Source organism: Phyllostomus discolor, chromosome 6 (genome assembly GCF_004126475.2).
Source record: "Phyllostomus discolor isolate MPI-MPIP mPhyDis1 chromosome 6, mPhyDis1.pri.v3, whole genome shotgun sequence".
Classification (NCBI taxonomy): Eukaryota; Metazoa; Chordata; class Mammalia; order Chiroptera; family Phyllostomidae; genus Phyllostomus; species Phyllostomus discolor.
In genome coordinates, this window is record NC_040908.2 from 87,846,622 (window position 1) to 87,990,800 (window position 144,179).

The 144,179-nt window shown below is 36.4% G+C and overlaps 1 protein-coding gene and 3 long non-coding RNA genes across 4 annotated transcripts in view; 3 read left to right on the forward strand and 1 right to left on the reverse strand.

The window, feature by feature from the left end:
- The first annotated feature begins 5,598 nt into the window (after positions 1–5,598).
- LOC118501206 lies at positions 5,599–24,523 on the forward strand. The gene is made up of 3 exons (XR_004903825.1): positions 5,599–5,693; positions 10,811–10,815; positions 24,513–24,523. It is a non-coding gene; the product is annotated as an uncharacterized LOC118501206 (long non-coding RNA).
- Positions 24,524–43,323: 18,800 nt separating this feature from the next.
- Positions 43,324–114,206, forward strand: RDX (radixin). Its single transcript, XM_036028597.1, is given in 18 exon segments — positions 43,324–43,524; positions 62,926–62,999; positions 72,440–72,523; positions 78,106–78,201; positions 78,703–78,977; positions 87,128–87,211; positions 87,446–87,592; positions 90,050–90,146; positions 91,011–91,174; positions 95,529–95,536; positions 97,964–98,086; positions 105,745–105,905; positions 106,773–106,836; positions 106,839–106,864; positions 110,509–110,554; positions 110,557–110,708; positions 110,711–110,752; positions 111,638–114,206. Coding segments are annotated over 17 exon segments (1,746 nt in total). The 5' UTR covers positions 43,324–43,524; positions 62,926–62,987; the 3' UTR covers positions 111,803–114,206.
- Positions 57,739–74,246, reverse strand: LOC118501208. Its single transcript, XR_004903827.1, has 3 exons — positions 74,232–74,246; positions 69,308–69,312; positions 57,739–58,310 (listed from the first exon to the last, which is right to left on the reverse strand). It is a non-coding gene; the product is annotated as an uncharacterized LOC118501208 (long non-coding RNA).
- A 25,983-nt stretch (positions 114,207–140,189) lies between the features above and the next one.
- Positions 140,190–144,179, forward strand: part of LOC118501207 — a 5,593-nt gene continuing 1,603 nt past the window's right edge. The window contains exon 1 of the long non-coding RNA XR_004903826.1: positions 140,190–142,220. This is a non-coding gene — a long non-coding RNA (uncharacterized LOC118501207). The remainder of the gene's footprint in view (positions 142,221–144,179) is intronic.

A 144,179-nucleotide genomic window follows, 5' to 3' on the forward strand; every position in this document is an offset into this window, starting at 1 on the left:
ATCTTAGATCTTACCTGTTCTAAAATCAATAGTGTAGCCTAAGTGAGCATATACAAGAAATGTGCTCAGGTACAGGCCTGGCTCTCCAAACACTGAAATGCTTTTCTTCCCTCTCAGGAATATAACCTTGGGAGAAATTCTGTTCCTCCCTCCAACTCTTTCTCCCTCAAATAAATTCTGTACTTTGTACACCAAGTAATAGTTAAAACATGCATGTATTTTTTAAATCCTAAGTTACCAAATATTAGGCATATCATGTATATATTTACATTATTGTCTTGAAACACATTTTAAACTGAGAAAGTCAATATTTATCAAAATGAAAGAGTGGTTCTTAAATGACTTTATAAGTGACCCATTCCCATTCCATGGTTATCACTGCTAAATCCCCAAACAATCTCAAGGAAATTCTTGACAGTTAATTTCTTTAAAATAATCTGAATAGAACAGAATATTCCACAGATATTTACAGAGCGTTTACTATGTGGTAGGCACAGGGCCAAACACTGAAATAAATTAGTGACTAAAAGAGACAATCCTGACTTTTATGAAATATACACTCTGGCTTGGGAGATTGCTATTTATAACAGGTCTTCAATAACAAATGTCTAATTAAAACTCTGAGGATTTTTATCCCAATAAAATACTGAATTCTGAATTCATTATGGTGAGGTCACCACTGACCTTATGTGTCTAAATCTAATGGTTAATTTTCAGTCAGTCTGATCCTCTCAAGAGCATTCGATACAATTGATCACACCCTCTTTTTCTAAACATTTCTTCAACTGATTTCCAGTTTCATGGTCTGACTCCTAAATTTATTTATGACTCCTAAATTCATATTTTTAGCCCCAGCTATTTTCCTAAATTTGATACTTCCATATCTTTTTGCCTGTTCAATGTTGCCTTTCACATATCTAATAGCTTCTCAAACTAAAATGTCCCAAACTGAACTCTGAATTCCTTTCTCCACTTCTCACAAATTTACTTTTCCACTAGTGTTCACTTAAAAAAAAAAAAGATTTTATTTATTCACTTGTAGAGAGAGGAGATGGGAGAGAGAAAGAGAGAGAGAGACAAATATCGATGTGAGAAACAACAATTGGTTGACTCTCATATGTGCCCTACCTGCAACCTAGGCCTGTGCCCTGAATAAGAAATGAAACCAGCAACCTTTCGTTTTGTGGAATGACACCCATCCAACCTAGCTACACCAGTCAGGGCCTCACTTTTAAAATAATTTACTGGAGCCCCTATTCATTCAGTTGATTAGGCCAAAAATCTTAAAATTGTTCACAGCTTTTCTTTCATACTCCTCACTCAACTAACCAGAAAATCCTATTGCATTAATTTTCAACCTATATTACAATTTTACCATTTCCTACTACCTTCATCACCATTCAAGACACAATTTTCTGTCATTTCCATCACTCCAGTAGATTCATAACTGTTTTTTTATCCCATTCTTTTGTTATTTCTCTATAGAGCAGGGAGTTATCATTTTTAAATATGTCTCATTATGTCATTTCCTTTTATATATCTTTTCAGTGGGTTCCCACCATACTTAGAGTAAAATGCTCACCATGACATAAAACGATCTACATGATCTGGGCTTTGCCTGCCTCTCTGCTCACCTTCCCTCCTATTCTTGCTATTTTTTTAGTTTGGTCTGCATATTCCTACTTGGGGGCCTTGGGATTTGTGTCCTTCTGCCTAGAGTGTTTTCCCCCTAGATATTATGATGGGTCTCTTCTTCCATTCATGTATGTCTCTGTTCAAATATCAACTCTTCAGAATAAATATTAAAACAGCATTCCCTTCCCAATGCTTTCTCACTATCTTCTTAGCCTGCTGTATTTTCTTTCTCGTTCTTATCAACCCCTGACCTTGTGTGTGTGTCCATGTGCATGTGCATGTTTATTTGTTTATTGTGTGTCTCTTCTATTAGGAAGTAAGTTTCAAGAGTATAGAAACTTTTGTCCCATTCACTTTCATATCTCCAAAACCTAGAACAATGAGTTCCTGGCACATTGTAGGTACTCATCAAATATAGGTTGCATAAATGAATGTGATGATAGTAAAAAGGAAAATTATAGGGAATGATAAGATATCATGCATGGGCATAACTTAGATTGGGATATCAGTAAAGACAGTGAAGGAAAGAAATATGCATTCAGATTAACATCTAGAAATAGAAAACGCAGCCACGTATAGTGGATCACAGTTTTCTAACACTCTCAACACAAATGCGCATCTCTCCTTCTGAACTGACCCATTGCTGGTAGGCATAAAAGCTCTATTGAAAAAAAAAGTTTTTCATGTATAGTTTGGTTTTATTTTTTCCCAAAGAAATGTGACCAGCAATATCTCATTTATCTGTGTAACAGATCTGTTAGGTAATTGGACAAGAGAGATGAAAGGAGAAGAAAAAATAAAGGAATAATACCAGTTTTGTCTTAGCAAAAAGGCAATGAAACAGAGAGATGTCTTGTGACATACCCAGCATGATAGTGGGAGAGCTAGACATGTAATTGATCCTCCTAACTTATTACTGATCTCTGCTCCCAGGACCCAAGATAGGAGAAAAAAGAGAAGTCTTTCCATGTCTGTCCAAAGTGGATATGTTTTCTCTTATATCTTCTCAACCCAAATTTATAATTCTCATCATGACTCCCTTAAGGTCTGCAGTGTAAGAAATAGGAAAGGGTAGGAGGAAAGAGTAGGTGCTCTATGAATATTTGTTGAATGGCTAAATTAATTGGTAAGAGAAGAGGGGACAAGAGAAAAGGCTTTGTTATGTATATATATGTGTATTCACATGTACACACACAAGTAATTCCTAATGATTTGGGTCTGTGTGAAGAAAAGGAGTTTAGCTGATAACATAAAAATAATGATAGTTTATTGAATTATAATATGGAATTGAATGTAGGATTTTATCTCCATTTCTCTGGACTCTGTGTTTTTACTCTCAATGACTGCTCAACTACCAGGTAGGTTTTATTTATGTCAAAGTATCTTTTCTTCAAAATTGTAAAGAAACTATATCTGTCAAGTACAACTTTATTGATATATCAGATTTAAATATGTAACTTATGTTTTCCCAGTCCAGTCCAAGCATATGGTAAAATCAAAATGACAGTAACAAACAGTCATTTGACTTGGCCTTTAGAATTTCTTAATCCTGTCCCTCTAGGTGTAGGAAGGCCACAAAGAATGTTCTTCTATGTGTTTTCAAATGTGATGCTGTGTCTACAGCACTGCATCTGACATTTCTTCCCTTTTTGCTCCTGACATGGGGTCTGTGAGTGCTGGGCCCTCACGCTGTTAATTTCTGTGTGCTTCCTTGTGTCAGTATCTCTGTAATTCTTCCCCACTTCACTCCCAACTCTTCCAACACTTGTCCTCTGGCACTTTTTCCTCACATTTCTGATGCACAGTCAGTGTGATTTGCTCTTTCTTTTCCTACTGAAATACAGTGGCTTTTATCTGTGTGTCTGGACATCACATTTATATAACAACCTGCTATGACATGATGTGCCAAGATACTGTTCTTGAGAAATTAACTCTGCCTTGTTTCCTACCCATCAGGAAAGAATGAGGAGCTATGGAAGATAATGTGAACTGGCTGCCAGAAAGCCATTCCCAAACCTCTTTTGCATTTATGCTTCCCCATATATAGACTGAAGAGCAGAATTCTTGCTTTTCCACCTTTTCTTGCAGCTAGAGATGGCCCTGGAAACCAGTTCTGACCCATGGGACATAACTGGGGCCCGCTGGTCAGGAGACAGGGTTCCAAGAAAGATTCTGTTTTCAGAGAGAGAGAGAGAGAGAGAGAGAGAGAGAGAGAGGGAAAGGAAGGAAGGAAGGAAGGAAGGAAGGAAGGAAGGAAGGAAGGAAGGAAGGAAGGAAGGAAGGGAGAAAATAGATGAGACTGGTGTTGCTTTTTCCCTTTTACCCCCTTCTTTCTCTCTTGAATGCAGAATTGATGGCTAGCTATTCAATGCCATCTCATAATCATTAGGAAAAAGTTCAGGGAAACCACAGATACATCAATACTGACATCACTGAGTTGGAGAACCAAGATCAGCACTTAAATTCCTATTAAGTGAGAAAAATAAATCTGTATTTGTTTGAGTAACTATAGGTTTATTATTTACAGGTGAGTGAAATCTATTACACAGGTACTTCCTTACCATCACACCATAGTGTCCTTTACAAAGAGAAACCAGAGCTTTGTAAGTTGAAGGCTAGGATTTATTGGTCACTATGGAAGAGCTAAGATGTTTTTACTTTTTAATGTAGGCTAATAGGAAAATGGAGATGAATTATTTAAGAGAAGGGAGGGATCCAATCTAGGGAAAGAGGCTGGAAAAGATGAGAAACTATTAGATTCTATAATTAGTGGGGACTTAGGTGGCTCCTACGCAGTGTCTCTGAGGGGTAAGACCTCAGATAGGTGTTTCTTGTGTCACCAAGTGTGTAACACTGAGAGCAGAGGTAGGGTCCTTTGTAGCTGAGTCTGTGGTCAGTAGAGAAGGTCACTGTAAAGGGTATCCAATGCAGCAATTCTCAGAGATAACTAAGGGGCAATTGAAAATAGTATCATGTAGTAGTACAAGGAACAAGTGTATCTCTATGTAGACTAAGGACAGGTCTCTTGTTTACCCATAGGGTCTGATAGTTTTGAACCATCTAATTGTAGAAGAAGAGATGGCAATAATGCCCGACATTGGACTTTTTGAGTACCCTAGTAAATAGGGGATTAAACTAGATTTAATTTTTTAACCTATGTTTTTATATTTTTAAAGTGAGTTTCTTGTAGACAGTATATTCTTGGGTATTGTTTCTTATCCAGTTTTTGTTTTATTCAAACAATTTAATCATTCAATTGCTGTGTTTAGAACCTCTACATTTAATGTAATTATTGATATGATCAGATTAAAACCTACCATCTTCCCACTTTTCCTGTGCCCACTCAGAGCCTGTGGTTCTCCATGCAGCCCACATCCATTGAGACCCGCGTCACACCAGAGAGCAGACGTGCGCAGAGCCACAGTAGCCAGGCTTACTCAGACTCAGGTTGCTGCTTCTGGCACTGCTTCTACCCACTCAGGTATATTCAAATCAAACAACTGATGTAACAGACCTGTAAGCAATCACACCTACAATATCTCAACTACCCCAAGTCCAATGAATGCCACCATGAGGGCAAGTGGTGGTGCTCTGTAGTCAACAGGCAGTCTCTTTGTGGTCTTGTTCTCTCTTCTGCATCTCTACTGTTAAAAGACTTGGGCTGAGAGCCACCTATACTTCATCTTCTAAAGCCAATACAGTCTTCATGGAGAATCACTATGGTTTTGGGCTTCAACAGTGCTTGAGTAAATTGGCACGGGACCCCCTTGGCAGCCAGCAACCCAGATCCTTCTGCTACCTCCTATTGGTGAAAAGGGTCTCCTAGCAGTGGCAGAGCCCTCAGCTTCCCCAAGGTCCCATCACCACTCCAGCACTGGGGAGCCGCCTGTACCCAGTCACCCATCGTGAAGACCATGTCCACCTTGTAGGTGCACCGAAACTACCACCAGGACGCAGAGGCCACCAACGACTGCCAGATCAACTTGGAGCTCTATGCTTCCTACCACTACCTGTCCACATCTTACTACTTTGACCTCGATGATGTGGCTTTGAAGAACGTTGCCAAATATTTTCTTCACCAATCTCACGAGGAGACAGAACATGTTGGAAAACCAATGAAGCTGCAGAACCAATGAGGTAGCCGGATCTTCCTTCAAGATATCAAGAAACCAGTGCTGACTGAAAGAATGGGCTGAAGGCAAAAGGGTGTGCATTACACTTGGAAAAAAGTGTGAATTGTGTCACTACTGGACTTTCACAAACTGGCCACTGAAAAACATGACTTTCATTTGTGTGACATCATTGAGACTCACTACCTGGATGAGTGGATGAAATCCATCAAAGAATTTGGTGACCATATAATTAACTTACACAGGTTGGAGGCCCCTGGACCTGGCATGGCAGAGGATCTCTTTGACAAGTACACTCTAGCAGACAGCGAGGAGAGCTAAGCCTTAGGCTGCTTTCCCACAGCCATAGGAGTGACTGTCCTGGTCACCAAAGCAGTGCATGCATGTGGGAGTTAACCTTTACCTTTTCTGTAACTTGTACCAAATCATCCACTTATATCTTTCATTTGTACCCTTCCTTCAAATAAAGTAATTGGATACAAAAACAAAAACAAACAAACAAACAAAAAATCCCAATCCAAATGGTGTCTAAACTTCCAGGGCATTAAGGGAAAAAATAGGTCTTAATTGAATGTGCTAGTTTCACACCTAACTTTATTGACACAGAAAATGTTGAGGATCTCAAATTTGATGGGTTTGAAGTACACGTGCAGGGTTTGACTGGATGATGAATGTCAATATTAAATCTGCTGGACTTTCATGTACCAGGTGAAGTACACATTCAAAATTGAGATGTTTTCCTTAAATATGGCCTAAGAAGTATGGACCTATAAAAGTCTACCTTGAAAATGAATAAATTTTATCTTGTTTAAGAGATAAAGGATGGAATTTGGGACAAAATCAGTTTTCATTTGGTTCATTAAAGTTATAAGGCTACAAAACAGGATTAAAACCAAAAAGCTATGGTTTTATTCATATGTACATTAGAAGGAGCTTCCAGGAGTTCCAGAACATCCTCGATGTATTGTTTCACAGAACTAATTTAATGTTGATATAACTCTAGATAAAGTTTTATATTGTTAACCTATCACTGTTGTCTTGGGAACTGAACTCTTTCCTCTGTGGCTTTGGATTTGACATAGCATTTGGCATTTTGGGTAGTAATTGATATGTGCCATGGTAATGATGGACTGGAATCTACCCCAATCCAAGCTTAATGAGTAAATTTTGATTACATTCAACAGGATCACCAGATTCATTTAGCTAAACTAATTCCAAAGAACAGAAATACAATAACCTCAACTAATTTCAAATGCTTTTTATTTCTGCATGTTGAATATTTTTTTATTTTTTAATGTCATTTAGTTTTATTGATTACATCATTACAGATGTCCCAGTTCTTTCCTCTTTGTCCCCCTCTACCCAGAGCCCCCCACTCCCTCTGGCAATCTCGCTTCCTTTGTTCATGTTCTTGGGTCATGCATATAAGTTCTTTGGCAATTCTATTTCCTATCCTTGCTCTTAACATCCCTCCACTTATTCTGTAACTACCAATTTGTACTTCATAAACCCTTCACCTTTTCCCCCATTTCCCCAGACCACCCTCCCAACTGGCCAGCATCCCAATGTTCTCCATATTTATGATTCTGTTACTGTTCTGCTTGTTTGTTGTTTAGGTTCAGTTGTTGATAGTTACATATTTATTGCCATTTTAATGTTCATAGTTTTGATCTTCTTTTTCTTATATAAGTCCCTTTAACATTTCATATAGCAATGTTTGGGTGATGATGAACTCCTTTAGCTTTACCTTGTCTGTGATCATTTTATATGCTCTTCAATTCTAAATGATAGTCTTGCTAGATAGAGTAATCTAGGTTGTAGGTCCTTGCTTTTCATCTCTTTGAAGACTTCTTGCCAATCCCTTCTAGCTAATCTGCAAAGTTTCTTTTGAGAAATCAGCTGACAGACTTACGGGAACTCCTTTATAGGTAAACTATCTGCTTTTCTTTCACTGCTTTAAGATTCTCTCTTTATCTTTAACCTTTGGCATTTTAATTATGATGTGTCTGTGAGTGTCCTCTTTGCATCCATCTTGTTTGGGACTCTCTGTGCTTACTGGACTTGCATGTCTATTTCCCTCACCAAATTAGGGAAGTTTTCTTTCATTATTTTTTCAAATAAATTTCCAATGTCTTGCTCTTTCTCTTCCCCTTTGGGCACCCCTATGATACAAATGTTGGAATGCTGGACGTTGTTCCAGAAGTTCCTTACACTATCCTCAATTTTTTGGATTCTCTTTTCGTCTTGCTGAAGTGATTGGATATCTTTTTTCTTCCCCATGTTCTAAATCATTGATTTGATTCTCAGCTTCATTCACTCTGTTGTTGATTCCCTGTAAATTGTTCCTTATTTTAATTAATGTCTCCTTCATTTCTGACTGGATCATTTTATGCTGTTGCAGTACCCACTGAGTTCTTTAAGCATCCTTATAACCAGTGTTTTGAACTTTGCATCTGATAGATTGCTTATCTCCATTTTGTCTCATTCTTTTTCTGGAGTTTTGTTCTGTTCTTTCATTTGGGCCATATTTCTTTGTCTCCTCATTTTGGCAGGCTCCTTGTGTTTGTTTCTATGTATTAGGTAGAGCTGCTTTGACTCCCTATCTTGGTAGTATGGCCTAATGTAGTAGGTGTCCTGTGTCCAGTGGCACAGCCTACTCTATCCCCCAAGCTGAGTACATGAGGAGTGCCCTCCACATAGGCTGAGTATTCCCTCCTTTTGTAATAGAATCTTGATTGCTGTCAGCAGGTCAATGGGAGGGATGTACCAAGGCCAGACAGTTGGTAGGACTGACTGTGACCACTGGCCATCAACTCCCTCCCTCCATGGCTTGTGGAGGTGGTTGGGTGGTGATGCTCTGACATGCTGTAACTATCAATTGGGTGTGCAGCCACTGGGTTTTCCCAGGTGGTTCAGGCCAAGGTCAGCTACCACCTTCTGTCTGGTGCGCATTGGTGTAAGCTACAAAGCAATCTGTAGACTGCTGCTGCTAGTGCTGGGTCTGGGGCCACTCAGCAAGAGGCCTGGGGGCTTGGTTCACCTGTTGCTTCTTTGAGTGGATTTCAGAAAGTCTGAAGCCTGGCCTAGCCCTGCCATTGATACAGAGAAGCCAGTGTTACCAGATTGGGTGCGTCCATAAGTTGGATGGTGCAGAGCCTTAAGTAATTGTCAAGGCAGGGCTATGTGAGGTAGGTTGATGGAGACTCAGATATCGTTTCACCACATTGGAGCTCTCTGTGGGAGAGGACTCAGAAAAGGGACAACAGCTGCTGTCAGCAGCTCTATCCTAGAGGAAGCTGCCCCCCAGCTCTTGTCTTGATGCCAGACCCTTCAGTTCCTCCCCGTATGCCACTGGCTCCCTTCAAGGTGCTGCCCCAGTGCTGGAACCCAGAGGGAGTGAGTCTGAATAAGTCCACGTGCAGGGCCCTGCAAGAGGAGCTGCCTGAGAATCCCATAGTTTCTTCAGCTGACCCAACCCCTACTGGTTTTTACAGCCAGAAATTATGAGGACTCATCTTCCTGGCGCTAGAACCCTGGGCTGGATGGTCTGGTGTGGAGCTGGGATCCCTTGCTCCTGAGATATCCTTCTATTTTATATCCATCACATGTGGGTTTGGAATGAGCCTATTCTGTGTCTCTGTGTCTCTGTGTCTCTGCCCCTCCCACTCACCTGGGTGAATGTGGTTTCTTTAATTCCTTAGTTGTCAGACTTCCATACACCTCAATTTGCTGATGGTTCTGAATAATAGTTGTTCTGTAGTTTAGCTGTAATTTTGCTGTGGTTGTTTGTGCAAGGAAGCAAGCCATGTTTGCCTATGATTTCATCTTGACCAGAAAGCAAGAGTAATCTCTGAACACTTTTTACAAGTTGAAGAATGATTGGTTTTTAAGGTAAAATTGACAAATTTTATCATTGAAAAGGCAAATATATGAAAGAGCCAAAACTATAAATTAGGTATTTGGGGTATAAAGACTGGAAGCTTACATTGAATTCAGAAAAACTTTTGTACTCTTTCTGTACATACTTAAAAAAAAAACTATGGATCAAAATAGGTACACTTGGAACACTTTCTATCATTGGTCAACATCTTTAGATAGTTAGAGCCTGATCTAAAGCCTAATGTGGACTTGATTCTGGAAAGTGAATCTTTTCACAACTGCCTCAATGAACAGAAACATTTTGAAAAATACACTCCTTAACGTTTTTTGTTCTCATGGTCACATACTGATACTTAAATGTTCCAGTATCTAATAAGGCCACAGTAGTCTTAATAACCAAAGTCATTTTTTTCCATCTTTAGAAACCTACCCAGGAACACCATACCCTTTTGTTTCATACCTAAATGCTACCCACCTATTTTGGATTGTATATTTTGTTTGTGTACTTATGCTTTGATTCATAGGATTTCTAATGTTATAGAATTGATTTACATTTAACACAAACTGTAAATAAAAAGAAATGGCTGAAAGTACAAAATAACAAAAAATTTACCATCTTGTAGTGATTTCATTTGTTCCATCTTTTTCTGCCTTCTTTTTAATTATTTAAATATTTTTTTATTCCATTTTATTTCTACTACTGGCTTACAATTTATATCTCATTTTTCAGAATGTTAGTGCTTACCCTAGGGTTTAAAACATACATCTTTAATTCATCACAGCCCACCTTCAATAACATTCCAGTATTTCACATACTGCTGAGGACCTTAAGCAGAATATTTCCAACTCTACCCTTCTATCTTTTATGTTGCAGTTATCATACAATATACTTTTAATATGCTATAAAAGCAAAATATAGTGATGCTACTGATTTTTGTTCTAGATAATCAGTTATATTTTAAAGCAGTCAAAAATAAGGAAAAAAACAGTGTTATATGTATCTTAATTTATACTAAAGGTCTTAATTTCTTTTTGTAGATCCAAGTACAGTATCCTTTTTTCTAAATTTAATGAAAATATTATCCTAAAATTATATAAGGAAAACCATTACAACATCCAAGAGACTATTTGTTGAGGCCCACAGAAGATCAGAATTGATATTGAAGATTCTGTTTTTCAGTATGATTTAATTAAATGGCTTAATGCATAGTTGGCCACTTTTACTCTTTGTGAGAACTTTTTTTGTGTTTTCACACTTGTATATATAATCTTGACATACACACACACACACACACACACATCAAAACTTAGGACTCTTTTAGACTGTATGTCATCATTATTAACAATGACAGTATAAAATGATTCACAACATGTATTTTGACTGTATTGATTAGATCTTAATTTGTGGCTTATGTTTATGTTCATACCAAACTCCATAAAAATAGCTTATGTATTAAACTAAGTCAGTTAAACAGGGAAGAAAAATTTTATGAGCCCTGGGAGCCTAGGATCTACTGTTAGATATTTAACAAATGCAAAATTTCGTTATTATTTTCAAATTTATGGCACCGTTTTTTGAACAGCTACCAAAAATACAATATGAAAAAAATTCAATGGTGCTTCTAAAGGAGACCCAAAGTATATCATAATCAGGCTCTATTCCTTAATTCTGTGGCAGGTGACAAGTTCATTTCTTTGGGATATATTTGAAGTAGAAAGTAAAGAGTTCTTTACAGACATTATTTATAATATTATAATATTTGCAAATGTATAATTCACTTTCTTTGGCATTATTTATTTGTTTTTCTCTTGCTTTTGTATGCCTCCATATAACTACTCAGTTTTACTTCAAAGGTAATATGTATCAGAAAAGATATATTTATAACTTTTCTGTTATATAGAAAAGTTATATTAAAAAATTATATATTTTTAAATATCCATGTCCTAAATTAATGACCTGGTAAGGAGCCAAAATTTAAGTGAATTTCTTTTTTGTTGTTGTTATTTCCATTTTTGGGGATGTGTATCAATGAGACCAAAGTCATATATAGTTCTCATAAGTCCATGTTCCAAGTTTTACTTCCTGAGTCTAGTCATCAGTTTTTATCAATCTTACTTGAAAAATGCATTAGTTCAGGCTGCTATAACAGAGTACCATAGGTTGGGTGACTTTCAAACAATAGAAATTTATTGTTTGAATAAATTTCTCACAGTTCTGGAGGCTGGGAGTCTAAAATCAGGATACTAGCTTGGTTGAGTTCTGGAAAGAGCCTTCTTCTGGGTTGCAGATGGTTGCCTTCTCCTTGTGTCCTCACATGGAAGAGAGCAGAGAGTGGAGAAAGAAAGCAAGTTCTTTTTGACTCTTGTAAGGGCACTAATCCCATTAGGAGGACCCTGCTCTCATGGGCCTCATCTAATTCTAATCACCTCTCAAAGGTTCTACCACCTAATACCATCATCTCAGGGAGTTAGGTTTCAATATATGAATTTTGGCAGGGACAAAACCATTCAGTCCACAGCAACAACAACAACAACAAAACAACTGAAAACCTACAATTAGGAGCTCAGGAGGCAAGTAACTTGTTTCTGTATAACAAAGATGAACAGTGCCATAACACTGTCCAAAGAAAAGCTACGACCTACTCAAACAAGAGGACTACATGTCCACTCTAACCTGGTGCACAGGGGAATTTCTGATTGGTTCTTTTCATCTCACATTGGGAAGGGATACACCTCCTGTACTACAGGGTGTCCAAATGAGGAGGCTTACTACTATGTGAGAATGCTACAAGGCAAGTGACCACAGGCAAGGAGCAGGCAGGGGGAGGACAGGGTAAAATGGGTGGTTAGTGGCAAATAGCTCAGTATTCAGTCTGGTTTGATAGACTGAAAGTGTCCTCTTTTCTCATCTTCTCAAACCTAGTTTCTACACTCTTTTCCTTGCCTTCTCTAGCCAGAGTCTAATGTAGGCCCCAGGAGATAAAGTTTATACAGCCTCCTTCTTTGACCTTTTATTTCTACTCACAAAGTGGTTGAGTGGTTAACCATGACTTCTGCTCACTCATGGTTATCATTGTGCTTTGGGGAAGAGAAATGGTGTCCTCCTAAAACCAGTGACAGAATGGAGGAGAGAGGGAGAAGACTCAGAAAGCAACACATTAATTCCTGGAGGTATTACCCTGCCGTGCTCATATGCAACCCTCAGGACCACATACAATCCACATGCACTGTGATTATATATATGTAATCACAAACATATGTAATCCTCATGTCTGGATGTTTATTTTCCCTCTCTGTTGCTTCTTCTACCTTCCTCTTAACACACATAAGTCTGTTAGTTTAAAAAAACAATAACAGCAAATTTCTCTTGACTTTGCATCCCTTTTCAGTTACTATCTTATTTCTTCCCTTTAGTGCCAAGTCTCTTGAAATAATGTCTACACCAGTGGCTTTCAAACTGGGGTGCAGCTACCCCTAGAAGTGTACCAGGACTTAAAAAGGACTGTAGTTGAAGAGTAGGTATGTAGATCACACATAATGAATCTACTCCAACTTTTTCATCTTCCTAAAACCATGGGTTTCCTCTTACAAATCATACCAGGAAAGCTCTGGAGTCTCAATCTCATTGTCATAAGCCACCAGGTAGTCCAAGTTTCAGTAAATCCATCAAGTTAGCTACTAGAGGCACCTATAGTTGCAAGAGCTAACACATTAAATCTGGAATCTCTAGTAAATCCACCTGTATCAATTCATTTGGCCCATTTTTATATTCTGTGCTCCTTAGCCAAATACCTTTACAATCCATTTTTGTACATACCCCCCCAGTTTCTGGAAATATATAGTCACAAAATCTTACAATTCTTTTGGTGTGTAATCTGTTACCTTCTATAGTTGTTTTGGCCCTTTGAAGCATTATGAGATTTGACCATAGTTATGGGTCTAGTAAAAACAGAAGGCGAGTGAGATGGGTCTTGACAAAAAAGAACATTCCCTTGCAAGGCATATGCCTAAAGTAAATTGGTAACAGGAAAGCTAGTAACCTCAGGTACAAGACAGAAATTTACTCCTACTGGGAAAGGAGACTTTGAGTGTCTCAGGAGTCTCAGATTTTCAGTTTTATCTGGGTTCAAATAGATCTTCTCATCTCAAGTTTCAGGGGGACATAATGCCCCAATCAGTGCCCTAATTTTCCTTGAGATACCTAGTCAGGATGTGAATTCAGCTAATGTTGTAAATCTGCAACCCACTGAATTAAGTTTTGTGATTGATTTGCAACAACACTGACTCTGAACCTACAAGATATGAGATTATTTTAAGGGTGTCATAATTTGTGGTTCCAAGGACATTATTTTAACTGAGGTGCAGGACCTGAGATTCTTATTGTTTTTCTGTCTGCTCTCCAATACACTCAGAAGAGTCTGTAATGGTCAAGTACAGCAGCTGTATGCATTCCCACAACAATTATTTAATTGGCATTTAATTAATTAGAGGTTATAACTTAATTGTAATGCTCCATTTCCCAGGTTACTAGCATCTCCTTTTCCTTGGGATCCTAGCTTCAGTTCCTGGTTACTAGCATCTCATTTACCATTGGCAAGAGGCCCAATACTCACCCACTGCTCAAAATCCATCTTTCTAAGCCTGTCTCCTCAGACCACTCCACATATGAATTCTATTTCTGTCAGAGTTTAGTCAGGAGACTGAAATCATAGCAGCAACTGGAATATAAAAATTTTTAAATAAATAATTGTTAAATATTTCTCCCAGCCAAGATGGAGAAATAGTAGATACACTTTGCCTCCTTGCACAACTAAAAGAAGGGCAACAACAAATTAAAAATGATAATAATAACCAGAGCAGCCAGAAAATCAAACTGTATGGGAGTCTGACAATGAAAGAGTTAAAGAAGAAACATTTGTCCAGTCCAGTAGAGGGGCAGAGACAGGCATCCAGGGCAGAGAGGACCTGTGGCAAGGTGGTGGCTGGAGAACCAGGCAGGTGAGGTGGCAGCTGGTAGACTGGGTGGCCCTACATCTGAGGGCAGATAAACTGGTAGGAACAACTGGGGATTGAGACAGACCACATAACCAGGGTTCCAGTGCAGAGGAAATAAAGCCTCAAAACCTCTGGCAGTAAAAACCTGTGGGGGTTGAGGCAGTGAGAGAAATTCCCAACCTCACAGAAGAGTTCATGGGAGAGACCCACAGGGTCCTAGAACATACACAATCCTACCTACCCAGGAATCAGCACCCAGAAGGACCCAATTTGCTTGTGGGCAGTGGAGGAAGTGACTAAAAGCTACTCAAGAGCCGAGCAAGTGGCATTGTTCCTTTTCAGACCCCTACCCCACAGATAGTGCCATAATACAGTGACATGGGTTGCCCCGTCCTGGAAAACACCTAAGACTCTGCACCTTATTAGGTAACATGTACACCAAGACAAAAAAAAATATGGCCCAAATGAAAGAACAGATCAAAGCTCCAAAAATAGAAGTAAATGATGAAGAGATAGCCAACCTATCAGATGCACACTGATAATCAGGATGCTCGCAGAAATGGTTGAGTATGGTCACAAAATAGAGGAAGAAGTGAAGGCTTTGCAAAGTAAAATAGAGAAAAATGTACAAGGAACCAACAGTGAAAGGAAGGAAACCAGGACTCAAATCAATGATTTGGAAAGAAGGAAGAAATAAACATTCAAGCAGAACAGGATGAAGAAACACAAATTTCAAAAAATAAGGAGAGGCTTAGGAACCTCTGGGACAACTTTAAATGTTCCAACATCTGAATCATAGGGGTGCCAGAAGGATAAGAAAAGGAGCAAGAAATTGAAACTTATTTGAGCAAGTAATGAAGGAGAACTTCTCCAACCTGGTGAAGGAAATAGACCTCCAGGAAGTCCAGGAAGCGCAAAGAATTTCAAAGAAATTGAACCCAAGGAGGAATACATGAAGAGATATCATAATCACGTTAGCCAAGATTAAAGATAAGCAGAGAATCTTAAAAGCAGCAAGAGAAAAGGAGACAGTTACCTACAAAGGAGTTCCATCAGACTGTCAGCTGATTTCTCAAAAGAAACCTTACAGGCAAGAAGGGGCTGGAAAGAAGTATTCCAAATCATGAGAATCAAGGACCTCCATCCAAGATTGCTCTATCTAGCAAAGCTTTCATTTAGAATGGAAAGGCAGATGAAGTGCTTCCCAGAAAAGGTGAAACTAAAGGAATTCATCATCACCAAGCCCTTATTATATGAAATGTTAAAGGGACTTATCTAAGAAAAAGAAGATAATAAAAATACGAACAGTAAAATGACAACGAACCCACAAATATCAACAACTGAACCTAAAAAAGAAACAAACAAACAAACAAACAAACTAAGCAAACAACCAGAACAGGAATAGAACCACAGAAATGGATATCACACAGAGGGTTATCAGTGGGGAGGGGGTGGGGGGGGGAATGGAGGAAAGGTACAGGGAATAAGAAGCATAAATGGTAGGTACAAAATAGACAGGAGAAGGTTAAGATTAGTGTAGGAAATGGAGAAGCCAGAGACCTTATATGTGTAACCCATGAACATAAACTAAGGTGGAAGAATGCTGGTGGGAGGGGGGTATAGGGTGGTGGGGAATAAAGGGGAGAAAAAAATGGGACAACTGTAGTAGCATAATCAATAAAATATATTTTAAAAAGAAGAAGTGTTAAATAATAAAAGGTAGTTAACTATTAAAAAGGATAAATGAGAACTCCAAAGCATCCGTAAGTAGCAAGTACAAAAAAAAGAAACTATCAACTATAGACTAAGGAAAAGTGAACAATGGAGGAACAAGGAATTTAGCAGAACAGGTCAGACTTCTTCAAAGAGGGCCTGGCTACCACAGAAATACATGCCTGCCCATGGTAAATAAGCTTTTCAGGAGATCTGCACTAAAGCTGGTCTGCAGAAGTGGCTCAAAATTTCCAGAATAGATGGTTGGAGAAAAACTGGTCTATAGAAACAGGATAAAGAAAGGTGGATTTGGAGCTGAGAGACATTAAATTGATAACTGGCACTTTTAAAGATGAATCTAAAAGTTTTATGGATTTACTCCTCTTTCATGGTTTGCTACAGAATAAGCTGTAGTGATTTTGTCATCTTTTGATATCACATCATCTGAAACTTAAAAATTCAGATCGACCAGTACACATGACAAAATAATCCCACATTGCAGTCCTTGTTATTCTTTTCCTTAAGAAAAAAACAGAGTTATATCATGAACACTGGGGCCTAGAGAGCAAGTGCATCCACCTTAAAGAGAAAAAAAGATTGTATATCTAAAATATGCATGGGGAAACAGCATTTAAAATCAGTGTTGCTGTCCTCCATTTATTTGACATTCCTCCTTTCAAAAGGTGGAGCCTAGTTTCCTTCAGGTCTAACGTAGGTTGGACCTGATCTTTTTAAAAGGAGAATATGATGGAAGTGATAATGTATGACTTCCTGCAAAGTCACAGAAGGCATTGCCACTTCTACCGTGCTCTTGGGATCCTTCACTCTGTGGGAGTGACAGTCAGTAGGACACCTGTCAGTGGAGCGGTCCACGGGAGAAGAGCTGAGGTCTCCAGCCACCAGCACACATTTGCTAACCATGAGGGTGAGTAACGTTGGGAGCAGGTCCTCCAGTACCCATCAGGCCTTCAGATGGCTGCAGCCTCTGATTTCATCTTGACTGCAACCTTGTGACAGACCCTAAGCCAGAACAACACTGAATTCCTAACCCACAGAAACTGTAATGATAATAAATATTTATTGTTATTTTGAGCCACTAACTTTTGGGGTAATTTGGTATACAGCAATATAAAACTTATACTACTTAGTATTGTGGTGCCATAAGAACGTTTTACTCTGCAAGTTAGCTTACCATATAGGTGTGAGAATTGATCACAAATCTACCTATCACCCAAAGTATGAAACGTAATGTGACCAAAACACATTCCTACAGCTCCAGTCTCCCTCCTGTTCTAAATTGCCCAGGGTATCATTTTGTGATGTTTTGTTGTGTATAGTTTAAACATTTACTTCCATAGTAAGGGCAAAAGTCATTTCATTCTAAATTGAACTACTTTTCAGTTTCATGATTATTTAGGCAAAATGCTTTTTTTTTGTGATTGAAAAGAGACTTTGGTTTACATCAGTTTTCATTTCATATTTCGGACTGCTCTCAAATGTGGGACATAGTAACCACTGCAGCAATTAGGATGTGAGGTAAATGCTTGGTTCTTTCTATTTCCTCCCACTCCCCAAGATGGCACATGGCATTTAAGGAAGCTTATTACATCTCAGCCTTAAGCCCTGGACATTGTTTCTGGGACTTTGTTGATGTGAAGTGGGAGAGGAATGGGAGTCTCTGGAGAAAAACAGAAAAGAAGGGAAGAAAGTGGTGTCTGTTCTTCAGAGAATGAAGTTTCAGGGTTTGTCTATAGGGTCATCTGGTTCTAAAGTAATAGCTCAGCATTATCAAATGCCTGAACACTGGCTCTTTTCTTTGCTCGAGATCCTGAATGTCACCAGCCCAGAGCCCCCTGGATTTGCTCACTTTGGCTCCATTATTTTCTGAGAGGTTTCTTTTCTCTCCTAAGTTTACCCTAGGCCAAAATTATATGCCACAAACCATATTGACCCTTAGCTACTTGGATTCAAGTCTTCATCACTATCTCCTGCCTATACTGGTCATTTTATATATATATATATATATATATATATATATATATATAAATATATATATATATATAATGTATATTATATATATATATAATGTATATTATATATATATATAATGTATATTATATATATATATATGGTGTGTGTGTGTGTGTGTGTGTATGTATATACTTGATTTGTATTCCAAGCTTTAAAATTTTCATTTTCAAGAGCAGTACTAAGTAAGCCTGTTTTGAAAGCCTGCCTTAGACTAACAAACACACAGGAAGAATTAGGATTGGAGTTAACCAGTTATTCTGGAGTCAGAATATGTTGGCTGCACTACACAAGTGTGGGCACAGTGTGTGTTAGGAGCCAGAGAATATATTCTGAAAAGTTGGAGGCTTGGGTGACTGAGCAACAGGAAAGTATCTGTCTATGTCTGGTTCATTTCCATTTACTAAGGTAGTAACACAGAGAAAAGTGTGTCCAAGTATTAGAGAACGTGGAAGAAGCCAACCCCTGCTCACAGAGTCTTCACCCCCATCAACAGTCTTTCTTGTTATCTCTTTTTGCCTTGCCTCAAGTGGACAGCCACTCCAATTACAATCCTGAGGGTTCAGAATGGGGCACTGCCCTCCAGAAGGGTCAGGAAAGGGAGTCCAAAGGCGGGAACTCTGATGTGGAGGTGAGCTATAGGTCTGTGGTTCTTGTTTCTAGCAACCAGTTTCTAGTTCCTGCTTATATTCTAGTTTTCCTGAGCCACAGAAGAGACTATTCATGCACAAACACATTAGAGATGACCAGACTATTTATCTTGAAGTTTGCGAAGAGTCTAGGTGAGAATTCACAACAATGGAAAAGAGCTATGTTGGTGCTGGACTGTTTTCCACTTGCAGCCGTGGGGACCTGGGGTAGAAGAGAAAAAAAATCTTGTTGTGTATTACAAAACATTTATCTTCTATCTCCAGTTCCTGTGGTCACAGCAACTTTGTCATCTCCTAACTGATAGCTGCTGCCTTTCCCATAACCAATAAGGCCTGTCTTCCTTGGGCTGTAGCCACCTTGGCTGTTGTTGCCATTGGATTTGCCACAAGGAGATATCACATCACCACCGGTCACCAGGCTACAACCCTCTTAACTCTCCTGACTCAGTAGCCATGGAGTCTGTTGTGACCACATCTGCTACCACCTCAGCTGTCATTTTCTCAGCCACCATCTTCTCCATCATCATCTACCCAGCAGCAACCATAGCCCCTGTCACCTGCTGACCTATTGTCAGCCTACATGGTCATCCCCACAGCCTTCACAGTCCATTGTTTGTTTGTTTTTCCTGTATAATAGAAGAGTAGAATTACTTCTAAGTCCCTTTTCCAAGAGAAAGATTAACCTGTTCAAATTCAAGGATTTTTCTTGTATTGGTTGATTACATTTCTACATAGGGAATAGATTATTCAATAAAAGTAAATTATATACTGAAAACTGTTAGGTTACAAACAATGTGACTTGGAATAATAATTCTGATAAAAATTATCTATATTGCAAAGTCAAGTTCTCTATTAGATTCTTCTGTAACAGAATTTGAAGCAGCCTGTGCAAAGGTGGAAGTATGGATCTGCAAACATCAGGCTGCCAGAGACTCAGTCTTGGTAAATGGTGCTTCTTCACTAAACCCTTTCAAGCAGTAAGAGAGGCTGAGCAACTCCTTTGGGCCCAGGCCTAGTCATCACTAAGAAGAATGATCTTTTGCCTTAAGTGTTAAAGACTTAATCTTAGAAGAATATTAATCTTAGAAGAGTAATTTCTAAAACTCAGTTGAAGAAAAAAGAAGGAAACAAAATAGCTAATTGAAAAAGCATTTGAGCACTTGAGCATTTGAGGTCTTGCTCCCTGGCATATGCTATCTGTTCAGCTCAAATAAACTCTTATAAAAATTCTTTAAAAAAAACCCTCAAACCCTTAAAACCTTGATGTAGAGATAGAACATGTCAATGGATGGACCTCAAAATTAATTACTTGAGTAACTGTTTCTTTGAGCAGCCTCCTCTGTATATTTGTATACTTAAAAAAAAAAGTCCTAGCCCTGGCTAGGCAGCTCAGTTGATTAGAGCATTGTCCCCATACACCAATGTTATAGGTTCAATCCCCATTCAGGACACGTAACACACACAAGAATCAACCAATGAATGCATAAATAAGCAGAACAACAAATCAATGTCTCCCTTCCCTACTTCTCTCTCTCTCCCTCTCTAAAAATAAATTAATTAAAAAAAATTTTTTTAATTTCTTTGTCTGGGGCTAGCCAGTTTCACAAGAAAAAATCCTACAATTTCTAGTCTAAAGGGTATAACCTAAATTTGTCTCTCAGAACTGTGGGAGATCCCACTAATTATTATTATGACTTCAATGTGATACCCCTCCCCTTAACCTGCTCACTCCCACTTTCAGCTATGCCTAATGTTCCAGAGTTTAAAGCCTTGCTAGTCCAATTTCTCCAGAGTAAACTTTGTTCCAGTTTTCTGCAGAGGTGAGGAAAGGGTCCTATGACAGGGATGGGGACCTGGGTGTACTAACTGTTCCTTTCAACTAAACCTCCTGTTATCAGCTGAACCCTATACCCCTGCCTTCAAAGGTTGCTGAGGATTCAGACTACATGCCTGAATCTTTCTGAAACTCAGTGGTAGGAACTATCTCACTTCTTGTTACCTTCTCCCTGTAGGTACTTAGGTTATTTTAGTGAATTTTATGGAGGAAAGAGAGAAGATTTTTCCTTTGTTCAGTCTATCATATGTAACCAAAATCCCTGTTAATTTCTTTATTGCATCTCACTTTTTAAAATTTATCTTCCATCTATCAAATATTAATTTTGGTGTGTGCAAGGAGGTGAGGATATAAGTTGAATCTCATTCTGTACTAGAGCTAGCCAAAGATCCATGTTTCATTGAACATCCTCTTATTTGTAACTCGTAATGGAGTAAAATATATATTGCCTTCAGAAATTGAAAATGGTATCACAAAATTTGTAACATTTTCTCTGGGTCTTAAATGATCAGGCAAGTAGAAGTGTGTTAAGGAAAGTTATTGAGGCATAGGAAGTGATGTGTGGGAACTGCGTAGAGATATAAAAATAGGTGGGAAGTGAAAAGCGAGGCTGATAAGAAGACACTGAGACAGATCTTAAAGGGCATTTTATACCATATTTAAATATTGAACTTTATATATAGAAATACCAAGTCATAATATAAGATAAGCCTACCATTTTAAGAGATATACACACAAACCATCTTGCTAACAATTAATTAAGTGGCCTCATGGCAGTCCTCTTTTCACTTATATCTGACAGGTAATTTCTCCAGGTTTTCATCTCCCAGGCATACTTCTTTACGATTCCATCCATGCCTTGTGCCTCTACCATTTTATTTCTTTCTGCATCTGAATGTAACAACACGGAAGAGTTACTCATCTCAAGTATGCTAAATAGGCTCTTCATACATCTTTGCATAACTGGGAATTGGTACACATGGACGAAGCAGACCCAAAAGAACTCAGGAGAAAGAAAAAGCCCAGGGCCACTTGACAGTCAGCTGAGTTTCAGGTGTACCAGTCAGCCACTGCGCAAATAAAGCAGCAGAGTGTGGAAGCCTTACAGGTTTGGTGTATTTGAAAACAATCTCTGCCCAGATAACTGGCTGACTACTAAGTTATGCAGATACAAAAGTAACCCTAAGAAGTTAGGCTGAAAGAAACAAAGATACAATTAAATTCTCAGCAGACACATCAGCAGCTGCAATCTGTGGGGAAGACAAATCCTACAGTTCAAGTGCAGGAGAGCTAACCCCTCCCAAAACCCCTAAAAACTTGTAGTTGCTATAACATATTAGGTATAATATCCAGCTTTCTAAAAATTATGAAATATGCAAAGAAAGTGTAACACATACTTAGAAGAAATAAACAATCAGTAGAAACTGACTTTTAGTGAGCCCAGATGTTGGCTTTATCAGGAAAAGACTGCAAAGCACCTATTATAAATAAGTTCAAATAATTAAAAGAAATAGTAAGATGATTTAATAACTTGAGGATATTAATGGAAAATAGAAACCACACATACATACACAAACACAAAGATTTAGAGCTGAAAAATACAATGTCACTAGATAGGCTCAACAACAAATTAGAGACGGCAGAAGGAGGTATTTGGTGAAGTCAAAATGGAGCAATAGAAATTATTTAATCAGAAAAACAGAGTGAGGAAAAAATAAACAGAGCCTCAAAGACTTATCAGACAATATAACATTAAACATATAATAGAAATCCCAGAAAGAAAGGAGAGGTAGGATAGGGCAGAAAACCATATTCAAAGATATAATGGTCCCAAACTTCTCAAATTTTATGAAAAACATAAATCTACTAATCAAAAAAAGCTTGAAAAATCCTAAGCAGGATAGACATAAAGATAACCACGCCTACACAAAGATAAACCCTAAAAGGAGGAAAAAAATACATAAATACTTCTCTTTGTCTAAGCATAGATATCTTTGTGACACACTTTAAATTCAAAGATTCAAATAGGTTGAAGGAAAAGAATGGGGAAAGACGCACAGTACGAACAGAAACTATGGTAGCAGGTCTAGATGTATCAAGCAAAGCAAACTTTAAAAATATATTTCTTGAGACCAAGAGGAACATTTGATAATGATAGAGGGTCAATACATTAGGAAGATTTAACTATTGTAAGTGGATAATACCTAAAAACAGTACCAAATGCATGAAGCTAAAACTGACAGATGGAAAGGAGAAACAGACAATTCAACAGTTAGAGCTGTAGATTTCAGTACTCTTCTTACAGTAATTGATGGAACAACTAGACAGAAAATCTTTACTAATATATGATGTATATTTATATTTACTAATATAAGATATATATGTACATCTTTACTAACATATATGTGTGTGTGTTTATATGACATGAACATAAACCCAGCCATAATAACTCTCTTGAGACAAACTAACCAAGCAGGAAGAAAGGGATTTGAGCAAAAGTAGGATTTCCATGGGCCACAGCCATAAAGTGGACTACATATGAAGGCCTAAAGATCAGAAGATAATCCTAACAAATCAGGGAGGGAATTTTTTTTTTTTACTTAGAAAAGCAGAGATAAAAAGCTGAACCCAAATCAGGGGCTGTAAATAGAAAATCAGTAGAGACCGTAGAGACCCAAGCTAGAGCTGACCATCAAAGGGCCGATCCTAGAGAATAGACCCAGAAGCAAGTTCCAGGAGGAACAAAAAATCCTTTCTGAGATTTCACTAGAGATGATTTGTTCTGAGGTAACGTTGGGCCAGAAATCTGAGGAGCTCAGTCTAGCCTTCACCCTATCGGGCCAGACAGTGTGGAGGCCAGGAAAATGAACCAGAGCTGGATAAACTCCACTCACAATGCCAATCCAACCAGACGACAGCTGGACCGCCATGAGATTAGGATAAAAAATCTGGGTTTTGTAAATTTATCCATTTGTCTGCTCTCATATTTGCTTTCTTTTCCTTTAGTTTTTTTTTTTGTTTGTTTTTGTTTTTTTAAAAATTCCAACCAAGTCCCAGCTGAACCAAAAGGAAAGCTGATTTCCCACACGTAAATCAAGATAAATAATGGAAATGCTCCAGAGGCCATGGTGGTAGAGCCAGGGAGTCAGTGACAAAGTAGAATGGAGAAGAGCTCTGAATAGCAGGCACACCAATACCTTCTTGCCTTGGGATTTTTATCTTTCCTTTGTGGTCTTTCTTGAAGCTTGGACTTGCACAGTGACCTTGGGAGGAGGTGAAAGAGGCCTTGTGACTTCTCATTGTCAGGGCAGAAGAACAAATAAAGGATTGTCTTTGTGGAATTGTGGAATGTTTATTATTCTAAAGAAAAGCATTTGTCTTCTCTCACAGGGAAATCCTGTCAGCTTATCTTAGGCCAACCCCTAAAATAAGTAGTTTTCAGTGCCTTCGTTTATTTTTTCTAGCTTTATGGAGATATAATTGACATATAGCATTTTGTAAGTTTAAGGTATACAATGTGATGATTTGACATATGTATGTTTATATTGCAAATGATTATTACAATAAGGTTAGTTCCTTCAATATAAGAGAAAACCATAAGCATAGGAACATGAGGTGACCTGTCTGTGGGTACCCATCTGGGACCAGTGGCTAAGTTCAAAAGCAACCTCTACAGATGCTCAGTTTGTTAACATAACGATGAAATTAAACCCTCCTACTTGAGCTCAAACACAGTTCTTGCCCCGTCCTTGCCCCCTTCTCCCTTCCCTGAGAGGGGGAATTTTGGAGGCTATGGCCTTTGAGTAGAGTATCAGGGTTCAACTCAAGATGGGAAATGGAACTCTTTGACAAATATTGCTGTGAACTTCTAGTGTGTTTAAGAGCTTTGAGGTAGCCATAAAAAGTTGTGTAACCCAACTTGCCTTCCAGCTTACTCTGTCCTGCTGACAGAGAGTATTTGCCTACTGTGGGGTACACAGCAGCTTTCAAAACTCTGAAATGGCCCAGATGTTAATTGACTTCTGAAGTCTATTTCTAAAATATATATATATTCAATTTTGACTGGTTTGGCTCAGTGGGTTGGGCAGTGTTCCCACAAACAAAAAGGTCACTGGTTGGGTTCCCAGTCAGGGCACATGCCTTGGTTGTGGGCCAGGTCCCCAGCTGGGGGTGTGCAAGGGGCAAGTGATCTATGTTTCTCTCCTTCTCATCCTCCCTCCCTTCTGCTCTTTCTAAAAAGAAGTAAATAAAATATTTTTTAAAATATAGATTCCTCTCCTTTGTGTTAAAATTTTATACATTGGACTTCCAGCCAAGATGGAGATGTGGGTAGATACACTTTGCCACATCGCACAACCAAAAGAAGGACAACAACAAATTTAAAAACAAAAAATAACCAGAACTGCCAGAAAATCAAACTGTATGGAAGTCTGTCACTGAAGGAATTAAAAAAAAATTCATTCAGACTGGTAGGAGGGGTAGAGATGGGCAGCCAGGGTGAAAAGGACCCATGATAAGGCAACAGCTGGTGGAATAGGTGGTCCCACATTTACATGTAGATAAATGGGAGAAATGGGAGAACAAATAGGAGTGAGGCAGAGCTTACAACCCAGGGTTCCAGTGTGGAAAAAAAAAAGACTCAAAACCTCTGCCTGTGAAGGCCTCTACAGGTTGCAGTGGTGGGAAAGACTCCCAGACTCACTGGAGAGTTCATTAGAGAGACCCACGTGGTCCTAGAACATGCACAGACCCACCTATCCAGGAATCAGCACTGGAAGAGCCCAATTTGCTTGTGGGAAGTGGAGAAAGTGACTGAAAGACCACCCAGAACTGAGCAAGCAGCATTGTTTCCTCAGATGCTTTCTCCACATATGGCACCACAATGCAGCAACATGGGTTGCTCCACCCTGGCAAATACCTAAGGCTCCACCTCTTACTATATAACAGGCACACCAAGACAACAAAAAATATGGTACAAATGAAAGAACAGATCAAAGCTACAAAAATAGAACTAAGTGATGAAGAGATAGCCAACCTATCAGAGGCACAGTTCAAAACACTGTTAATCATGATGCTCACAGAAATGATTGAGTATGGTCCCAAAGTAGAGGAAAAAGTAAAGGCTATGCAAAGTGAAGTAAAGGAAAATGTACATGGAACCTTCAGTGAAGGGAAGGAAACTGGGACTCAAATCAAAGATTTGGAAAGAAGGAAGAAATAAACATTCAACCAGAACAGAATGAAGAAATAAGAATTCAAAAAAAGAAATGAGGAGAGGCTTAGGAACCTCTGGGACAACTTTAAATGTTCCAACATTTGAATCATAGGGATGGAAGAGGAGAAGAGGAAGAGCAAGAAATTGAAAACTTATTTGAAAAAATGAAGGAGAACTTCCCCAATCTGGCAAAGGAAATGGACTTACTGGAAGTTCAGAGAGTCCCAAAGAAGTTGGATCCAAGAAGCACACAACAAGGCACATCATAATTACATTACCCAAGGTTAAAGATAAGCAGACAATCCTAAAAACAGCAAGAGGAAAGGAGACAGTTACCTACAAAGGAGTTCCCATAAAACTATCAGCTGATTTCACAAAAGAAATCTTGCAGACAAGAAGAGCTGCAAAGAAGTAATTCAAAGTCATGAAAGGCAAGGACCTACATCCAACTTTACTCTATCCAGCAAAGCTTTCATTTAGAATGGAAGGGCAGATAAAGTGCTTCCCAGATAAGGTGAATTTAAAGGAGTTCATCATCACCAAGCCCTTATTACACACGTGGCAAACACAAGGCCCACGGGCTGAATCCAGCCCTCCTCCTTGTTTTGTCTAGCCTGGCACCTTGTTTCTACCTGGCGGAAGTGTTGAGCTCTCACTTGTTAAAAAGTATTTACATTCATACAGTCCTAAAATTACATTCGTCCTTTTGAAGGCAACAGTGAGACTAATGTGGCCCCTGGTGAAAATGAGTTTGACACTCCTGCCCTATTATATGAAATAGTAAAGGAACTTATCTAAGCAAAAAAGATGATTAAAAATATGAACAGTAAAATGACAACAAACTCACAACTATCAACAACTGAACCTAAAAAACAAAAACAAAAAGTCTAAACAAACAACTAGAACAATAACAGAATCACAGAAATGGAGATCACATGGAGGGCTATCAGTGGCTGGGGAGGGTGAATGGGGGAAATGTATAGTGAATAAGAAGCATAAATGGTAGGTACAAAATAGACAGGGGGAGGCTAAGAATAGTATGGGAAATGAAGAAGTCAAAGAATTTATATGTACAACCCATGACATGAACTTAGTGGGGGTAATGCAGGTGGGAGGTGGTTGCAGGGTGGAGGGGAATAAAGAGGACAAAAAAATAGAACTGTAATAGCATAATCAGTAAAATATACATAAAAATAAAAATGTAAATAAAAAGATTTTATACATAGTCTTTTCTTAACCTCTTCTGAGTAATATAAACAAATAAAGTATATTGACAAAAATTTGTTGTTATATTTTGTGACTAATGTAAATAATGTAAAATTCTACCTTCTGTCTTTTCCTGCTTTATTTTCTATTTTGATGCTCACTTTTCTTTTTCTTTTTTTTTAAAAGATTTTACTTATTTATTTCTTAGAGAGGGAAGGGAGGGAGATAGAGAGAGAGAGAGAGAGAAACATCAATGTGTGGTTGCTGGGGGTCATGGCCTGCAACCCAGGAATGTACCCTGGCTGGGAATCGAACCTGGGACACTTTGGTTCCCAGCCCGTGCTCAATCCACTGAGCTACGCCAGCCAGGGCTTGATGCTCACTTTTCAAAATAGCTTTCCAAAGTGAATGTAGGAACTCACTCTGTTTGTCTTCCTATTTTCATTGTTCTTTGCAGTCTAGTTTATCATATACTCATGCACCCAAACCAAAATAAAGCACAATTATAAGTTTTTACAGGATTGTTTCTGAGGTGGTATTATCATTCTTTTATAAAACAACATTTAGAGATTTGAAAAGTGTAGGTTTAGAGTCTAATTGATAAAATATTCGTACTCCTTAAAAGGGCAGAACTAGAGGGTTTTATGATTAAAATGCAAAAAGAGATTTCAGCAAAAGAATTGTATGACTCTGGTAGTACAGAAGTTAAATGGTGGAAAGAAGACCAGAGGACATAATGAAATCTTTATTTCTAGAAGATGAAAGATAGTGTGGAAATTCTATTAGAATATATTCCTAAATGAAATCAGGTCCCTTTTTGTTTTAATGTTATATAATTTTATAACACTACCACTATTCTGTGTGCTTGAGTTTGTTATCTGTTTTACCAAATATGATTTCTTTTAAATAATTTTCTCATATAATTATCTAATATAATTCACTAATATAATTTTCTTGTATTAGTGAAATTTAAAATATTCATTGTCAAATCAAAGAATGGAGAAAATGTCTCTAATAAATGTGGCTGATTTCATAATAGTTCCTAAGGCAATATGGCTTTACACATTTCCCCTATTTACAAGGAGTAGAAGTATACTAATCCCAAGTAAGCCTTGCAAATCTATCAAATGTACATTTATTAAACAAATGAATTGTTATTTTAGACAAGTGGAGACTTCTAAGCCTTAAACTTTTGATAAATGGCAGAAGCCCACATAACTGCTGAGGACAAATCTGGCAGGAATTGGCAAAGATAACAAACAGAACAATGAAGGTCCATTATCTTAGAGCTCACAGAAAAATGACTTGGCACCTAGCCAGGTACATAACCAGTCTATTTTAGCGTTTATCACATAAACCAATGGATTTTCCCAAATAATAGTACATTATGTATGATTCTTTTTTCTTTTTTTAAAAAGAGGATTTCCTTACAATCTGTCTAGAAATTATGATAATATCTTTGTATATTTTCATAAAATGGTACATTATGCACTTATGATAAGAAACAATGGGCCTTTGGTATCAGCTTTTTGATTCTGGGTGTTTGGGGAATTTTATTTTCAATGGTTCTTTTTTGACTTTTTTGTTAGTCTACTTCAAGGATAACTTTAACTTAGCCTAATTTCCTTAAAATATGTGCTTTGTCATGCCCCATTACGATAAATAAGGAGAGTCACAGTGCCAGTACAGTGTCCAGGCCTTCACTTATTCCAGGAGGAGAGCAAAGCAGAGACAGCACTGCTACTCAAACATCTTGTAAAACATACGACTCAAGGGTCACATATATGTCTTTGAAGTCCAATACCTGTATTTATTAGCACATTGCAGTAACTGTAGTTTAATTAACTTTCCTAGTTGTCACATTATGCCAAAACTAAACTTTCAAGTTGTTGGTTGTAAAGAGGAAATATTCTTCAACCTCAAATCATTTAAGGTTATATTTAATGTTGAAGTTGCCTAAAGAAGTCAAATATCTGTTTTTTAATATTAGTGAGAAAATTCTTCATTTTTATTAATTGTGTATACTGTAAATCCACAGAAAAGTCTAAAAAAAAACATGACTTATTCTTGTATGTATTTGGTGAAAATTTTTAATCACATTAATATCATTGCTCAAACATGAAATAATGTTCAAAATGTTAAAGTGTTCAAAATCCATTCAAGATATGAATAAGAAGGAGTTCTCTCTTATAAATTTTATAAAGTGAACTATGAAAAACCACAGCTAACATCATACTTAATGGTAAAGACTGAATGCTTTCCCCTTAAAATTAGGAATGAGGCAAAAGTATCTACTTCTGTTTAAGATTGTACTGGAGGTCTTAGGCTGTGCAATAAAGCAAGAAAAAGAAATAAAAGGCACACATATTGAAAAAGAAAGTAAAGCTGCCTTTATTTGCAGGCAACATGATCACCTATAGAAAATCTTATGAAATTACACCCTGCAATTCCACTGCTGGGACTCTATCCTAAGAATACTAAAACACCAATCCAAAAGAACCTATGCATCCCAATGTTCATAGCAGCACAATTTACAATAGCTAGATGCTGGAAGCAACCAAGATGCCCATCAGTAAATGTATGGATCAAAAAACTATGGTACATTTACACAATGGAATTCTATGCAGCAGAAAGAATGAAGGAGCTCCTACCCTTTGCAACAGTGTGGATGGAGCTGGAAAACATTATGCTAAGTGAAACAAGCCAGGCAGTGAAAGACAAATACCATATGATCTCACCTTTAATAGGAACCTAAACAACAAAACAAAGAAACAAGCAAAATATAACCAAAGACCCTGAAATAGAGGACAGGCTGACAGTGACCACAGGGGAGAGAAGAGGGAATTTCAGGGGATAATGGGAAGGGTTCACGGGAACAAATTTAAAGGACACATGGATAAAAACTAAGGGGAGGGTGGTAATGGGAGGGAAGTGGGGAGGGTTGGGAGGGTGGGCTGGATTGGGAGTAAAAGGGAGAAAACTGTACTTGAACAATGATTAAAATAAAATTAAAAAAACAAAATCTTATGAAATTACAAAAAAAAGCTACTAAAACTAATAATTGAGTTTATCAATATTACAGGATACAAGATCAATATGTAAAAATCAGTTATATTTCTATGTAGTAGTGAAGTATAATGTCAACTTGAAATTTAAAACAGCAATATCATTTACCATAGCATCAAAAATACAAAATATTTAGCCCTGGCTGGTGTGGCTCAGTGGATTGAGTGCTGCCCTGTGAACCAAGGGTTGCTAGTTTGATTCCCAGTCAGAGCACTGCCTGGGTCATGGGCCAGGTATCTGGTAGGGGGCACATGAATGGCAACGACACGTTGATGTTTCTCTCTCTCTCTTTCTCCCTTCCCTTCTGTCTAAAAATAAATGAATAAAATCTTTTAAAAATAAAAAATATATACATATAAAATATTTAGTGATAAATTTAAGCCAACATATTCAGATCTATACATTGAAAACTAGAAAACATTGCTGAGAAAAATTAGGGAAGACTTAAATTCACTGTGTTCATGAATTAGAAAATTTGGTATTATTAAAATACCAATTCTTCCTAAATTAATCTGTAGATCCAATGAAATCCCAATGAAAATCTTAGCATTCTTTTTCTTTTTTCTAAAAAAAGAGTTTATTTATTTATTTATTTTTAGAGAGAGGGGAAGGAAGGGAGAAAGTGAGGGAGAGAAACATCGATATGCAAGAGGTACATCAATCAGATACCTCTCGCATGCCCTCAACTGGGGACCTGGCCCAAAACCCAGGTATATGTTCTGACAGGGAATCGAACCAGCAACCCTTGGTTTGCAAGCCAGCATTCAGTCCACTGAGCCATACCAGCAAGGGCTTAGCATTCTTTTTATTTGGAGTAATTTATACATTGATTCTAAAATTCAAATGAAAATGCAAAGTACCTGGAATAGTTAATATTATGTAACATATTTTGCAATTTTTCTCATTATTAATGCTTGCAGCAGCATGCAAGGTTTGAGTGATTTCCTGAGTGTAAATCCTGGCCTTACTGATCACCAGCTATGTTAACATCTCTATTTGTTTCCTTATATATAAAATTAAAAACAAAAATAAACAACCAAACAAAAATCGTGTCTTCTATCTGAGTCTGTTGTGAAGATTCAATAAAATAGCACCTATCAAGCTCTTAGCAAACCATCTGGCCTAAAGCAGCTGGCTGCTACATTCTACCGTTGTTGTTACTAATGCAGTTGTGTAAAGCATCCCAGTATTGAGCAGAGTACCCAGGGTTTACTGGCTTTGTCAGTGAAAAGTTAAATCAAATTTAGAGTAGTGTGGCAGAAATTGCTGGATGCATATTGTATCAGACACCTCTTATGTGCCACTTGAGACCTTTCAGCCTCATCTTGTCTCCATGGCTTTGGCCTCTTGTCTGGAATCAGTTGCACTGTAGTACCATTTCTTGTCTGTACTTTGACTTCATGTATCTGCCATGTGATGGTAACTCCCCTTGTTCCCATATTCCATGCCTATTGACTACATTGCTGAGGCTTCCCTCTTGATGTTGAAGCATAAGAGGTCATGGGACCTGCTCAGTGCCCATGTAAACAGCCGGAATTGCAAGGAAGTTAATGCTTGATGAGGTGAGTTTCAACCTATAGGAACCAGTGGTTGAATTTCTCCTCCTTTCTCATCTGGACATACTATTCTGAGATGCAATCATTCACACTCTTTTCTGAGGACTTTCCTACAAAATTAAATACTAAGTTGCGCTTGAAACCAAATGATGGCCAGCTCAGCAAAGACTCTGGTATTGGTTCTGCTTCATTCCCTGGTCCACTCCCCTCTTCTCACTCCTGCTTCCCTAGCTTTATATTTATTTCCTGGTAAAAATAACACCAATTTTGCCTCAGGCTCTGCTTCCTGGGGACTATGGATTGTTTAAGACAGTGGTAAGTTTCAGAATTAGAGAAAAGGGATAGGGCTAGAGGACAATCTAAAACATAATATTCATCGGGTTTGGTGACTGCTAGAAAATGCAGACTAATGAAAATAAAAACACAACAACCCCAAATCTAAAGGACACAGTAAAAGCAGTCTTAACAGGGAAATTCAAAGTAATATAAACCTACCTTGACAAACAAGACAATCTCAAGTAAACAATCTAAATTTGCACCTAAGGAAACTAGGAAAGGAACAACAAACAGAGCCCAAAGTGAGTAGAAGGAAGAAAATATCAAAGATCAGAGTAGAAATGAACAAAATAGATCTGTAAAAAAATGATACAAAAGAACAATAAAACCAACAGCTGTTTCCTTAAAAAAATAAACAAGGTAGTTAAACCTTTAATCAGACTCATCAAGAAAAAAAAGAAGACCAAATAAAATCAGAAATTAAGAAGTGACAACTAACACCACAGAAATACAAAAGATTATAATAAAATACTACAAACAATTATAAGTTGGCAAATTGAACAATTTGGAAAAAATGGATAACTTTCTTGAAACATAAAATCTCCCAAGACTAAATTAAGATGGGAGAAAAAAATCTGAACAGAATGATTACAACCAACAAAATTGAAGCAGTAATTTAAAAAAAACTCCCAAAATACAGAAGTTTTTGACTAGATGGCTTCACAGGTGAATTTTACTAAACATTAAAAAAAAGAACTAACACCTTTGTTTCTCAAACTATTCCCAAAATTCAACAGATGGGAAGACTCCCAAGCTCACTTTATGAGGCTAGCATTCTCCTGATTCCAAAAACAGATAAAGACATTACAGAGAAAATTATAGGTCAATATCCCTGATGAAAAGAGATGCAAAAGTCCTCAACAAAATATTAGCAAACTGAATTCAGCAATACATTAAAAAGATTGTACACCATGATCAAGTGGGATTTATTCCTGGGATGCAAGGTTGATTCAACATCCACAAATAAATTAATGTGATACACAACATAAACAAAAAAAGAATAAAAATAATATGATCATATCAATATTTACAGAAAAACATTTCACAATATCCAGTATGCATTCATGATTAAAAACTCTTAGCCAAGTAGGAATTGAGAAAACATACCTCAACACAATAAAAATGATGTATTTCAAACTCACAGCTAACATCACACTCAATGGGGAAAAATTAACAACATATTCCTTAGGATCAAGAACAAAACAAGTATGTCCACTTTCACCCCTCTTATTCAACATAATACTACAAGTCCCAGCCACAGCAAACAAACAAGAGGAAGAAATAAAAAGCATCTAAGTGGGAAAGGAAGAAGTAAAACAGTAATTTTTAAGTATATTTGATTGATTGTGCTATTACAGTTGTCCCATTTTTTCCCCTTTCTTCCCATCTGCCCTGCACCCCCCTCCCACCAGCATTACCCACCCCTGAGAAAATTGTAAGACACTGAAGAAAGAAGTTGAAGAAGATACAAATAAACAGAAGCATATATTGTGCCCATGGATAGGAAGAATTAATATCATTAAAATGTCCATACTACCAAAAGTAAGCTATGGATTCAGTGTAATTCTTATGTAAATACCAATGGTGTTTTTCACAGAACTAGAACAAATAAGGAGAAAATTAATGTGGATCCATAAAAGACCCCAAATAGCTACAGCAATCTTGAGAAAGATGAATGAAGTTGGACATATCATGCTACCTGATGTCAAATGATACAACAAGGCAATAGTAATCAAAACAGCATGGCACTGGCATAAAAACAAACACAGAGACAAATAGAACAGAACTGAGAGCCTAAAAATAAATCCATGCCTATATGGTCAAGTAATACATGTCAAAGGAAACAAGAACATACAATGGGGTAAAGACAATCTATTCAATAAATGGTTTTGGGAAAACTGGACAGAAACATGGAAAAGAATGAAGCTAAACCACCTTCTTGTACCATCCATATACATAAATACACTCAAAATAGATTAAAGACTTAAATGTAAGATTAAAACCATAAAACTCTTAGAAGAAAATATAGGCAGTAAAATCTCTGACACTTTTTTAGCAATATTTTTTTCTGATATATCTCCTCACACAAGGAAAACAAAAGAAAAATAAACAAATGTGGCTACATCAAACTAAGAAGGTTTTGTACATCAAAGGAAACTAGCAACAAAAGGAAAAGACTACCTACTTAATGAAAGAAGATATTCTTAATGATATAGCTAATGAGAAGTTAATATCCAAAATTTATAAACAACTCAACACACACACACAAATCCAATTAAAAAGTGAGCAGAGTACCTGAATAGACATTTCTCCAAAGAGAACACACAGATGGCCAATAGTTATATGAAAAGATGCTCAACATCACTAGCCATCAGAGAAATGCAAATTAAAACCATAATGAGATACCACCTCACACCTGTCAGAATGGTTATCATCAATAAATCAACAAATAGTTGTGGAAGCAACCCGAGTGCCCGTCAAAAGGCGAGTGTGTGAAAAAGTGGTGAGGGAGGCAGACTGGTCAGTACAACCTTGATTATGATGAATGGGGCAGAGGAAACTGCATACACAAAGTCTCAGTGGCCTGGATGAGGTAACAGGCATATTCTAGTAATGACAGAAAACCAGAATGGCTTGAGCTTGGAGAACAAGTGCAAACAAATGATCATCAATGAGAAGTCAACAAATGGGTCTGGAGGTTTGGAGAGGAAATGAAAAGGAGATGTGAAATAATTATCATTGTATTTCAGCAAATTAACTCCGTATTCAGTATTGAGAACTAATTGTAGGAGCACAAGTTGACCTGAGATGGTTAGTTAGGGAGCTATTGCTTGGCGTCTAGAAGAAATAATTGTGGTGTGACCTGGCTGGGGGCGGTATAGACATGAAAGAGAGGACAGAGGCAAGAGGAGGTAAAAGCATCAGGAGTAAGTAATAAGTTGAGTACGAAGGAGGTGCAAGGGAAGAGAGAAGTGTTAAGGATAGCTCCTACATTTCTAGCTGAGATAGGGAACAACGGAAGTACATCATATTTAAGCAAGACAAGCTCTGCAGATCTTAATTGCTATTTTTGCAAAATAAGAGGCAATCTTTTAAGTCTTGTCTAGTTCTAAAATTGTGTGTTTGTATTATATAATTCTATCATTTTTTGAAATTAAGGAGTGGATAATAGGTAAATGCATTAGTTAGTTATTGTTACATAAAAGTTACCCCAAACCTTACTGACTTAAAACAAGAAAAACTTATCTCACAATTTCTGTGGGTCAGAGATTCAGGAACAGCTTAGCTGGGTGATTCTGGCTCAGGTCGCAGTCATGTGAAGGCTTGACTGAAGTGGGAATATTCATCTGATTCCACGGTGGCTCACTCACATGGCTGTTGGCAAACATCCTCAGGTCCTCACTGGCTCCTGGCAGGCCTCCATTTCTCACCATATGGGCCTCTCCATAGGCTACTTGAGTGTCCTCATGACATAGCACCTGGCTTACCCTAAAGCAGGTGACCCCAAAAAGAGGCAACAAGGAGGAATTTGCAGTGCCCATTACAATCTAGTCTCAGAAGTCACATAACATCAATTCTACTTTATGCTATTTCTTAGGAGCTAGTCATTATGTCCAGCTCACACTCATGGGGTGGGGAAGTAGGCTCCATCACTTGAAAGAAGGAGTTTCAACTAATTTGTGGATATATTATAAAATCACCACACTAAAATTTAAATCTCATACATGTGAAATTTAGCAAAGAGCAGGGCACTTTTCTCTCTAGTAAATAACAGTGTTTTATAGATTCAACTAAATTAAAATAAAACTAAAGTACGATAAGAAAACAGCTGCCTAGAATGGTCAGTGCTAAAGTTCAGGGTGAGTTTTATTATTTAGATATCTACACATCTGCATTACTGAGTGTCATTGTGTTACAAACTAATGGATATTTGGGTCAAAAATTATGGAACATCGTGGTAAGTGATTCTGTATATAAATGTGTAATGCATATATTGTAAATACACAATGAATTATAGAAATTACACCTTGATATACATAACAATCAAATATTTTGCATGTGAATCAGAGTTGAAGAATTTTAGAGCTTGAAGAATGCTTACAGATAGTCTGTCTAATCCAGCTCCCTTATTTAGATAGATGAGAGAGCTGGGAGTCCATTTAAAATAAAACTTCTTTTCTAGAGCTTTACACAGTTAGTGGTAGAAAGTCATTGTGGATGGGATGGCCATTCCACAATAATGTTGGAGAAGGAATTCAAAGCTTTTTGAGGTTTTGTTTATACCCGAAAATCTACATGTCTGAAAACAATCTCTGGGAAAGACACAATAGATGTAACATTCTCCCTCTTTTAATGTTGTTTGCAAGTAAATTACAGACTAGCTCATTGAATCTTTCAAGGTCACTTAGCAACTTGTTTGTAGACATTGGGAACAAAGCCAAAGATATAGGTTCTCTCATCTAAACTTGTGACAGAACATAGCTGAGCAGTAGCCATTCTTAGGTAGGAGCTGACGAGCAGCCGTTCCCAGACAGCAGCCTTTCCCAGATAAGCAGTTATCTCAAGGTCATACACTAACCTTCGCTTTCTACTATGCCTGCTTTCAGCAGCTGTTTTCCTCCTCCTCCTCCTTTTTGCCTTGTAACAAGAACATAAGTAAACTCCAGCTTAAGCTCGGGCCCGGAAGTTGGAATTCATCTCCTCTGGGTCTGCATGCATGAATAAACCCCACTTCACAAACTCTGAGGCCATCTGAGTCGTCTTTTCTGTAACAGACTCTTTTCACTCTGTTTATTATTTACCTGTGAAATTTGATTGCCATTTCTCACAACCTAAATTGGCTTTATTATATAGGCAAAGAGGATTGTGTATAAACTTTGACCTTGTTGAAGATTAAAATGCTCATATCTGTAAATACACGATGAATTATGTACTCATGTAATTTGACCTTAGATAGGGAGAAAATAAAGGTAGAAACAGGTTTGTGGTTTCTTGACTCTTAGTGTAGGTATATTGGCCAACAACCTCTATTGACTGCACTGCAATTTTATAGCTCATATCAGCAATTAAATTCGTGTGGCTGACTAGGCATACAAAGCGGGTGATAAGATAGTTTTATTTACCTTGCATATTTTTTTCCTGAGGGCTATTATACTGACAAATTTTGAATATGAAATTAAATATGCAAGAAAGTGTGAATAGTATAAAATATCATGGTTTATAATAAATATTTTGCATTTCTTTCTATGCAAAGGTTTTAAAAATAGTTGTGATTTTTACATGGTTATAGTTTTTATAAAGTGGTAAATAAAAAATTTTGATGGAAAATTTTAGTACATTACTATGCTTCAGATTAATTTAATACCTAACACTGTAATAAAATCATTGGCTTGAAGAAAACTATATTTTTCAAAGACATAGTTGTAAATGAAAGGCATACTTCACCATGCTATCTCTGTACGTTGATTTATTTAACAAGTGTTTACTGGTTGTTCCACTTGCCATTGTTCTTACAGTTCCTATATTTCCAGTTACATTTGTTCCTATATTGCCTATAGACATTTAATAGTCAACATCTTCCTAATCTGCCTAATTGTCTTCATCTCTCAGTTCTATTTCTTTTATACTTCCATTTATCATGATGGTACCTATTGGAAACCCTGAAATCATTTTATCATCTTCATTTCTCTTACTCTTCAAATCTTTTAAAAGATTCTATTTCCTCTTCTTCATCCTTACAACCTCCCAAGTTCCATCCCTCGTTCCTGGACCTTTATAGCAAGACTCCATCTAAGCTGTCCCTGATGACCTCATCCTCCACCCTCACTGTCACACACTGTTTCCTAAGCAATCCACACGGCAGCCAGTTACTCACTAATATAAATCACATCACATTCTTCTTTTTTAACACCTCTTAGAGATTCTTATTTCCTCAAGGATGAAGGGTAAATTCTGAATTTTCCAGGTTGATCTCAATTTACCTTTCTGAAACCTTTGGTACATCTTTGTGTCTAAACAGCAACCCCATCTTTCTAATTGGTCTTGGAAGCTGATTGTCAGCCATTCCCCCCCCTCACCTGCCCTCAACTCATCCCTTTACCCCCTCCACCTGTGGCTTTCTCTTCTCTAGGCAGAGTTAATTGTCTTCTTTTCTGTCTCCCTTGACATTATGTGTCTATCTTTATTATAGCTCATACTGCACAGCATTTGTTTGCTTTTCTCATTACTGAATCTAGAGGGCAAGGACCAAGTCTTATTTAACTAACAAAGGGTTAGAACTCAATGTTTATTCTAGATTGGAAAACTTTTATGTGTAAACTATACTGACAAAAATGAATTTTCTTCATTTGCAAGAAGTACTTTTATATGTGCTAGTAGGATAAATGCTTTGTAACTCAGTTGGTTGGGTTACCTCCTGCAGGGGGAAAGGTCACTGGTTTGATTCCCTGTCTGGGCACATGCCTGGGCACAAGTCTCCTTGCATGAGAGGCAATCATACAATGATGTATCTCTCCGTCTCTTTCTCCTTCCCATCCCCTCTGTAAAAATACATAAAATCTTCAAAAAATTTTTATTTGCAACTATTGATATTGTTACCAAGGAGACCCGAGTCAGGGGTTTCCCTCCTTGGTTCTTGCTTTGCTCTCAAGAGAAGAATTCAAGTGGGAGACAACATGTATAGTGGAAATGAAATAGCAAGTTTATTTTGAAATATACTTGTGCAAAAAGACTACAAGTAGGCACTCAGCTAATCTGAGTTCCCCAACTATTATTGGGGCTTGGGGGTTAGATACTTTAGCCAGCTTCTAGGTTCCCCTCCTCCCACTTCTAGACCTTGGGATCAAAATGCAGTTACAAAGGCTTTCTTTCTCAGCTAGTAAAGGCTTTTTGTGTTAGTGAAATTGCTACAGAAGCTCCGTTTCCCAGTACAGTCTCAAGGACATCCCTCCTCTTGTGCAATCTTTGCTTGTGATGTTCAGAACACCCAGCAATCTTATTGGACTAGGCTGAGGACTGGGCTGAGGACTTAAAGGGTGAGACTCATCTCCCTCCCGCTTCCTGCCTTGGTTTACTATGTATCCTGCCTAATATTATCAGATTTTTTTCTAAAAAAAGGTAGTTTCAGCAAATATGTAATAACGTCCCCTTGAAATTTGAAATGTTGGAATTCAACTGAGAAAAAACATTTCAATTAAGTTTCTAATATTTCACTTACAGGTGCATATAGTTGATGTAAGAAACAAGCTAAAACAATGGTGTGTGTAGATTACATGTACAACCAACAACTGTAAACCCAATTCCTGACTATAAAATCCCGTCAACTCAGTTCATTGCAATTCTTCACAAAAAAGACTCACACTTAGGAAACAGTGGCTTTGTTACCAGTGTTGTAGGCTCTCAGTTCTTGAATTCAGCAAAGAAAGAATTTAGTGCCAAGAACTCTAGCACAAGAGGAAGTTTATTTAGCATGCAAAACAAAAATATACTCAAAGGGAAGATTTGAGTGGGCTGCTTAGAGAGCTGCCTTAGCCTTTTAGAAAGTCACAGAGGCAGAAATGGTGAGCCAGCTGGGCTGTGTGGACACAGAAAACAAGTTACAGAGACAAAAGAAGGGCCCTTGGAGACATGTTCAGGGGATTAGCCTGGGATGAGCTGCCACTGCCTGCTGCCCTGGTTGTAAGTCTTGTGGGGACACTTACAGGAAAGAGTCTAAGGGTCTCAGAGCTCAGGGTGCTGGATGAGGCCAGTCTGAATCAGCTGTCTCAGTTTTCCCATTACATTTGCCAAGAAATTTTCCTGGCTCCTTACTAGCCTGCCTCAGCTTTGCTATTTTTGTGTAATTGACAGCCACATTGTAGTAAAAACTTACATAGATTTTTTTATACTGCAAAGTAATTTTTTATACTGCAAAGAATCTTTTATACTGAGGAATAGAGTACAGGAAAAAAATGCCCATAAAAACACTATCCAGAGACAACTCTTGTTTCAATCTTTTTCCCCCTACACTTCATAGGTTTTTTTTTTTTTTAACATAGGTGTGATCATTCTAACTACTATAAAAAAACCACCAGCCATTATCACCGAAAGGAACCCATGGAGGGGCCCAGATACTGTTACTGCAACAAGCCCCCTTCCTCGAAGTTTTTGTGTTCTAGGTTTGTCTTGCCTGCTGCCAGGTGTTAGGAATTGTGGCTCTCAATGCCAGAGTTTGGTAAAAAGGAAAAGAACTATTTATTCGAAAGTGATACAGGTTTAGAGTAATGGCAGAATGTCACTGTTAAAAATCTCAAAGTTTCTTTAAATGCCACCCCCCCATACACACACACAGTCCTGCCTTCTTACCCCCACCTTTGCTCAACCAGGTCAGTCTAGGGAACGATATCTCAGGAAAAAGAAATCGAAGTCTGTAGTTCGGCTAGACTCCCACTTCCTCCCAGTAATCCGTGCTTGGCTGGGCAGGTCTTCCGAAGTTGCCAGCACCATCAGCAGTGTGGCACGATTTCCAGTTCTTAATGCGAAACCGCATCCGGGGATCCTTCTGCATCCTTGGAAACTGCTCCATCTTCCTTTTCTGCTTCCTAAGCCTCGAGGTCAGAAGCAGGACCCTCCCTGCTCCTAAAATCATGTGGCTGCCACACCTAGGTTTAAATCTCTACTCGGATCTTCCTCCTCAACCCCGTTTCTAGCTCCTCTCATAATTAGCTACACCTGCCAGCACTCACTTTTTTTTTTTTTTTTTCCAGCCTTTCTAGGCTGCCATAGTTAGTCTGGTCCGGTGTGGCCCATGGCTTGGAGCAAACCAATTCCAACCTCTCCTGCAGGAGCTGTAATCAGGGGGAGCTGACTCCCAGTTGTGTCAAGGGTTTAAGTCAGGCTGGAAAACTAGTTGGCTGTTATTGATATGCAAAATATTATTTTGCATATTGGATATAAAGCTAGCCTGTTATTGATATGCAAAGTAACTCTCCAGGGCCCTGCTCCTTATCCCCCATTCATTCTCCAGCCAGACTTGTGTGGATAGGGGTGCATATCCTATATTCTTGGACAACCCAGGTTCTGGACTCTGTTACAAATCCTCCCTTTGGGGGACTCTGGGGCCTCCTGGCCTACACTGTTACACCATGATGTTATATACATTAAATATTATAAATTGTTACCTAAAATGCTACAGAGTAGATCTATTTTTACTTTTGCATCTTATAATTTTTTATGTAGACTTTATGAATAAAGCTTTTGCTGTTTCAGATTTTTTCATTCAGAAAGAATCTCAGTAATGGGATGACAGGTTCCATGAACACTTTTATAGGTTGAATTCCAGTGCCAAATAGCTTTTTAAACAGATTGTTTCAGTTAATACATCCTCTCAATGTCTGTAGCACCCTTTTTTATCTCATCAGCCTTGAATCTTATCTTTTACTTAAACATTTACTAATATGATAGCCAACTGAAATGTTACAATTTCTGTTCTGTCTTGTATGCTGTTGCATAGTAAGGAATAAATAAAATCAAGTCTTTGGAGTCAAATGTAACTGGTTTGGTCATAGCTTTGCCACTTTAGAGCTGTGTTACATTGAGCAAATGAACTATTTTGAAGCTCTCTTCATTCATTGTTTTTTTTTTCTCCTCCCAAGCATAGGACAGGGATATTATAACTATTAAAAGAAATAGTCATATAAAAGCATTTAACACCAGGTCTTGGCACATGACAACAACAAATCCCTCCATTTTCCACTGCAAAAGTATGTTATATACTTTTACTTAGTGTACCACCTAGGAAGTCACATATTACTTGGATTATTATGCATGCAACTTGTAGATAATTCTTGCACCCCAGAGAGGTCAGGGAGCAATCTTTAAAAAAAAAAATACACCTGATTTCCATCCCCCCATCCTTGAGGAATTTGCAATCTAAAAGCCTTTGAGTTAACCCATGGGGCTTTTAATTGTTCAGAGCGATCACAAAGGACAATGGGGGAAATTTACTGAAGAGCATCTGGGGAAAGTGATCTGGGGAGAGAATTCTAGGGAGAGAACTCTCAGGGAAGGCAAAGCTAAGGAAGTATATTAATTATTGTTCTAAATTAAGTACACTCACAGGGTTTTATTTGAATCTAAAGTTTGTTCATAAAAGGTAAACTATATGAAGCAAACAGAGCAAGCTAGGCTAATCTAATTTTGTGCACTTACTCTTTGCATCCCTGCAGAAAATAGCAAGGAGAGGGATCATGTCATTGATGACACAACACTGACCAGAAGGCTATCTAGTCCCAGCCACTAACTTAAGTGAATAGGCCACTGACTATGATCAAATGGCTTTCTTTAACTTTAGAAAAAATTAGGTTTGGTTGCTTTTTGGGGCTCCACTTCCAACTTTTTAATCGACTCCTTCCAAATGCCAAAGAATGTCGGTGGTAATAAAAAATTATCAAATATCCTTGCTCGGATAAAAATCTGCACTCTCGTTTGGGACCATAACCACCAAAGTCTTGGTGGAGTTTAAAAACTGCGCCTGAAAAAGCAAGTTATTCTAGTTAGATAAAACCTGCCAAAATAATTTAACGTTCTTCGTTGCAAATATAAAGTCCTCTAAGATAGGCCCATTTCTCTCTCCTGATCTAGGATTTTCAAGTTGAACAGCTAAGCAACCCACTCCCTGTGGTTCCGGATTCCCTGTTGGAAGAATTCCTCCTTGGGGGTTACGCAGACGCCCTCGGTGAGTTTTCTGGCACCAGCGGGAGTTTCAAGTTTCCACTCCTGAGGGAGGCGGCAGGAGCACTCTGGGTTGGGCGGCTTCGCTTCTCCTAATAGCCAGCTTCACTCAATCCCAGCCCAAGGAACGAGTCTATCTTCCTCCGCTAGCGCCCCATTTCCCCAGAGACTCGGGTCCCAAGGCTCGTCCCTAGCGGGGTCCAGCCCCTAAAAGCAAAACTCGTCTACCCGCTGCACTACTGGCACTGGGAGCCCGAGGGGCGGGGTGGGGCGGGGCGGGGCGCGGGCGGCTCTCGAGGCAGCGGCGGCCCGGGCGTTGACGCTGTGGTAGTGGCGCGAGGCCGACTGGCCGGCAGGGGGAGGCGGGGGGCGCGGGGCAGCCCCGCCTTTCCCCCCGAGAGGAGGCACTAAGCGGCCATATTGTGGAGCTGTCTGCGGTGGTGTTGGCGGCGCCTCTTCTCTCCCCACCGCTCCTACCACCGCCTCTCCCTCCCTGCCGCAGCGCCAGGCGCGGCACCGGCGCTGAGCGCTCCAGCCACACTCCGGGCGGGAGGACCCGCTCGCTGTTGCGGTAAGCCGCCGGCTCCTTGCCCCCGCCCACGTCCCCGCTCCCCGGATCCACCAGCGACGCTGAGGTGGCCAGAAGTTGCGGGGGCCCACGCTGCCAGGGCCTCGCGCGTCTCTGTTCGCGCGCTGCGGCGCCTCCGCCCTCAAGGCCAGGTCGGCCGGCCAGGCCGCTTCCAGGGTCGGCGGAGCCGCGAGGCCCGATCCAAGTCTAGACCTGGCTGCGGCCCGAACTTGCAGTCGCGCAATTCCCCTCCCGGTGGGCTCGGGGTCCGCCTTTCGGTCTCAGCCAGGGACCCTTCTGTGTGCTTCGGGGACAGGCGGATTCCCGCCGTCTGGACGCGGCCCCGGGCTTGGCCTGGCGCGTCCCTGTAGTGTAGTTTGAAAATAGAGATATAAAGCGTAGGTAGAAACAGAATTTGCAGTGCAGGGAAGGTATTTATTAGAACTTCTTCCCCGGCCTCCAGTTTGAAAGTAGGGGTATTGAATTACTAGAGAGCGTGTATTCCGCCTGATGGCAAAGGGGATGTTGCATTACGGGGTTTGGGGCGCGGAGTCGATCCTGGCAACTCGAACCCGGGAGCGAGGGCCTTGCTTCACCGCCGCACGTCTCTACCTGCTGCGGCGCTGCTGCTGGCGGCCTCTGAGCCTTAGAACTTCCTTTGGCCCCGGAGGCAGCCTGACTTCGTATCTTAGACCCCATCAGACAAGTTGAGAACGTTACAGTCCGCCTTTCCTTTCAAAGGTTCTAAACTTAGTTCTTGGGCTCACTAGAAAAGGGGGGCACTACATTATTTCAGTTTAATAAAAGAACACCTCACTTTCTATACAGATATGTCCTGGTTCTTTAACCATTCCCAATATTTGGGGTTTTTTTCCCCCTTAAGGAGTGGTTTTTAATGAGGTTGGAAATGTGAAGTCAACTATATCTAAGATGTGTTTGGAAATACAGTTGAGATTTTCAAGAAGACATTTTAATGAGTCCTGTGCCACCAAGAGTGGCATGACATAAATGTAAAAACCTAAGCTAGTAAGGGTTTATGTGATAGACGAGTTCTTGAACATAGACATTACAATGTATTGTTTACGGAGCATTTTTAGAACACTAACACTAAATTCATATTTCTGACGGAGTTCTGAACAATTGACTCGTTCATTTTGCTGGATAAATAATGGCTTAGTCCATTTGCCAAAACAGCATTATTAGATTTGAGAAGAGAGATTAATACTCAGACTTGAATTTTTTTATTTTCAGAATTCTATTGCTTTCACTGTGCTTTAGAGAGATTACTAATAATAATTTACCTCAAATGTGACAAAATTTAGAACATTCATTTTGAAGTTAATATAGTATGCTTTGAAAAAAGGATTGCACTGACTTTGTTTCTTTGTTTAATCACTTTTTTATAGAATGGGAATTTAATAAACCGTTAATAAATTTTTAGTAAAAATTTAGTAAATTTTCCATAGAAATACATTGGCATTCTTTACAGTTTTATTTAAATGAGACAAAATTTGATTATAGCATTTAGAAATATTCTTCCCTTTGTGGATTATACATTATTTTATTTACTCCTGTATTGCCTCACATGGAAGAGCACATAGGAAAGGCTCAGGAATATCTGTAGAGTAACTGTAATTAATTTCCGTGTGGAGGAAGTATGTTGTGTCTTTTGTTTTAGACATTTTTATTACTTAATTGGAAATTAAAATCATTATTCTTTTTTCTGTGGTGGTAAGAATGACAGGCGTTACTATTCCTTCTTCTCTTGCTAACTCTCAGTAGTTTCAGGGAGGGGGAACAAGGATTGTTACTTGTTTATTGCTTCAACATTCCCAAGAGCACAATTGGATATTTTTATTTATCCTTTTTAGTCTTTTGCAGGCTGATGAAAGGCTATATATTTTATCATAACTTCAGTTCTCAATCTTAAGTCTACTATCCATACGTAGTATAATAGAGTCTGAAATGATGGATGATGGTGGGAACCTTGTTTTTCATCAATTTTTAACTTACTGCATTTTAACTTATGCCATTTAAAAAGGACAATTTTTTACCTAATATTTCCCAAAGGTGAATGCTAAAAACATGTGTTCTAAGATTGTGAAGATGGAGCTATACTGGTAGAGCATACCTGATAGAGCATAGCTAATAGAATTTTATGCTACTGCCGTGAATCTCAAAAGCCAAGGAAGTCATCTTTCTTGGATGGCTTGGACCTCCTGCAGACCAAGAACTAGGGGGCATTTCTTACCTACCCTGCACCACTCTTGGGGTACTGGTTCAGTGGAACTGGATTGAGGTGCTGTGGACTCCACCCATACATCGTTATTTTAAGCCTCAGTGTTCCGGGGGGCTAAAGGCTGTTAAGGAAACTTCTCTAGCCTCTGCAGCCAGTGTATCTGCTCACTTCTTAATGGTGGTAGAAGTGGCCAGTCTGACCCTGGAGAATTCCTTAATCTATAGCTTCTTTCAGGGAACTCTTGCCTTTCCTAATCATTTTAGTTCCTGTTGTATTTCTCAATATTGATTTATATTGAAGATATATTGTGAACCATTTTTATAGTAAAAAAGTAATACATTTCAGGAGAAAGTTTAAAGACCCCAAAAGATGTGAAGGGAAAAGTAAAAGTCCAACTCACTCTCCAGAGGGCCTCAACCTCTTCCCCAGTCCTATTTCTCATAAGTATGTATTGCTAACAGCAATTCCTGGTATGTAGAAAATGCCAGTGCTCATGAAAGAATAAACATATACTTTATATACCTTGTTTTTTTTACTTTAAAGCCTATAAAAGTAAGGTTACTTTGTAACACACATTGAAAGGGTGTTTATTACAGTGTTAAACATTAATGTTTCTTAGATTTTCATCATTTGCATGAAATAACACAATGGAATTTCCTGTAACATCGATTTTCAACTAGTGTTCCACAAGAATTTTTAAAACATGCAATACCTGATTATTTACTTAGGGGCACTGACCTCTTTTCCCTTAGATTGTCAAATAAGAAAATGACAACAGCACTGGCTGGGCAGCTCAGTTGGTTGGAGCATTGTCCTGGACACCAAAGGTTGCAGGTTTGATCCCTGGTCAGGGCACACACCTAATTTGCAGTTCAGTCTCAGAACAGAGGTATGCCAGAGGTAAATGATAGATGTTTGGATGTTTCTCTTTCTTTCTCTTTCTTCCCCCATCCTTACCTCCCTCCCTTTTTCTAAAATCAATAAATATATCCTCAGGTCTCAAGTGAAGTGAAAAAAGATTTTAAAAAATATTTTTAAAAAATGACAACAGCTAACAACAACAGTAGCCATCCATTGTTGGAGCGAACCAAAATTATACCTGTTTTTTTTATAAGATTGGAAAAAATTTATTTTTTGGTGTGCTGTAGAATTTTATAGTTAATGTGTGTCATGACATGAAAAAGATTAAAAATTGTCCTATAAAAATTCTTAGGAGTGTTTATGTATATGTACAGATTTTCTTCACTAATGGTTAAAGGTGACATTCACATTTTGTTTTCTTAGAATATGGTATATAAATGCCAGTGTAGAGTGGTGTCCAGGACACCACTTTGGTTTTGGATAGTGAAATCTCCACATAGTGTGTGAATCTGCACCTGGGAACTGTTTGGAAAGAAAATAAGGTCCATGTGATTCATGTCTCCATTTCTTCCTTTATTAATTCTGATTTCATCCCTTGCTGGTGTGGCTCAGTGGATTGGGAGCTGGCCTGTGAACCAGAGGGTCACTGGTTCAGTTCTCTATCAGGGCACATGCCTGGGTTGTGGATTGGGTCTCCGTGGGGAGCGTGTGAGATGCAACCACACATTTATGTCCTTCTCCCTTTCATTCTCCCCTTCCCCTCTGTCTAAAAGTAAACAAATAAAATATTTCAAAAAAACCCCAAAACCTAATTTCAGCCTCCTGGAAGACAGGGGTTCATTCAGGTTAGGAGATATATAGGATGGTATTTTTTTCTTTGGATAATCAGTATGTATAGAAATCTTTGCAGATTCACAAATTTAAAATAGTTTTATTTAGTTGGTAGATATAAATTTGCATGTGAATAAGTTTTGTATTTTCTGTTGTAATACCTGTTACATTTTAAAATATATTTTATTGATTATTCTATCACCATTGTCCCGTTTTTTTCTCCCCGCTATTCCCCTCCACCCTGCATCCCCACCCCACCAGCATTCTACCCCCTTAGTTCATATCCATGGGTTGTACGTATAAGTTCTTTGGCTTCTCCATTTCCCATATTATTCTTAACCTTCCTCTATTTTGTACCTACCATTTATGCTTCTCATTCCCTGTATCTTTTCCCCCTATTCCTCCCTTCCCACTCCCCACTGAAATCCTTCCATGTGATTTCCATTTCTGTAAATCTGTTCCTGTTCTAGTTGTTTGCTGAGTTTTTTGGGGTTTTTTTTTTTTTGGTTCAATTTTTGATAGTTGTGAGTTTGTTGTCATTATACTCTTCATATTTTTGATCATCTTCTTTTTCTTAGATAAGTCCCTTTAATATTTCATATAATAAGGCCTTAGTAATGATGAACTCCTTCAACTTTACTTTATCTGGGAAGCAATTAATCTGCCCTTCCATTCTAAGTGATAGCTATGATGGATAGAGGAACCTTGGATGTAGGTCCTTGCCTTTCATGATTTCAAGTACTTCTTTCCAGCCCCTTCTTGCCTGCGATGTTTCTTTCAAGAAATCAGCTGATAGTCTCATGGGCACTCTTTGTAGATAGCTGTCTCCTTTTCCCTTGCTGCTTTTCATATTCTCTCCTTCTCTTTAATGTTGGGTAGTGTAATTATGATGTGCCTTGGTGTGTGCTTCCTTGGGTCCAACTTCTTTGGGACTCTGAGCTCCTTGGACTTCCTGGAAGTCTGTTTCCTTTGCCAGATTGGGGAAATTCTCCTTCATTATTTGTTCAAATAAGTTTTCAGTTTCTTGCTCTTCCTCTTCTCTTTCTGGCACCCCTATGGTTTAGATGTTGGAATGTTTAAAATTGCCCTAGAGGTACCTAACCTTTTCCACATTTTTTGAATTCTTGTTTCTTCATTCTGTTCTGGTTGAATGTTTATTTCTTCCTTCTGCTCTGAACTGTTGATTTGAGTCCAAGTTTCTTTCTCTTCACTGTTGGTTCCCTGTATATTTTTCTTTATTTCACTTTGCATAGTCTTCACTTTTGCTTCTATTTTGTGACCATACTTAACCATTTCTGTGAGCATCCCGAATACCAGTGTTTTGAACTCTGTATCAGATAGGTTGTCTATTTCCTCGTCACTTAGCTCTTTTTCTGGAGTTTTAATCTGTTCTTTCATTTGGGCCATATTTCTTTGTCTTGGCACACCTGTTTTGTTGTAAGGGGTGGAGCCTTAGATGTTTGTCCAGGTGGGTAACCCACTTTGATGCGTTGAAGCATTGTATGTGGGGGAGGGGTCAGAGGACAATGCCAACTGCTCAGCTCCCAGCCAGCTTTCAGTCATTTCCCCCGCTACCCAGAAGCAAATTGGGCCCTTCTGGTGCTGATTCCTGGGTGAGTGGGTTTGTGTACATTCTAGGACCCTGTGGGTCTCTCCAACGAACCCTCCTGTGAGGCTGGGAGTTTCTCCTGCCTCTGCAGCCCCCACAGATTTTTACAGCCAGAAGTTTTGAGGCTTTCTTCTCCCATACTGGAACCCTGGGTTGCATGGTCTGTCTTGCTTCCAGCATTTCCTCTGGTTTATCTGCACGGAAATTTGGGACCACCTGCTTGGCCAGCTGTCGCCTGCCTGCCTCAGTTCTCTATGCCACCTTGCCATGGGTCCTTTTCTCCCTGGCTGCCCATCTCCACCCCTCCTACCAGTCTGAGTGATTGTTTCTTCTTTAACTCCTTGGTTGTCGGACTTCCATACAGTTCGATTTTCTGTCATTTCTGGTTATTTTCTGTTTTTAAATTTGTTCTTGTCCTTCTTTTGGTTGTACATGGTGGCAAAGTATATGTGCCTGTGCTTCCATCTTGCCCAGAAGTCATAATATCTGTTATATTTTAATATTAGAATTCTAAATTAATTTTATGGATGTTATATACAAATAAGGCAGCTAGACTTTACATCAAGTGATCTAATGCATATGAATAGAATGCTCAAGAAAAACTTACTTTTTTACTTTTCTGCCTAATTTATATAGATTTTAAATAAACTATTTTTTAATCCGCACCAGCGGGTATATCCATTGATTCCCGACAGAGGAAGGCAGAGACGGAGAAACATTGATCAGTTACCTCCCCACTGCCTCCCCATAGGGGACCTGACCCACAATCTAGGCATGTTCCCTGACCAGGAATTGAATCCACAACCTTTCAGTTTACTGGGGGACTCTCTAGCTGAGAGGCCAGGGCTTAAGTAAACTATTTTTAAATTCTGATAAAAGTGATTCATTTCAGAAAGATACTCTTCACTGTTAACCATTTAGAGACCAGGTCAACAAACTGGTTTGCAAGGCCAAATGTAGCCTGAGTTTGTCAATAAAATTTCACTGGAACATTAAAATGCCCATTTGTTTACATATTGGCTCCTTTTGAGCTGTAATGACAGAGTTCATATTTTTTACAAAGCTTAAAACAAATACTGTCTGGCCCTTTACAGGAAAAGTTTGTTAACCCCCAATTTACAGAAAAAAAAGTCCTACTGAAAGAATATTTTAGATAAACTATCAAAGGAGGAGGTATTGCATTTCATTCTCCACAATTACTGAAATTATAAAAATTATGAATTTCAGTATCAGTAATTGATATATTACTTTTTTCTGAGTAGTAAGTAGTCTCTGGGCTTTTGAGACCTTAAGTGTTTCATTTGTGAAAAGTTGTAGTTAATAGGACTGGCTGCAGGTGAAATTGTGAAGTGAGCAATCTTCAGTTTCAGATCCTTAACATCATTTAAGATACTTTCGCTGCCATAACAGAAAATTGTCAGACATGCTTCAATAATGACCAAATGTGTTGTTTACATAATAAAGTCTAGAGGTTCAAGACTAACAGTAATGACAAGGATTCATTCTCTTTCCAATTCTCTGCATCGCAGTCTTCCCATTAGCTTTGTAGTAAGATTGCTTTCCCCTGATTCCAATTTTGCTACAGTAGGACCAGCATCCCATCCAGACACAATATCCAAAGGAATGAGAAGAACTGTCTCTTTTCCAGAAGCCCCCCAGCAGATATCTTAGTCTCATTGGTCAGATTGAGGCATGCTCTATACCTAGCCAGTCACTGGTGATGGTAATGGAATTGCCCTTTCTTCTAACTCAGTTTACATTAGATTATTTTCCTTATTCATATACCAAATGTCTTGGGTTCTTTCATACTCCCATTCAAAATCAGATACAACATTGATCTGTCATGCATAATCCAGCATGAATATGTGAGTTCATATTTTACTTATTTGTTTATAGTCCTCACCAGAGGATATGTTTATTGATCTTAGGAAGGCAGAGAGAAGGAAACAGAAACTTTGATCAGTTGCCTCCTGTATGTGCCCCAATCAGGGATAGAACCTGAACCCTGGGTATGTGCCCTGACCAGAGATTGAACCTGCAACCATTTGGTGTACCAGATGATGCTCTAACCAATGGACCCACCTGGCCAGGACCAAATTTGTTTAAATTATTGAATGAAAAGCATTGATTTCTTGCTAAAATATTTTAAGGCAGGGGTTGACAAATTATGGCCCATAAGCCAGTCTAGTGCCAGTTTTGTAAAGATACATTATAGCTCATTTGTTTACATATTTTCTATGTCTGCTTTGATGCTACATCAACAGAAGATTTGCAACAGAGACCATAAGATCAACAAAACTTAAAAAGTTTACTTCTCTGGTCCTTTACAGAAGTTTGCCAGCCCTTACTTTAAGATACCTTTCATACATTCAGACATTTATAATTGTGTGCCAGATACCCTTTACATTTGACATGTAAGATACTGAGGTCATCATACTCTAATGGGAATAGAGTTGTGCCATATGGTAGGTACATCATAAAGTGTAAGTGCTCTTGTATTTATAAACTGGAGTTAATATTTAGTGCAACAGATTTGAACCTATCTTTTTGTTTTTCTATTTTAAACATTTATTGTATGATATATTTTGTGAAGATTTTATACATTGTTTTAGACGGGGGCGGGGAGAAAGAGAGGGAGAGAAACATCAGTATGTGGTTGCCTCTCGTGTTCCCTCTACTGGGGACCTGGCCTGCAACCCAGGCATGTGCCCTGACTGGGAATCAAACCAGTGACCTCTTGGTTCACAGGCTGGCACTCAATCCACTGAGCCACACTAGACAGGGCAGTATTATATCATATGTTTATGTTTCCATAAGTGTTAAGAAATTGGATTGGATTCAGCTTTCTTACCTTTTAGCATTGAAAATTAATCATTGCAAATGATAATGTGTTACTTGTTTTTCTACCCACCTTGGGAATAATACAGATATGGTGTTTCTTCTAAATTTATAAAACTCTTTTAAAAGAATGTAAATTCAATGTAAAACTTTTTTTAATATTGTAGTTCTGCTTTATACTTAAGTTCTAAACATTGCATTTTTACTTGATCTTAGCTGAAAGGCTGAGAAGCGATTGCATTTTCAATAATATGTATATTTTGCTAAAAATGTATTTAATTTCCTTGAAAACATCCTTGAATAAAAATAATTTCCTACATAAGAAAGTGCCTAATATCTTATTTAGAACTGTATGTCATTGTTACAGGAAATCCATTTACAGAAGTGATTATGTCAGTACTAATGGGTACTTGAAACATCTTTAGAGGTAGTTTTTCGATGTGAAAACAACAGAAGAAAGAGCTTAAACTTCTTGAAAAGCTCTAGTAATTGTTTGGGACGAACTTATCTATAATGATGTCAGAAAAAGGCAGAATAGAGTAGCCAGAAGAGTCCAGGACTAGGATATTAATTGACCTCTGACTTTGTTAACAAGCCATATTACTTTGGGCAAGTCGCTTACCTGAATCTGAATTTCCTTGGCGGGGGGGGGGGGGGGGGGCGGGGGGCGCAAAAGGGGGTTAAATGATAATGGAAAAAATACAATAAAAATGAAATAAAATAAAACTTAGAAGAAGAATGAGGGATTATGGGCTGACCAGTGTGACTCAGTTTGTAGCCCTTCAGTTACAGTTCAAGGTTCAAGTTCATTCCTGGTCAAGGTACATGCCTAGGTTGTGGGTCTGATCCCTGACCTGGGTGCAAGGGTCCTATACCAATCTGGGCATGTGGCGGAGACAAGCCAATTGATGTTTCTCTCTCACACCTATGTTTCTCTCCCTTTTTTGGATGAGGATTAGAAAAGAAGAGGAGGAGGGATTGTGATATCTATCTTGGGGAGGGGGAAGAAAGGCATTTATGAAAATTAGATAATGTGAAATGGCTGAAGAGTGAGCATTCTACAAATACTCCATCCATTCACTACCCTTGTCCTTGCTTTTGGCCTATTTGCAAAATGGAACTAAAAATTTTCATCCTCTTTGTTTCACTTGGGGAATCACATGGCATTATATAGGTAAAAGTGCATTATTACTATTAAATACAGTATTAACACTGAGTTAAACATAAAATAAACATTGTTCTGTATATACTAGAGGTTATAAGCCTGTGGGTCTGTGGACTTGGTTAGGGGAAAAAGTTACATCTTTATGTATTTACTTTCATTATGAACGTGGGCAGCAGTGGCAGTTAGCAGTAGCAGAGACTGTTTCAAATAGAAATTGCAGGTAGTTCATAATCCATTACTGTTGCGGATGTCTTAAAATGACATACTCATCATTAGAAGCTTAATTATTGGACCCACTAGTAGATATTGTTGTTTAAAGATTAGTAAAGAAGTACATATCCTCCTATATTATAAATTTGTACATTTTATATTTTGATCGCTGTATTTCAGTATAATTGTTTTTGGTGTTATGTATTTCATTTAAAAATTTCTATTGGTTTTTATTGGGGGGAGAGAGAGACAAACATGGATATGTTTTTTTATATTTTATTTAATGATTTAAGAAACATTGACTTGTTGTCTTTTAATTTTATTTATTGATTTGAGGGGCAGAGAGATTTGTTGTTCCACTCATTTATGCATTCATTGGTTGATTCTTGTATGTGCCCTAACTGGGATTGAATCTGCAACCTTGGCATATAGGGACAACCCTCTAACAAATGGAGCTACCAGGTCAGGGACAATTTGTTTTTATGCATTTTAACCTGGACAGGTAGCTCAGTTGGAGTGTTGTCTTGATAAGCCAAGGTTGTGGGGCTCTTTTAAAATTTATTTATTTATTTATTTATTTTTAGAAAGAGGGGGGTGGGAGGGAGAAAGAGAAGAGAGAAATATTGATGTGTGAGAGAAACATCTGTTGGTTGCCTCTCAGTTACCCCCAACTGGGGACCTTGCCCACAACCCAGGCATGTGCCCTGACTGACTGGGAATCAACCCCAGACCTTTCAGTTTGCAGGTCATCGCTCAGTCCACTAGCCATACCAGCCAGGGCAAGGTTGCGTGTTTGATCCCTGGTCAGGGCACATACAAGAATAAACCAGTGAATGCAAATAAGTGGAACAGCAAATTGATGTTTCTGTCTCTCTCCCCCATTTCCTTTATCAAATCAATAAAATATTTTATAGGAAGGGGTTCATAGGGTACATCAGCAGGGCCCACGGTAGGTGAGATTAAGAGCTTTTTTTTGTAGCCCTGGCTGGTGTGGCTCAGTAGATTGAGTGCCGGCCTGTGAACCCAAGGGTCACTGATTTGATTCCCTGTCTAGGATACAGGAGTGGGTTCCTGACCAGGTCCTCAGTAGGGGGGGTGTTGAGAGGCAGCCACACATCCATGTTTCTCTTCCTCTCTTTCTCCGTCCCTTCCCCTGTCTCTAAAAATAAATACAAATAAAATCTTTAAAAAAAATAAATAAAATCTTTTAAAAGATGAACTTTTTTTTGGTAGATGTTGTTATCAGTTTGACTGCCAGAGTTACCTTATTAATTCAGTTGATACTTCTCTTTGTTTCACTGTTTCCCAATTCCCCAGTAAATTGGCAGATGAATTCTTTTGTAATTTTTTAGTCCGTAGAGAGACCAAAATTGTGTTCAGAGATTGCTTTTGTGTTAATGAAGGCAAAAAAAAAATACAGCTAGGCTTGGAGAAAGACAAAACAATTACAGTTAGGCTTTGGGAAAGAATTTAAGAGTAAAATTAGTCAGCCTGGTATAAATTATTGAAGCTTTAGTGTGGGCCCAGTGTAGACTAGACTTAACACCTGTTTTACCACCTTACAGGTAGAAAGTCGGTTGTGCTGCTGTCTTATAGCTACTACAACTCAAGGTGTTAAATATGAGGCTGTTTTTCCATTGTATGAGGTGGGGGGGAGGCTGTTTTAGGGTCCCCTTTAGGGTTAAAGGAAAAGAAGAGAATGTCTTATATGAATGATTTGTTTCTAAAATGTGATGTATTTAGTGTTTGAGCACATATTCATACATGAAATATTCTGGAATTGGGGGATATGTATGCTGGCAGCATCTCTTAATGGTTGGTTATTTTGCTGTCACGACTGTGTAGGGTAAGACCACTTTAAGAAATTTAGAAAAAGTGGGGAGGTGGGACTAATTTTTTTCTCAGTAATTAGGTATAATGAGAGCAGAGGGAAGAAGAGTTGATTCTTATTATATATCTTTGATATACAGTGGTTTAGGTGGTTATATATTATCATTTTTTAGAAAGAAAGATACTGGCAAAGTATTCAAAATGATTTAATTAGAGGGGGAACCCTAGGACATGTGTCTAGGTATCATGGCTTTTCATGTGACATTTGTCCTGCTACTAACAGATGCCAGTTTCAAGAACAAATATGCTAATACAATTAGGAGGACTAGAAATGTTCAGTTAAGGTTAAATACTATTGTGATATAAATATATTTTTTAAGTCACTTGATTGGCTAAAAATTTAGGTACAGCCTCATCCTAAAAAAATTTCAGACAATTCTTATCTATATCATATTATTTAAGCTAGTAGTAAACTCACATATAAACAATATAGTGAAATTCTCATCTGATTTTTAAAATTAGGACCTTAACAAAAATGAGACCCTGCTTAGAATTAAGTGTTCAGTACTGTATATTCAAATACCATTTGTAAAGATACCTGCAGTTTTACCTAGCTATAATGGGTGGTTCTGCCTTCTTACTTATCCATATGTAGATGTGGACAGTTTGTCATACTGTACCCCTCAAAAAATTAGTTTATCGTGTCGGATAGTTTGTTTTAGTTGTGGTTTTAATCATTGTTGTAAATGCTGCTGAGAATATTTTGGTACAGATTACCTTCTTTTATGGTTATTTATCTCTTGGGATATATTGCAGAAGCAGAATTTCCTGTTCAGAAACATGTTGTAGCTTTTGTTTTGTTTTTTTTTTTTTTTTTTTTTTAAAGATTTTATTTATTTATTTTTAGAGAGGGAAGTGAGGGAGATAGAGAGATAGAGAGATAGAGAGAGAGAGAGCGAGAGAGAGAGGGAGAAACATCAATGTGCGGTTGCTGGGGGTCATGGCCTGCAACCCAGGCATGTACCCTGACTGGGAATCGAACCTGCAACACTTTGGTTCGCAGCCCGTGCTCAATCCACTGAGCTATACCAGCCAGGGCTTTTTGTTATGTTTTGACAATTTACTTTTGAAATTTGAAGCCAATTTATGGTGCTACTGGCAGTATTTATTTACTTGTTTACCAACACAGACTCATTAGTACTGCATGCATAATTAATAATTATTTTGATAGTTTAATGAGAATATAATTAGTAATACCTTAAAGTCACTTTGCATTTTTTAATGTTGATTTTTATGTTTTATTGGGGTGACACTGTTTTAACAAAATTATACAGGTTTTAGGTAAGTCACTTTGATTTTTAGTTTCTTTTTTTTTTTAATATTTACTTATTTATTTTTTAAAGATTTTATTTATTTATTTTTAGGAGGGAGGTAGAGAGAGAGAAAGAGAAATATCAATGTGCGGTTGCTGGGGGTTATGGCCTGCAACCCAGGAATGTACCCTGGCTGGGAATCGAACCTGGGACACTTTGGTTCCCAGCCCGTGCTCAATCCACTGAGCTACGCCAGCCAGGGCTGATTTTTAGTTTCAATCAGTAGGACAGTTGTGCTTTTTATTTTCCATAAGATTTGTTGGTAGAGTTTCTCACTTAACCATTTTATTGACTGGGGTCCAAGTGATATCCTTCTATATATATTTTTTACTTTTTATAGTAACTTTTTGTTATAGCTGTTACATATTTTTTCTATTACTTAATTTTGATGTTTATTTTATTCTACCTATGTTGGGATTTAAAAAAAAATATATTAGTCTGTTTTCATCATAAGTTATATGTCTCCCTCAGTCATATTTTTCCTCTGAAACCAGAATTGTATTTTTTAATCTTTATTGCATTACCATTTAACCCTTTTTTATACCTCCCTCCCCTTGGAATCACCACACTCTTGTCCATGTTCATGAGTCCTTTTTCTTTTGTTCATCCCTGTACCGTTTAACCTCCCCCCAATACCTGTCCTCTTTCTCTCTATGAGTCTGTCCTGTTTTTCTCTAGTTCAGTTTGTTCATTAGATTCTACATTTGAGTGAAATCATATGGTGTTTGTCTTTCTCTGACTGGCTTATTTCACTCAGCATAATGTTCTCCAGGTCCATCTATGGAATTGTTTTTTTTAAAGTCTTTTTGAAAAAAAGATTAACCTACTTAGATTTTATTAAATGTATGGTGAATTTATAGTCCACCTTTAGTTTATTTACTTAAATTGTTGTTCTTTCATTTTGAGGAATTTGTTTTTCTTGTTATAGCTCTACAATATTATTTTAGAATTTTATAGATTCTAATTTCTTAGAGACTTTATATTTTGGAGTGTGATCATTCTGGTCTTGTTACACTTTTTAAAAAGAACTATGATACTGCATATATGGTTTTATAATCTGCCTTTTTACTCAGTAGTTTGTGAATAATTTGTGATGTAATTTAATATTTTTGGTAACATTTTGATTGCTGTATTTTTTGCCTAGTAAAGCCTACAGATATATCTAACCTCTTAACTAACCTTTCAGTATTCACTTGACTAATTTCTCAGTCTTACGTACACTTTTATAAATAGCACTGTAATTAGAATCTTTGTAACTATACCATTTACACATTTGTTCTTTTCTTTGAGTAAATATTCACAAATGAAATTATTTTCCCACTTTTTAATACAAAAAGAAGACAAGTTGGTATATGGTAGAACTTTGGACTCTAGTTGTCAAAAGGCCATTTGGTCATTTATTACCCATGTGATTTAGGACAAGTTACTTTTATACAGATGCTTCTTTAAGTGTAAAGTATCCATATGCTACATATGTTGTTTGTCTCCTAATTTTTATTAAGAGAAAATTAAGTGATGTATAAGAACACACAGCTATATAAATACAAGGCATTGTTAAGTAATCACTTTATGTTCACCTGGTAAATAAGGAGGTAGAACTGTATTATTATTCTCAGATAATTTATAATTAACTGAAGTAAAACAGATTGAAGATTAACTTGACTTTTAAGAGAGAACACTGGTCTGAAAAGAAACATTTTTAGAAGCTTCTTTTAGAAGTTAATCGTATCTTTCTTTGCAAAGACTTTGGTTAGGTCTTGATAGGCTTTTTGGAGATGTAAAAAACTTAATTAGCTTGTGTAAAAATATGGTTTTTTGTGTCTTGAAGTAACTCTAATTAAAAACTTGGATAACTTATTTCTTAAACAACCAGAAAAAAAATACTGTACCTTTATTTAGTTCTAGTATTTGAGTAAAACATAGCTTCAGAAATTCTGCAGATCAACATACTTGATATTTATTTATCTGCCTAACTAGCTCTGTGTTTAATAAATGGGACTTCTATAATTTGAGTGCTTTAACTTCGCTTATACCCTGGCATATATTTAATGCTCACTTTGTATGCTTTGTTCCTTACTGATGAGAGAGATTGCCCATGATCAGTACCTGAGCAGTCTTTGCTAACTTCTCTAGAGTGTGGTCATGGGGTCTCATGTGATAGTGGAATGTCGGATTGAGAAAATGTAAAAATTAGTCTAGGACAATTAAAATTTATTGTACTATGGAAGGAGCAAATCTGAAATACCTTTATTAGGGACACATACACAACTCAAGGCTTGTAAGACTCCCACATTGGCAAAGGACATGGGCTTTCTGTCCAAAATTACAAACTCTAAAAAATAAGCTATAATAAACTGAAAATAGTAAAATAATAATGTAGTGACATAAAATAAGCATTATAGGGATAAAAGGATTCAAAACAAATTATACAATAAAATAATATGGCATTATTAACAAACATTTTTTAAAAGCAATAAAAGGAATTTCTGGAATTAAAAGATAATATTATAGAATATTAAACATATGGACATTAAAAACAACTGGGGAGAATTAGTGATTGGAGGAATGTTCTGCAGAGAGATAAAGAGAAGGAAAATATGAAAAAGTAGGTATGGTTAGGGAATAAGATACCCAGTATGTGTATAAGAAGAATTGCTGAATAAAGAGAAAAAATGGGGAAGAAACAATTACTAATACTTTTCCAGAATTTATATAAAGTGTAAGTTGTCAGATTAAGGAAACTTACCAAATCCTGAACAAAATAAATAGTAGAAGTAAATCTGAAGAACACCCCCATCTTCTTAAATTTTTTAAAAAAAGAAAGCAGAGAAGAAAGGCATATTGCCTCAGAAGAGTTAGATTGACTCCTGACTTCTCATCAGCAGTAATAGATCCCAGAAAAATATCATCTGAATGCTGAGGGAATAACCATCAGTGTAGAGTTCTATATGCAATTAAATTATTAATTAAAAAGAAAGTATTTACTGGAAAGGTGTAACAATTATAAACATGTGCTCACCAAAGAAAATAGCCAAAAGCATAAAAATTAAAAATGATAGTCTGCCCTGGCTGGTGTGGCTCAGTGGTTGAGTGCCAGCCTGCAAATCAAAGGTTTGCTGGTTTGATTCCCAGTCAGGGCACATACTTGGGTTATGGCCAGGTCCCCACTTGGGGGCATACTAGAGGCAACCACACAATGATGTTTCTCTCACTCTGTTTATCCCTCCCTCCCCCTCTCTAAAAAGTAAATTAATAAAATCTTTTTAAAAAATGGCAGTCTACAGGAAGAAATTAACATCCATAATTGTACTTGGGAAAATTTAATCCATTTTCTTCAACTGGATTAAATAGAATAAAATGAATGATAGTATAGACAGTAAACAAAACATTAAATACTGGTCTAGCTTATCAAGTGCAGAAAATACATTTTTATTTATATCTGGAACAGTCAAAAAAGACACTAAACTGACCAGGTACTAACATAAAAGAAATCTAAGTGAATTTTTCGACTGTACTATAGTAAACTTAGAAATAAATAATAAAAAGATAATATTCTGCCCCCAGGCCTCTCACTGTTTCATCTGAAAACTTAAAAAGTTCTTAGTAGTGATTAGAACTCATAATTAGAAAATGAAACAGAGGTAAACAACAATGAAATATTACATATAAACACCTGTGGGGGAAACCACTGTAATGACTGAGAAAAATTCTATGGATTCAAATAGAAGGTAAGATGTTTTCTCAAAAAATATTCTTCAGAAAAACGGTATTTAAATTTGTGTTCTTTGGAACTCTAATTGCAATTCTCATATTCTCTTTTCTTGAACATGAAAGTTCAAGATGGGCACATTGACCTGAAGTGCCTTTTAGTGCATGTGAGTGTGGAAAGCTCACAGAGCTCATCTGATAAGAGGCAAAGAAATCTAGCACAGATCTGATGTTAAAAAAGAAAATCACTTAAGCCCTGGTTGTGTGGTTCAGTTGGTTGGAGCTTTGTCCCATACACCAGAAGGTTGTAGGTTTGATCCCTTGTCAGGGCACATACTCAGGTGGCAGGTTCCTGGTCTGAGCACATGCAGGAAGGTGGTAGGTATGGGGAGGAAGCCCATCGGTGTATCTAAAATTAATAAAAACATATCCTTGGGGGAGGATTAAAAATCACTTAAAAATAATAGACTCTGGCTACATTATAGATATTAAAATATATCCCAAGGGTACAAATAGGGAAAAAGTCCTCTAATACTTTGTATAAAGGGGTAATTGTGGCTTAGAATAAAAATTTCAATGATTGTATAATGTACTGATTCAAAAAGTGGTTATGTAATCTGGAAAATTTACTGTGACTCAAAAAGTTTTGATACATTCATGTGTCATATGTTAGGAGTCTGAAGAAAAGTATTCTATGACATATGAGATAAAGCAAACAGTATTCTGAATTAATATTTATAGAGCACGTGTTCTAATATTTAAGTATACTAATGTATACATATTTGGTTATTTTACATATTCAGATACAGATTATTTTAAAATATTCTAACTGGCAAAATAGGGAGATCATTTTAATTTGCAGTTACCTTAACCTTGGACATACTTAGTTAATGACCTTAATGCACATATTAGAAAAGAAAAATGACTGGAAATTACTTAGGTAACTTTTGAGTTTTAGGGATTAGAAAATGGGCCACATAGTCAAGCCAACAAGTGACAAGGAAAATGATGGTGAAAAGGACAGAAATTAACAAAAAAATATAAGAAACAAAACATGAAAGCTGGTGCTTTTAGGCCAATAAACTAAGCAAACTTCTGCCAAAATTAATTAAATAAAAGGGAAGGCAGAAAGGGAAATGATGTGAGGATTATACCTGCAGATGTAGTAGAGATATAAAAAAATCATGAAAGAATATAGTGAACAGCTTTCTAGAAATATATCACCAAGGCTTTCATAGGAAAGCAGATTCACCTATAGAGTAAGGATTTAAGTGTTTTGGCCATGTTATATTTGAGATAATCTTTATATGTTGAGCAAGCCAAGTTAGCCAAGCAAGTTTTGGAGATACAGATTTTGGAGTTACTGGCTTATAGATGTTTAAAGCAGGTCCATTTGGAAGCTGTTTTAAGACCTGAGATGAGAGAGATCTGAACTAAGGCAATGCAAGTGGGACTAAGAGGGTATGGAATTAAAAGATAGAACTGAAATATATTTAGGTTCATGAAAGTAGATGACTGTAGGAAGGGAATATCTACCTACCATTTCCTAGCTAAGAGTTAAGGAAATGATTAGAGTTAGGAAATGAGAAGTTTATTACTTCCAACTGAATTTCCCAGCCCAGTGTATTAGATAAAAAACTCGGAAGTTCCCTTTGTAGAGAGGTTTATTGGCACGTGATTGAGTAAAACTTAGGGAAATGACCTTAATTTCAATGCTTTAACTTTATTCAGTTTGAAGAATTTTCAGTTTTATTACTTATAAATCTTAAAAAGCAATTAATATAGTTTTAAAACACAAAATTTAATTGTAGATTAATTTAGCTGAAGCTAGTGTAATGAGTAAAGTTTCTTGGCAGAGATACTACCAAAATAAGCTGATCTTCAAGTAATAATTTATTTAATACAGTTCTCACTGTAGGTTTTCAAATTGGGATTACAATCATTTTTTTCTGCGCAGGGAATAATGACTAAGACTGTTTGATCTTTAGGTAGATTTGTGGGAGGACATCCAGTTTTGTTAGATGTTTGTAAGAACAGTTACCCTAAACTTGCTGATGAGTAGAATGCAGATGCTATTGTGCAGACTATGGCCGTTTTGTACATTTTGGGTGAATAAGCTACTCATGTATTTTCTCTACTTGGATTTTTAAACTTTAAAGAAGAAAAAATATTTTTTTATAAAGTTATCTTTCACAGTTTACATTAGGCAGAATTTCCTTTGTCTTTAGCAATACAGGAAAAAGGTTGAAAAGTATTTTTGAATTCATTTCTTGAGCCTTTGAATCCACCTGTCCTCAACTTTTACTATTCTGGAGTCTGCCATTCTGGGTCTTGTTAGGTGAATCTGACTCAACAGACAGCATTTGGGCCCTTGTTTCCTTGCTGTGTGTTGTCTCTTAATTAAAGTGTTAGTGGTGATCAATATGCTTTATACTATTATGTTATTTGAGACTCATGCTATTTTAAATCACAGCTATAAATAAATATTTTTATAGAATGTAAAATAGTAGAGAACAGAAAATTACAATAAAATGAGAGTTGTTACTTTAAACTGACATTTTAAAATGTTTTAATTTTTTAGAATTATACACCTGAAACACATAATTTTATCAGTCACCCCCCAAAATTCAATAAAAATTAAAAGAAAGATAAATAAAATGTTTAAATTTTATTCTATACATATATTTAAATAAAGCATTAAAAAGATAATAGATCAATTATGCTTTCTTTTTCTTTACAGAAGGTGACAACAGAACTTATAAAAGTGAAGAATTTTTAAAGAAGGTGACAAAAAGAAAGAAAATGCCGAAACCAGTAAGTATATTTATTTTACTTTTGCCACTACTTATATAGCATTAAATTCCTTTTGGAACAAGACCAAGTGTTATGGTAGAGTTGTTAGGAAGAAAAAGACACTACTGTTACTGTTATTTATTTTAGACAAATGTGGCTGGAGTGCAGTATTATGTAGGCCAGTGAAGAAGAGGTATAGGTAACATCACAGTTAAAATTAAATTTATGGGTTCTAGGATCAAACTGTTCAATGCTTGTCCTGGATCTGCTACTTAACTTGAGTGCATTTGTTAGATTAGTTCAGTCTCTCCAATTCTTAATTTCCTCATATATAAAATGGAGATACATATGGTGAGCATTAGAAGAAGTTGGTATACATTCAGTGCTTAGTAAATAACAACTTACTGTTAAAAGGAGGAATGAGAGGTTCATGCATTAATATTTGTCTCATAATCCTGGCTTTGATGCTGGTGATACCACTGCTGATATTATATAGTCTTGGATATTTTTTACTTAAGGGTACATGTGTGTTCATTTTACTTAGTTTTATAATAATGTAGTTCTTCACTAAGTCTTATTCTTTTTGTGTTAAGATAAATGTTCTTTATTTAACAAACTTCAGGGGGTTTTTTTTCAGTAATTTTCTTTTGGGCAGTTATAAGAAAATTATTGGTTATACTTACTGGAATTTTCTGGTGTGCATATCACTCTGGAATTACTTTAAAGACTTAGCAGGCAACAAAGTGTGCATTATTTGAGGGAGAGAAAAGTAAAAAGAAATAAAAGTCATAACCATAGAAAAGAAGAAGTAAATTTTTCTATTTGCAGTTACTAGAACTAATAACTGAATTCAAGATTGTTGGACAGAAGGTTACATTTTTAAAAATTGGGTTTTTATATATACTAACAGCAAAATTTAAAAAATTACTTGTAACAGCATCAAAGACATAAAATACTTAGCAATAAATTTACAGAGTCTGTACAAGATTTCTATACTGAAAACTTCTGGGGCACTAAAGACCTAAATATACAGATAAGTATATATTGTCTAGATAGGTCTAGAAAACATGAGGATGTCAATTCTCCTTAAATGTAATGGTAGATTGATTGTAATTCCAATCAGTTAAATCTTAGCAGGCTTCTTTGACTAAAATTGACTAGCTGATTGGTTGTAAAATGTACATGGAACTGCCAAACCAAAATGTATATGAAATAACTAAAGCAATTTTTAAAAAGAACAAAGTTAGAAAACTTTTAACACTCCTGAATTTCAAGACTTATTCACAAGCTATAAAAATAAGAAAGTGTGGTACTGTTGAAAGAATAGCTAATAGAATTGATGAACAAAAATACAACTATACATATTATAATGAAAATACTATTATTTTCAACAAGGTTATCATAGAATTCAATGACAAAATTAAATTGTTTCCAACAAATGTTATTGGAACAAAAACTTATCTATACAGAGAAGCATGAACATAAACCCTTATCTCATATGGCCATTACGCAGAACACTAGCTCTAAATGGATCATAGACCTAAATGCAAATGCCCAAATTATAAAATTTCTGAAGAAAACACGAGGAAACATTTTTGCAGCCTTGGGGTAGGCAGAGTTTCTTAAAGAACACAGAGTGTTTGAACCATTAAAAAAATTGGATTTCATCAAAATTAAAAACAGTAATAAGAAAAATGGTAAGGCAGAATAATCCCAATATAAAGTTCTTACAGAACTCAGTAAGACTAGTTTTTTTAAAGTGGAGAAAATCTTTGAACAACTACTTCATAAAAGAACATATATTAATGACCAACAAACACTTGAAAAGATCCTCAATATCTTTAGTTATCAGGGAAGCACACATTAAAACTATAATGAGATACAACTTGTACTCATTAGAAGGGCTAAAATTGAAGACTGATGGTATCAAGTTGGTAAGTATGTGATCAACTGGAACTCTAATATATTTCTCAAAGGAATGTGGAAGTTTGCAACTGCTTTGGAAAACTCTTTTTGTCAGTGTAATTGAGTGGAGATTATTTATTCCTTAGGGTAAGGATTCAAAATTGTACGTACAGCTGGGTATGAACTATGTGTTGTTAATGCATAAAATTCTGAAAGAAAATATTTTAAGCTATTCAAAGTAATATATTTAAAGAAAAGAAAAACAGTAATTTTTCCTTTAAACTTTTTAGCTCAGTGTTCAATTAGTCACCCCCACTCTCCACTCTCCCAAAAATGAAAAAGAAGAAAGTTTAGAATTTCAGAATGCAGGCTTGGAGAAATTTAATTTGATCTTCATATTTTACACTGATCTTGTTGGCCCAGTTTTATGCTTAGTAGATATGTAACCTAGGCCAAGTGACAACTTCTGTAGATGTTTTTTAAATTGTAAAATAAAGTTGATTTAATAATGTGCTTTGATCACCTCAGAAAATTACCATTAGGATGAAATGAAAAAGTTTTAAAAGTTGCCTTATAGTGCTTTTATGTTAAAGATATTGATGTGATATTTGTATTTATGTCATTTATGTTAATGTCTAGTAGGTTTATTCTTGTTACATTTAAATGAATTAATATCTTAAAATTTTCTGTTTTAATTTCTAATGTGGTATATGATTATATGTAACCCACTAAACAAAAGTATTTTGGGATGTTTTGTAATTTCTAATATGAAGAGGAAGTTTGAGGACTTCTGGCTTAGGGCGTTACTGTTTTTTGTAATTGAAGGTGAGTTACTGCTATGTTGGATTGCAGCCGGCAGGAAGGAAGGAAAAACCATAGGGAAGCATGTTAACTTGCTAACATGCCTCATACCTTGCTTTTATGCCTCAGCATGGAAGTGGCCTGTATCTCCTCTGCTCATGCTCTGTGGGTAAGAGCTTAGTCAGATAGCCATATCTGTTAGCAAGAGATACTGTTCTGTAACTCAGTGTCCAACTAATTTTTTTTACATTTTGGTGGTCAGATAATAAGCATTTTGTATCACAATTATCATGGTCAACTTAAAAGAGAAAAATTATATGATAAATTTAGAGGGAGCAGTTGCTAAAATTAAACAACTATTCATGATTTAAAAAACAAAAACCAATACTCTGAAGCTAGGTATAGAAGAAAAGCTACAGCAAAAGCTGTTAATATGTTAACAATGGAACCATTTCTTTTAAAATGGAACAAGATAAAAGATACACACTATCACTGTTCTTCAACAATGAACAGAGAAACCTATGCAGAAAAACAGGCCAAAAGCTCAAAAACTGGAAAGGAAAAACACTGTTTTGAAGATGTTATGGAAGAAACTCCCAGAAACTTGGTTCTCCTTGCTGACGCAGTAAAGAATTACAGATCAGCAAATCTGTTAGCATGCAATCAGGGTTTATTGGTGATTCATTCTCATGGAAGAGAGCAGGCCTAGCTAAGGTGGGGGGTAAAAGACACAGGCAAAACAGGGTAAGGGTGGTCAAATGCTGGGGTGGCCTGAGGCGTGTGGTCAAACAGCAAAGAGCAAGAGTCCTTTGTTCTGAGGACTTACATAGTTGGTGGGATGAGGGTGAAGAAGTTACATATCAATTGACAGGTAAAGATGGTGCCAGCTTTCCCGGGGGGACGTGACTACCCAAACTTAGGTATGTGTAGGAATCTGTTAGCCCAAATCTTTTATCTTGCTCCAGACTGCATTTGTATATTTTATAAAATAGATATGTGACAGAAAGCAGTTAATTAAAGTTGGGGCAGTTACCCACAGTTATTGATGGGCTCTTTCTGTAAGCATTAGAGACTCCCTCATAAACAGATAGTGAGCAGAGGTAGGCAGTTAACCAAAGTTGTCTTATGGGCTTCTTCCTTTGGGCACTGTGGACCCCTCTCCTGCCTTTCAGGTCTTAGGGTGAAAGACAGTTTCAAAGGTTTTTGTTCCCAGATAGTGGAGAAGATTCATAGAATTTCAAGGGCTGCCCTCCCGTGTTAGCATGGTGTTTCTTGTGGAGTTGGAACACCTGGTAATATTATCAGACCAGGCTTAGGACTGCTGAGTTAGTGAGTGAGACATGTCTCCCTCTTCCTCTGTGCCTTGGTTTGCTACCTATCCTACCTAACAAAGATGTTAAGATCCTTCTTTTATATAAAGGACTAGCAAATTATGGCCCATTGACCCAGTTTAGCCCGCCACATGTTTTTGTATAGCCTGTAAACTAAGACTGGTTTTACATTTTCAATGTTGGAAAAAAATCAAAAGAATAATATTTCACTTGTGAAAATTATATGAAATTCAAATTTCAGTGTCTAAAGTTTTATTGGGACATAGTATGCTTTATTATCTATAACTGCTTTGTTGCTATAGTAGCATAGTTGAGTAGATACAGCAGGCTTTATGGTCCACAAAGCCTAAAATATTTACTATTTGGTCCTTTACAGGAAGAGTTTTTTGGCTCCTGGTATATGTAAACACAAATATTTACAGGCTTATTGTAACAGTTGGCAAGGGAACTGATAAAAGGATTGATTAAAAACCAATTGCATTTCTATAGAAGCAAAACCATAAAAAAATTGGAAAGGTATTTCATCATTTTCACAATCCTGCATTGGAAAGCCTTTAACCTAGATGAGTTTTAATATTTGGGATTTTTTGGATTGTAGAAGCTAATAGGCCATATTTATGTGTACATGCCATTATCATGAAACTTTTGTTGTCTGTTGCACTATCTCAAAAACAATACTTCTGTAGATCAGTATGTGAATATTCATTAGAAGTGGGGTGAATTAATTCACTAGTTAGTTTCATATCACTCCAAGACAATTTTTTTTGCTAGAAATTAGCTAATAAACTTCATTTTTTAATGTTTTTAGGGTGTCAGGGGATTGTGGGCCTGTATTTATAATAGCTATGAAACCATAATGAACTAGGAGAAAGATATCTTAACAAATGGTTAATAAGATTTTTATGGAGAAATTTATAAATACTTTTTTGAAAGACATTAAAGAGGACCTAAAATCTCAGAGAGAACCATAGCCATGGATAGGAGAGTCAGTATTGAAAAGTTGTCATTACCCCAAGAGAATTTGTTGTGTTAATGAATTTAGTGTAGTTCCAGTGTAGATCATGATAGGATATTGATTATGATTTATAATGATAAGTTTACAATTTTATATGAAGCCAAGAGAAAGAACAAAGAGCTAAGAATGGTTAAAATAGTTCTGAAGATAATGAGAGGAGACTTGCTCTACCAGATATCAAGATTTATTTAAAGATATAGTAATTAAGACAATATACATTGTTTTAATAGTATTGGCAGGATGGCTAAATTGACCAATGCCACAGAATAATTACAGATTCAGACCCATACCTCTAGACATTTGATTTGGTGACAGTCATCTTTGTGGTATGACTTAACTAATCAGTATACATCATTTAGATATATTAAATCTCCATATCTTTATCCTAATGGGATTAAAGAATGAAATGGTACTTCTTCAGATCATAAGCAAAAATCATTGAAGACAACTTATGAAAAATAAAACTTTAGTAGGAAAATATTAAATGTGTATTGATTAGGTAATATCCTGATTTTGGAGTGGAGAAATATTTCTTATATATGGCAACAAAAGAACTATGTAAACATTGATAAATTCAATATTAAAATTAAGGATATGTTTACTATAAAGAAGGTACTTTATAAAGTAGAGTGACAAACTTCTAACTGGTAGAAAACCTTTTTTGTAACACATATAACTGACAAAGTACCTAGGATATATAAAGATTTCCTACATAGGAGTAAGAAAAAGACAACCCAAGTAGAAAAATAAGCAGTAGACAAAAACAGACATTTCAAATATGAGGAGACAATAAACACTGTATTAGTTTTATGTTGCTCTATAAAAAGTTGCCACAATTTTAATAGTTTAAAACAATATCCATTTATATCTTTCAGTTTTGTAGGTTAGCAGTGTGGGATGATGTGACTGGGTTCTCTGTTCAAGGTTTCACTAGCCTGAAATCAAGATTTAGCTCAGCTGCCTTCTCATCTAGAGCTTGGGGTTCTCTTCCAAGCTCATTCCTTTTATTGGGACAATTGATTTCCTTGTAAAATGATGATTTTTTTTTTTAACTGGAGGATGAAGTTCCCATCTTCTTACTAGCTGTTGGCCAAGGGTCACTCTTAGCTCCTAGGGGCTGCCGTCATGTTCTTGTCCCATGACCCTACCTGTTAAGCAATGGAAAACCTTTTGTGTCAAATTCCTCTCCGAATTTTGAACCTCTCTGACTTGTATAACCACTCAGAGAAAACGCTTTGCTTTTAAAGGGTTCACATGATTAGCTTAGGCCCAGTCACATAATCTTCCTATTTAAAGTTCAACTTACTAGTATCCTTAAGGATATCTGCAAAATTCCCTTTGTCATATAACATAATCATGAGAGTAACACCAGGATAGAGGTTCTGGGGGTCATCTTAGAATTCTGCATCCCACCCACAGGAAAATGTCTCAGCCTCATTAGGAACTAGGGGTCTGTCTGCACGTTAAGACCATAATAAAATCTTGTTTACATCCACTATATTTGTCAGACATTTAAAAAAATTTGTTAATACCCACTATTGGTGAAAATACAGATCAGCAAGAATTCTTACACACTGTTGATGAAAATTTAAGTTGATACTGTCATGTTGGAAGACAATTTAGCGTTACATGGTAAAGTTGAAGGTATGCATAACTTATTTCCCAGGAATTCTTCTGAGTACCATATTTTTGGACCATAAGACGCACATAGGTTTTAGAAGAGGAAAGTAGGACAAAAAATTTTGAGGCAAAAAAATGTGATAGAATATTTAATAACATAAATAACATAATATTTCACCAATGTAAATATAAACAGAACTCAACAGCATCATTAACAACCATTATTCCTCCCAAATAATGGGAGGTGGGGGAAGTGTGTCTTACAGTCCAAAAATACGGTATTATACTTCCAGAGAAACTGGTCTGGGCACATAGGCACTAGGAGACATGTATAAGAATATTCATAGCAGTATTATCCTTAATGGTAAAAATTGGAAACTGTCTATTGACAGGAAAATGGGTAAATAAATTGTTGGCTAATATAGATTGTATAGCAATAAAAACTACTTAACAACATCAGTGAATCTTAGATCTATAATTGTGGAAAACCAAACTACAGTGTGATATACTTTTTGTTAACTCTTTTTATCAAATATATCATATATCATGAGTTGATGCATTTTCATAAAATATACTCATGTAACCATTGCCCACATCAAGAAAGAATACTTCATTAGTAAGTACTGTATAGTTTTAATATAGTTAAAAATCAAGAAAAGTGAAATTGTACAGGAAAAATTGACTTTACATATAGATACTACATTTGTGATAGAACTGTGCTCTTTTAAAAAAGCAACAGAATGACAAAACACAAAATTCACATTAGTGCTTACCTGTGGGGATTGGGGACAGGGAAATTCACAAAGAAGAAATACACTGGTATAGGCAATATTATTTGTCATTTCTCATTAAGGGATAATGACAGATTAATGGGTAAAGGAAAACTTCACTCACAAAATTTCTGACTCTAAACATGTGGGTTTTTTCATATCCAGCAATTTTCCAATTCTGGGTGGATATCAATTGTATGTCTTGTAATTTAATTCATTCTGACACCAGCTACCTGGAGTTTAGCAGAGACCCAGCAGGTTAGTGGCTCAGCCCCATAAGACTGCCTTGCACACTTCAGACACCAGTCACAAGTAGTAGGTCCCAGATTATGCACACTTTTACCTAGTTTGGCTACAAGTTGGGGATTTCCATGATTCCCTCCTCAGTTTCTATAATTTGTTATAATAGCTCACAGAATTCAGAGAAGCACTGTACTTACTAGTACTGGTTCTGTCCTTGTAGAATTTGGGTGTACCATCTTTGCATGTGGGTGCGTTCACCAACTTGGAAGCTCACTGAACCCCTTCATTTTGGGTTTTTATGAAACTTCCATTATGTAGACATGATTGATTAAATCATTGACCATTGATGATGAACTCAGTTCCTACTCTCCTCCCTGAGGTTGGGGTGAGTGGCTCTAGTAATGTTGTTGGTTCTTCTAATCACATAGTTGGTTTCTCTAGCTAACACCCCACCACCCCCATAGTGATGCTATTTAAGATCCCATCTAGAGTCCACTCATTAGCATAAACTCTGGTATGTGTGAAAGGGGCTTATTATGAATAACAAAAGACGCTCCTCATATCTCTTAGGAAATTCCAAGGGCTTTAGGAGCTCCTCCAGGAACCAGGATGAAGACCAAATATATGTATTTCTTATTATGTCACAATTGGTTTTATTTTATTATGTTTTATTTTATTATGCTTTATTGTTTATGTATGTTACATGTATTTTATGTGTATCAATAGTTCCTGATACTACTTTAAAGAAAGAACGATCTATAAGATTTATTTGATTTAGAGAAGGTAGAAGATCTATAGGTATACAAGTTATGGTTTTTAGAATGAGTAAAAGGTGTAAGGAGAAGTCAGTCTGATTTAGAGTTCTAATAATAGTGGAGTTAAAGTTTAAAAGATATATTTGCACCACATCATTGTGAATCCTAAGTAAAGATGCTATTCTGGATTTAAAATTATTTTGGTCAAGGCATGTTAAGTTTTTGGTAAAATAATCCAACTAGAAAGGTATTTACACACAAAAAAAGTTAAGAGTTTAAAATAGAATCTAACAAAGGGCAGGATGAATGTTTTTTATAAGGTGAAGAATACATTTGCAGTATAAATAAAACTATCTGATTTTTGTGTTTAAAGAAATATGAGATAGTGAATGACATTCAAAGAATTCCAAGTTATACTAAATACCTGCTCTCCATTTGATATTAATGTGTCATTGTGCACACGATGGAAACTCCTTCAATTTCTTTAGAAATGAGCATATCTCCAAGTATTGTTGCAGGGGTTACATGACATGAGAATATGGAAAACTCATGGCTTAGTGTCTAGTATATGTTAGGAATTCATAAAAGTTCTTAAAAGAAGATTTCATAAGATCTTTGTTTTGCAAGTAGATTTAAGGTTTTCTATAATTAAAATCAAACCTTATCACTTTATCTATTAAAGAAACTGTTAGATACAGTTATGCATTTGCTCTTTACTGCCTGTGTATTATATCATTTTATTTTAGAAATCAGATAAAAGTATTTTCTCTTGCGTAATAATAAGTGTATTCTGCCCTGACTGGTGAGACTCAGTTGGTTGAGCATTGTCCTGCAAAACAAAAGGTTGCCAGTTCGATACCTGCAGCCTTGGTGTTGAAGGCCAAGGCAACCATTTGGTGTTTCTCTCACACATCATCGTTTCTCTCCTTCTCTTCTCCCTCCTTTTCCCTTCTCTCTAAAATAAATTTTTTTTAAAGTGTATTCTCTTTCCTACTGATTATTTCTTTCGTTTTTATTATAGATCAACGTAAGAGTAACCACAATGGATGCTGAGCTGGAATTTGCTATCCAGCCCAATACAACTGGCAAACAACTTTTTGACCAGGTATCGTTTAACCAGATGAAATATGCAACTTTTGACACCATAGTGTGAATGCTATTGCACTTCATTCTGTTTTTCTATACCTTTACTAATAGTGCAACATTGTAGCACTGGTATTTTTCACAGTACCTATTCAGGTATCTTGAACAGCTGTGTAGATATTCCTTCTCATTCCTAGATTTGTGTGATAGAATTAAAACAAAATAAATAGTAGCAGTTTGTGTTCCCCTCAATATTTCAAGTACCCACCTGGCACTGTACAAAATTATCACAATATTATTGACTATATTCCCTATGCTGTACTTTAAATCCCCAGGATTGTTCTATAACTACTAATTTGTACTTCTTAATCCCTTCACCTTTTTTTAATTATTATATTTATAGGGGTGACATTGGTTCATTAGGACATACCGGTTTCAGGTATATATTTCTCTGATACGTGATTTGTATATTGCATTGTGTGCTCACCACCCAAGTCAAATCATCTTCTGTCACCATATATTTGGCCCCCTTTACCCTTTACTACTACTCTACCCCCTTCCCTCTGGTAACCACCATGCTATTGCCTGTATCTATGAGTTTCAGTTTTATATCCCACATATGAGTGAATTAATTGTATGGTTTTTAGCTTTTTCTGACTGACTGACTTTCCTAGAATAATATTCTCAAGGTCCATCCATATTTATATCTGCTGTGCAAATCATTGTAATGAAGGCTAAAAGGAAATCTGAGACATTCCACCTAGTGGAATGGGTGCATATTCTAGACAAATGGGGTGGCAGGAGCAAAGACACAGGGAATTATAGGCTGTAAGTAGGCACCAAATGACACTTCGATGCCTTAGGCTTGTTTGCTAGCCTGGTATTAGAACGTGGATGTCATGTTAAGGAACTTGGATTACTGATTTTTGTCTTTTTCTCTCTCCTGAGTGCACATTTTAGTCACTCGTGGTTTAAAAAAAATGGGGTATGGGCAGTGCGTGGAAACTACCTCTAGAAATTCCAATTTTATTATCTGGGGCCTACTTTAAACCATTAGTTTTGTTTTTGTTTTTTAGTTTAAGCTCCTCAGGTAATGCTGTATGCAATGTTCTGAGTAATAAGCTGTTGAGGAAAGGAGGAGAAAGAGGTTGTTGTCCAGGGTCAGGTGATTAAGGTGAATTGATAATTGCAGAGAGGAGGGAAGTGATGTATCTTGCATGGCCTGAGACTTCTAACTTTTACATATGAACGAGAGAGCAATAGTCTGTGGTGAGATTAATTTGGCTTTAGAGCAGCGATTTTCAACTGGTGTGCTGCAATAATTTTTAAAACATGCAATACCTGACTATTTAGTCAGGGGCACTGACCCCTTTACTCTTAAATTGTCAATAAAAAAATGACATCTAACACAACAGTAGCCGTTCAGAGTGAATGAATCAAAATTACTCCTATTTTGCCCTGGCTTGGTAACTCAGTTGCTTAGAGGATCAACCTGATATGCCAAGGTTTCGGTTTTGATTCCCTAGTCAGGACACATACAAAAATCAACCAATGAATGCATGAATGGGTGGAGCAACAAATCAATGTTTCCTTCTCTCTGTCTCTTCTCTCTCTCCTCTGCCCCCTCTTACCTCCTCCCAACTCCGTTTCTCTCTTCCCCCCCTTTCTCTCCTGTCTCTAAAATCAATAAAATTTAAAAATTATACCTATTTTTGTCATATTGGCAAAACATATATTTTGGTATGCTGCAGAATTTTAGTAAATAGTTTATGTGTGCCATGAGATCAAAAAATTTGAAAATCACTGCCTTAGAAAATGAGGGAGTTTCTTGTGTTACAGCAGTAAATAGTCTATTACGTATCTTGGTTTTAATAGGTGACGTTCTATCACATACCGATCCAAATATAATAATGCAATACAAATTTAAAATTCCTGGAAAATTGTTTCTCTTCTTGAGAAAGTGGTATACTTAATCTCCTGATTAGGTAATTAATGATCTTCAAAGCCCTGATAATGTCTTTTTGGAAGGTGAAAGGCTTTTTCTGTGTGTATGTAAGCAATTTTTTAAAGCAAACTCATAAGCAGCTACATTCATTCTACATTATAGGTGTTTTACCTTGTGAATTAATATCTACTTATGTTGATTCTTCTAGACCTCCTATTTGTTAAATATATAGCCTATCTTATTTGAATAAAAATATGAATGAATTAGCATTTATTGTACTTCATAGCAAGTTGAAATGTTACTTAAATGAGTGAAATGCTTGTGGTAACAAAAACCAACCAGCAGGTGGATCTTTTTGGTATTGACGCTGAGAAATAAATTTGTTATTTATTAAGCAGAATTGTTTTAGCTTGGGTACCAGGGATAATGAAACTCCTGGATAATAGAAATAAATATTACTATTTATTGTAATGTAGTAATGTATAGTAGTTTAAAAATACGGGCTCAGCAGCCATACCTGCCTACAGTAGAGTCCTTAGCTATAGCTGTTTAATTTGGGACAGATTCCTGCCTTTGCCTCATTTTTCTCCATTGTACAATTAGGATGATGATAACATTGCTCCCTTAGAAGTGAGAATTGAGATCTCATGTAAAGTATATAGAACAGTATTTTACATACATGCACACAGCACACACATGTATACTGTATGTCATTCATTGTAAATGAAGGTCTAGATTAAGGATTGTTATCTCTTGACAATTCTTACTAGTCGCTGTTCTGTTTCTTGGCATTCCTTCACTCAGAGCCTGAGTGTAAGGATCTAAAAGCAGGCTTTACCTTGGGTATAGTGAGTATACGGGGTGAGCTAGCAGGTAGGTAGGTTCAGGGTTAGGCCAGGAACAGACCAAGAGGGTAGGGGTACTCTCAAATGAGGGTACATAGCTACATGAGTCCACCTGCAGCAAAGTCTCTCTTCTAATTATGATGTTGGCTTGAGGCCATCTGCTGTGTGTAGGAGGCTCTAGTTGAGTGCTTAACATTCATTGTTCACTGCGGACTCTTCCTTTACTAGCCTCATCTTTCAGCTCTACTTGGGGGATTACAGTAGAGTATTTATAACCTCAAAGGAGTGCTCCCCATCCATGATCTTTTAGGATGCAAGAAAAAAATACTAAAATGTTTATATTTTTGTCTTTCATCTTTCAATTATTTTAAAAATATGTGCTTTATATGTATGATAGCATGTATATAACTTACAAATAAAGATACATATATTGTAGTTATGTGCCCAAGCATTTTTTTTTTTATTTATACAGGATGGGGGAAAATAGGTTTACAGTTGTTCCTATGGAAAATAGTAGAATACTTATTAATACAAGAATAAATTCTGTTTTGTGCACTCACAACTGTAAACATACTTTTGCCTCACCCTGTGCATGTATGTGATTGGAAGGTTCTGAGAACACTTTCAGAAGTAGGCAAAGAGCTGTTGTAAATACAGGACCTCTTCAGGAATTTCACAGCTGAGCGCTCTTGCTCTTCCTGGTGTTTGTTGTGGTAGCCTCAAGTTAAGACTACTATAGGTGCCTACTGTGGCAACTCCCCTTTTACTTAGCTAGCATTGTGAATTACACAAAGCCTGGAGGCAGAAACTGTGGCCAGCTACTTTGATAGCCTTTTCTCTCTTGTCCCTGACCTGTGTAAATTTCCTTCACTGCCATTCTGAGCAGGAATGTTTTCTGTGGCTCTGCTGCCAAAGATAAATTATCTGGGTGAAAGTTCTGTTGTTTGGCATTGGTTAGATTTTGCATCAGTATGAGTTTTTACAATACATCCCAGATCATCCAGAAATTTGTCAGGTTTGGGGTTTTTATTTATGGTAACCTTTCTTAGCACAGCTAAATAACTTTTCCTCTTTTTAATTTGGTGTGTGTGTGTGTGTGTGTGTGTGTATCATTTCAGTGAAATTTTTCAAGAGAAGGAAAGCAAACTGAAGGCTTCAGTTTTTCTATCTTGAAACCAAAAGCCTGGCATATTTTTATGGTATTTTTTGAAAAGATTTTATTTATTTATTTTTAGAGAGAGGGGAAAGGAGGGAGAGAAACATTGATAGGTTGCCATTCACATGCCCCCAACTGGGGACCTGGCTGGCAGCCCAGGCATGTGCCCTGACTGGAATTGAACAGTGACCTTTCAGTTTTCGAGGCGTTACCTAACCCACTGAGCCATACCAGTCAGAGCACCTGGCATGTTGTTAGATTTAAAAGTTAAAAAAAAAACAATATTTACCACTTAAGAACTAATGTTGAATCTTGCGGTAAAGCTTTTTAAATGTTAATAAACTCTAATTTCCTCTGGCTCTGTTTTCTCATTTTATTTTAAATATAGATTTTAAAAAATATGCTATGTTAAGTATTGGTACAATCTTGGCTATAAGTCCTAGATTACCACTTTATTTACTCTTAATACTTTTGAGTGCCTACCACAAACTAAGCATTCTTTGAGATGACATATATATTAAGATGAATAGACATACTGCCAGTACAGTTAATTATGATATGATAGAGCACTTGTTCTAATAGCAGTATAGGTAAAGTACTGTGGGAACATCAAGGAACAAGTGATTCATTTATTTGATTTGGATGATAGCAGAGCTTCATTCACAGAAGCATGTTAGTTGAGCTGGGCCTTAAGGAATAAATTATTCAACAGGTGGTCAGAGTATAGAAGAAACATTGTAAACAGAGGAAAAAGCAAAAGCAAAGCTGAAGAAGGATAAAATTCATGGCATGTTCCCAGAATGGTTTCTTGCCCCGTGAGGGAAGAACATAGAATGTATAATGGTGAGAGAAGGGAAGGAGTAGGGGTTATCACCAGCTGGAAAACCTGGGCCGTGGCATTTAAATGTCTTCAGAGACTCTTTGTCACCAAAATGGTACTGTTTGCCTTGCCTAACTGATAGTGTAGTTGTGGGGGTAAATGGAACATGGGGGTGCAAAATTTTATTTATTTATTTATTTTTTTAGAGAAATGGGAAGGGAGGGAGAAAGAGAGAGAGAGAAACATTGATCAGTTGCCTCTCACTGACTGGGAATTGAACCAGTGACCTTTCTGTTTACAGGCTGGTGCTCAATCCACTGAGCCACACCAGCCAGGGCTAGGGGTACATACATTGTTTTGAATTAGTCTTTTGGGTTTCTTTGGATATATACCCAGAATGGAATTGGTGGGTGATAAGACAGTTTCATTTTTAATTTTTCGAGGAACCTCCATACTGTTTTCCATAGTGGCTACATGAGTCTGCGTTTTTTGTGGCAGTAAATTGAAATAGTAAAATGGGATTACGGCAGCTCTATATCTGTTTTCCCAGACTCTTCTTGTTATCTGTTTGGATCATAATGGGAATTGAGAAGAAAAAGGAGGTATAAAAAAATGGATCAAGTACTATTGTGAAATGACATTATAAAACTTAATATACAAACCTGAATTTAAGTTTTTAGAAATATTCCTTTAATTAACATGTTAAATTTATGAAAGAGATTCTCTATAACAATGGAATATATCTATAATACCTATATAGTTTTGTTTTTCTTCTGAAGTATAATGCCATCTAGTTATAGTATGAATATTGAAGTGAAATGGACTTTCATTTTTTAAGGTGGTGAAAACAGTTGGTTTGCGTGAAGTCTGGTTTTTTGGGCTGCAGTACGTGGACAGCAAAGGTTATTCTACATGGCTCAAACTAAATAAAAAGGTGAAGTATGTATAATAACATTCAGCTAATAACTAAATTACTTGGAAGTTAATGATCTTGAATTTGTGCCAGAAAAGCTTAGGGTCTGACTGATTTGGGCTTCCTTTTGCAGTTATCTCTGCATCATTAAAGGTGTCATGTCTTTTAACTCAATAAGGCAGCATTAACTTTTCTTAGAGAAAAGTTCACTTTCCTATTTGACAACTTAACACATAAGAAATATTAGGTGTAACCTAGTACTTCTATTTAAACATCTACAGAATAAGCTTCTCAAGACAAGTTACAGTTTGGTTATTAGGTAGGATCTGTACATTATGGATAATTTTTGTAATCATAGAATCTTTTTTCTCAGATATATTTTTAAAAGTATAGAATCTTACAGATTTAGAATTTTACTGCTGTTTAACATCCTACTTTTTGCTAAAAAGGGTTTGATGTGACTAGATTGAGTCATTTTGATATTAAGGTTTTTGTTGATTATACTTGAAATTACTGTTTCAGGTTACACAGCAAGATGTTAAAAAAGAGAATCCTTTACAGTTCAAATTTAGAGCTAAATTCTTTCCTGAAGATGTTTCTGAGGAATTAATTCAAGAAATAACCCAGAGACTTTTCTTCTTGCAAGTCAAAGAAGCTATCTTAAATGATGAGATATATTGCCCTCCAGAAACTGCAGTCCTTTTGGCTTCCTACGCTGTCCAAGCAAAGTACGGAGATTATAACAAAGAGATTCACAAACCAGGCTACCTGGCTAACGATAGACTCCTACCACAGCGGTAAGTGAAACATACTTTTTATGTTATATTCTCTGAAATATTATGTTTTAGAAGTTTGTAAATAGAATTTCTTAAAAACTATGTTAGGTTGCCAGCTAAATCAGAGAGTACGGTTTTAAAAATCATGACTCAGTAGCTACGTAGATTTATATAGTCTGCAATTACCTAAACCTTTTCTCTCTCCTCTCTTTATTTCCATAAGATAAACAATACATCAGGTTTGGACATGGGGGAGAATGTGACTGTTACTGCTTGATAAAAATTCTTACACAGGCAGATAGGTGCATAATAAATCCTTTTGGGAGTAAGTAGCAGCCTGTGTTTCTCCCATAGAAATAAGATTAAGATTTTAATTTTTAAAACACATTTTATTTTTTTTTATTTTTTTAAAGCTTTTTCTTTGGTTTTTTTTTTTTTTTGAGATTTTATTTATTTATTTTTAGGGAGGGAAGGAGAGAGAGAGGGAGAGGGAGAGAGAGAGAGAGAGAGAAACATCAATGTGCGGTTGCTGGGGGTTATGGCCTGCAACCCAGGAATGTACCCTGTTTGGGAATCGAACCTGGGACACTTTGGTTCCCAGCCCGTGCTCAATCCACTGAGCTACGCCAGCCAGGGCTTAAAACACATTTTAAACTCAGTTTTCAAACTACTAGTTTAATGTTCTGTTCTTATCTGCAATATACTGCTGCTTCTGTAAGTATTTAAAGTAGTATGGCATAAGAAAAATCATTAGACAGGAAGCCTAGATTTTGAGTACTGATTCTAGTCTTTGCTAATTATGTCACTTTGGGTATGAAACCTAAAGTCCCTGAGCCTTGATATCTGAATCCGCAAAATGGGGATAATCATTCTGCTTTGCCTACCATCTGATGTATCCGTTACTATGTTCTCTCATTCTGTGGGTTGTCTATTTATTTTGTTGAAAGTTTCCTTTGCTGTGCAAAAACTTTTTAGTTAGATGGATTCCCATTTGTTTTTCTTTTGTTTCCCTTGCTTGGGGAGATATATCTGAAAAAAAAAATTTCTATGTGCAATGTCTGAGATTTTGCTGCCTATGTTTTTTTCTATGATTCTTATGTTCTCAGGTCTAACATTTAAGTCTTTGATCTATTTTGAATTTATTCTTCTGTGTGGTGTAAAAGGCTGGTCTAGTTTCATTTTTCTGCACATATCTGTCCAATTTTCCCAGCATCATTTATTGACTAAACTATTTTTAGCCCATTGTATGTGCCTGCTTCTTCTCTTGAATATTAATTGACTTTGAAGGTGCGGGTTTATTTCTGGGCTTTCTATTCTGGTCCATTGATCTCTGTGTCTGTTTTTATGCCAGTACCAGGCTGTTTTAATAACTATGGCCTGGTATAGTTCGACATTAGGTAACATGATTCATCCAACTTTGTCTTTTTCAGGATCCGCTGTCCTATGTGGGGCCTTTTGTGGTTCATAAATTTTTGAAATATTTGTTCTGTGAAACATATCATTGGAATCTTGATAGATATTGCATTGAACCTATAGATTGCTTTGGGTAGTATGGACATTTTAATGATGTTATTTTGTCCTATGCATGAACACAGTATATGTGTTTCCACTTACTGTTTCTTCAGTTTCTCTCTTCAGTGTCTTATACTTTTCTGAGTACAGGTCATTTACATTGTTGGTCAGGTTTATTCCTAGGTATTTTATTCTTTTTCAAGCAGTTGTGAATGGTATTGTTTTCTTAATTTCCCTTTCTGTTAGTTTGTTACTGGCATATAAAAATGCAACTGATTTCTGAATATCAATTTTGTATCCAGTTACTTTGCTGAATTCATTTATCAGTTCTAGCAGTTCCTTGGTGGAATCTTTGGGGTTCTATATGTACAGTATCATGTCATCTGCAAACAAAGACAGTTTTACTTCTTCCTTTCCAATTTGGTTGTCTTTTATTTCTTCTTGTCTGATTGGTGTGGCTGAAACTTCCAGTACTATGTTGAGTAAGAAAAGTGAAAGCGGACATCCCTGTCTTGTTCCCCATCTTAGAGGAATGCTTGAAGTTTTTGATCGTTGAGTATAATGCTGGCAGTGGGTTTGTCATGTGTGACCTTTATTGTGTTGAGCTATGTTCCCTCTATTCCCACTTTGCTGAGAGAAATGGGTGCTGGATTTTATCAAAACCTTTTTCTGCATCTATTGATATATATAATCATGTGATTTTTACCCTTCCTTTTGTTTATGTGGTGAATCACATTTATTGATTTGTGAATGTAGTACCAACCTTGCATTCCTGAATAAATGGATCCTACACCCACTTAATGATGGTGTAGGATCTGTTTGACATATTTCTGTATTTGGTTTGCTAATATTTTGTTGAGGATTTTAGCATCTGTGTTTGTCAGTGATATTGGCCTATAATTTTCTTTCTTTGTAGTGTCTTTATATCTGATTTTGGAATTAGGATAATGCTGGTCTTATAAAATGAATTTGGGAGCCTTCCTTCCTCTTGAATTTTATGAAGTAATTAGAGGAGAGGTGTTATTTCTTCTTGGAATGTTTGGTGGAATTCACCTGTGAAGCCATCTGGTCCAGGGCTTTTGTTTGTTGGCAGTTTTTTGATGACTGCTTCAGTTTCATTAGGTGTAATCTATCTATTCAGATTCTCTTATTCTTCCTGATTTATTTTTGGAAGATTATATATTTCTAGAAATTTATCCATTTTGTCCAGGTTGTCCAGTTTGTTGGCATATAAGTGTTCATAATATTTTCTTACTGTCTTTTGTATTTTTTGGTGTTAGTTGTTATTTCTCTTTCATTTCTGGTTTTATTTAGATCCTTTCTCTTTTTCTTGATGAATCTGGTTTAGGGTTTGTCAATCTTGTTTATCTTTTGAAAGAATCAGCTCTTGGATTCATTGATCTTTTGTAGCATTTTTAAAGACTGTTTCATTTCTGCTCTGATCTTAATAATTTCCTTCCTTCTATTCACATTGGGCTTTGTTTGTTCCTTTTCAAATTTAAGGGTGAAGTTAGATGGTTTATTTGAGCTTTTTCATGATTTTTGAGATAGGCCTGTAGTGCGATGAATTTCCCTCTTAGGATTGCTTTCCCTTTTTCTTGCAGATTGTGGATTGGGTGTCCTCATTTTCATTTGTTTCAAGGCATCTTCTGATTTCCTCCTTAATCTCATTGTTCACCCATTGATTGCTTAATAACATATTATTTAGTTTCCATGTCTTTGTGTCTTTCAGAGCTGTTCTTGTGGATAATTTCTAGTTTTAGAGCATTGTGGTCAGAGAAGATGCTTGATATGATTTCAGCCTTCTTAAATTTATTGAGACTCTTCTTGCGTTCTAGTATGTGGCCTATCCTAGGAAACGTTCCATGTGCATTTGAAAAGTATGTATATTCTGCTGCTTTGGAGTGAAATGCTCTGAAGACATCAATTAAATCCATTTGATCCAGTGTGTCATTTAAGGCTGCTGTCTCCTTATTGATTTTCTTCCTGGAAGATATATCCATTGAAGTCAATGGGGTGTTAAAATCCCCCACTATGACTATGTTTCTGTCGATTTCTCCCGTTATGTTCATTAAGATTTGCTTTACATTTAGGTGCTCCTGTGTTGGGTGTATAAATGTTCACTAGGGTTATCCTCTTGTTGGGTTGTACCCTTTATCATTAAGTAATGTCCTTCTTTGTCTCTTACTGTAGCTTTGGTTTTAAAGTCTATTTTGTCAAATATAAGTACTGCCACTCCAGCTTTCTTATTTCTTTTCAGTTTGCATGAAACATCATTTTTCAACCTTTTACTTTTAGTCTGTGTGTATCTTTCAATCTGAGATGGGTCTCTTGGAGGCAGCGTATATATGGATTTTGTTTTCTTATCCATTTAGGTACCCTCTCTCTTTTGATTGCAACATTTAAGCCACTTACAATTAAGGTGATTATTGATAGATACGGGTGTGTAGTGCCATTTTATTGTTAACTGTTTTCCTCTGGTGTTTTGTTTTCCCTTTCTCTTTTTCGTCATTGTCTTAAAGCAAGCCCTTTAACATTTGTTGCAGCATGGGTTTGGTGTTAAATTCTTTTAGCTTTTTCTTGTGTGGGAAGCTCCTTTTTTCTCCTTGAATTTTAAATGATAGCCTTGCTGGTTAAAGTAGCCTTGGTTGTAGGTCTTTGCTTTTCATCCCATTGAATATTTCACACCATTCCCTTCTGTCCTGAAATGTTTCTGATGAGTAATCAAATGGCAGTCCTATTGGTGTTCCCTTGTAGGTAATTACCTGCTTTTCTCTTGGGGCTGTTAAGATTCTCTCCCTATCTTTAAGCCTTGTAATTTTAATTATGATGTGTATTGGCTTAAGCCTCTTTGGGTCCAACTTGTCAGAGACTCTGAGCTTCCTGGACTCGTGTTAACTTTTTCCTTCACCAGATTATGGACACTTTGGTTATTATTTCTTCAAATAGATTCTCAATCCCTTGCTCACCCTCTTCTGGTATTCCTATGATGCAGATGTTGTTATACTTTATGTTGTCCAAAATGTTTCTTAAGCGCTCCTCATTTTCTTAAATTATTCTTTTGTTTTGCTTCTCTGCCTGTTTTTTTCTACCTTGTCTTCCAAAATGCTGGTTTAGTCCTCTGCTTTATCTAACCTACTGTTTATTCATTCCAGTGTATTATTTATCTTAGATATTGCATTCTTTATATCTGACTGATACTATTTTATGGTTTCTATATCTTTTTACATGCTAATGAGTACCCTTATAATCATTACTCTAAACTCTTTCTCTGATGAATTGCTAACTTCCATTTCATCTAGTTAATTTAGAAAATTCTCTTGTTCTTTCATTTGGGGTCTGTTTCTTTGTCTTCCCATTTGGGCTGCTTCTTTGTATTTTCTGCCTTAGATGTTAACTAATCAGCCATTAAGCTGATCAGCTGTTAATGTAATCAATCTGTAATCAGCATTCAGGTTTAAGCACCTCAGGGTGGTGCAGAGTAATTCCTGGGGATGGGAGGAGGGTGGAGGTTGCTTATTGCTTCCCCTCAGGCTGATGCCATCCAGAGAGGAGTGCTCTGTCTGAGGGATATGGCTTCTGCAGTGTGGGGGATGGCTCACCACATGGATTGTGGTGGCTGTTCCCTCAGTCCTCTTCTCATAGCCACTGGCCTCAGACTCTTCTTAAGTGTCTCTAGTGCACTCTGCCCTCCCTTTGCTGGCACCCAAGGTAAGTGGCTGCAATGAAATTTTGTGCCTTGGCCCTTTAAAAGGCTCTCTGTGTCTCAGCAGTCTCTCCCTGGCCAACAGAACACCTACTGGTTTTCACAGCTATATGTTAATCTGGGTTCCTTTTTATCTCTGGTGCTATAGGCTGGGGAGCCCAGTGTGGGGTTTATACCCCACACTTCTCAGGGGGATCATCTCTGCTGCTGAAATACTCCTCTGGCACTTCAGCTGCTCCTTTGGGAGCCCAGCCAGCCTTCTCACATCTCCTCCACACTCCTACCAGTCACATTGTGGTGAAGTGTTTTCTTCTGTCTGTCTTTGGTTGTAAGGGTTCTCTCCAGCTAGTGTTCAGTTGGTTATTCAAGATGCTTTCTATACAACTTAGTTGTAATTTCAGATTGGCCCTGACAGGAGGTGAGTGTAGCTTTCACTTACTCCTCTGCCTATCTTAGATGCTCAGTGGATGCTTTTAGTTCTTATATGAAATACCTAGATAAGCAGTGTCTTCTCCCAAAGTAGAGTTGTGCTTTCTGGTGATAACAGATAATAAGCTCTACCAGATAGTATCTTTCTTTAAAAAGAGCTTGATATACATAAATTTTTATATTCCAGGTTTCTGGCTTGGGCACCTGGGTGATTGGTAATACCTTCTTGCCAAGATGGGGGAAAAGAATACATTTTGTAGAATAGATTTCAGTTTTGAACCTACTGAGTTTGAAATATCTGCAGTATAACCAAGAGAGAGTGCAAGTATTGATTTGTTGCTGTGGGTACAGATCTTGGAGAGCATTTTGAGTTCTGATATAGTTTGGGAGTAATTAGCAAATAGATGGGAATGAAAGAGATGGACCTGAAAGTACACAGAGAGTAAGAAAAAGGCTTGGGATAGTAAAATACTTTAAAGTACAGAAGGAAAGGTTCCTCTAAAGTATATTGAGATTAATACCAGGGGAGTATTATATCATGGAAGACAAGGTAAGACAATGCTTTAAGGAGAGAATGGTCAGCAGTGTCAAGTAGTATAAAGAGATTGAGTATGAGGGTACCTAATGTGTCTTGTTGGGGTTAACAATAAGGAGATTGGAAGTGACCCTTAGAGCAGTTTCAGTAGAGTGTTGGGGATTGAAGTCAGATTGTGGTTGACCTTGGGCAGTGAATGTGATATATGGAAATGAAGGATAGTAAATGTGGACAGTTCTCAAAAAAAAAAAAGTTTGCTGTTTAGGAGAAGAAAAAAAGCCAGGAGTAAGAAAGCATGGGTTTATAGACATGTTCTGTAAGAGAAGAGAAAAAGTTGATTGGAATTTCTTTGTTTTACTCTACAAATTTTTGAGTACTCTTTAGGACTGACTGTGCATTTAGTGGTGAGCAGTATAGATGTGGTCTTTGCCCTCTGTAACACAAATAGGTAGAGATAACATATTTAAGTAGGGAACAATAAATATGTCCTCTGCCATAAAAGATGGAGTGAAGATCCTGAGGAAATGGAGAAAAAAGTCACTTAAAGGCCTTGATAGATTTAAAGTCAAGTTGGATGGATTGGCCTTAGGTGTAAAGAAGGGCTTTTTGGCTCTGGACGGAAGGAAAAGAGCGTAGGAAGTTTTGCATACCCACAAATTAGTTGTGCAAATTTAATAATTCAAGTACATTATGCAAAATGCAAACAAATGATATTCGAAATACAGGATATAAAAAACTATGGCAGAAATCCTGGTGGCATCCAATTTAATTAACTTATACCTTCAGATTTAGTTAACATCCTGATACAAGCAGTCGGCTGAATTGATTGTGCCTTCAAAGCTGATTGCATTCCTGCTGGTGAGCACAGCCTAAGACAGCAAGAGGGACCATTAAAAACCAGAAAAATGTGGAAACTTCAGTGCTCTAAGGAAGAAGACAAAACTTCTTTCTCCAAAAACAAGGGCTTAAAGGAGAAATACATAGAGAAAGGAGCAGTTTATAATAAGAACATAATGGTCTCTCTGAAACTCCATTAAGGAATCCATTCTAAATAGTAACTTGTCCAAGGGAGGATTGCATCCTGAGATTTATTTTTATATTGCCAAGAAATCTCTGGGTTTCATGTAAACTTTTTATATAGCAACACAATAATATTTTAATACAACATCTTTTGCTATCAGTAAAGTAGGGTCTGAGGATTTACCACTAAGGAAAATATTATATTACCCAAAGAGAATAGAAATACATACTCTATAGCATGCACAGTAGGTGAATTATATTGAATCTGCTGATTTGGTATTAAAATGTTAGTAAAAGAAAATACAATTTGTGTGTTTTAAAATTTGCATGACACACTGGGAGATGCAAAAGAAACTAATGAAAAGTTATTTGGAGGGCATGGGTAGTGACAAAAAGTATGACTTGTCACTTTTATGTAAAGTATAACCAATAGAAAATAAAATAAAATTTAGCACAAAAATACAGTAACAGTATTAAGGCCTAAGAATTCTGATTTTCCATCTGTTTTGTGATTTTTTTTATTAATAATCAGTCATTTTTCCCTTTTTGTCCAATATTTTGCTCAAAACATTTGAATTCTTATAAACTCTCTGTATAATAACTTTTAAATGTATTATTTAAAATAATTTCAGGATCCTATTTTGAGATAATGGTAGATTCACATGCTATTATAAAATAATAGAGAGATCCCATGTACCTTCTCCCAGCCTTCTGTAACGGTAACATTTTACGTAACTTTAGTACAGTATCACAGTGAAAATATGGACGTTGATAACAATGCACCTACCTTATTTAGATTTCATCAGTTTTGCATGCAGTCGTATGTGTGTGTGAGAATTTATTCTGTACTGTTTTACTGTGTATAGATCTGTATGACAACTACCACAGTCAGGGTTGATTCTAGACTTTTAAAAGAATATTGATTTTCAATGATAGAGACATTTTCATAGGTTTTTTTTTTCCTTCTAGTGTTTTAGAACAACACAAATTGACAAAAGAGCAGTGGGAAGAAAGAATACAGAACTGGCATGAAGAACATAGAGGAATGCTGAGGTATTTGGATGGCTTTCTTCATGTTTTCCTCAAATTAAAGTATTTTTATTTTATAAGTATTACTTTGTTTTAAAGTATTTTTATTTTATATTGATTATTACATCAGATTGCCCCTCCAAAGATCATTTGACTTATACAAATAAAACACTACCTTTCAATTCAAAGTATTTTTGTAATTTGTTTGATATTAGGTACTCTTACTTAAATATGTTACAATAAGCTTTATTTCAACAGGGAAGATTCTATGATGGAATACCTGAAGATTGCACAAGATCTAGAAATGTATGGAGTCAACTATTTTGAAATAAAAAATAAAAAAGGAACTGAATTGTGGCTAGGTGTTGATGCTTTGGGTCTGAATATTTATGAGCATGATGACAAGTAAGTAAATAGTGAACTAGTCACTAATCAGTTGGCTTGATTACCTTTATTACTTTTTTTTCCAAATTAAAAAATTAGTTTATGCTATATAAGCTTTCATTTATCATATTTTCATTTTCTCAACATCTTGTGATTTCAGTTATTTCTCAGTGTATTTATCAAAATGGGTGAATTCACTTTTATTTGAAGTATGCTTCCTGATCTCTTGTGAGTTATGTCTAGTAACTTTAAAATGTATTTCCTCAGTAGGTGAAGAATAATTCCTTAAATGTTATGTGTGGCATACAGGTTGAAACTGAAATTAATATATGTAAGAAATCAGAAGCAATGAGACAATGAAATTAAAACGTGATTTATTGTGTTTGTAACACTTTTCGGTTTAATATTTATAGGAATTGTTTTGATTTTTTTGGATATTAGTAAAGCAGAATATTCCTGTATTAAAGATAGTGAACAGTGTAACTTTATTTTGAAATTGACCAGGTATTTTTATGTTTAATATAAAGTACATCAAGCTCTTTCAGCAATTTTTAGGAATGATAGTTACAACTGCATTATACCTTTCTTTAATTTATTTACCATGACATATAAGCATCCAAGTCTGTGCCTATGTCACCTTCCCCAAAGGCATTTCTCTTTATTTTGGGTTGGCTCCAGATTTTTGGTTTCATTATTACAGGTATCTAATGAAACACACATTTCTAAGCATATACATACATGATGATTCCAAAAGAGAGCATTTTGCTAATTTTACTCGGATATATTTTTTCATTTATATTACAAAGCAAGTTAAAATGCTATACCATTCAGAAGGGAAAATTTTTGAAAAGCAAAAATAACAATAAGACTATTAGACCAAATATTATTTTTTCTGTTAAAAATTATTGAGCCAATTTTTATTAGATTATTCATTATATATATTGATAAAGGTAAAGATGGCGAATATGAAAGAATGGGTTAGCTCAGGACAAGAGGGAGGGATTAAGGATAGTGGGCAATGGGTTCTTTGGTCTTTTCTGTAATGGTTCAGTTTCATTTCATATTGAGAATGTATTTGCCTGTTACTTATATTTTTAAATTAAAAAAAAAAAATAGGGTACAACTTTAAAAGGTTAGTTAGGTTATTTTACCAACTCTGCTACTAATTACTTTTGTGACCCTGGTCAAGTAATTATTAACTCTGTGAAATTTGAGTAACTGCCAGACTCACCTCACAAGATTGTTGTGAGAATTGTATGAGGAAATTCTTCAGAATTTTTAGAAGTAACATGTAAGTGTAGTATAATATTACCTTAACAATATTATAAGCCTCCCTTTTCAATGGGTAACTGTGACGTATCTTCATGGCCATTATAAAGGATAGTGTGGTGCATGCATATTGAGTAAAAAATGTTTTTTGTAGAGAAAATTATTTGATGGACTGCAGTCAGCCTGCTTAAGAATTAAAAGGACTATAAATAGATAGAAGTTCATACTCTGTTACCAGAATGCTGGCTAAATAGCTTTGGCCAATATAGGTGTCACAGTCATTCATGCTCTTGTTGGATAGCGGTGGTGCATTTGATGGACAGTCCAAAAACATGAAATATATGACAAGCAGAAACACCATTACTTGTTCCAGTCTGATTCCCTAAATATCTGTGTGTGGGATGGTAAATGGGGGCAACAGTTTTATAGTCACAGAGTCAGAATTTCCATTCTATTTATCCAAACACTTGTGTATATGAGTGTTTAAATTTTTTTGTGGGAGAAGTCAGTCACATATCATAAAATTAAGGCTATTAAAGTGTACTGAAAATTTAGTGTTTTTAGTATATTCATAAATAATGCAAACATTTTAATATTAAACAGGAAAGAAATTTTTAGTGACTTAGGTTCATAATTCACATGAAAAGTTATAAAAGCTGTCTTTTTTCCCCCTCTTAAACATATTTAAACTTATAGTTATAGTAGCTTAAGTCTAGATAGAGCTTGTGCAAACCCTAGCAGGGAAATCAAGGTTTGTGACACATTTATGGAATTTTTGGGATAGTCTTTGTTTTATGTGATTTTTAAAATTGTTTATTTACTTTTGGAGAGAGGAACGGTAGGGAGAAAAAGAGGGAGAGAAACATCCATGTGTGAGAGAAACATAAACCTGCACACCCCCAACTGGGTACCTGGCCCACAACCTAGGCATGTGTCCTGATCAGGGATCAAAGCAGCAACCTTTTGGTTTGCAGGCCAGTGCTCAGTCCATGGAGCCACGCCAGCCGTGGCTGTTATATGTGATTTAATTGATCAGATTCTTCCTTAAAAGATAATGTCAACAGTATGTTATGAGTAAGTTAATATATTTTGAAAATCTGGAACTCTGGTCATGCAACTAAATTGGCCCCAAAAAGTTGATACAAATTTTGTCCATTGTTTCATGCTTCTAATTACAGAAATGCCCTGTCTCTCTTATTTTTTTTTAAGGTTAACACCTAAAATTGGTTTTCCCTGGAGTGAAATCAGAAATATTTCATTTAATGACAAAAAATTTGTTATAAAGCCAATTGACAAAAAGGCGCCTGTAAGTAAATTTTTAAAGTGTTTTATGTATTTTAAATTTCTGCCACTTTGCTCTACGGTATTACTTGAAGAATGACATTGTTCATTTATTGAATTGATCCTAAGGAATATTCTTTTTCTATAGTTTAACTTTCCTAGTGATAAGATAATAAATGTTATTAAAAATACAAAGTTTCAATCTTACTATAATATGTAAATATTAGTATTTTATTTTAACTGAAACTTAAGGTATTAGGAGATGATTGAAAATAATCACCATTCCTAAGAGGCAATTTTAAAAAGCTTGTTAGTGTCTAGAATGTAGCAAAGGGAGCTCTGTTCTATATTCTGTTTATAGAGTTTTGAATCATAAATGTCACATTTTTGTAACTTAAAGTGTTAAACTTAAATCTTTATATTTAAATAGATTCTTTGATTCATCTAGTGTCAAGTGTACTGTTGTATTCTGTTAGTTATTGGAAAGACAAAAGGATGAGAACAATTCTAGTTTTAAAAACTTGACAGCTCTGAACAAAGACCAGTTTTGAGATAAATATGACTAAAGGTAAAACAAACAAAAAACACTCCTGATATGGAGGAACAGATGCTAATAGTTGCTTTGGAGAAGAAAAAATAATAAAAGACATTTACTGTATTGAGAGTCTAAGATTATTAGCCTCCCCACAAAACTGGTGGGGAATGAAACGGTGAGGAGCCAGTTATGTGCAAGTACAGGATACTCACTAGTCGTTAGGAAATCTTATGATTTCTAAACTGTATGTAATGTGACATTAGAATTCATACCACACACAAAATTTAGTACAGATTAATGTAAGAGAGACTATCCTTCAGGGAAGATTTTAAATTCAGAATACTTTATGTTTAGGATTTTGTTTTTTACGCACCTCGTCTGAGAATCAATAAGCGGATTTTGGCCTTATGTATGGGAAACCATGAACTGTACATGCGAAGAAGGAAGCCTGATACTATTGAAGTACAACAGATGAAAGCTCAGGCTAGAGAGGAGAAACATCAGAAGCAGTTGGAAAGGTACGGAATGTCATTCTTGGTACAGCCTTTCAACCTTGATTGATAGAAGTAGGCTACTTAAAACTTAAGAGCAATAGCCCTAGCCAGTGTGGCTCAGTTGGTTGGAGTGTCTTGTCAACCAAAAGATCGTGGGTTCAATTCCCACTTAGGGCACATGCCTAGGTTGTAGGTTCCATCTCCATTTGCTGTGTGTGCAAGAGGCAGCTGATTCATGTTTCTCATCACACTGGTGTTTCTTTCCCTCTCTAAAATTAATAAGCATATCTTCAGGTGAGGACAAAAATAAAATCATAAATCATAAAAATAAAATTTAAGAATGTTCAGTTTCTTTAACATACTCAGAATTTACATTTTACACTATTTTCACTATATTAAAATTGAATGACAGTATTATTGTCCTTTATAAAATGAGTATGTACAGTTTTCAAGTTAGATACCTGACATCATATTTCTGAGTAAATAGCTTTTCGTGATTTCATAGGTATGCTTATATTATGCTTGCCTCTCACTGACATTGGTTTGGATGTAGTATGAAATTTTCAAGTTTGCTTTGCGTGGGACTTTGGGTAAGAATATGCTGAATGTTTTTCTTTGAAACAGTGTCATGGGCATTGTAAAACTCAAAAAGTCAGTGTACAGAGCACAGTAACACCAGTTCTCCCTGCCAACAACACTGATGTCTTTAGCCATCATTCACTTAGACTTTCAAAAAAAGATACTGTTAATTGTATAAAATTGAGAGTTTTGAAGTGGAAAGATTGGTTAAAACTCTTGTCAGCCCTGGAACCAGATTACTGGGTTGGGCAACAAAAATCCTCAAATCTGATTCTAGATTAATTTAAACTTTGTGCTTTATTTGAAAAACTTAGACACCAAACTGAAGTTAACCTTTATTGAAGAAATCTTTGCAGAGTAGCATGCTAATTTAAGAAATAGAGTAGCTCCTAAAGAAAACAATATTGAGGAGCCCTAAATATATGTAAATTTATATATTTCAAACATTGGAAATTATATAATTTGAATCTAATAAATAGGCCCCTGCTAAATATAATTTTGCTACCTCTGCTTTTAGTGTTTGTATTTAATGATGTATTTTTTCTTAAATGTTCTGTGTAATTCCGATCTTTTATTAATTCAGATTGCTTCCCTCAATTTATCTGCCTTAGAAAAATTTACTGTATAACAAAACATTGTTCTCTTTTATAAAATTATTTTATTGTTGTTCAATTACAGTTGTCTGCATTTACCCCACACCGCTCTCCGCCTCCCCCATCCCCATCACCCTCCCCTGATTCCAACCCCCTTGGTTTTGTCCATGTGACCTTTATAGTTGTTCCTGAAAACCCTCCCCCCGCTATCATCCCCTCCTACCTCCTCTCTGGTTACTGTCAGATTGTTCTTTTTTTTCTTTTAATCATTGTTCAAGTACATTTTTCTGTCCTTTACTCCCATTCCAGCCCACCCACCCATCCCTCCCCACCTCCCTCCCATTTCCACCCCACCCTAGTTTTTCTCCATGTGTCCCTTATATTGGTTCCTGTAAACCCTTCCCATTCTCCCCTGAAATTCCCTCCCCTCTCCCCTCTGGTCGCTGTCAGCCTGTCTTCTATTTTAGTGTCTTTGACTATATTTTGCTTGTTTCTTTGTTTACAAAACTTTTTTTTATATAGGCATGAAACATCCCAGTAATTCCTGACTCGCCATTAAAGATGCTAAGTTGGTTTGTTGCTTTGGGCTCTGTCATTTTTTTACTGCTCCCATGTGGCTTAGGATCATATTGTGGTTCGAGTATTATATGGTTTTTAAAATAGTTCTTTATTGGGCTTTACTTTCTGTATATTCAGAAATCACAGTCTTCCTTTGTAGAGCATTACTATAGGACCCTCGCTGATACCTAAGTCCTTTATATAAAATGCTGTAGTATTTGCATATGACCTATGTATATCCTCCCCTATATTTTAAATCATCTCTAGATTACTTATACTACCTAGTACAATGTAAATGCTGTGTAAATGTTGTAATACTATATTGTTTAGGGAACAATTGCCAAAAAAAGTCTACATTTTCAGCACAGACAGAACCAGTATAGGCCTACCTACGTAGTACACGTCAGCAACAACATAACTATTTTTCAAATATTTTTAATTCACAATTGGTTAAATCCATGGATGAGGAACCCACAGATACAGAGACCTGATTGTATTATCCCATCCTCATCACTCAGTGATGTCCTAACTGTCCTGCTTGTCTGTAATGTTGATATGTTACTTGTACTCTTAAATATATTTGTTTACTTGCTCTTTATTTCTCAAGCATTGAGAGGCATGCTATATGGTTTTTAGTATATGTAGTATCATTAACAAGTACCATTTGGTGATGGTGCTATATTTTAGTTACTTTAAGGCCTAGATGAAAATAGAAGACTTTTACCCCCCCCTCCACACACACACAATAAGAATCCTATGGTTCCTATCTTGGATAAATGTTATAGCCTTTCATTAGCAAGCATTGTCTACTGTAGGAATTCAGTACCTGTTTTATTCATTTGAATGCCTAGAAGATGTTTTATATTAGCAACATAGGGATTTGGCAGGTGTCAGAAATGGCATGCCAAGTCTTCATGTATTCCCTGCTTTACAGGTCAGACAGAGAGAAATGACAGCTGTGTATGTGGAAATAGTTTTGGTCAAGCCCACTGACAAAGCAGCCAGCAGACATACTGGGGGGAATGCTCAGAGGTATGCTGCCTGTGCTGCTGGACTCTCGTGGGCAACAACAGTAGTTGGGAAAGGGCAGCAACTAAGTGGTTGCCTCTAGGTTGCAACGAGGGGAAGCCTCTTCCCCTGCAATACCTTGATATATGTGATCTTATTCTTTCCCCATAACTCTCATAACTTTGGTTTTTTCACAATGAAAATGGTGTTATGTATTGGTTATGTATAACCCAGTACCATGGGTTATTGATCTCTCTAGTCTATGCTCTGAAGTTATTTTCATCCAAATCGATGATAATTGATTCTATAATTCTGAACATTTTTTGTATGGCTAAAATTGTTACCAAATTTAAAAACTAAGAGTCTCAAGTTTACAATTCAAATTCAGATGCTTACGCCCCATTTGTAGGTTAGCTATGGGATATTTTGTGTCATGGGTGGCTGCCTGTATCAATAGGACACGGTGTCATACAAAGAATACAGGCTTTAGAACTAGATAAATCTGGGTTTCAGTCCTTCTCTAACACTTGTTGGAAAAAACTGAGCCACTGTCCTCTTACCCTTCATATGAAAAAAATAGTTATACCTTCAAGGCTTTTTGTGAGAAATAATGACAGTGATATATAAACAATTAATAAATAGTATCTATCATAATAATTCTTAATATTGCTAATGCATAGCATGAATAGAAGTTACATATTAGTTTTTTATGTTAAGAAAAATGTAATTGGGTCCACTATGATAGTCTTTAGAAAGTAAGGTATTCTAAAAATTTTTTGTATGTTAATATAGAGAATTGATAGCTTATTAATGTTATTTGCATTCTTAAAATAAAACAACTTGATCAAATGAGTATTTCTAAACCCAAACTCTAAATAAAATATTTACATCTGTGATTTAGATTTACATCATTATACAGGAGGCCTCATGGGGAAAGTGGGACTTTACTAGACCTTTCAAGTTAGAAATAGGCTTGAGAGTTAGAGACGGGGGTGATATTTTCAGAAAAGGAAACCAGCATAAGCAAACGTGTAGAGTTAAGAATATGCATGGCTTGCCTAGAGGCCAGTGAATATACCAGGTTGGTCTGGTATATTCACTGGCCTGAACATTGTTTAGGGGAGAAGCAGGCTCTTCAGTTTCATGAGGGAGGTAAGACAGACCTGCAAAACTAGGTATAACTAAAGGATGTGGTGAGCCAAAGGCATTTGTTTTCATTGAGTATAAGTTGGTGGTGGCTGTAGTCACAGGAGAATTCTTGTAAGATATGAGACATAGGCTTCATAAGAGTGCAGCAAAGTAAACTGTGTATTGTTTTAAATATTATAATCGAGTACCTGCTGTTCATTTATTCCATTTTTTGGTACAAAGGCTAATTCCCTGCTCCCACCCCGCAACTTGCTTGTGGCCAAGTTACCTTCAGTATTTTTTCCTGTTTCCTTATCTCCTTACCTCCATCCTTGAGGAAGAACAAATGAAACATCAATAGGGGAAAAATAAATGAAACCAACACCCATCTCCACAAGGGGCCATATGTATGCCAGAACTGCATGTGACAGCTTCTGAGTTCATGGATGTTACTGTAGCCATTAGGTCTTGCGATCTGGTTTGTGGTGTGAGTCTCAGGGCCTTGGAGGAAGGCAGGAAGGTAACTGTCTTAGGGAACTGTGACAGCACTGGATGTGATTGAGCAGAGGCTGGGGAGACTAATCAACATGCTAGGACTGCTGGCAGCCTAGCATGAAAAAGAGTAGCCCTTGGCCATACTAGCAATTACTTGAAAATTACTGTGCTTTTGCTTTCAGGGACAGCCTGCATTTTCAGCTTCCTAAAGAATACAGAAAAGGCAGCAACCTCTGTGGGACCCACCAGGCCCTTTCTTTTGCTCAAGGAAATTGGGAAACTTACTCATTTAAGCCTCTATCACACGCATATCTTCTAGAGGGAGGGGTGAGGTCTCACAAGTCCTTAAACCTCTTTGCCTGCACATACTTGTGTATACTCTATAGATCAAAATAGGATAGGGAGAAAGGGGTGAATGTACTGCAGAGCTTTGAGGCTAAGTTTGGGGGGGTGGGGGGTTAGTGGTTGACTCTTTTTTTTGCTGTTGAAAAAGTACCTCGTAGGGAGCTGGAACATAGGTGCAATTCTCCTTAAATGAGTGAGCTTCAGGCCCTAGAATCTTACATGCTATGAGGATTCATTAAACTGGTTGGAGATGTTTGGTGTGACTCTTAAACCTCATGTTTGGTTTGGTGCATAGAAGATCAACATCAGTTATCTGTCTTACCTCTTGCTGACTTGTCATAGTGTCACAATTCTGTTTGTCCCAAGATGGATTCACTTTCTGTATTGGGGAAAGATGGGTACCTAGGAGTTGCAGGAATTTTTTAATTTGGGGTTTACAGAGTAAGGAAAACAACTTCAATGAAACTTTGCTGAAGAATTCATCAGAGGCTGGAGGTTGAGAAACTAGGTGACTTTTGTGCCTGGCATTTAGAATTGACACTAGATGGCAGTGATGTCTTTTGGGGGGTATTTAGACATATTCAGGTAAGTTTCAGAAAGGAAAATATAATTAATTTTTTAACTAAAAACTTATTCCCATTAAAGTGATGGCAATATTGAGTGTTGATTAAACTTATTAAGTAGGTAATATTACAGATGATTAATACAGTGTCTCATCTTATTCTTATTTATGTTCATACTTCTGGCCTTCAACAGAGTCATACTCATGGTAGGCTCTTGTTTGATGGACTAATTTGGCTATATTTAAAAGAAACAGTCTCATTAGGCCCATGGCAGATGCAGCTAAATGATGGAGGCAGTCTTTCCACCTAGCTCTCATGGTGATATTTTTAAACAGCATTATATAGATAATGCTATTTATCTGTCATGCTAATGGAATTGTCAAAGGAAACATAACTGATTTGTCATCTTGTACCTAAGCATAAATTGGTTCTACCTTGGACATTAAACTTGCATTACTTTATTGCTAATTATTGCAAATTGTTGCCCTCCCAGTATATTTTATTGTTTAAAATAAAACAGCTTTGTGTGCCCTCTTACTGCTCCTGATAAGCTAAAGTCATTTTCTTACGTATGTGTGGCAACTCTGCAATTAATTCCTTTTGTGCTGACTTCTAACTGTGAAAGGTCATTGAGTATGCAAGTGATAGATCTACTTTTTTCCCCTCTGTACAAGTCTGCATTTTATGTTTCTTTTCTTTTCTCTTTCCTTTTGCTTTTCCTTTTCCTTTTTCTCTTCTCTTCTCTTTTTCCTTTTCTATTCTATTCTATTCTACTCTATTCTATTCTATTCTATTTATTTTTAGAGAGCGGGGAAGGAAGGGAGAGAAAATATCAATGTGTGGTTGCCTCTCATGCACCCCCTACTAGTGACCTGGCCTGCATCCGATGCTTGTGCTCTGACTGGGAATCTAACCAGCTACCCCTTGGTTTGCAGGCCTGTGCTTAGTCCACTGAGCTACATCAGCCAGAGCTGCATTTTAAAATATGCTTTGCACACAAGAAATACATTTGACAGTTTTACTTTCCTAACAGTTTTGAAAATTTGTCCTTTGAGGTTCTTTCTAAAGTGGCTAAGTTTTTAATGTTTTTAAAATACTGATAGACTATATTTACTGTGACCCCACAATAAAAAACACATTATAATCTAGTATATGTGTATTACTGTATTTTTCTAACTATAAGATGCACTGTTTTTTTTTTCTTCTTTTCTTTTCCTCACCCCCCCCAAAATTTGGGAGGAATAATTGTTATTGCTGCTGTTGAGTTCTGTTTACAGTTACATTGGTGAAATATTATGTTATTTATGTTATTAAATATTTTACCACATTTTTTGTTTCAAATTTTTTTTTCCCTATTTCCCTCTAAAACCTAAGTGTGTCTTATGGTCCAAAAAATATGGGTACTTCTATATTTTCAACTATAGAGTTTTTTAAACACAGATGAAATAATAAAGACATAATATTTATGCTGTAGTTTCTTCTTAGTTGATTTTTCTAGTTATTAATTTGTAACAAAACAATTGTAATTCCTTTTAAGGGCACAGTGGAGAATGAAAGAAGAAAAGATGAAATAGCAGAAAAGGAAAAGGAAAGAATAGAACGGGAAAAGGAAGAACTAATGGAACGTCTAAGGCAAATTGAAGAACAGACACTGAAAGCCCAGAAAGGTAAGATTCTTTTTACATTGGATTCAAAATTGTTGCTCTGCAAAAAGGAAAAGGGACTGTGGACATGAAGAACAGTGTGGTGACTGTGGGAGAGAGAGGTATATGGGGACTAAATGGTAATGGGAAAAATACTATAAGAATACAATAAAAATATAAAGATTAAAAATAATAATAAAAGAAAAGAAAAACTACTAGAAAAAAAGATTTAAATTTAAAAATTTAAAAATTATTGCTGTTGTCAAGTAGTAGTATTTCCTTAACTACTATTAAAACTTGATTTACAGAGAATAATTACATTTAATTGCTAAATTAAATTTAGTGGAATTACATCATAAACGTGTTTAAAACACATTCAACTATGCATTACTTATGTGTTCTTCAAGTTAGTTACTTCAACAAGTATTTTCATGTGTACTCTTATTCTATATTATAAATGACTGTTATTTTATTTCTCTTGTTTGAGGTCCCTACACAACACATTTTTATACTTGTTGGCATGTAAACAAAAGCATTTATGCAGTGCTTATGGATATTAAGTACCTTAAAGCCGTATATAACTTAAGCCATTTTCAAAGCTATTCTGACTGTATAAACTTTTGGACTCAATCTCTAATTTGATTTCATTATATTAAAAAACTATACAACATAGAGAAATGTTGTGAAGAACATGCTTCCTAAGCAGTATGTAACCAAAATGCTACAATGTATACAAAGGGTACATTAGATTTGGAGAGTGTGCTTTATAGTCAAATAACTCTGGGATATATTACTTTCAAACCACAAATAATGGGGGAACAAAAGGAAAAGGTATTGAACAAAATAAGATGTTTGTCTCCGTCTAAGCAGTAGTATCTCTGGGGCTAACATGAATCTATTATTTATAAAGCTCGAATTAACACTTGCTTTCCTGACAACTGGTAGAACCAGCCATTAGTTCTGTTGGAAATAAAATAAAGTTATTACTCTATGTAGGGTTTATTACCCTAATAACCTCATATAGGTTTATTTTTCATCCTAACACCAGTCTACTTGGTGGGGAGATGTTCTGGGAGCAAGTGGGTAGAGTAATTTGTAATTGGGTGTGCAGGGGAGGAAATCACAAAGATTGCTATAAATCCACAAACTGGTTGATCATTTTAAATTCCAAGAAGATTGGAAATAATAATTTCTAGGGTAAGAAACAAAAAACCTACGTTTTGTTCTCACTCATTTAGAAACCTCACTTCTCAGAGCTAGAAAAGACCTAGAAACTCTTTTAGTTCAAAGCTAAGAGGTAGAAAAGAGTTTTTCACAGACCACAACACGACGGCAGAACTTACTTTCTGAATTCCATCTTAATGTTGTTTTCTACCACTTTAGATGCCTTTTTCATTAGTTAAAGTGGACATTCATGAAATGCCTGTTTTGTGCTGCATTTTAGGAATACAAATCTGTGGTGGCAGAAATATTAGTAACGTGAGGTAATACGGTACTAAGTGCCATGTGAGTAGTATACACAGTACTTTTAGAGGTAGAATGTTGCAAAAGAAAAAGAAAATTTTGGAATGTACTCAAGGTGTGGTGTTTTTTTTTTTTTAAGTTTAAATTTATGATATTGGTTTGACTTTTAGAGATTGAATGACAGGACTTTTTCATTTATATAATACCATTTCCTGAGAGAATAGCTACTTACTAAATCTTTTAATCTCATTTTATTAGGATACATGGGAAACATTAATTTATACACACGTAAGGCTACTCAAGTAAAGACGTACTAAAGAATATAAGGAAGTTAGAACATAAGAAAGAATATAGAGCATCCCTATGGAAACAATTTTTAAATCAGTCATCTTAAGGAAAGGACATCCAGTTTTTCTTCCCTACTAATAAAGCTTTTCCAGGCTGTCCTAAAATCTGTATGATTGTCTTGCAAATTATGCTAAAGTCTTGTTCAAATGCAGTAACTTTGGCCATACTTAAGTCATGATATTTAATAGATTAACCTATATTTTTTGTTTGAGGAGAAAACTTTCTATATTTTATTATTATCATTTTTTTAATTTTTTTTATTAAAGTAGTTATTATTTGAAATGGGACACAAATCATTTAATAAAAACCCATTTCTTCCATTTTACATTTCTCTAATGTATCAGTGTGTAATTATCTTTCTTTATTATTTTCTTTTAACCACTTTTAAGCTTAAATTGATGGCTATATTTGAATATAGCCAGGTTTGCGTTCAGTTACTGTTCCAACAAATAACAAAGTGAATTCCCACCTTCAAAAGACAAACCACAGGAGAGAGTTGGGGGTGTAGTGATTTCATTCTGGATACTTGTTAGTCAGTGTGCACTGTGTACTGTTCTTAACAGAGAATACAGATCATTTATATAGTTTTAAGTGCAGTGAGGAAGAAGAAGCGTGTGGATGTGGTAAAAGTAGTAGTTAATGTGAGTAGCAGGGGTTTGTCCACTTTCAGTTTACATGGTTTACAAATAGGAGCTAAGCTTTAGTTCTGTCATTAACTTAGAATATGACCATAAGCAAGTTATTTTAACCTCTCAATTATCTAATGTTCCTAATTTCTAAAATAGGAGTAAATAATCCCTAACTTAGTTTTCTGAGATTTTCTGAAATTTATAGTTATATTAAAAATGTTTTGGGCCCTGGCTGGCGTAGCTCAGTGGATTGAGTGCGGGCTGCGAGCCAAAGTGTTGCAGGTTCGATTCCCAGTCAGGGTACATGCCTGGGTTGCAGGCCATGACCCCCAGCAACCCACACATTGATGTTTCTCTCTCTCTCTCCCTCCCTTCCCCCTCTAAAATAAATAAATAAAATCTTAAAAAAATGTTTTTTCATTGAAGGATAGCATAGAAAATAATGTGCATACCTCTTAGGTGTAAGGTTTATGAGTTTTTACAAAGCAAATTTATTTTTGTAACTACCTAGAACTAGGTACAGAACATTACCTATACTTAGGGATCCTTCCATGTGTCCCTTCCCAATCAATTTTTTCACTCCAAATGTGACATTCTAATTTTATATCATCATAGAGTTTAATCTTATTTATTTATAGTAGCTTTGTTGAGATAAATTCATATACCACACAACTATTTAAAATGTACAATTTGATGGTTTTTAGTATACTCCTTGAGTTGGGTAACCATCAGCACAATTTTAGAACAATTTTATGATCCCCCAGATAAATTCCATATCCATTTGCAGTCATTCTCATTACTTCCCAATCCTCTCTCCCCCAACCCTAGGTAACCTTTTATTTCTATAGACTCCTGTTCTGGACATTTCATATTAATGGAATCATGCAAATGTGGTCTTTTGTGACTTGTCACTGTCTGTCACTGAGCATAATGTTTGCCAGGATCATCCACGGGTGTAGCATGTATCAAGTACTTTCTTGTTGCTGAGTAATATTTCATTCTGTAGATAATACTACATTTTACTTATTCATCAATTTTTGGACATTTAGGTTTCCACTGTTTGGCTATTATGAACATGCAGATTGAACATTTGTGACTGGTTATTGTTTTCATATGTGTTAATTTCTTTTGGATATAAGCTTGGGTGTGGAATTGCTGGGCCATATGGTAACTCTGTGTAACTTTTTGAGGAACTGCCAAATTAGTTTTTAACACTACTGCACCATTATACATTCCCACCAGCAATGTATGATTTCTGCACATCCTCACCAACACTTGGTTAATGTTTGTCGTTTGGATTATAGTCGTTCTAATAGATATGAAGTGGTTTTGATTTGCATTTTCCTAATGGTTATAGTGTTGAACATCTTTCCAAGTGTTTATTGGCCATTTATATCTCCTTTCTGACCATAAGACACACCTAGGTTTTAGTGGAGGAAAATAGGAAAAAAAAATTGAAGCAAAAAATATGGTAAAATATTGAATAACATAAATAACATAATATTTCACCAGTGTAAATGTAAACAAAATTCAACAGCAGCATTAACAACCATTATTCCTCCCAAATTGGGGGGAAGGGATGTGCATCTTATAGTCCAAAAAATATGGTATTTTCAGATGCCATGCCCATTTTTCAGTTGCGTCGCTTGCCCTTTTGCTGTTGAGGTGTAAGAATGCTTTATATATCTGCATATAAGTCCTTTCTCAGATATCAGATATATATAGATATAGATATGTGAGCACCATTACTTTGTTGATGGTGTTCTTTGAAGCGCAATGGTTTTAAATTTGGATGGAGTCCAGTTTCTTGTTTTGTTGCTTGTGTTTTTGATGTAGTGCCTGAGAATGGTATTGTCTGTTTTTGCACTACATGTAAGTGAATTCATGCACTGTTATATTTGGCTTTTTTATGTTTTTAGCTTGAATTTATGCACGTAGCTATAGTTTGTTCTTTTACGTTGTTGTTGAAATATTCTATTGTATAGATATACCATTATCCATTTTACTGGTGGTGGTTATTTGGGATATTTTCAGTTTGGGGTTTTTATAAAATAAGGTGGCCATGAGCACACATGTGTTAATTTTTGGGAGACATACTCTGGGGGTGGAATTGCTGGATAACAGCTGTACTCTTCTATTGCAGGTACTGTCACTATTGTTTCAAAGTGATTGTATCAATTTTTATTCCTACCAGTAGTGAATGAAACTTCATATGCTCTGTATTGTCACCGTTACTTCCACCACTTGTTATCATCAGGGTTTCTTTGTCATTTTGTTTGTTTAGGCGTTCTAGTGAGCACAGTGAGTACAGTACATTGTCTTGGTGACTGATGATTTTCAGCACCTTTGTGAATGCTTTTAACTATAGGTAAAGTGTCCTTTCACAACTTTTGCTCATTTAAAAAAAATGGATTTTCTTCTTTTCAGATTGATCTGTAGGAGTTCTTTACATGTATTGTAAAATACCTTCTCTCTATGGTTTGTTTACCTTTTTTACTTTCTTAAAGGTGTCTCTTAATAAAGAGTTAAATTTTAAGTTTCATTTATCAAACTCTTTTCATTATGGTTGTTAATATGTTATTCTGAACTACCTTCTAAAAGCTTTGTTTTGCCTTTCACATTTAGATCTACAGTCTGTATGAAACTGATCTTTGTAAAGGTCAAGGGTTTTTCCCAATATGTATTTCCTTTGTCACAAATTCCAAAGACTGTATATGTATGGGTCTGTTTGTAGACTCTGTTTTGTTCCACTTACCTCTTTGTATATCCTATTGCAAATGCCACACTGTTCAATTACCAGTTGTGTCTAGAAAGATTTGTAACTGACATCTCATAAATGAATAATAGATGTACAACAAAATATATGCAGTAAGTGCACAGTGATTGTCAAAAACAAGATAACTTTGGGCTTACTATTACTTGGATTTTACGTTAGCTACTATAGCATTAGTTATTGTTGCACTTACTACTTTCATAAATTATGAGCCTGAAATTGAGAAAAGGAAAATAATTAGTGTAGGTTTTGTTCATTGGGTGGAATTAGTGAAAAGGTATTATAGGGAGCCATCTAGCTTATAACAGGACAAGCTAAATCTGCAGAAGAATCTAATATCTGCCAGTACTGGACTACTCCAGTTGAGTCAACAGTTCAGATATTGTGCATATTTTGCAGCATGTACCCGCTTCTGTTGTATTGCAGGTGGTGTATTTCCTGGATCATTCTGGGTAGGCAGTTTTCTCTTTTTTGCTTGCATTAATTATACTTTTCCTCTCATCTTCCATAGCCTCCCATTCTATTTATTTGTAATCATCTTCTGAGTAGAGAGCTTCTGAAGAGGAAGTTTTGGAGATGGGAAGTCCAAGAGAGGAAAATCAGTTGTTGGGATGTCTTTGCTGCAAACTTCTGTTTGCTAAAGATGTCTTACAGTTTCTGAATGCAGCTTTTTTGTTGGGTCCCCCTACCTCCCAAGCCTGGCCTTTTCAGATGTTATTTCCTTAACCTTTCCTCCTTGGGCACAGGAGGAGTTCCCGTACTCTTTCCACTTGCAGTTTTGTGGATTGGTGGTTATACATATTTTACTTCTTTTTTTGAGTGGAGAAGTTCAGTGCATGATTCCAGTGTCTCACTGTTTTGCTAAAATAAAATTAGTAGTGTATTTGGTCTCTGTCAAAGACCTTATGAATTTTTAGAAGATATTTCTCTGTGGAGGGGCTTTGGATTATGGACCTAAATGTTGGAAGTAAATGAAGGTAAAGATTGATAGGTTGAATTTTCATAATTAAAGGGGACTCTGGCCCTCAGATACTTTGCATAGGATTTGTAAGATGCCTGAAGATCAGTTTCTGCATTATTGTTAGTATTCCTCTGGACTTTGATTTTTCCCTCATGATTTGCTTATTTCCCAGCTCTCCTAGATAAGTAGTCATCATAATTATTTTAACATCCTTATTTGCTAACTTTACTATAATCCATTGTAATACTGGATAATCTCTGGGTCTAGTCTATGGTCTAATTTTTGGTGGCTGGTTAGAGGGGGGTCATTTGGTCCCATCTCCTGGTAATTTTGGTTGAATGCCTTAGTATATGGAAAGTTTTAGATACTAGGGGCAATATTATTTTCCTTAAGAGAGGATTTAATTTTGTTTTGACTGGCAGAATGTGTACAGATCACCTTGATGGAGTTGAACTGGGTTTCAGGCTTTGTTAGTTGGTCTCTTTCTGGTTTTCATTCTCTGGTAGCCTACCCCTTGGGTATGTCATCTGAAAGACTATATTTATGGGCCTTCTGTCTCAGAGGACCCTGAACTCCAGCCTTTGACTCCCCAGTTGTCAGGAGTGACAGTCTCTCTGCTCAGCTGTTCAGCCTCTTCCAGCGGCTTCTTCTTTGTTTACTAGTGTCTAACCCTGCATGGAAGTATATTTTAGGAGGTGGCAGACATATTGCGGGGAAGTAGCAGACAGATTTGGGCTTACTTGTCTATTTACTACCCTTCATGATCTTGGCATCTCCAGCCTTGGATGCCTTGATTGCCCCAAAGTCTAAATTCATGTCTTCTCAGCCTGGTAGAACACTGCAGGCCTCAGGCTCTGCATTCTCTCCCACCTCTGTTCCACTCTACTGGGAAGAGGGTATGGGGAATAAATGGTGACGGAAGGAGATAGGACTTGGGGTGGTAGACACATAATACGTAAAATATACAGGTGATATAGAATGGTATACTTGAAACCTATATAATTTTATTAACCAATATCACTGCAGTAAATTCATTAAAAACTTCAAAAAAAAAACTTTGGAGAGATTATTTTTTAAAAACAGTTATGTAGATTTTCATTTCTTTGCATTTTTAAGTAGTGAAATAGATCTTTAAAAAATTATTAAGCTTTTGCTAAGTATGTCATGGCTAGGTGGCTCAGTTGGTTGGGGCATCATCCTGTGCATCAGAAGGTTGCAGGTTCAATTCCTGGTCATTCCTGGGCACATACCTAGGTTGTAGGTTTGATCCCCAGTTGCATACAGGAGGCAACAGATCTATGTATCTCTCTCACATGCATCTCTTTCTCTCAAATCAGTAAATACATCCTTGGGTGAGGATTTAAAAAAATGAAGTATATGTTCATTTGTAAATGTGCTAATTTTTAGAAACTATGTAGATTAGATTCCTTGTTATTATTTTGGCTTCTTTTGATAATGAGTATAATTGGAATTAATTATTGGGTGGGGGCATACATATTTTTGACAGAACTGGAAGAACAGACTCGAAAAGCCCTGGAACTGGACCAGGAACGAAAACGAGCAAAAGAAGAAGCAGAAAGGCTTGAAAAGGAGCGTCGAGCTGCTGAAGAGGCCAAGTCAGCTATCGCAAAACAGGCTGCCGACCAGATGAAGAATCAGGAACAGCTAGTAAGGAACCTTCTTTCTACCTTGAGAAGAAGAAAAATTTACACAAAAGCACGGGGTTAACTTTGTAAAACTAAGTATATTATTATGCCTTCTGGAAAGTAAACCAAAGATACAAGTAACTTAATCACAGAGTGTAGAGATAAACCTAAAAGTGAAACAGAATAAAAGATAAATGAAGCCTGTTGCTGACAAAAGATTCTGATTCATTTAAACTTTACATAAGCAACTGTCATGTTTTGCTTTAGATAAATTTACAGCATATTGTAGCTCCCATAAGCTGTCTGTAGGCCATAAGTGATTAGGTTTTTGTTTAGTGGACTTGCAAATAATAAGAACTAGGCATGACACTTAGAAGATGGTTCAGGCATTTACTTGTCTTTGGGTTTTTCTGAGCCTTGGACCCCTCTTTTTGAGAGAGCAAAAATGCTGATTATTATCAGCAATAATCTTGATAGGATTATTGGGAAATCAAATGTGATTATTTAACAAAGTCTCTTTAAACTATGAAGCATTATATAAATAGTTTTTTTCTTTTGTAGGCTTTAGCAAATACTTAATTGATAAAAGTTAAAAAATAGCTTCTAAGTCACCACATTTTAAGTTCCTTCTACTGAAACATGAATAAGTTCTTGTCTATAGAATAATAAATATTCTTTCACTTTTCTTATTAACTCCTTAGATCTACTATAAAGGAGATATTTATGATTTTAAAGAAAATACTACCTTTTAAAAAATGGAGGTCTATCTAAGAAAAACATAAACAGCCCGAGCATATATGTTAAAGCTATATTGACTTAATATAAATTATTGAACATACATTGTTTTGTTTTGTTTTTTTAGTTTTTGTAATTCTATTGTTTATTTTAGGCAGCAGAACGTGCTGAATTCACTGCCAGGATTACACTCCTAGAAGTAGCCAAGAGGAAAAAGGAGAGGAAGCTAATGAGTGGCAACAAAAAGTAATCATTTATTGTTCATTCACTATCATTTATTGAAATACTATTTTGTACTCCAATATGCTGAATTTATAGAGATGAATATAGGGTACTGTAATAATTAGAGGAGGAAAATACCTGTGTGTATTATAGTAAATATTAATTTATTGATGTAAGCTAAGTATTTTGGGAGGACAGGAGAGGTGAATGAGGCAGGTGTTTTGGGAAAACTCTTGTAAATTTAAGCTGGGTCTTGAATAATAACATCAACTTTAAGATAGAAAGGATTGTGAATGGTTAGAGACTGAAGAGGAAGTCATTCCAGACAGAGGGAAATAAATGAGTGTATGAAGTATGAAAGTACATGACAGATTTGAGGATAGCCAGTAAAGCAAGCAGTTCAGAAATTTTGGGAGATGTGTCCTGGAAAGTTAGAGAGGAAAATTAAGTTTGTGAAAGGCATTGTATAAATGCCCTACTAAAGCAAGATGGAGAGTATCTGTAGACATTGAGTTCTGAAGATTTCAAACAGGATCATATGTATATGATCAGGTATGGTTTTATAAAAATGATTTGGCAGTTAGTGTGAAGGATGGATTGGGATAGTAGATAGTAGGATTACTTTAGAGCTACAGATACAAACTAAGGATGTAGCATTGAGAATAAAGAGGAAGTAAAAATGTGAGAGACATTTTGGGTGGATTCAAAAGGGCATGGCAACCAGATGATTGGATATAAGTTAAATTACAGGGATGCAATGAAGATGAATACTGAGATTTCTGAAATGAATTGTTAAGTGGATAAAACCACTACTGACTGAAATAGCACAAAAGAGAAAACTATGGCTTTAATTGGAGGGGTACTGAATATATATAATGAGAGCTTATTCAGACTTTAAATAGCATTAATTCTTAAATGATAATTATAATTTTTCTACAATAAAATGAAATATGGTTTCTTTCTTACTTAAATTTTCTTTGTAGCAGTTTAAATTTCATATGTATAACTGTACAAAGGAATAAAAATTCCATTAACCTACCTGTTACACTACTTATTGGAATTTTATAAAGACACATAAACTCAAGAATAGCACATCACAGGGGCAAAAATCCTATTAATTATGGAATTAGAAAATTCACACAAGGAATCACATTCCCACAACTAGGTAGGATCAGTATTGTCACAACTCAGTGGCATATTCTTTCAGGATCTTTTCCTATTTGCATGTGTATTATACACATTTATGTGTTCACAGTGAGGTCATACTGTATATTCTGTTTCATCCTAGTCAGTTTTCATTTCATCTATTATTAGACTGTCTTCAAAATTGAGACATATTGACATTCTATTAGTTTTAGGTGTACAACATAATAATTCATATTTTTATACATTGGGAGTGGTCACACAAATAAGTCACCACACATAGCTTCAAAATTTTTTTCCTTGTGATGAAAACTTTAACTCTCTTAGTGACTTTCAAATTTGCAATTCAGTATTATTAACTATGGTTTTCATGCTGTACATTACATCCCATGATTTATTTTATAGCTGGGAATTTGTACTCATTAACCCTTCTGCTGTATTTTGCCTACCTTGCCTCTGGTAACCAACCACCATTCTATTCTCTGTATCCATAAGCTCAGTATTTTTGTTTGTGTTTACATTCCACATGTAGATGAAAGTATATGATATTTGTCTTTCTCTGACTTGTTTCACTTGGCTTAATGCTGTCAAGGTCCATCCATGATGTTAAAAGTGGGAAGATTTCCTTCTTTTTTATGGCTGAATAATATTACTGTGTATGTGTAGGTACATTATACCTTTCTTTTTTCCATTTATTCATTAGTGGACCTCAGGTTGCTTTCATATCTTGGCTATTGTAAATATGCTGCAGTGCGTATGGGGACAGGTCTATCTGTCCAGTTTAGTGTTTTTGTTTCCTTTGTTTAAATACCCAGAAGTAGAATTGCTGGATTATATGGGCCATCCTATTTTTAATTTTTTGAATAATTTCCATACTGTTTTCCATAGTGGGTGCACCGATTTACAGTCCCACCAGCAATACATTCATCCTCACCAACATTTATTTGTTACTGTTTTGGTAATAGGCATTCTAACTGATGTTAAGTAATATCTCACTGTGGGTTTGATGTTCATTTCCCTGGTGATTAGTGATACTGAGCACCTTTTCGTGTACTTATTAGTCATCTGTTGTCTTTGGAAAAATATTTATTCAGTTCTCTGCCCATTTTTAATTGGATTTTTTTTTAACTATCGTGTGTTGTATTGTATGAGTTTTTCAATATGTTTTGGATATTAATCCCTTATCAGATACATGATTTGTAAATATTTTCTCCCATATGGTAGGTTGCCTTCTTGTTTTGTTGATGGTTTCCTTTGCTGTGCAAAAGTTTTTTTAGTTTGATATAGTTCTACTTGTTTTATTTCTGTTTTGTTGCCTTTGCTGTTGGTGTCAAATACAAAAAAAAAAAAAAATCAATTGCTAAAGAAGACCATGTCAGGGACCTTGCTGCCTATGAGCTCTTCTAGGAGGTTTGTGGCTTTACGTCTTAGTTTCAAATCTTTGATCCAGTTTGAGTTGATTTCTGTGTTAGTGTAACACAGTGGCCCAGTTTCCATTCTTTTGCATGTGGCTGTCCAATTTCTCCAACATCATTTTGTTGAAGGACTATCCTTTCTTCATTACTGGCTGTTTCTCATAAATTAATTGAACATACACATGTGGGTTTATTTCTAGGCAGACTATATTCAAAATTGACTCAAAAGTCTTCTATAGCTAATTTGCCAGGCCAGTATCCAAAGTAGGACTTTGCATTGCATCTGTTTGCTTTAAGTCCATTTTAAAGTAGGATAGTTCTTCTTTTTATGATATTGAATTACTGCAAGCACCCATATTTTCCCTCCTCCTTTATTTGTCTAGTTGCTTTTTTCGTGGTGTCATTCAACTTATTCTTTTATCATCAATATTTCATGTAAAGTGGGAGATACACCTAAAAGTGTGAAGGATATAAGTTAAACATTTTTGACGATAATGGCTTATAAGTGAGACTTCTATATAGTTTATCATCCAAATTACAATATTTTGAAAGTGAAAAGGAGGGAATGCTATTAATAATTACACCCAGGATAGCAGTATAAAGCAGAACTTTAGAGGTATACCTTGCACAATAGGATCACCCAAATAACTGGTGCTGTTGGAATACTTCCTGTTTTATCCTTTCAGATGACACTTAATATCTAGTTAACTCACCATTAATGATTTTAATTGATTATTGGATTAGAGTATTACAGTCTGATTTCTCCATTGTTTGGTTACATTTTCCTCCTTGTGGTTAAAATGTAATCTATTAGGTGTGGCATTCTTTGGCATTATACAAATACCATTTCTCATCAATAGTTTGCAGAACAATTTTAGCAGCAATTGATAATCCTTGGCCAGAATTAATCATTTTATTAAGGTTTTCAAAATAATGTTTTTTAAAATTATGTCACTCCTACCTGCTGGCATTCTTCTGTTAAAGTAGAACTTTCATCAATAGGGCCTATTTTCAATTGCCTGAAATACAGTTTTCAATTAGGAAGCATTACTTGATTCTTTAAATTACTGATTTTTTAAAGTTGCCGATAAACTTATTTTTAACATTCAGGCTTATGCAGCCCAGGAAGACTTGGAAAAGACCAAAGAAGAGTTAAAAATGTAATGTCTGCCCCCCCTCCACCTCCACCACCACCAGTAATTCCTCCAACTGAAAATGAACATGATGAACATGATGAAAATAATGCTGAGGCTAGTGCTGAATTATCGAATGATGGGGTAATGAACCATAGAAGTGAGGAGGAACGTGTAACACAGAAACACAGAAAAATGAGCGTGTTAAAAAGCAACTCCAGGTATTTAAAATTATAGTTTTATGATATTTAAAATATAGTTTGCATTTTCCTGCATTTATCAAGACAAAGTTATTAGAAAGGAACATTTGACCTTTGGAAGCTGTAACACTAGCTGGCCTTGCAATTGACCGGTCTGTGAGTGCTTGACCTCCAGGCATATCATTCATTTCTTAGTTATGTGACTCCATTAGCAAATTTGTTAACCTGATACAATTAGGCCTTAACTAGTGAGTTATTCTTTAATTATAATTTGAACCCCATGTTTAAAGATAAAAGTATTTTCATGCTGTGTTTAAAAAAACAAATGAATTTAGTTTTTTTAAAAAGGGTCTATTAAAAAGCAGTGATAATTTGACTATTGTGACATTACATCATCTGAATTATTATTGATCTAAATATGCAATTAGATCAAAATAAGAATTTTAATTTTCCTGGACTTTTTCCCATTTTCTAATTTTTTAATTGGTAAATCTTTAGATATTAATAAAGAAAGAAAATGAGCTGATACTTGTAATAAATACATTAAAACTTTTGGAGAAAGCTTCTCTCAGGGTATAGTGTAGTTTTTAGATCTTACCATAACATTATTCTGTATGGCCACATTAAATTTTTTTTTGTAAAAGTCATTTCAAGTATTGTGTGAAAGTTAAGGAAATTTAGATTAATGCACAAAATCATAATAGTTGACAGGTGTAAAAATGAAAGGCTATGGGTATTTCTTCCTAACCACTAACCCCATGATTACTAAAAGTAAAACAAAGTAATACCTTTAAAGATTTTACACTGGAATTTTAAATATACTAAAAGAAAATTTCTTATATGTATATTTTTGTCTAAGTTTTAAAATTCAAGAAAAAATAATATACTTTTATTTTTTAAACATAGGCATTAAGTTCAGAATTAGCCCAAGCCAGAGATGAAACCAAGAAAACACAAAATGATGTTCTTCATGCTGAGAATGTTAAAGCAGGACGTGATAAATACAAGACTCTGAGACAGATTCGACAAGGCAATACAAAGCAACGTATTGATGAGTTTGAAGCAATGTGAGAGCTGTTATTTTGCATACATGTTTCTTCATAAGCTGAACCACCAACAGAGAAAAGCAGGCCTTTGCAGATGTGATGGAATGCATCCCACCTTGCCAAAGCACTCATACCAGTTTGACTGTGGTGGCTAAAAGACATATTTAAGGGAGCTCTTTCAACATTAAGGCAGTGTGACATCATGCTTGGTTTTCTTTTTCATTTGAGCCAGTGTTCATCATCTCCTTTCATATTTGCATTTTCCATTTTTTTCTGTTGAAGATTAACACTAATTATCATGTCTGACAAATGTGTATGTGTGATTTAAGCATTTTGTACATTTTGAAAGATGATGGTGATTTAATGAGTGTTCAGGTTGAGGACTCTGTTTTCCCTTGCCCCTTCCTTATTTTGCCTGCATGTATTTCACAGTCCTGTCATTATATTTTCCCAGTGTGCCCCTGTCATATCTTGCTGTGCCCAGAGCCACAATTCTGCCACCATACAGATCATTGTCGTTGTTAAAAGGAGGGTAGGTCACAGGTGGACAGTCTTTGATCATTGTATAGAAGATGGTTGTGAATCATGAAAAGGATTAGAAAGTTTTTAACAATGTAGTGTGCAGCTGGTGGTTAATTTTTTAATCCCAATTTTACTATGTTATTGGATATTTGATCCTTGCTTACTTGATTACAGTCATCTTTGACAGCTGAATTGATTAGTGTTTCATCTTCTGTCATCCTTTGGTTTTCTTTGCCTACAGATTCACAAAGGTATAGAGAGCAGGTAGTAGTTCCCTAGAAGAGTTGATTGATGACATACTACCTGCAAATAACAGTTGTCTGAAAGATTTTTAAAGTTTCTCTCTTTCACAGATTGGTTTACACAGTCAGACATTTAATAAAAGAAGGTAGATACTTGTTGGTAATTGATTATAATCATTAAAAACCCTGGACCTTCCTGGAAAGGTGGGCAGCATATGAAAACATCAGTCCCATGAAGAGACAGTATACTACCTCACTACTACACCTGTGGTGACTGGTTGTGCAACACAGTGGAATGTTCAGAGTATATGTTTTATGATGCATAGTGAGACTTTCAATCATGAACGACTATGTTTGAGATTTCTTTTGCTTTCAAAATATTTCAGAGTGCTAAATTTTTAACTGCCTTTTTGTTGAGCTGAATTGTGGGACTCTGAATTGTATCAAAATTATAAGCTCTCACTGATATACATCTTCCTGGAGAGGTGTTGAATGTCTGAGGAGTGTGTGTGTGTGTGTGTGTGAGAGAGAGAGAGAGAGATTGCCCTTGTAGCAAGTGAAGAGTGTCTGTGCCTTCATTTTTCTTGGTGTAATTGTTACATAATCATTTTAGCACATTTGGTTCCTAAATCATTGTGCTTATTTTTTTTTCCAGTCTAACTAGGAGTACTTAAATTTGGTTTTGTTAATCCTATTTCATAAATTATAATTTTAGTAGTAACTATTAAGTTCAATTATTTCTTTAGAAGAAATCTTTACATTTTGAAAGATGTTCTCACATGTTCTAACATTTCTTTATTCTAAAACATCTGAATTTGGAGATAAGGAAAGCCTTGTTTTCTCTGTGTGGTTCAGCTACTTTTCATTTGGTATTATGCATTCAGATTGACATTTACCTATTGAAATTGCCATTTTGTTAAGACATTTTTCATGCACAGTAGATTCAAGTTGTGTCTGAAAATATCTCTTACGCTTTTTGATTTTGCTGACTTTAAAAGGATTAATCTTGGCAGACACTATGAAAAGGAAGGTTACATTTAATATATTTTTTGGATTTTGTAGGACAAAATATAACTGGTTAACTTGAAGTGACTGTTGTACAGTGGGTGTACGCATGCTTCAAAACACTATTGAAGAGATTGTTTCTACTTTCAGCACATTAGGGGAATACATGGTGGACCTTGTGTTCATACTTTAAAGCATAAGTGTTCCCTTTTACAAAACATTAGAGCAATTGCCATAACAGGGTGAAAATGTGGACTACCTTTGGATTTTATTAATTTTCTTTGTTTTGAATTGTGTGCACTACCATTGCTACAATCAGTTTGATATCAGTGTTGAAAAATTACCAGTTATATTTTGCTGTTTATATTTGTAGATTAGGATTAAAATGGAGTTAATCCATTTTAAAGCTGTGTGAATTTTCCTAAACAGGAACAACTATTTGCAATATGGATTTCATAGTGATTAAACCAATTATAACTTTTATTATTAGCAATTGAGAGCACATGTTCATATAGAAATGTAAGATATATTATGAGTGGTTTGGTAAATTCCGCTAGGTGTTTACCATTAGCATAATTTTGTGTTGTACAATTAAGTTACAGTACATCTATAATTTGGATACATTCATTGGTTAACAATAAAGTGACAAAAGCTCATGCCTTTAAGGTCCACTGTTGTTATTTAACATGGAGTTTTTTTGGTATATTTTCTGAAAATTATCATCTCCACTAGGCCCAGAAATCATCACATCTTAAATGAAAAGTGGTTAGGAAAAATTACAAAATCTCATGTATTACTCTTTCTCCTAAATTATACCTCTTTTGATATGGAAGTAGTGATGATTGTTAATTCTGTGAAAAATTAAATCAACCCTTTGAAAACAGAAATCAGTATTTTCAGTCGTTGCTTTTATGTGTTTAGTTTGTTTTTTAGTGTTTAGTTTCTTTTTTCCTAAAGAAGCTACAGTTTGATTGTCATTGCTTAATCTCACTGTTAAAATGCTAATGTTCTTTAAAGATCTGTATTCTAAGTGCATTTATTCAAATACATATTCATATCTTAAAGTAGCATTACAGAGCAGTTACCATAAATCAAGACATTAATTGTCCTTTTAAAAGCTTCTTACTAATTTTTTAACATGAAAACTATTAAAAGATTATCATTAAATAAGTGACAAAACTAAGATAGGAAAAGCCAGGTGTCTTCTCAATTCATAGTAATATTTAATTCACTTTTTAGTTACTATTTTTAAAGGCAGGTAGTGATTTTTTCTGATCCTGCCAGAAAAGGAATTTTGTATTATAAGAGTTATTTAAAGAACTAGGGTTACCACTTACAAAGTACCTTAGGCTGTATTGAGCTCTCACTCCTAATTATTATTAGAAGAGTTTCAATGTTAGTATTCCAATGAAAAATAAAAAAAATGCCAATCATTTTTATCTCAGTTTCGATCACCTTATTGAATGGTGATGTTGAAGTGAAGAGAAAACTTTTTAGATACAAAAGCATCACATTCTATGTATGTATGATGAATACAAGTTAGTTTTTTTAAACTTTCTATTTTTAAAAAGATTTATGTATTTATTTTAGAGAGGAAGGGAAAGAGAAGGAGGAGAGAAACATCAGTGTGTGGTTGCCTCTTTCATGCCCCCTACTGGGGACCTGGCCTGCAACCCAGGCATGTGCCCTGACCATGAATTGAACTGGTGACCATTTGATTCAAAGGCCTGAACTCAATCCACTGAGCCATACTAGCCAGGGCACAATTTTTTTTTTTTTTTTTTTATAATCTAAAGCTTAAAGCTGAAGTGTCAGGAATTACTGCCATTAGTATTAATTCACTGAACTGATTAGTAAACCAAAACTTAGATCTATCTTTAGTAAGATAAGGGAAAACATTTAAATATGAAGCTACACTACACTGGCAGATAAGTCTCTCTTAAATTTATTCTAAATGAACAGAAGTTTAGCATTTTCTTTAAAAACTATATATCAAATGTTCTAATGTAGTTTATCATGTAGAATGACAGTATTCTAGTACATTTCTAAGCTCAGTGGATTCTGCAGATGTTTTGATAACTTCATAAAAGTCAAGGCAATCTGACTCCTCACATTCTACCCTGGTACCAGGAAAAATTGGGTCACAGTAATGTTTCATATATTAAAGCTTATCATTTTTCCATCCTTGACTTTTTCACTTAAATTATCTTAACCCATTTGTTCCTAGTGGACCTGCTTCTTAATATGCCCATCTTTCAAGATTGTTAGAGCTGCCATTTTTACCTCTGCAAAGATCGTAACTCCTTTCTTTGTTGCCTCAATATTTTGACCTTCCTTAAACTCTGATACAAGAGTTCTGATTTCAGGTTACATTCACTGCTTTAGGAGTTGAAATATCCATCATTATTTTCCACAGAAGTTTAGGGTTAAAGGTCATGACTAAAAGATATATGACATATCTTTTAAATTCAGTTTATGTTTGGCTCTGGGCTTCCCTAGCTACTAAATGGTTCCAGGTTATTTAATGATCTTCATTTAGCCAATATGTTTTTAATTACCAGCGGTATTCTGGGATACAGAAGTAAGATTAGAATGACTGTGACCCTTTGTTGTGGCCTATCTTAAAATATGGAAGTTCAAATATTAATTTATCTTAGCTCTTAGACTATTTGCATTCATCTGTTACAATACTAGATTGTTTTAAAAATGGCAATACCATTTTGTTGATTTATGTTATTTGTATGCCCAGATTCCTCCGTGGCTTGTATCTAGTCACTTGCTTCCATCCACGTAGTTTATTTGTATTTCTCTGTTCTGATTGTTCATGTTTATTTAATGATCATTTAAAATTTAGATGTACTTTGATATTTATGCATGTTATTTGATTGCTGTTAAAAATAGTGATACTGGTTTTAGTTTGTCTTTACTAAGTCTATATAACCAATAATAGTCCATCTTCAAGTGGTAATATGGCATCAGAATTTCTGAGTTTTATGTAATGATCCTTGGAAGAGTTTCTTTGTGATAAACATGGATTTATTATATGAAATTCTTGCACTTTTATAATGTATGCCATAATATTTTAGTTTTTTTACAAGTTGAATTTAGAAATTTATTTTCTATTTTAGACCTAGAAATGCGTGTATGTCTTAGACTCACAAGGCAGTACCTCCTTCTTTTTCCTGTTTATACCGAAAAGTCTGTAATTCAAGGCTAGCATTTGAATGGTATATGCCATCATTCCATTTATATTATTATTAACTTTAAAAGTTTAGCTGTTTTGGAGAAAAGAGTTTTTGTGATGAAGGAAACTACTACAACATAAAGCAGATCAATAGACAAAAATTAGCGAATTAGAATAAGATACACGATATAGTTCCTTAAGTATTCCTTTTCTTTGGTAAATTGCTTAACTTTTATTTTATAGCTCAAATGTTCAAGCATTGGTCAGTATTTAAAGATATCTTTTAAAAAGTGCCTAAGTTTTAAGTTTTTTCTAACTTTATAGGAAGACTTACACCCAACTGACAAATCAAGTATAATAATTAAAGTAGTCTGTATTAAATATTGAGAAGTGTAATGGCACTAGGAGTTTTCCATTGAATCTTTACTGTGTTAAAGTATACATAATGTAAAATTTGCCATTTTAAACCGTTTTCAGGTATACAGTTTAGTAATAACACATTCACATTGTTGTGCGATTGTCGTCACTGTCCACCGCCGGAACTCTTCCATCATCCCAAACAGAATCTCTGTATTTATTAACCACTAATTCCCCATTCCTCTCTCTTCTTAGTCTCTGGTAACCACTATTCTACTTTCAGTCCTCCAAATTTAACTATTCTAAGTAGCTCTTATAAGTGGACTCACAGTATTTATCCTTTTGTGTCTGACTTCACCTGAACATGTGTTTTTGAGGTTCATCCTTGTTACTGAATGTATCGAAGCTTTATTCTTTTTTAAGGCTGAATACTATTCCATTGTATGTATGTACCATATTTTTGTTTATCCTTTTTCATCAATCAAAGGACATTTGGATTGTTTCCACATTTTGACAATTGCCAACAATGCAACTGTGTACATTGGTGTACAAATATCTGTTCAAGTACTTGCTTTCAATTCTTTTGTGTATATACCCACAAAGGAAATTGTTGTGTTTAATTTTTGAGGAACTGCCATACTATCTTTCTTAGGAGCTATACCATTTTACATTCCTACCACCAGTTCATAAGGGTTCCAGTTTTTCCACATCCTCACCAACAATTGTTATTTTTGTTTTTGATAATAGCTCTCCTAATGGATGAAGTGGTATGTCACAGTGGTTTTGATTTGCATTTCCCAATAATGCATTTCTCCATGACGTTGAACCCATCTATTCATGTGCTTATTGACCATATGTATATCTTTTTTGTCGAAATTTTTATTCATGTTTTGTTCACTTTTTAAGTTGAGGGTTTTTTGTTACTATTGAGTTGTAGCTCTTTATATTTTCTGGATATTAATCTCTTATCAAATTATATGAGTTGCACATATCCTTTACCAGATATATGAGTTGCAAGTATTCTTCCATTCATGGGTTGCTTTTTCACTCTGTTGATATTATTGTTTGAAGCACAAAAGTTTTTAATTTTGATGAAGCACAGTTTATTCTTTTGTTGCCTGTGTTTTTAGTTTTCATGTGTTTTAAAGAGAAAAAAAAATAGTTTTTGATGAAGCTATTACTAAAAAGAGGCAGACCAGTGTGAGTATCTTATGTATACTGTTTAGAGTCAAGAGATGAAAAGCAGACTCTTGACTGCCACTAGAACATGTGGTTCACTGTGCACTGACTTGAGGATGGTAAAGCTTCAGTGGGTTGAGTCAGAAATTTATGGAGCCTTGAATCCTGTGCTGAGGTGATTTTGGTTTGATTTGAAAATGCCTGGTACCTTCAGGAACGAGTTACAGAAGGGAACAGTAACTTCAGCTTAGGTCCAAAGGAAATTCATGCTACTATGTAATGTATACTTTATTCAGAGAATAAAGAAAGCTTAGTAGAATTATGTGTCTTGTAATTAGCCCAAAGAAAGGCTGTGGTCATGAGAAAGAATTAAATTGCTACTTCTGAGAATTTAAAAGGAAATATCTGGATGTAATTTACTCTCATGTTTTCTGTGTGTAGTAATGCTTTTTCTTCTGATTTTCCAAGTGACCTCTTTGATACAGTTAAGACCTTTTTTTTTATTCTTTTATCCAGCCTTTGGGGTTGGGTTTTTCAGTGGCACAAAAGAACAAGAAAGACATCTGAGAAAAAATAGATTGGATTCTGTGTTGCATTTCCAGATATTCTACCCTCTTGTCTAATTTTTGTAAGCAGTTGCATATATCTGGATTGTCTGTTTCACTACTTTTCTCTGGAATCAGATTTAGACACTTTGATTCCTAATGCATTGTCTTCCCAAAAATGTTATACCTGACCAAGGGTTAATATCCATGTACCATGAACTTTAATACTTGTTTCTAGTTGAAAAATGATTATGCAGAGAGTGCTTACAACAGCAGTTCTGTCACTATCCTTTTTGTTTCAGATGATCCTAATAATGTGACTAGAAGGCACTTGAAGGGTTTTCTAAAACAGGTTTTGAAGGAGTTAGAAAAAATAGTTCTTAAAAGATCATTTTGAAGAGGTTACATTTAACAAAACCCAACTCAGTGAAGATTATCTCAGAATATAAATACACAGTTATTCACTGGGTGTGGACAGCTTTGAACAACTTTGGAAATTTCTGTAGGTTTTTAAAGTTGAAGATCATATTTGATTATGCTTGCTCTGTCAACTAACTTTTGCTAATGGTATGATTTGATTCATATGCTTATGTTCAAATGATAGAGGTTGTTTTTCCTTCTTATTTTTATTTTCCCCACATAACTCCTAATACAGTATTTCTTTCCATTTTTAGGACATAAAGTTTTTGAATATAGGTAAATAAAATCTTTTGCTAATCTAAGTTACAAGTGGATGGTTTTCCTTCCCACTAACTTGTTAAACTATAACAGCTTACCGCTGGTATGTAGGTATTACTTGATAGTAGCTCATTTTAGTTTCCTAGAACATTGAGGTTGATTAAGCTGTTATTTTTCCCTCAGAAGTTTTTAAAGATCTTTTTAAAGTAGATCATAAGTATGAAACATCCTTTCATTATTTTTGTTGGTAAGTACAAAATAAAATCATTGTTATTTGATAGTTTATATACATTCTTAAAATATCCTGTGAGGTTACTTGCATTTTGTAAAAACTGGAGTACCAAGCAGTATAAAACCTAGATTTAGGACCCAAACCTCATCATCTGTAAATTCATGTAGTTCATAGTTCATGTAGTGGGCTGCATTATATTCTAGTGTAAGCTGATGTTTCAAGGATATTTATGATTAGTTTGTGGAACATAGACCGTATCAAAGGCTTTGCATCAAATGTAAATAATTTATCTATTAGAAGAGATTATTGGCATTAGTATTTTTGGAATGTTCTCAAGCATTAGGAAGACTGGAAGCAAGCACGTATGTCTTCTACATTACTGGTATGATGTCTACAGGTAAGAAAATTTTTCTCTACTGCCTCTTTAATTTTGAGCCATTTTGCTTTAGCTCTTAGATAGTAGACATTTAAATGGTTTTTAGTTTAATAGCATTATGAAAGAAATGCTGAATGGGAGACAAGGAGGCATGGCATTTTTTTCCCATAAAGTAATAAAATGAATATGTATGTACATGTGCATTCATACAAGTCATTCATTCTTCCAGTGACTTACAGAGTAATGGATATTTATGCAAAGCACAGTTATAGTTCTGAGGTAGATAAGACACTGTGACAATGTCATGGAAATTGTGGTTAAAAAAGGGAGTTAAGACATGGACTCAAATTAAGATGTAGAAAGCAAAGTAGTAAAATACCAGAAAAAAATGAGATAAAATGTTCAGGAGTTAGAGAAAATAGAAGTCACTGAGCAGGTGCCACTTAGCAAACAAGAAGCATGAAATTGACTTAATTAATGAGGCTGGGAAAAGTTTTCTTAATTTGTAAGTTACATTGCTAGGGAGCATCAAAAGGTATAAATGCATCACAAGGGAGGCTAGCTACTACTTTAAATTTGTTGGCTTAGGTCTTTGCCAGTAAAGAATTGCATATTCTTTAACATCAAATGTAAATGTGGTTTCCTTGTAATAGAGTGTTGAATACGAGCAACCCTATTGATACTGGTTTGTATTAGAATAGCCAATCATGAAACATTATATTAAGTAAAATTTTCTTACGGCCTTTTGTTTATTGTATTTAACTTGCCATTAAGTACTATTTTTAGTAAAAATTATTTTTCTACTTTATATGATTATCCATTACCTTAAGCAGTACAGGTAGAAATTTCCTTCTCAAACAATTATTAATTATGTGGATTTTTGTAAGTTTATATACTAGTAGTTTCTGTTGTAGCAAAACATCAGAAAACTGGGATATTAAGAATTTTTTTCCCTTGGAGATATTTTAAAGCTTTAAAATAATGAAGTTATTATCGTTATTATCAAAATAACTTCATTATTATCAAAAGTTAATAATGAAGTTAATGAGGAATTAACAAATTCCCTCTTTTTTAGCTTCACTTAAAATTGTTTTCGCACTTTTAAATGTAATTTTATTTTATATTTTTTAAATTATATTTTATTAATTATGCTATTACAGTTCTCCTGATATTTCCCCCTTTGTCCCTCCTTCACTCAGCACACCCCACTCCTTCAGGCAGTTCCTTCCACCATTGTTGTTCATGTCCACGGTTCATGCTTATAACTTCTTTGGCTATTGCATTTCCTATACTATACTTTACATCCCTGTGGGTATTTTACAACTACCTATTTGTAGTTCTTAATCCCCTTACCTCTTCACCCATTCCCCTATACCCCCCTCCCATATGGCAGCCATGAAAATGCTTTCTGTATCCATGAGTCTGTCTCTGTTCTTGTTTACTAGATTCAATTGTTGATAGATATGTATTTTTTGCCATTTTATTGTTCATGGTTTTGACCTTATTAAGTCCCTTTAGCATTTCATATAATAATGGTTTGGTGATGATGAACTCCTTTAGTTTTTTCTTGTCTGGGAAGCTCTTTAACTGCCCTTTTATTCTAAACGATATTTTTGCTGAATAGAGCAATCTTTGTGGTAAGTCCCTGCTTTTCAAGACTTAGAATATTTCTTGTCAGTCCCTTCTAACCTGCAAAGTTTCTTTTGAGAAATCAGCTGACAGTCTTATGGGACCCCCATGTAGGTAACTAACTTCTTTTCTCTTGCTGCTTTTAAGATTCACAGTCTTCGATTCCCAGTCAGGGTACATGCCTGGGTTGCAGGCCATGATCCCTAGCAACTGCACATTGATGTTTCTCTCTCTCCCTCTCTTTCTCCCTCCCTTCCCTCTCTAAAAAATAAATAAAATCTTTAGGGAAAAAAAAGATTCATTTTATCTTTAACCATTGGCATTTTAATTATGATGTGTTGTGGAGTGAGCCTCTTTGAGTCCATCTTGTTTTGGATTCTGTTCTTCCTGGACTTGTATGTCTATTTCCTTCACCAAACTAGGGAAGTTTTCTTTCATTATTTTTTTGAAATTGATTTTCAGTTCCTTGCTCTTTCTTTTCCCTATCCTCTTTGCACCCCTGTGATGCAAATGTTGGAATTCTTGAAGTTGTCCCAGAGGCTGTTTATATACTGTCCTCATTTTTTTGTTTTTTTGTTGTTGTTCTGATTGTTTTTTTGCTTTCTTATGTTCCAAATCATTGATTTGATTCTTTACTAAATCCTCTGTACTGTTGTTTCCATGTAAATTGTTCTTTATTTCAATTAGTGTAGTCTTCATTTTTGACTGGATTTTTTTTATGCTTTTACGGTCCTCACTGAGTTTCTTGAGTATCCTTACAACTAGTGTTTTGACCTCTGCATCTGATAGATTGCTTATCTCCATTTTGTTTAGCTCTTTCTCTGGAGTTTTCATCTGTTCTTTCATTTGGGCCATATTTCTTTGTCTCCTCATTTGGCAGCCTCCCTGTGTTTGTTTCTATGTATTAGCTAGAGCTGCTTTGACTCCCTGTCTTGGTAGTGTGCCATATGTCATAGGTGACCAGTAGGGTCCAATGGCACAGCCTCCCCTTTCACCCAAGCTGGGTACTCAAGATGTGCCCTTTGTGTGGGCTGAGTACACCCTCCTTTTGTAATTGAGCCTTGGTTGCTGTTGGCAAATCCATGGTAGGTATTTAGCCACGCCAGTCAGCTGAAAGGATTGGCTGTGACCACTTAACCACCCACCTGCACCCTGTGGAGGATCAGCTGTGCATGAGCTGTGTGATGGTGCTCCATCGTGTTCTGTAGCTGTCCTCTGGGTGTGCTGGCCCTGGGGTTTCCCTGGTGGTGCCAGCCAAGGTCAGCCCCTACCTGTATTTTACTCAGGGCCACCCTGCGTGAGGTATAAAGCAATCTGTGATGGCTGCTATTTGTGCTGGGCTTGAATATTCCCAGATAAAGCCAAGCTGTAAATCTAGACCAGCTGCTGCTAGTGCTGTGCCTAGGGCTCAGTGAGGCCAGCTGTTGCTTGTTTGTTAGGATTTAGGAAGTTGTGAAGCATTAGCCAAGAACAGTCAGTCATATGGAAAAGGAGCTTGGATGGGCCCTTAAATTGAGTGGGGCGGAGTCTCTGGGGATCTCCACTGTAGGTCACCCAGTGTTAGCCAGGTTGACTGAATCCCAGATGTGGCACCAGCTTGCCAGCTCTTTGTGGGGAGGGTTTAGAGAAGGGATAATGTCCTTTTCTTGCTTTGATGCCAGACACTTCAGTCCTCCCTGTATACCACTGGTGTCTTCCAAGCTGTTACCATGTTGCTGGAGCTCAGAGGGAGTGAGTCTGAGTGAGTCCATGTGTGGGTTCTTCACTAGGAACTGTTCCGGCTCCAGAAATTTCTTCCATTAATTTAATCCCCACTGGATTTTGCAGCCAGAAGTTTTAGAGACTTATCTTCCTGGCACTGGATCCCTGGACTGGGGGTCTTGGTGTGGGGCTGGGACTTCTTGCTCCTGAGATATCCCTCCTGAGTTTTTATGTACTAGACATAGGTGAGGGACCAGCTTGTTCCACATCTGTGTCCCTCCTACCATCTAGGTGCATGTGGTTTCTTTATTTCCTTAGTTGTCAGACTTCCATTTAACTGGATTTCTGATGGTTTTGAGTGATGGTTGTTCTATATTTTAGTTGTAATTTTGATGTGGTTGTTCAGAGAGGTGAGTCACGTGTGCTTGTACCACCATCTTGACTGGGAGTTGTGTTTTTTAAAAACTTGGAAGAGTAGGCATTAAATTACAGATATTTTTAGGAAAACATTTTTATTGGCTTCTGGTATTATATTACATGCTGAAGTTGCCCAATAGTAAAGGTGCTTTATGTCATACTTAGCTACTTTGTGGCTAAAGCCTCATTTTTAAAAGGCTGATTAAATCATTAAAATTAAAAAAAATAAGTAGTACATGAACATGAAACAGAATTCAATAAATACAGTAGAATAACATTTAAAAACAAATAAGCCTTTTTCTGTCCTCTAGTCTCCAGCTCTCCCCAGAGATAACTGTTTTCAACTTGTGCCTCTTTCTGGAGATTACCTGCACACACACACAGTACACCTGTTTTACCCTCTTTAAGAAATTGTGTTACAGTCCAGTGGATAGGGTTAGTTTATATAAGATTTTCTATATTTTATGTATTCCTAAAACATAGGAAGTTTTTTTTTTACATAAAAGGCATAGGTGTGCTTTTATTTAAAAAATTAAATAGTATGTGCTTATTGTACACTTGTTTTCTTAAATTGGATTTCTGTATATATCAGGCTTACTTAAAAGGTGACATGGCCATAATGGCCTTCATGTGTCACTTTTAAGGGCCCAAGTGAAAAAGCTCTGCCAATAGTTAAAACTCTGACTTCTACCAATTCTGTGATCAGAAAATATTTTAAAAAGGAAGCAAATTAATAGGGTAGGATTTTCTACATATACTTTGGTAGCTGTTTTTTTTTAATGTTTTGGCCTACGTACCTATTTATTTTGACTTAAATTTATTAAGCACTATTGTTTCCATTTTTTTCTTTTTTAATTGAATTTATTGGGTGACACTAGTTAACAAAATTACACAGGTGTCAGGTGCACAGTTCTACAACACATTGTCTGTACACTGTATTGTGTGTTCACCACACCAAGTCAGGTCTCTGCATCACCATTTATCCCCACTAACTTCGGTAACATTTTATTTTTTAATTTAATTTGTCACCATTTCCTTGGTGATGGCAAATGACAAACTCAAATCATTGCCAAGTGTGCTAATCAATCCATAAGGGACTTTACCATGCCCCCAAAAGTATTCCAAAGAAATTTGATTCTGCAAGATTTCTTTGATTTTTTAAGAAGGTAGATCAACTTTGTGTTTTTTGAACAAAACATTTTCTAAGTTACAATATATGCATCATCTTTTAATTCAGTGTGTTACTGTGATTCTCCTTTTAGAAATTAAGAAAATGTCTTTTGATTTCAGAGCTTTCCTTTGTGTCTATAAATTAGTTCTTGTGTATAAATTTTGGCCAAGTTCTTAAATGACTTTCTTGGGCTACAGGACAGGCTAGATTTGTTTTAAAAGTGCTAATGATATCTCGTGTTAATCAGCAGAAACACTAATCTTAGTGGTCTACAGTATCCTTTTCCCCCTTCTCCAAGATCCACACTGAATTCTAAGCTGATGTGTCAGACACTCAGAAATCTATAGTTGTCACCATCATTCCTATTGCTCTTTCAGCTGCCCCGAGCTGCTGAGCTCTGATCCCTGCCATCTGTTTCTGTACAGTTTTTCTGGGTGTGCTCAGATACTGTCAAATAGTCATATTACAGGTTCTGTGGCCAATGGTTCTCCCCAGCCTCGGGTGCACAGGTCTTTCTCAGATTCCCCTGCTGCTTCAGCATATTTTTTGTTGTTTTACCGAAGATGCTTGGCTCCAGGTTTTATCAGTTCAGAGCACATTACATGCATAGCCAGTTTGACTGGCATTCAGAGAACATTTGGGACAGACATGAGTCAGCATAATGTACAGATAATTGCATGGGGTTTAGAGTCCCACATTTGGATTTGAATGTCCCAGCCACTTACTAGCTGTGTGACCTGGGGAAGCCACTCAGCCATTTGAAGCCCAAATTTCCTCATCGCTTAAATGGGAGTAACAGTGTTCATCTTGTGAACATTGATTGTAATAATTTACACGAAATGCTCTGTTTATAGCCTGGCATGTTAAAAGTGTTAATAAATAGTAACTTCTGTCATTTTGTTTTTCATAATATCCGTGTTCATCTGTCAGTACTGTGGACATTAGTGTTTGTACCCAAGTCCTTTGCACTTCATCTTTAATGTCTTCTGTTTGCCTTTTAAGGATTTTACTTGTCATTCTTAGAAGGTCTTGGTCAGTATATATTTAGTAGAATGTGTACAAGGCCCTGTGTTAAGTGTGTGGAGATAAAAAGAGACATAGTTTGTCCTAAGCAGAAAATCATTTACAGTTTATACCCGGAAAACAATGTGTGTGTGGGTGTGTGCATAAGTGAGGCTCCCTTCACACTTATCCCAAGGCCCAGGCTTCTCTGCCTACACTTGGCTCCTCAGTGACCTTGCCAGTGTGCCAGCCATATGCTGAGAACTCTCAAGTCTCCACCAAACCTCTCCCCTTGAAGGTTTGACTTACATATCCAAGTATACTAGAAATTTCCACTTTGATAAGCAGTCAAATGAGACTCAAGAACCCTGGCCCCCCACAGTTTGCTCTTGCCTCAGTCAGTAAATAGCAAGTCCATTTTTCCAGTGAATGAGGACAAAATCTTGACTATTTAAATACTCTTCCTCTTACAACCCACGTCCAACCCAACTGTGAACTATTGACCCAACATTCAAAATAGACACTCTACCCAGATTGTGACCACTTCATACATCACCACAGCTATCACCGTGAAGTGTTTGGATCATTGCTAGAGCCTTTGGATGGGTTTTCTTGGCTTTTCTCTTGCTAGTCTATAAGATAGCAGTCTTATGCCCTGGCTGGTATGGTTCAGTAGATTTGAGTGCCCGCCTGTGAACCTAAAGGTCACAGGTTCAATTTCCAGTCAGGGCATATATGCCTGGGTTGTGGGCCAGGTCCCCAGTAGGGGGCATGTGAGAAGTAACAAACTGATGTATCTCTCACACATTCCCTCTCTTTATTCCTCCCCCTCTCTCTAAAATTAATTATTTGTTGAGTGAATGGGATGGGTGTCTTCTGGGAGCTCAGATGGCATCTAACCTTGCTGGAGGGTTTCAGGGGAGGCTTCCTGAAAGAGGTAATTCCTAAACCAAGTCTTTTTAAAAGAGTTTATTTATTGATTTGAGAGAGAATCATTGATTTGTTTCGCTTATTGATGCATTCATTGGCTGCTGCTTAGATGTGTCCTGACTGGGGATCGAACCCACAATCTTGACGTATCAGGACAATGCCCTAACCAACGAAGCCACCCAGTCAGGCCTCCTAAATCAAGTCTAAAAACAAGTTAATTCTTAACCAGGGGGCAAAGCTAGGAAGGCTACCCAGGTGGAAGGAACTCGATGCAAATACATCAACGCACAAAAAGACTTCTGGTGATGGAACTGCTTGTTTATATTGACAGAAAACCTGAGATCCAGAAGGTGGTGTGATGAAACACTAGATAATCCAGAAGGGAAGCAGATGTGGATATGCTTGTGACATTTCTTTGGACACTTAATTTTGGAATGCTGATGGAATGGGAGCTGAAATTCCCCCAAGGGAAAGTGTGAAGAGAGAAACAACTTAAACCAGTGCCTTGGTCAGCACCTACATGAGCAAAAGAAGCAGTGCAGCAGAGAGGAGGCCAGAGCCCCAGGGGCAGGACTACAGAAACAGTGGACAAAGAGGTGGACAGCCTGCGTGACCACCAGTGTCAGGAACAGAGGTCTAATACAGAATTTAAAATGTACACCAGTTTTGGCAACGAGAAACTCATTGAAAAGAACAATTTTCTTGGAATTGGATTAATTTTTACTTAACTGCAATATTTTCCTGGAAAATGCTTCCCACAAACCTATTCATAGAACAGGAAAGGCTCTTCGTAGCAGTGCCCTCTGTCACCTACAGATGTCTGAGGCTGACATTCTGGTGTGAACCCCACCCACCCCAACCCCTGCCGAAGTTCATGAGATTATACCTAGGAAGTGACAGTCTATTCCCATATTTACCTTCTAGAGATGCTCTAGGTGGCACTTGAGTGATTTAATCCACTCAAATAATTTCATTCACTCATTAAATATTAAGTGCCTGAAGTTAGGTCCAGAGGATTCAGATATTTTTAAGTACTTTTTATTGATTATGCTATTACAGTTTTCCCAATTTTTCCCTCTTTATCCCCACTCCACCCTGCCCCCTAACCCTCCAGCATTCCCCCCACCCTAGTTCATGTCCATGGGTTGTACATGTAAGTTGAGTCCTCTGTTTCCTTTACCATTTTTTTCTCTCTCCATCTATTTTATGCCTACTAATTATGCTTCTTCTTCCCTGTACCTTTTCCTCCCTATTCCTCCCTTCCCCCTCTTCATTGTAACCCCTCCATGTGATGTCCATTTCTCTGATTCTGTTCCTGTTCTAGTTTGCTTAGTTTTTGTTTTCGTCATTTGTCTTTTAAGTTCATTTGTTGATAGTTATGAGTTTGTTGTCATTTTACTGTTTATATTTTTTATCTTTTTTTTTCTTAGATAAGTCCCTTTAACATTTTATGTAATAATGACTTGGTGATGATGAACTCCTTTAACTTGACCTTATCTGGGAAGCACTTCATCTGCCCTTCCATTCTAAATGATAGCTTTGCTGGATAATCTTGGATGTAGGTCCTTGCCTTTCATGACTTCAAATACTTCTTTCCAGCCCCCTTTGCCTGAAGGGTTTCTTTTGAGAAATCAGCTGATAGCCTTATGGGCACTCCTTTGTAGGTAACTCTTTCCTTCCCTCTTGCTGCTTTTAGGATTTTCTCTTGATATTTAATCTTGGGTAACTTAATGATGATGTGCCTTGGTGTGTTCCTCTTTTGGTCCAACTTCTTTGAGACTCTCTGGACTTCTGGAAGTCTATTTCCTTCACCAGATTGGGAAAGTTTTCCTTCATTATTTGTTCAAATAAGTTTTCAATTTCTTGCTCTTGTTCTTCTCCTTCTGGCACCTGTACAATTCAGACATTGGAATGTTTCAGGTTGTTTCAGAGGTTTGTGAGACTCTCCACTTTTTCGAATTCTTATTTCTTCATTCTGTTCCAGTTGGATGTTTATTTCTTCCTTTTGTTCCAAATTGTTGCTTTGAGTCCTGGTTTCCTTCCTGTCACTATTGGTTCCCTGAGTATTTGCTTTATTTCACTTTGGGTATTCTTCATTTGTTTTTCCATTTTTTGGTCAAGCTCAATCAGATTTGTGAGCATTTTGATTACCAGGGCTTTAAATTCTCTGTCAGATAGGTTGGTGATCTCACTTAGTTTTCTTTCTGAGGCTTTGCTGTGTTCTTTCATTTAGGCCCTATTTATTTGTCTTGGTGCAGCTGACAGGTTTAAGGGGAGAGGGCTTTGGGTATTCACCCAGGAGGGCAACCCTCCTTGCTGCACTTGGCCACTGCCTGTGGGGGAGGGGCCAGAGAGGGAATAATGCAGCTTGCCTGCTCATCTCTAGCACACTTTCCAGTTGACTCTCTCATGTGAGACCATGAGTTTCTCCCACCAGGGCAACTGCCTTAGTCCACTGTCAACTCTGGGTCTCAGTTTTGCCTTCAGCCAGCCCCACCCTCACAGCCTGCCGCCTTGCATCCAGCCCCATCGTGAGTTTTCTGAGTCAGCCCGTGCAGTCCACCACCTTACCAGTCTGGTTGTTCTGGTTGATTTTTTTTCTTTAATTCCTTGGTTGTTAGAGTTCTATGTACTTTGATTTTCTGGCGCTGTTGGTGGTTTGTTGATTTTAGATTGGTTGGTATCCTTCTTTTGGTTGTGAGAGGAAGTGAAGGGTTTCTACCTATGCCTCCATCTTGGCTAGAACCTCGGATTCAGATATTTTTTAAAAGCATTCATAATGTAGAGGAGGAAACAGGAGAGTTAGTAAGTAGTGTGACAATACAAGTAAACAAGAGAATATGTACAAAGATCTGGGGAGCTGCCAAACTCTTGGTGACATCTCTAAGGTTACTGTGATTGTCAGCAGTCACCTCAGGCACAAGGACCACTTCCCCCAGCTTCCTTTTAGTGCTGAGGAAACATTTCAGTGGCTGTCCAGTAGTGATCTCAATGTTGGTTTGCACAGGTGTTGCTGGAAAAATCTCACTTCAGGAGTAATTTCCAATACTAGGATGAGGGGCATCAGCTATGTGAGCAGAGGCTGATGACAGCTGGGACCAAAGTCAGCTCCCAGGCTGAGTGGGGCAGTGCTGAGGAGTGGAAGGACTGCCTTGGGCTGTGGCACAGGAAAGTCCACTTACAACTTGGGCTCTACAAACCTCATGATAGGTTTCAGTGGATTTTATGTATGTTCTGGAGCGGCTAAGCATCTTTTGGTGGGAAGAGTCCTTTCATTTATTCATCCAAATATTTTAATGCCTAGTATCTTACAGGTTCTCTGTAAGTCCTTGACATTGAGAATACAGCAGTGAAGAGGACCAGATCCTTATCCTAATGGACTGTTTATATAGAAAGTCATGAAGTGCAAGCCAAATTTACAAGTTGAAAGTTGTATTACATTGAATCATGTCAAACTGCTAATATTCAACTCTCTTTGACTTATAAAAGCTGCAAATTTATATGAACTTGATATGAAAGAAGCAAGGACTGAGTTGGTAATTTGGGATACAAAGGTCACAAAAAGTCTCAGTGACGAGGTAGCATGTAAGTTGCCACCTGAAAGAAGAGAAGACTTGGTCTTTCCCCTCTTATTTAAATTAAGATGGTAAATGCAGAAGCCAGAGGGACTGGGGAGGGCACTGGGCCTAGCAGGGACTGGGTACAGAGCCCGCATCTTCCCCACTGGCTGAGCTCGGCCGCAGCTCCTCAGATACGGTAGGCTCACTGTTACACCTTTTGATTTGCCAGGATAATCCACAAAGTGGCTTTTAAAACAACTTTTTAAGAATAATGCTTTAGGCATTTAAGTTGAAATGTAATTTTATGTGAAATCTTTCAGATTTTATGTCAGTTATTTTTTTTTTAATTTAGAAAATGTTTTGCAAGCCAAATAATGTATCTGCTTGCCATGGGTGGCCTACTCAGCACCATTTTGCCATCTTCACTTTAAAACATTCCAGGTAGAGAGATCAACATAAGTGAAGGCAGGCAAGAAAGAGCTTGACTCCTTCAAGGAACAGAAAAGAGGGCAATATACCCAGAGCTGAGCCAGCCCATGGGGGCGGGGGTGTGAGTGACATTGGGAAGGAGCCAGATCACAGGAGCTCACAGTGGTATGGGGTCCAAAGTGCAGGGACAGAAGTACAAACTTAGTGTGTACTCCACTCAGCAAGCAAGCTTGTACCCTGAGGGGTGACACGGGGCCACATTTGCCTAGAGCAAGGAGCACCTTTTCCTAATCCACACAAAGATGTCATAAATGTTGCAGGTCTCTGCACTTTTCCATTTTCCATTTCAGTCACTCAGTCACCTGCCCAAAGGCAGCCGTAGTGACAGAGTCTGCCTTTGAGTTTTTCATTTGTTTTTTTTTTTTGTTTTAATTTGAGGCCCATATCCTTTTCTTTACAAAACACCAAGTACTTTTCCAATTGAGATATACATTCATGGCAGTTCCCTTAGGAGGATTTGCTTGTCTGCATAACACAGTGAATGTACCCGCTAATTTAGAGGCCTTGAAGGATGCTTTAAATATTGAATACAGAGTGACAGTGACCTGGAGATCAAACCCCAGTGCACTGAAGACCAGACTCATTCAGCTGTTTTGTGTGGGCTACTAACACCAGCCTGTCAAGAGCTTAGTGTTCTCATGTTCAAGATAAGGTGAATATAGTTTAAAGGTTTACAGTTGAAATATATGACTGACTTTTGTGAGAAAGCATCTTTTGATTGACTGGGAAAGCTCTCGAAATCAAAAGGGTCTCTGCTTAGGGATCTAAAATCTAGAGGGAGATGAAATTGCAGAAGTAAAAATGATATGGATAAAAGGATTTTTTAGCTTTCCAATAGGTGTAGAATAAAATATTTCAGAAATTCAGTGAACAGGTCTTCAGTGAACTGGAGTTGGTCTGGAAAATATTCAAGAGGCTGAGGATCAGCGAGAGAAAGGCTTTGTCCTGGGAAGCTCGAGCCTGGGGGAGGGAGGATGGTGGCCACAGTGTGCGGCCTGAGAAAGGAAGTCAGCCTGCAACACCGAGACAGGCCTATGGTTTACGTGAGCCACCTGGGTGAATGTTGGTGGGAGGAGATTGCCAAATTAGTTTCCAGAACAAAATGTAAGAGAGCAGTTCATTAAAATACACTATCGGTTCTTCGTCACATATTAAAATATTTGAAGGAAGCATAATTAGTAACATTTTCCAGATGCTCTATGTGGGTCATTTAATTTACTTTGTAGATAAAAATGGATCTGATTTAACTTTCTTATTATTTAAGGTGATAGATTTTTACCTGTAGAATTAAAGTGAAAATAGTATTTTAAGATAAAATCATTATAATGCTTATATTTTGCTTTTAGATTGGTAGATTCTAATTAGTATTGAATTAAAGCAGAAGTTGGCAAACTTTCTGTAAAGGTGCAGATATTAAATGTTTTCAACTTTGTAGGCCAAATGGTCTGTCACAACTACATAACTGCTGTTTTAGTACAAAAGCAGCTATTGGCATATATAGATGAATAAGAATGGCTGCCTTCCAATAAAACACTATAGATACTGAAATCTGAATTATAATTAACTTTCATCTGTTATGAAATATTTGCCTTTTGATTACAATTTTTTAAAAAGTATGATTTGTACAAAAAACAGGTGAGGAGCTAGATTTGGTCCATGAGTTACAGTTTACTGACCCCTGAACTAAAGGATTTAAAAAAATAGTCACGTTCTTCCAAAGCCCAGTGGTCTTTTTTTTTCTTAGCTGTCTGTAATTTTGATTTGATTATGGGCGGCTTCTTTTGTTGTAATGAAGAAATTTCCTTACACATTCAAAAATCTTCCAGCAGTGATTCTCAAACCAGCATGAATCAGATTCACCTGGGAAGTTTGTTAAATGCAGATTGCAGGACCCACTCCTTGACCTTCTGACTCTATGTGGGACCCAGGAACTTGCATTTTCAGCAGGTGAGGGTGATACTGCTGTTCTGGAACAACACTTTGAGAATCACTGATTTAGAGATGAGATGCCAGCACTCTGGGAATAACAAGGTTGCTTCTTTTACTCAGTGTCCTTGGGGTATTGACTTTGCATTCAAAATTCAAATAGTTCAAAGAACAAAGATAATTGGAACCAAATATATAACTTTCCCATCTATTGCATTTTTCTCCATGAATTTCTGATTTAGACACTTAAAAACTAGAGATTGTTTTACAACAGTCTTGGGGAAAGATGTGTGCCTAGGAGAAATATAAATAAAGGAATATATATTATTTTATATGGCAATTATTGTTAAAATATAATTATATAATAGATATTTCTGTATCATTTTTAATAACTTTAAATTTTTTTAATTGATTTTAGAGGAAAGAGAGGGGTCAATTTGTTGTTCCACTTATTTATTTATTGGTGTTTTTTTTTTATTGGCTTTGCACACTTTGTTTTTTTAAGTATCTTTCATTGATTATGCTATTAAAGTTGTCCCAATTTTTTCCTCCCCTTTCTCCCCCTTTAACCCTGCACCTCCATACCATCCAGCATTCCTGGCTTAGTTCATATCCAAGGGTCATACATGTAAGTTCTTTGGCTTCTCCATTTCCTATACTATTCTTAACCTCCTCCTGTCTATTTTATGTCTCCCATTGTACTTCTTATTCCCTGTGCCTTTTCTCCCATTCTTCCCTTTCCCCCTCCCCACTAATGACTCTCCATTTGATTTCCATTGCTGTGATTCTGTTCCTGTTCTAGTTGTTTGCTTAGTTTTTGATTTTGTTTTTTAGTTTTAGTTATTGATAGTTGTGAGTTTATTGTCATTTTATTGCTCATAGTTTTTGCTCTTCTTTTTCTTAGGTAAATCCCTTTAACATTTCATATGATAATGGGTTGGTGATGATGAACTCCTTTAACTTGACCTTACTGGGAAGCACTTTATCTGCCTTTCCATTCTAAATGATAGCTTTGCTGGATAGAGCAATCTTGGATGTAGGTCCTTGCCCTTCATGACTTTAAATACTTCTTTCTAGCCCCTTCTTGCCTGTAAGATTTGTTTTGAGAAATCAGCAGATAGTCTTATGGGAACTCCTTTGTAGGTAACTGTCTCCTTTTCCCTTGCTGCTTTTAAGATTCTCTGTTTATCTTTAATCTTGGGTAATGTAATTATGATGTGCTTTGGTGTATGCTTCCTTGGGTCCAACTTCTTTGGGACTCTCTGAGCTTCCTGGACTTCCTGGAAGTCTATTTCTTTTGCCATATTGGGGAAGTTTTCCTTCATTATTTTTTCAAGTAAGTTTTCAATTTCTTGCTCTTCCCTCTTCTCCTCTTGGCACCCCTATAATTTGGATGTTGTAGTTCTTAAAGTTGTCCTGGAGGTTCCTAAGCTTCTCCTCATTTTTTTTGAGTTCTTGTTTCTTCATTCTGTTCTGGTTGGATGCTTATTTCTTCCTTTTGTTCCAAATCCTTGATTTGAGTCTCGGTTTCCTTCCCTTTACTGTTGGTTCCCTGTGTATTTTACTTTATTTCACTTTGTGTAGCCTTCATTTCTTCCTTTGTTTTGTGTCTGAGCTCAGTCAGATCTGTGAGTATCCTGATTACTAGTGTTTTGAACTCTGCATCAGATAGGTTGTCTTACCTCCTCATTGCTTAATTCTTTCTCTGGAGTTTTGATCTGTTCTTTCATTTGGGGCATATTTCTTTGTCTCAGGATACCTGTTACATGGTAAGAGGTGGAGCCTTAGGTATTGACCAGGGCAGGGCAACCCTTCTTGCTGTGTTGTGGTGCTGTATGTGGGGGAGGGGTCAGAGAGAGAACAGTGCTACCTGTTCGCTCTGCTCTGACCATACTTTCCATCACTTCTCTTGCTTCCCACAAGTGGATTGTGCTCTTTCAGGTACTGATTCCCAGGTGGGTGGGTTTGTGGGAACTTTATTGTGAGACTGGGAGTTTTTCCCATCTTCACAGTTGCCACTGGATTTTACTAGAGGTTTTGAATCTTTTGATTTCTGGTCAGTCAGCCCACACCTGACCCATGAGGTCCACCACATTGCTATAGGTCCTCTTCGCCCAGCTGCCCATCCAGGCCCAGCTGCCCATCTCTGCTTCTCCTACTCGTCTGGGTGAATGTTTCTTTAACTTCTTGGTTGTCAGAGTTCCATGCAGATTGTTATTGTGGAGATTCTGGTTGTTTATTGTTTTTAAATTGGTTGTTGCCCTTCTTTTGGTTGTACAAGGAAGCAAAAGGTTTCTACCTATGCCTCCACCTTGGCTGGAACCCTCCAGGCTCTGCCTATTGGTTGTTTCTTGTATGTGTCTTGACTAGGGATCAAACCTGCAAACTTGGCCTGTCAAGACAATGCTGTAACCAACTGAGATACCAAGCCAGGCCCTAAACCAGTTTTCAAAATAGTATACTGACCAACTATATAGCATTTGTATTTGTCCTCTATCACATCATTCTTTTCCTCAATTTTTACTGTTTGTGTCCACAGCAAAATAAAGTCTACCTCTGCATGCTTATAAACTTTGTGTAGTTTTATTACACACATGCACAAATACCCATCTTGATGAAGATAGCAGGGGTTCACTCATTTTCACTGCTGTGAGTGCATTTGCTTTATGAATGAATGCACTACAATTTACCTGTCCCCCTCATGATAGACACATGGGTTGCTCCTATTCTATTTTACAATCAGTGTAGCCATAAATATTCTGCCATGTGTCTCCTAGTGAATATAAGCAATAGCATCTCTGCAGCTGAGACCTAAGGAGAGGAATTGTTCAGTGGCAGGGTGTGCACATCGTCAACTTTACTCTGTAACCATCAAATTGTTTTCCAAAGTAAAGGTATATCCACATCTTCGCCACACTTGATATCACTAGATTTTAAAATTTTTGCAAATTTGATAGGCTAAAATAGTACCTTACTGTGTTTTAATTTGTGATTTCTTGATTACTAATGTAATTTAAAATATTTTTTTATTTTTATGGGACTTTTGTGTCTCCTCTTTTTTTAAATGACTTTGTTGTTTTTTTGGTTTTGCCTCTTTTCTATTATGTTCTTTATCTTAATCAAATTGGTTCATAAGATTGCTTTATATTCTGGTTACTAATATTTTGACATTTAAATTTTTACAGATATTTCCTTTCTTGTGTCTTTTCACATGTTTATGATTTTTTGATAGATAAAAGTTTGAACTTTTATTGTAGCTTAATTTAGAAATCTTTCTCCTTTTGATTTGGAAGGATTTTTTGGTATCTTTTTTTTTCTTGAGAGCATGAAGATTTTCTCCTATATTTTCTTCTTAAAGTATTGATTCTTAAGTTTTCTTCTGAAAGTTTGGTAGTTTTTACACCTCAGTCTTTAGTCCAGGTAGAAATAACATTACGGTATGAAGTATGAATCCAGTTTTTGTTCCATCTGGATGATAGTTTAATAGTTCATCCTCCCCCACTAATGGTATTGCCACTCCCCCTAACACCAAGCACACACTGTATCACCTCTGTTCCCATGGTCACGTTATCTACCTCTGTCAGTGCCATTCTGTCTTAACCTCTATAGCCTTAGCTTTATAATGAGTCTTAATATTTGATAGAGTTTTCTTTAAAGTCTCTCTGCTTTGTTTTGATAACAAACTCCTAATTAATTTGGGCTCTTGGCTCTTCTACATAAATCTGAGAATTCCTCTAAATTGTAGGAGAGTAAAAGGCTTTTGGTTGAAGATGTATTAATAGATTAATTGGGAAGAAGTTACAGCTGTATAATATTAAGTATTCCTGGTCAGAATATATTATATCTCTCCACTTATTGATGTCTTCCTTAATGTCTTTCTGTAAAGTTTAAAATACTGCATTAAGATATTTTTGTTAGGTTTATTAAGCATCTTATTTTACTATCTTTTTAGAGTTACATTTTAAAACTCTTCATGGCTGGTGTATAGAAATGAAATTAATCTTTGCTTAACTTATAATCAGGAACTTAACTTTTAATGGTTTCTAAGAATTTGTGAAGCCTCTTAGGCTTTCTACATGAATAGGCATCTTCTGCAGATGATGACAGTTTGCGGTCTGTCTTCTCAATCCATAGAATGTTTAAGTCTTTTCCTTGTCTCACAGAATCGACTTGACTGAAACATTCAATATAATGTTGAACATAAAGTGGCATCTCACTTCTGATTTAAGAGGAATGTTTCCAGCATTTTAAAAAATTTTTTAAATTTATTTTATTGTATTTTCCCATTACCATGTATTCCCCTTATATCCCACTTGCCCCCGCAGTCACCACACTGTTGTCCATGTCCATGAGTTTATTTTCCTTTTTGCTTGATTCCCCTGATGCCCAGAGTTGTCAGTCTGCTCTCCATGAGTCTGTCTCTATTTTGTTTGTTAATTCAGGCTGTTCATTAAATTCCACATATGAGTGAAATCATATGGTGTTTATCTTTCTCTGACTGGCTTATTTCACTTAGCATAATGTTCTTCAGGTCTATCCATGCTGTCACAAAGGACGAAATTTTCTTTTTTATTATGGCTGAGTGGTAGTCCTTTGTGTAAATGTCTCATAGTTGTTTTATCCACTCATCTACTGATAGACACTTGGGCTACTTTGAAATCTTAGCTATTGTATATAATGCTGCAGTGAACTTAGGGGTGCATATATTCTTTTGAATTAGTACTTCGGGTTTCCAGAAGTAGAATCACTGGGTCATAAGGCAGTTCCAGTTTTAATTTTTTAAAAAGATTTTATTTATCCATTTTTAGAGAGGGGAAGGAAGAGAGGGAGGGAGAGAAACATCAATGTTTGGTTAGCTCTCACCCTCCACTGGGGACCTGGCCCACAACCCAAGCATGTACCGTGATTGAGAATCAAACCAGTGACCCTTTGGTTCTCAGGTTGGCACTCAATCCACTGAGCCACACCAGCCAGGGTTAATTTTTTGAGGTATCTCCATACTGCTTTCCACAGTGGCTGTACCAAATCTGCATTTCCACCCATAGTGCAGAAATCTTCCCTTTTCTCCACATGCTCACCAGCACTTGTTTGTTGATTTATGTTGATGATAGCTGACAGGTGTGAGATGGTATCTCATTGTGGTTTTAATTTGTATTTCTCTGATAATTAGTGAGCTCGAGTACCTTTACGTATGCCTATTGGCCATCTGTATGTCCTCTTTGGAGAAGTGTCTGTTCAGGTCCTTTGCCCATTTTTTAATTGGATTTTTTTTTTTTTTGGTGTTGAGTTTATAAGTTCTTTATAAATTTTGAACATTAACCCCTTCTCAGATGTATTGGTGAATATGTTCTCCCGTATTGTAGGTTGTCTTTTTGTTTTGTTCATGGTTTCCTTTGCTGTACAAAACATTTTTAGTTTGATGTAGTCCCATTTGTTTATTTTTTTTTTGAGGTTTCCCTTGCCTGATAAAATATTGCTATGAGCAATGTCTGAAATTTTACTGCCTATGTTCTCTAAAATTTTCATGGTTTCAGGTCTAAATTGTAAATCTTTAATAATCCATTTTCAATTTATTCTTGTGTGGGGTGTAAAAAGGTGGTCTAGTCTCATTTTTCTGCACATGTCTGTCCAACACCATTTATTGAATAAACCATCTTTAGCCCATTGTATGTGCTTGCTTCCTCTGTTGAATATTAATTGACTGTAAAGGTGTGGCTTAATTTCTGGGCTCTCTATTCCGTTCCATTGATATATGTGTCTGTTTTTATGCCAGGACAATGCTGCTTTGATTACTGTGGTCTTATCAGATAGTTTGATATTAGGTAGCATGATTTTTCCAACTTCATTCTCTTTTCTCAGGTTTGCTGTTGTTATTCAGGGCCTTTTGTGGCTCCATATAAATTTTTGAAATATTTGTTCTAGTTCTGTGAATGTGTCATTGGAATCCTCATAGGAATTTCACTGAATCTATAGATTGCTTTGGGTAGTATGGACATTTTAATGATGTTAATTCTTCCTATCTATGAGCATAGTATGTATTTTTACTTATTTGTATCTTCTTTAATTTCTTCAGTGTCTTATAATTTTTTGAGTGCAGGTCTTTTTCATTCTTTCATTATTCCTAGGTATTTTATTCTTTCTGAAGCACTCGTGGATGGTTTTGTTTTCTTAATTTCCCTTTCTGATAGTTCATTATTGGCATATAAAAATGCATCCGATGTCTGAATATTAACTTTGTATCCTGCTACTTTACTGAATTTATTTATCAGTTCTAGTAGTTTATTATGGAATCTTTAGGGTTCTCTATGTACAGAATCATGTCATCTGCAAAGAAAGGCCATTTTACTTTTCTGTTTTAGATGCCTTTTATTTCTTTGTATCTAATTGCAGTGGCTAGGACTTCAGTACTGTGTTGAAAAAGAGAGGTGAAAGTGGCATCCCTGTCTTGTTCCTGATCTTAAGGGGAATGCTTGTAGTTTTTGCTCATTGAGTATGATGCTGGCCGTGGGCTTGTCATATATGACCTTTATTATGTTAAGATGTTTCCTCTAATCACACTTGCTGAGAGTTTTTATCATAAATGGATATTGGACTTCATCAGAAGCTTTTTCTGCATCTATTAATACGATCATGTAGTTTTTATCCTTTGTTTAATTTATGTGGTGAATCACATTTATTGATTTGCGAATGTAGTACCAACCTTGCATTCCTGAATAAATGGACCTTACACCTACTTAATCATGGTGTAGGATCTTTTTGATATATTTCTGTACTTGGTTTGCTAATATTTTGTTGAAGATTTTAGTATCTTTGTTCATCAGAGATATTGGCCTTTAATTTTATTTTTTGTAGTGTCTTTATCTGGTTTTGCAATTAGGATAATGCTGGTCTTGTGAAATGAATTTTTTGAAATAGTTTGCACATGAGAGGTATTAGTTCTTCTCAGAATGTTTGGTAAAACTCACCTGTAAAGCCATCTGGTCCAGGGCTTTTGTTTGTTGGGGGTTTTTAAATTACTACTTCAGTTTCACTAGGTGTCATTTTTTTTCTAGGAATTTATCTATATCATCCAGATTTTTAAATTTGTTAGTATATAATTGTTCATAATATTTTCTTACTGTGCTTTGTATTTATTTGGTGTCAGTTATTCCTCTTCTTTCATTTCTGTATTTATTTGGGTTCTCTCTCTTTTTTTTATTGACAAGTCTATCTAAAGGTTTGTCAATCTTAATTATCTTTTTCAAAGAACCAGCTCTTGGATTCATTGACCTTTTGTTTATTTTTTTTAGACTCTATTTCTACTCTGATCTTTATTATTTCCTTTCTTTGATAGCATTTCTAGCATTTGTCACTACATGTTTGTTCTAGGTTTTTGGTGCATGCCTTTTATCAGGTTAATGAATCTTGCTGTTATATACATTTGCCTGTTTTGCTAGAATTTTTTTTTAATAAAAAGGAGGTTTAAAATTTGTCAAATGCAATTTCTGTGTATATTGAGACAATGTGTATGTGCTTTTTGTTTGTGAACATACTGGATTAGATTAACTAGGTTTTCTACCGTTAAACTAAGTTTGTGTGCCTCAGATAACTTGATATATAACCTTGCCTATGGTTTGGTGCTCCTCCAAGCCTGAGCCCCTTTTATTGTTAATGTCCTGTCCCTTTGATTTGTCTGTGTCCTCCTCACTCTCCTTCAAGCTGCTCTGCTTCAACTAGGTAAATCTCATGGCGCCACCTGGTGGCACCCATTGGAAATTTCTGACTTGCTATTGCCATCTCTCTTTTCTCTTGGAGAAATAGTTTTCCTGATTATCACTGTTACCCCTCATTTTGTTTTCTTTCTTGTACAGTACATTTATCCACTTAACTCCCTCATTCTCCTTTCTCTTGATCTTCATCAGATTATTCACTTTTCCTTCCTTTGCTCTTTCTCCCTTTGTTCCTTTATGAGTACTACCTCTGCTGAGGTTGATCATGGTGGCAGTAGTGTTGGTGACAAAAGAAGAAATACAGTAATAAATTTTTAAATGACATTTGACATGATAAAGTGACAGCTCTGGTAACCTTCCAAGTCTTTGAAAATACTTCAAGTTCCCTTTAAAATGTTCTTAAATTTGAAGTTCTACTTAGTCATCTAATTAATTCTGTACAGTTTAAAGTTCAAGCCAAAGTATCAAAGAAAAATTATAATAGTATTAATAAGTTTCATTGTTTCCATCTTCCTTTATTACTAGCATTGACAAATTTGAAGTTTCTACTGTATATTACTTCAAAGACTCCGTTTTCCATTGTCTGTTAAACTGCCTGGAAACTGAACTGTCATCTACAACATGGTTTTCAGGGGCAACAGCCCACCAGAAATGCCCTTTTGGTACATAACTGATTTGCACAGATTGCCAGTAACTGACTTTCTGATGTTTGACTCATGAGCACAGGAATGCTGTAAGCACTGTTCTCCCCACTGAAAGAACTCACATGTGGATAAGCTTGGCCAGTGTGGCAGTTTCTTTGTAGAGTTCATTGTGACTGGTTTTGGGGTCTGTAAGAGCCACATCTGAGAATGGCAGGTGAGTCAGCTGAAGGCAGACCAGAGAAACTGGGGTTGAAATCGATCTCTAACCATTGCACTGCCAACAGGGCTGCAGCAGAGGAGGTTTCTATTGTTTGTCTGTCTTAACCCACACCAGTCTTTTTGTGAATAGGTATAGTATACTGAAAATGTGCTTATTCAAGGATAGCAATTGTTGATTTCAAAACAGGCCACCCCAGAATATTTTGGGTCTGTAAAGTTAGTTGGTGCCTACAAGACATTTTAACGGTGCCTAAATGAATCTAGAGATAACCTTGAATAAAATATAAACCCTGTCTTACACATTATTCCAATAGTTTCAAAGCTTTGATGTGTATGGCTTTGAGATCCATTATTGTGAAACTGAATAGTTTGTGTAGAGTTGGCTACACTATTAGAATTCTAACATCTGTTTAAGAGGGAGATTTAGAGTATTTTTATTTTCACGTAATCATGGAGATTCAAAAGTAGATTGAAAAAGAAGTTCAAGATTATGACAGAGATGACTGTGGTGGTTTGGTTACCAGGGGCCCTGCATGACCCAGGGTGATGTGTGGTCCCCTCAGCACTTGGTGTCCTTCTGTGTCCTTTTGCTAGATGCTTTCTAACCTCTTGATGTTTCTTTTAAAAGGTGGGGACCCAAACTGTATGCATTTTTCCAGATGCGTTCTTGCCAAAACAGCATAAAGCAAATGTAACAGTTAGGAAGAAGCTTCCCTCCCTTACTAGGTAAGTACACGTGGCAGCTGTAGCCAGGGCCAGCCCACCTTCCCATTAGACCTGCCATATCTGTCCACTGCCAAGATGCTAGATCCCCTAATAGCTGGATTCTCAGTCAAAGGAGTTGACTTAGAGCAACCCCTACCATTACAGCATCTAATTCCTCCCCTCATAGGTTATTTCTCAACTGTTTATATCTCTTGGACTCTTTGCCAGTCAACAACATCTTCCTCCAATTTGATAATTTTGAGGTCAGATAACTTATTTTTTAAAATTTTATTTATTTACTTTTTAGAGATAGGAGAAGGGAGGGAGAGAAACATCAATGTTTCTGTCATGCAAGAGTTTATATCTATCCGTTGCCTCTTGCATGCCCCCAGATGGGGACCTGACTGGGAATCAAACCTGAGACCTTTTGGTTTGCAGGCTGGCACTCACTCCACTGAGTCACAGCAGCCAGGGCTCAAATAGTTTAAGTTGGGATTTTGCCTGTAATCTTGGTGAACTGATTAGATCTGCTAGTTAGACTGTTTGTGAAAGAACTCTCTTGCTATGGCGGATTATAGTGCAAGCTCACCCAGTGTACAGCTGTTAGGTTTCTCCTTATCTTAAAAAATATTTAGATAGACTTAAAAATGAAGTGCCACACATATATATTGAATGGAAGAATTACGGAATTGGCTCATAAGCCAGGTTAGTATTATGACTTGATCTTAATTTGGAAATATTTAAAAGTCATTGATCAACCATGATAACATCCTGTTTTAAAATTCCTTAATTTCTTTGGCAAAGACTGTTGTGACCCATCCAATTCCTAAATAAAACCGCAGCAATGCAGTTTATCTTGTAGATCTTGAATGGTTCATTTGAGTTCCTCCAGTTTGCTGTTTCAGTCTTCCGAAGTTCTGGACACCTAACCTTTAGTTCTATGTGAATATATTGGATACAGTACTTTAAGATCTGGAATAAATGTCCATTATAACAATGTTATTTTTTAGAGTTTTTAAAATGTAAAATGGTCATATACGTTTGCTTCAGGTGGGGGATTTTTAGATATAATTTGCTTTTTGGTCTTGAAATTTGAATTGCTCTGAAATGAGTTGAAGGTCATGGAAGGTCTCTGACACTGCCTCAGCACGAAAGGCTCTGTTGCTTCAAATCCACTTGAAGGGCTTGTGACATAAACATCACCATTGGCTCTGGCTTATTTCGAAAGGGGTGGAGCCAATTCTAGCCAATAGGGCCAATAGGGCCAATTCTAGCCCTATTCCTGATATGAGCTAAAATCCTTGGTTAAACCACATTCGTAATGTTCCATAGATAGCTACAAACAATTTTCAGCTATTCATCTTTAGTTTTTAAATTTTTGTAAGAGTTTATTTGAGCCAAACTGACAACACATGATGGGAAGCAAGAGCTCAGATGCTTTGGAGAGCAACAGTTTTGCAGCTTCTTTTACGAATTTGAAATTAAGGAGTGAAAGTAAGGAAGATTATATGAAGAAAGTTAACAAGATTATGTGCTCTCTTGAGGGTGGTTAGGGCTTATTTCGAAGGGTTAACCTGGGTGCACAGGAGCAGTGGACGGGAGGCTGGAGGCACAGATGACCTCCTGCTGAAGAGCTGTATGTGCGGGCCTGGCCTTGCACCACTCCACTCAGAAATTTGCAATGAGATCGCCCTGTTTATCTATTCCTCTTCAAACCAGTTCTTTCAGCGCAGAAATTTAGGTAACTCTTTCAGTTTTGTTTGCTGACTGGTGAAAGTTCCAGATTAAAATGTGCCGAATGTGCGTTCTCCCGCACTGACTCGCACCCGTCGACATTCCTGCTTTTTAGAGCAAAGCCTTCGAGTGAGTGCCACCAGAAGTAGGAAAGTAAGTTTTCTGCATGACTCACCAGAAAAGTCAAGAACAAATGACAGAGATTTTGACTTATCCAGAGATTAATTTGTTAAAGGATCAAGGTGT